At 42.5% G+C, this 136,749-nt stretch overlaps 4 protein-coding genes and 1 long non-coding RNA gene across 7 annotated transcripts; 2 read left to right on the top strand and 3 right to left on the bottom strand.

The window, feature by feature from the left end:
* Nucleotides 1-24,093: 24,093 nt before the first annotated feature.
* LOC106582075 (zinc finger protein 385D) lies at nucleotides 24,094-65,782 on the top strand. 3 transcript variants are annotated; one of them, XM_014164809.2, is made up of 8 exons: nucleotides 24,094-24,421; nucleotides 32,664-32,809; nucleotides 51,246-51,353; nucleotides 54,890-55,061; nucleotides 61,031-61,381; nucleotides 61,642-61,823; nucleotides 63,343-63,444; nucleotides 64,198-65,782. In XM_014164809.2, exons 1-8 carry the CDS (start codon nucleotides 24,400-24,402, stop codon nucleotides 64,441-64,443), a joined length of 1,329 nt encoding a protein of 442 aa, XP_014020284.1. In that variant the 5' UTR covers nucleotides 24,094-24,399; the 3' UTR covers nucleotides 64,444-65,782. The 3 variants fall into 3 exon arrangements, with proteins under 3 accessions (XP_014020284.1, XP_014020280.1, XP_045559263.1); XM_014164805.2 differs by having other exon boundaries at nucleotides 61,010-61,381; XM_045703307.1 differs by lacking the exon at nucleotides 24,094-24,421 and adding an exon at nucleotides 31,428-31,588 and having other exon boundaries at nucleotides 61,010-61,381.
* LOC106582086 (uncharacterized) lies at nucleotides 37,903-41,052 on the bottom strand. The gene is made up of 4 exons (XR_001323248.2): nucleotides 39,551-41,052; nucleotides 39,240-39,347; nucleotides 38,950-39,134; nucleotides 37,903-38,853 (listed from the first exon to the last, which is right to left on the bottom strand). It is a non-coding gene; the product is annotated as an uncharacterized lncRNA (long non-coding RNA).
* Nucleotides 65,783-81,451: 15,669 nt separating the features above from the next.
* Nucleotides 81,452-88,860, bottom strand: rab5ab (RAB5A, member RAS oncogene family, b). Its single transcript, XM_014164790.2, has 6 exons — nucleotides 88,686-88,860; nucleotides 87,537-87,764; nucleotides 87,161-87,312; nucleotides 82,977-83,099; nucleotides 82,746-82,839; nucleotides 81,452-82,635 (listed from the first exon to the last, which is right to left on the bottom strand). The coding sequence occupies exons 2-6, from the start codon at nucleotides 87,700-87,702 to the stop codon at nucleotides 82,520-82,522; spliced, it is 651 nt and encodes a 216-aa protein (XP_014020265.1). The 5' UTR covers nucleotides 87,703-87,764; nucleotides 88,686-88,860; the 3' UTR covers nucleotides 81,452-82,519.
* A 1,357-nt stretch (nucleotides 88,861-90,217) lies between these two features.
* efhb (EF-hand domain family, member B) lies at nucleotides 90,218-98,076 on the top strand. The gene is made up of 13 exons (XM_014164763.2): nucleotides 90,218-90,478; nucleotides 90,635-90,697; nucleotides 90,958-91,101; nucleotides 91,525-91,705; nucleotides 91,821-91,931; nucleotides 92,171-92,300; nucleotides 92,436-92,519; nucleotides 92,656-92,723; nucleotides 92,912-93,066; nucleotides 95,217-95,424; nucleotides 95,550-95,771; nucleotides 97,126-97,307; nucleotides 97,605-98,076. Exons 1-13 carry the CDS (start codon nucleotides 90,410-90,412, stop codon nucleotides 97,749-97,751), a joined length of 1,764 nt encoding a protein of 587 aa, XP_014020238.1. The 5' UTR covers nucleotides 90,218-90,409; the 3' UTR covers nucleotides 97,752-98,076.
* A 1,514-nt stretch (nucleotides 98,077-99,590) lies between these two features.
* On the bottom strand, nucleotides 99,591-102,727 carry si:dkey-82o10.4 (m-AAA protease-interacting protein 1, mitochondrial). The gene is made up of 5 exons (XM_014164777.2): nucleotides 102,160-102,727; nucleotides 101,899-101,970; nucleotides 101,599-101,725; nucleotides 101,232-101,376; nucleotides 99,591-100,087 (listed from the first exon to the last, which is right to left on the bottom strand). The coding sequence occupies exons 1-5, from the start codon at nucleotides 102,586-102,588 to the stop codon at nucleotides 100,003-100,005; spliced, it is 858 nt and encodes a 285-aa protein (XP_014020252.2). The 5' UTR covers nucleotides 102,589-102,727; the 3' UTR covers nucleotides 99,591-100,002.
* Between the last annotated feature and the right edge of the window lie 34,022 nt (nucleotides 102,728-136,749).

The raw sequence follows: 136,749 nt of genomic DNA, 5'->3' as shown, positions 1-136,749 counted from the left end.
TGCACAATCCCCCCGTCGATGGGGTGGTAGTTGAGTCGCCTTCTTTTTACAGAAGGCGAGAGCCAAATCGGCATATTCAGAGGGGATGTGCACGGTGGAGACCTGGTTTGGACTTTTCACCGTAGTTGCACCTATGGAAACACCTACACACCTCCCCGAGCACCTACGTGACCATCCCTTGAGAGCCCTCTGTTGCCACGAAATAGTGGGGTCATGAAAGGCCAACCAGGGTAGGCCTAGCACCCAGGGAAACACAGGAGAATCAATAAGGAAGAGTTTAATTCTCTCCTCATGACCCTCCTGCGTTATCATGCATAGGGGAGCGGTGGCCTCCCTAATCAGCCCTGACCCTAATGGTCAACTATCTAAGGCATGTACAGGGAAGGGCATATCAGCAGGAACAATAGGGATCCCTAAACTATGTGCAAATGAACGATTAATAAAGTTCCCAGCTGCACCTGAATCTACTAGCGCCTTATGCTGGGAATGCGGGGAAAACTCAGGAAATTCTATGAACACAAACATGTGAGCAACAGGGAGCTCTGGGTGAGTTGGGTGCCTACTCACCTGGGATGATCCATCAGTGCCCTGCCTGCTACCTCGACTCCCTGGGGAACCTCCCCAGCCATGAGCAGCAGTATGCCCTCTGCGGCCACAGGTGTTGCAGGGAATGCCCCCCCCCTCCGGTCCTCCTCATAGCAGCACCTCCTAGCTCCATAGGTGTCGGATCGGAGGTGCTGGGGGATGGAACTGATGGACCCCGATCCGGACGTCCGCGGGAGGCCAACAGGTTATCCAGCCGGATGGAAAGGTCCACCAGCTGGTCAAAGGTAAGGGTGGTGTCCCTGCAGGCTAGCTCCCGACCAACGTCCTCGCGTAGACTACACCTGTAGTGGTCGATCAGGGCCCGCTCATTCCATCCCGCGCCGGCGGCCAGAGTTCGAAAGTCCAGTACAAAGTCTTGTGCGCTCCTCATCCCCTGTCTGAGATGAAACAAGCATTCCCCCGCCGCTCTCCCTTCAGGTGGATGATCGAAAACCGCCCGGAAGCAGCGAGTGAAATCCTCATAGTTATCCAACGTCGCTCCTTCTCTTCCCCAGACAGCGTTGGCCCATTCGAGTGCTTTACCAGATAGACAGGAGATGAGGGCGTTCACACTCTCGCGTCCCGAAGGAGCCAGGTGAACGGTTGCCAGGTAGAGCTCCAGCTGGAGTAGCAACCCCTGGCACCCGGCAGCCGTTCCATCGTATTCCCTCGGGAGCGCAAGCCGAATCCCACTGGGTCCAGGTGAAGGAGGGGTGGACAGTGGTGTGGGTTGTTGTGGGAGCTGGGGTGATGATGATGGGGTTGCTGGAAAACCCCCTCTCTCCCATGGTTTGCAGCATGCGATCCATGGCTGTGCCGAGACTTTGCAACATAGTCGCGTGCTGCTGGATGCGCTCCTCCACAGGTAGAGGAGGGCTGTGTGCACCTGCTGACTCCATTGGTTTGGGTGCATGTTTCTGTCAGATGTCTAGGTGATGTGGGTAAGGCGGAGTCAGGCGCAGGACACAGAGATGAGTAATAATCGTAACTTTACTAAAAAAAACAATATTCCATGAAGGAGACAATAATCCGGATCACAAAACGAGACAACTTGACAATAACAAACATGCACAAAACCAAGGGGGAAACAATGAAGACAAAACAAATGGAAAATGAAACATGGATCGGTGGTGACTAGAAAGCCGGTGACGTCGACCGCCGAACGCCGCCCGAACAAGGAGAGGGACCAACTTCGGCGGAAGTCGTGACAATCGGTATTGGCTTTTTTTGGTCCTCCAATAATCGGTATTGGTATCGGCGTCGAAAAATCATAACCAGTCGACCTCTAAATAAAACCTAATAAAAACGTGTCAGCCTTGTCCAGGACTGGACTCTACACCTTCTGGTGCACCATAGCCAATCAGAGCTACAGTAGGCCTATATGCAAATAAGCCATGATGGGCCTGCCATCATTCACTTTGAACTGGACTGTGTATTTACAGGCAGTAGCAACAGCGGGACTTTAGATCATTAGAAAGCATTTACCAAAAGCCACAAAATAAACCTGAATGGATTTCTGCAAATATTTAAGTACCACAGGATTCCTCTTAAATTTGGGAACATTACAGTCCTATTAATCAAACATCCATGAAAAGGTAGGTTCTCTCTCCCTCAGTTGCTTATGCACATCAACAACAACAAGATCAACAACTAATGTTATCCAGAGCAAGATGAGTTAAAATCTAACAGGGAACAGTAGATAAACCGTCTCAAAATTGTTTAGCTTGTGTTGGCCGTCAAAATTGCACTGATAAACAATAAGGAATAGTAGCCTGCTCGCCCCTCTGCAGCTTTCCTGCCAATACATGCTTGTCCCAACCCATGTTTTGACAACTGAATGGAAAGTTGTCTACCTGCCCCCCCATTTGCTTGATGCCAAATGCATTTTATTGACAACTTTGAGATTTGCTAACTATGGATAACAGTTGTTCAAGTTCAGCATAGCTAACTAGCAGAGTGATTCACATTTCTTGCTATCTAACCAAATGACACTTGCCACCGGAAAACAAACGATATGGGGGAAAAAGAGTGCCACTCGTCCAATGACATGACATCCTCCCAGCAGCTAGCTAGTTAACGTTAGGCTCCATGTTTTTAGCATGCTAATAAATAGCTACATAAATACATAGCGTATTAGCCACGTTGTGACTGTCTTGTGGTCATTGCCCTTGCTAGCCTTAGTCATCCGTTTTTGTCCAAAACATTGAGTCATTGAAACTTAAACATTGCATCCCGAACGGCTGGATGTACCAGGCCAGCTGTGATTTACAACCTCTAATAGCAATATTTGTTGGACTACCAAGAAAGGTATTGTTGAATTAGCTATATTATTCATGCATTGAACTGCATCCATCTATTCTGCCAACAATGCCTTACATGCTGAACACACAGCCCACGTTGTATGCGCGAGCGTTGCAAAATAAATGTACACATACATGTTATTCAATCATTTCATCCAAACTGCTCGCGCGTGTCAACAAGCGTCTGTGTAGCCAGGTACTAAAATAGAACTAGGTTCTATTTTTTATGCTTCACAAGCTGCAAGTCCCGCTCTCTCCCATCTCCTCATTGGTTTTTAGGAGAGCATACCAATGTGGGTGATTGAAAGATGAACTGAGATCCACACTCCAGTCCAGTTGGTAGCGGTAATGCACCTTAAAGTTGGTTGCCAACCGCCATATTAAGTCCACAAAAGAAGACTGAAGGAGGAGAGATTACTAGAAACTAACTAGGTTTCTCCTTTTATCTGTGAATTCATTGTCGAAGTAGAGGACACAAGATTTTGTGTGACTCAAAATGAGTCAAAATTCTACAAAGATCCAGAAAAAAAGACCCAATGTTTATATCCCAGGACAAATTAGCTAGCAACATCAAGATAGCTACAGTTGAAGTCGGAAGTTTACATACACCTTAGCCAAATACATTTAAACTCAGTTTTTAACAATTCCTGACATTTAATCCTAGTAAAAATTCCCTGTCTTAGGTCAGTTAGGATCACCACTTTATTTTAAGAATGTGAAATGTCAGAATAATAGTAGAGAGAATGATTTATTTCAGCTTTAATTTCTTTCATCACATTCCCAGTGGGTCAGAAGTTTACATACACTCAATTAGTATTTGGTAGCATTGCTTTAAATTGTTTAACTTGGGTCAAACGTTTTGGGTAGCCTTCCACAAGCTTCCCACAGTAAGTTGGGTGAATTTTGGCACATTCCTCCTGACAGAGCTGAGTCAGGAGCTGAGTCAGGTTTGTAGGCCTCCTTGCTCGCACATGCTTTTTCAGTTCTGCCCACAAATTCTCTATAGGATTGAGGTCAGGGCTTTGTGATGGCCACTTCAATACCTTGACATTGTTGTCCTTAAGCCATTTTGCCACAGCTTTGGAAGTATGCTTGGGGTCGTTGTCCATTTGGAAGACCCATTTGCGACCAAGCTTTAACTTCCTGACTGATGTCTTGAGATGTTGCTTCAATATATCCACATATATCCATTTTCCTACCTCATGATGCCATCTATTTTGTGAAGTGTACCAGTCTCTCCTGCAGCAAAGCACCCGCACAACATGATGCCTTCACCCTCATTTCACGGTTGGAATGGTATTCTTTGGCTTGCAAGCCTCCCCCTTTTTCTCCAAACATAACGATGATCATTATGGCCAAACAGTTCTATTTTTGTTTCATCAGACCAGAGGACATTTATCCAAAAAGTACGATCTTTGTCCCCATGTGCAGTTGCAAACTGTAGTCTGGCTTTTTTTATGGTGGTTTTGGAGCAGTGGCCTCTTCCTTGCTGTGTGGCCTTTCAGGTTATGTCGATATAAGACTAATTTTACTGTGGATATAGATACTTTTGTACCTGTTTCCTCCAGCATCTTCACAAGGTTCTTTGCTGTTGTCCTGGGATTGATTTGCCCTTTTCACTCCAAAGTACGTTCATCTCTAGGAGACAAAACACGTCCCCTTCCTGAGCAGTATGACGGCTGCGTGGTCCCATGGTGTTTATACTTGCGTACTATTGTTTTTACAGATGAACATGGTACCTTCAGGCGTTTGGAAATTGCTCCCAAGGATGAACCAGACTTGTGGAGGTCTAGATTTTTTTTCTGAGGTCTTGGCTGATTTCTTTTGATTTTCCCATGATGTCAAGCAAAGTGGCACTGATTTTGAAGGTAGGCCTTGAAATACATCCACAGGTACACCTCCAATTGACTCAAATTATGTGAATTAGCCTATCAGAAGCTTCTAAAGCCATATCATCATTTTCTGGAATTTTCCAAGCTGTTTAAAGGCACAGTCAACTTATTGTATGTAAACTTCTGACCCACTGGAATTGTGATACAGTGAATTATAAGTGAAATAATCTGTCTGTAAACAATTGTTGGAAAAATGACTTGAGTCATTAACAAAGTAGATGTCCTAACCGACTTGCCAAAACTATAGTTTGTTAACAAGGAATTTGTGGAGTTTTAATGACTCCAACCTAAGTGTATGTAAACTTCCGACATCAACTGTACCTAAATGTCCATGAATGTTTCATGTGTTTCGACCTGTCCCCAAATGAATATAGTTGGTTCAGAGTTTGTTTCGATATTTCAACCTGCGTGTCCTGATCGCGTCTAGTGTGGATGGACAAAATCAATATACACACGATGGCACACGCACGTGCCCGGTCTAGTCAGCATTTACTATATGTCATAGAATTTTTTGTCAAATGGAACCTATTTTTAAAACCTTGTATGAAGTTGGTTTTGTAGCATTAACTGGGCATTTTGTATTTTTCACTGATATTATGGTTGTCTGTTTTGTTTCATATCTGCATAGTAATTAAAACGCTGTCAGTTCCACTTTAAGTTAAGTGTTACCCGGTATTTCATTAGAGCATCAGAGGCAGTATAATGCAGGAGGGATGGCACAAGCATGGCAGGTGAACCGCTGTGTATAATGACAATGACACTGAGATTGTATTACAAGTATCAGGAAATTGTAGTATTGCACTTGCTTTCCCAGAACTGAGTCAGGCCCTGAGAATGGCATGATACCAAAATACTTTGAAGCTAAAATAAATGAGCTGTTCCACTGATGACCTTTCAAAATTAGTTAAAATCTTAAAGTGGAACTGTAAGCGTTTGAACTACTTTGCAGATATGAAACAAACAGACAATGATAATATCAGTAAAACATATACAATTCCCAGTTTATGCTACAAAACCAACTTTATAAGAGGTTTTAAAAATAGGTTATATTTGACTCAACATTCCAATGACGTACACAAAGGCATTGTTGGCAGAATAGATGGATGCAGTTCAATGCATGATTAATATAATTCACAAATACATTTCTTGGTAGTCCAAAAAATATTGCTATCATCTTGTAAATCACAACTGGCCTGGTACATTGTTTGCTGCCTCGATTCGGGATGCACTGTTTCCGTTTCAATGACTCAATATTTTGGACAAAAACGGATGAATGTAACTAATGCCGGAAATGTCAATACAATCAAACTAGCAAAGGCAATGATCACAAGTCAGTCATAACGTGGCTAATATGCTAGCATATCTATTTATGTAGCGAGCTAAAAACACAGAGCCTAACGTTAGCTAGATATTTAGCTAGCTGCTAGGAGGATGTCATGTCATTGGAGGAGTGGGTGAGTGACTGACTTTTCCCCTCATATCGTTTTTCGGTGGCTACACAGGTAGAGATGCATGTGTCATTTGGCTAGGTAGCAAGAAATGTGAATCGCTTTTTCTAGCTAGCTATGCTGAACGACTGATACCCAGTTAGCATATCTCTTGCATTCGCAAATTCACTCTGGCTAGCTATCTACTTCGATTTCAGAGCACTCTTGTCTGAATGTGCTAGAGTGCAGAAGAACTGAGGAATTTACGAACGCGCAACACCTGCTGAATGTGACCGGTGTTAGTAAATATAGGCAACAAAAAAAAGAATAGTCACGAACGTTCTATGTAGTATTGATATTTTATTAGGATTCCCATTAGCTGTTGCGAAAGCCGCAGCTACTCTTCCTGGGGTCCAGACAGAACATGAAACATGACATAATACAGAAACATCAATAGACAAGAACAGCTCAAGGACAGAACTACATACATTTAAAAACGGCACACATAGCCTACATATCTATACATGCACAAAATATCTAGGTCAAATAGGGGAGATGCGTTGTGCCGTGAAGTGTTACTTTATCTGATTTTTTAAAACCAGATTTGCTGTTCATTTAAGCAATATGAAATGGAAGGGAGTTCTATGCAATAATAGCTCTATATAATACTGTACGCTTTCTTGAATTTGTTCTAGTTTCAGGACTATGAATAGACCCCTGGTGGCATGTCTGGTGGAGTAAAGTGTGTGTGTCAGAGCTGTGCGTAATTTGACTATGCAAACAATTAGGAATTTTCAACACATTCATGTTTCTTATAAAAAGAAGTGATGCAGTCAGTCTCTCCTCAACTCTTAGCCAAGATAGACTGGCATGCATAGTATTTATATTAGCCCTCTGATTACAATGAAGAGCAAGCGGTGCCTCTCTGTTCTGGGCCAGCTGCAGCTTAACTAGGTATTTATTAGCAGCACTTGACCACATGGCTGGACAATAATCAAGATAAGACAAAACTAGAGCCTGCAAGACTTGCATTGTGGATTTTGGTGTCAAAAAAGCGGAACATCTCTTTATTACATAGAGACCTCTTCCCATCTTTACAACCATTGAATCTATATGTTTTAACCATGACAGTTTACATTCTATGGTAACACCAAGTAATTTAGTCTCCTCAACTTGTTCAACAGCCACAACATTCATTTTCAGATTCAGCTGAAGTCTAAAGCTTAGGGAATGATTTGTACCAAATACAATGCTCTTAGTTTTAGAGATGTTCAGGACCAGTTTAGTACTGGCCACCTATTCCAAAACTGACCAACTCCTTGATAAGGGTTACAGTGACTTCATTAGCTATGGTTGCTGACACGTATATGGTTGAGTTATCAGCATACACAGCATATATAACATGTAAACAGTCTAACCAGCTCAGCTAGGGCGAGTAAAATGGTCAGTGAGGTGTTTTCTCATTTGTGTCTGGAAGTACCTAGCTAGCAAGCTAGCCAACTTTAGCCAGTTAGCTTGGGTGCTTGGTTGGGACAACGCATGCCTTGGCAGACAAGCTGCAGAAGGACAAACCGGCTATTCCCCATCGTTTATTAATGCAATTATGACTGCCAACTAGCTGAACATTTTTGAGAGGGTTTATCTAATGTTTTTTTTGTTAGATTTTAGCTCATCTTGTTCTGGCTAGCATTAGTTGATGATCTTGTTGATAGCCTACCCTTGTTTAATCAATAGGACTGTAAAGTTCCCAAATGTAAGAAGACTCCCGTGGTATTTAGCTACATATTTGCAGAAATCCATTCATGTGTATTTTGTGGCTATTGCAGAATGCGGTCCAATGATCTAAAGTCGTGCTGTTGCAACTGACTGTAAACACACAGTCCAGTTCAAAGTGAATGATAGCAGGCCCTTGTGGCAAATGGCTTGTTTGCATATAGGCCTACTGTACCTCTGATTGGCTATTGTGCACCGGTTTGCGTAGACTCCGGTCCTGGAGGAGACACATGTTTTATTCAATTTTATTTACTGCAGTGTCTATAATTGTCCAACTGCACAGCCGCTTTCCCACTCTATATTGCTATAGAATTTTCACAAATGCCTTGGTATACCTAAATTCCGAAACATTCTAAGAATGTATGAAAATGTGAAAATGACCATATCTAAGTGCTCGCTTGATTGGAGTCCATATGTTGTAAATTCAATTGATTGGACATGATTTGGAAAAGCACACACCTGTCTATATATGGTCCCACAGTTGACAGTGCATGTCAGAGCAAAAACCAAGCCATGAGGTCGAAGGAATTTTCCTAGAGCTCCGAGACAGGATTGTGATGAGGCACAGATCTGGTCGAAGGGTACCAAGAAATGTTTGCAGCTTTGAAGGTCCCCAAGAACACAGTGGCCTCCATCATTCTTAAATGGAAGAAGTTTGGAACTACCAAGACTCTTCCTAGAGCTGGCCACCCGGCCAAACTGAGCAATCGGGGGAGAAGGGCCTTGGTCAGGGAGGTGACCAAGAACCCAATGGTCACTCTGACAGAGTTTCAGAGTTCCTCTGTGGAGATGGGAGAACCTTCCAGAAGGACGGCCATCTCTGCAGCACTCCACCAATCAGTCCTTTATGGTAGAGTGGCCAGACGGAAGCCACTCCTCAGTAAAAGGCACATGACAGCCAGCTTGGAGTTTGCCAAAAGGCACCAGAAGGACTCTCAGAACATGAGAAACCAGATTCTCTGGTCCGATGAAACCAAGATTGAATTCTTTGGCCTGAATGCCAAGTGTCACGTCTGGAGGAAACCTGGCACCATCCCTATGGTGAAGCATAGTGGTGGCAGCATCATGCTGTGGGGATGTTTTTCAGCTGAAGGGACTGGGAGACTAGTCAGGATCGAGGGAAAAATGAACGGAGAAAAGTACATAGAGATCCTTGATGAAAACCTGCTCCAAAGCGCTCAGGACCTCAGACTGGGGCTCACCTTCCAACAGGACAATGACCCTAAGCACACAGCCAAGACAACGCAGGAGTAGGATTGGGACAAGTTTGAACCCGATAGAACATCTCTGGAGAGACCTGAAAATAGCTGTGCAGCGACGCTCCCCAACCAACTTGACAGAGCATAAGAGGATCTACAGAGAAGAATGGGAGAAACTCCCAAAATACCCAAGAAGACTCGTGGTTGTAATCGCTGCCAAATGTGCTTCAACAAAGTACTGAGTAAAGGGTCTGAATACTTATGTAAATGTTATATTTCAGTTTTTTATTTGTAATAGATTTGCTAAAAAAATCTAAACCTGTTTTTGCTTTGCCATTATGGGGTATTGTGTGTAGATTGATGAGGGGGAAAAAAACTATTTAATAAATTTTAGAATAAGGCTGTAACGTAACAAAATGTGAGAAAAGTCAAGGGGTCTGAATACTTTCCGAATACACTGTTGTCGTGTCTTTGGCTATGCCGGATTAAGTGATATGACATGCTAACTTATAAAATGATTTCTCTGTAATTAATATTACCTTATTAAGCTAATCATGTAAATGTAATTAACTAGAAAGTCGGGGCACCACGGAAGAACGTTTACAGAGCCGTTATCTTCCGAACAAACACTTAAAATACTTTGTAATATTTTACATCGATAGCAGTCAATATTAACCCTTATCTTATTTTCAGTCTCATAATGAAAGTTGTAAATTCTTGGCTATCTTCACGAACCCTGGCTAACAAGTTGAATCAGCAATACAAAATTGGGTTTAATTATTTATTTACTAAATACCTAACTAATCACACAGAATTACAAATACACAGAATACAATGATGTCATACAGAATTCACCCCTGGTGAACGGAACCTGTATGAAAGCTGGTTACACAAAGGAAAGGGGGTTGGGCTTGAATGAAAGAGTGGGAAGATTTAGGAACAGAGAAACAGCAGCTAGGCTATCGTAAATACATTATCTTATGCATTCTAAATTACCGCCCATTTGGAAAAGGAAAATGCAATAAATATTTACTCTGAGCTGCGCTTCGGTAGATTGGTCGTAGATGCTGGCCGGGTTGGCCAACAGATCTTCCTGTAAACTCTTAAGAATGTCTCTGGTGGTAAATTGGATACGTGGTGGTATCTTCGTCCCTCTGTTAGACTGGATCCGTCGTCCGTCCTTTCCTAGCCCACGTTACAGCAGCCGCTGCTAACTCAACGGCTAGGAAGTAGCACTTCTGTAGTGAATAAGCTCAAAGTTCATACCAGTTCATACCATAGCTCACGCCGAGGTTGGCTTAGTTCTGTACTTGACATGTGTGTCCTTCTAACGTAGAGGCTGCAGACCTCCCGTACTGGAACAACCTGGTTATCTTTTCGTCAAAGGCTTATATAGTGGAGAGGGGGGAAGGATGTGTTTCATCGTTTATAACCCCTCCTCTTCACAGGGGTGGGCCACTGATCAAGCAGGGCACTTTCCTTATGAAAACCCAAATCTCTCATTTGGAAGCTAAAATTACATTTAATCTCCTAACAAACAATTTCAATATCAAACATTTCAATTGCATAACAATTCCATGTGACTCTGATAACTAGAGGGCGTATACTTTCTCAGGTACAGTTTATGTCGTCCTGTCATCAATTATAATGTCCCAGATAACAACGAACTGACATCCATACTCATTACGTTATCAAGCATATTTCCAACTGGTTTTATTACCAAAATATGGTTCCTTTCCCCATTTGTTTGATGTTCCCAGACTCTCTATATTTAACAGGACAGCAGTCCTTCAGTAGGGTCAGTAAGAGAGGGGAAGGGAGAAAGGTATTTATGGGGGGGGTCATAAACCTTACCCACAGGCCAACGTCATGACACTGTATATGAACAGATTTCAATAAGATTTCATGTTGCTAAAATGCTGTCACTTCCACTTTTAAAGTGTTTTTTTTATTTCACTTAATATGGTTGTCAGTCTCTTTGGTCCAATAGAGAAATAACCACGTTTTAACTTTGATTCTCACAGCTGGTGTCAGTTCACATTTGTTAGGTGTGGTATGTGCACGGCAACCGATGCATATGTAAAAGTGGAATGCATTTTAAGTTCTCCATGATTCATATGCAAGCATTACTTAGGTGTATATCAGGTTTCTGTTTGCATATTCATTGGATGGATGTCACAGAGTCAACATTGAAGTAGTGATGGTGTTGTTATGCACTGCTTCCTCTAGTCAACTGGGAGACAGACATCATATTGAGTTCTGGATGCTGGTTGGATGTTTGAAGATACTGAAGTTGAGCAACACTGTTTAGTGTATGTCACTGTGTTAGATAAGGGCTCAATGAAATGCTGGGTTCATCACATTGAAGTGGAGGAAATGAGATGTCTCATTGGCCTGCTGGTCAGTGCAGATCTCATCAAAGCAAAAAGGTCTGTGTTCTGAGAGCTTTCAATATCTACAGCAAGACCCTCCCCCTCTCTCTCATCACTGTGTTAATCTCTCTCTCTCGCTCTCTCTCTCTCTCTCTCTCTCACTCCCTTTGCCTTCAACTCTTCCAATCCTCTCTCCTTCCATTTTCTTCGCATTCCTCCTTTAGCTTTCTCCTCCGTCTGCCTGTCTTCTTTTTCTCTCTCCTCTTTCTCTTTTCTTCTTCCTCCTGTTGTCTTCTGCTAGTGTGACAGTGATACTAGGAAGTAGCAACCGTCTATTGTTCACACAAGCGTTTCATACTATGACAGTCCTGGTGTCTCGTAGAATGGATCTCACTATAAATACAGTTAGTCCTAGTTGCTTTCCTTACTGTGCTAAGTCAAATGGTGCAGACATTTTAACATTAGTTTCCATTTTAGTTTTAGGATGAGAAAGGCCTGTATTTTGGCCTGTGTACTGTATGTACCCATTTACAGTCTTCATACAGGTGCACTGTAAACAAAAAAAAGAGAGAATGCCAAGAGTGTGAAAAGCTGTCATCAAGGCAAAGGTTGGCTACTTTGAAGAATCTCAAATATAAAATATATTTTGATTCGTTTAACACTTTTTTGGTTACTACATGATTCCATATGTGTCATTTCATAGTTGTGATGTCTTCCCTGTTATTCTACAATGTACAAAATAGTAAAAATAAAGAACTCTTGAATGAGTAGGTGTGTCCAAACTTTTGACTGGTACTGTATTATGTTAATTATTAGGTTTCATCAAAAGGGAAAAGTAAGTTGAGTGTTGAAGAAGTAGGTTGCAATTTGAAATATAGGTTTGTTATTAATCAAATATAACAGTTGGCATTGAATCATATTGGTTTCAACAAATGTATTTTTTTTTTCAATTGAGAAATCCTAACGTATTTGCTTGTACAGTTGACACATTTTTTTTTAGGTTGACCCAAAGAGTCATTTTTTTTCTAGTGTGGTTGGTGTACATGTCTTGGATATTGCAGTTACGTTTTTTTCTTCTTCTTCAGCGCTGTAGACTAATGTTTTCCTTCTCCGCTCTCCTTCTGATGTGGAATGTATTTGCTTGCCTGATGTCGGTATTACAGTCTTGGACACAGGCTCACCTCAAAGCCAAGGTGTCAGCACTGTTTCCAACCCTTTGCCATTACTCAACGACAGTTGAGTCAGTGTCGACTACAAGCTCTCCTCCATTCAGTTAGTTCCCTGACTGGTAATTACAGCATTGTGATCTGTGTGTCCGCCTAACAAACAGCCCACCGCTCATGATTGGCCAGCTCAAGGGCGACCGGGCAGCCCACCCTGTCCGCTGCCATTGCTCAACTGTCGGTCCCGGTTCACCGCCGTTCACGCACCCTCCCTGATTCCATGATTCTCCTGCCAGGTGCTATCCTCCGTCACCCTGCCAGGGAAGACACATCAGGATGTTTCCACAGGATGTTTCCACAGGATGTTTCCACATATATCTTGGTGATCGAGTTGGCAATGGAAAATAGGTTTGAATATCCAATAAAGTGCATCTTTCCTTGCTAATCTTGACAGGGACAGGGGGAGGATGGAGGATGCGTCCATTTATCTTGCAGTCCCTTGGCCGGCCGGCGCATTTATTAGGATTTACGTATCACTCCATGACAAGGTGCACATTCTTTCCGTTCATTATGGGTTGGATGATAGCAGTTCGAAAACAGTTAATAACCTCGAGGTTACGTATTTTATTGAGTTAAACATTGTCGAATTTACGATTGGGACGAGGCCCACAGAGAAAACGATACAACTACAATACCCAATGGAATGTATAAGGACGTGTAGAAAAATATCTGTTTTCCAGGAGGGGTTCTTGTTTGGCCTGTATCATGTATAATAATGTTATGAATAAATTCATGGCAATACCTGGACGTGTCAGAACAAATTCGTTCTGAGTTAAATTATGTGCACTCACACTGGATCGAAATAGCTAATGTATGTTCGCACTATCTATGAATAAGATATTAACGGTATAACACATTTAGGGATGAGCCGTGCAGCCATGGGATGTGACTATAGCGATAATGAGATATCTGCAGAACTCATCCTTTGTAAGGATATAAATGACCTCATGATTGAATGTTGCACTAGTATCACCAGGTTAGACAAATATGGTATAATATTGGGGTGTTGCATTACTTCTACATTGGAGAATTTCCTCTTGTAGCACTCAAATCCAGGAATGATTCAAATGGATTAAATAAGCACAACAACCATTGTCTCACATATTGTACAATAGCAACCTTTATGGACCAGCCTAGAAAGTTTGTATTGGGCTAAAAATATTGGGTGTCATCGATGACGTGCTTGACTGGAGAGGCTGAATCTCTTAGTTTTGTACTTCCCTCAGCCAAGCGGTGTTATGGAAAAATACTAACAGTGAGGGATTCAAGATGGAGATCGATTGTTCAAAGTCCTACTCACATCACAGTTTTTCATGAGTAAGCAAAACTGGAATCGACGATTTGATTCTTTGACATTTGGCTCTGGTTTCTGATGGGAGGAAAAGTTTAAAGAAGAGTTCCCTGCAGGAGAAGCTAGATAACTCAGGCTTGGTTAGGTTCTGCTGATCAAATCCACATTGTCTCTTTAATTACTTGCCTGCACACTCAGCAACCTCTTCAGAATACGTCTGCACATTTCAACTAAGATCCAACTCATTTCTGTGTGGCGCAAATCAAATCCATATTGACCCGGCATCCTGAAGGCTTGGTGAGCTGAGGAGGCTGCCAATCGATAACCCCCACAGCTCAGATCGGCTTTAGCACTGAGACGCCATCTGTCCGTCACCCCACTACCTCTGTGATTCATAGCAGCTAAAACTCCCCACTCATGTCAGCAGCAATTAAGCTCTGGCTGTGCCAACTGTAATAGAGAAAAATAGATGTTGAGATGAGATCCAATCAGTTAAGGAGGGAGCTTTTTCTTGTAAGACACTTTCCCTGAAATGTCTCCTTCATGAAGCGACTGTCAGTGTCATTTGGCACTGTCATGAGAATGACATAGCTTATGCTATGAGCAGCCATAAAACCGTAATCAGTGTGTGTGACAAATGACGTGGCACTGTTCTCCATTGCAGCAGTAAGCAACTGATAACCATGATCAGGTGATTGGCTACATCCCTAGCCAATCATAATTCATCATGGGCAAACACACACAGGACCCATCCAACCAATTTGTCCTATTTGCGGTACTTGTCCTGAGTAATATAATACGTGTGTGTGTGTTTTTTGTTTGCTTTCTGTTTCTACCCAACATTTCAAACGTTACTAACTTCCACCCAGTTTAGCCCAGTTTACTTGTTCTGGTCCTCCTAACATCGATGTTTAAATAGCAAAGCCATCTTCCACAGCATGTACTTTGTCTTTTAGGCCGTTCTCTCGGCCCTAGATTTGCGTGAGTTTCGAACAAGAGCTCACAACTGGTTGGAATCCGACGATGTCAAGTCCACATCAGTATCCAATTAGCAGCTGTTAAAGCTTGGAACCTCTCCCGTCGAGTTTGGCTCGGCTAAAAGTTCAGAACCGTTGCTTTTTCTCGTCCAATGTCAAGAGGAGAAGAACATTCCCCTGTTAGTTCAGCAGTAAAAGAGCTGGCAGACAAAGCTAAGACGAGTTTCAATTTGTTTGAAACGCCTGTTTTCAAAGATCACATCATACCCAATCCTCTGGATGTTTAATTCCCATGTTACAAGGGAACAACAATATGTAAGATGTATTGTTTTTCCATATTTCTCCTGACATGGAGTGACTTCATAACTCTGTATAATGTTGTACAGTGCTGTGAAAAAGTATTTGCCCCCTGTCTGATTTTCACATTTTTGCATATTTTTAATACTGAATGTTATCAGATCTTCTACCAAAACATAATATTAGATAAAGGGAACATGCATTTACAATAAAACATTTGTTTTACTTTTATTTATTTAATTAAGAAAGTTATGCAACACCCGATTGCCCTGGGTGAGAAAGTAATTGCCCCTCACACTCAATAACTGGTTGTGCCACCTTTAGCTGCAATGACTGCAACCAAATGCTTTCCATTCGCTATGGAGGAATTTTGGCCCACTCTTGCATGCAGAACTGTTGTAACTCAGTGACATTTGTGGGTTTTCAAACATGAACTGCTCATTTCATCAACATCTCAATTGGGATTTTGTCTGGAATTTAACTAGGCTTTTCCTCAACTTCAAATTTGTTCCCTTTTCGACATTTTCATGTAGACTTGATTGTGTGTTGTGGATCATTGTCTTGCTGCATGACCCAGTTGCGCTTCAGCTCACAGACGGATGGCCTGACATTCTCCTGTAGAAATCTCTGATACAGAGCAGAATTCATGGTTCCTTCAATCAAGGGAAGTCATCCAGGTCCTGAGGCAGCAAAGCATCCCCAAACCATCACACTACCACCACCATGCTTGACCGTTGGTATAAGGTTCTTACTGTGGAATGCAGTGTTTAGTTTTTGCCAGGCATAATGGGACCCGTGTCGTCCAAACGAGCAGTTCGTGCTTGAAATCCCACAAATGTCGCTGAGTTACAGCAGCTCTGTATGCAAGAGTGGGACACCATTCCTCCACAGCGACGTGAGAGACTGATCAACAATTACAGGAAGCGTTTGGTTGCAGTCCTTGCAGCTTAAGGTGGCACAACCAGCTATTGAGTGTAAGGGGCAATACTTTTTCACAGAGGGCATAACTTGGTTTATGAAATAAAGGAAATAAGTATGCCGTCGTGGTGTTATTTGTACTCTCAGGTTCTCTTTATCTAATACTAGGTTTTGGTAGAAGATCTGATAACATTCACTATCAAAAATATGCATTAAGTTGAGAAAATTAGAAAGGGGGCAAATTCTTTTTCATGACACTGTATGTACAGTATATGCGATCGCAGGTATTTGAATAGAGCAATACACAAAATGGTCCAAGGCTACATATGTATAATAGATTTAGCTATTGCCATTTGAACATACAGTGCATTCGGAAAGTATTCAGACCCCTTGACTTTTCACACATTTTGTTATGTTACAGCCTTTATTCTAAAATTGATTTAAAAATGTTTTTCCCTCATCAGTCTACACACAATACCCCATAATGGTAAAATAAATACAGGCTTTTAGACATTTTTGCAAATGTATATAAAAAAAAGTATACATTTTTATGTATATAAAAATGTATATAAAAAAAAAGTATTCAGACCCTTTACTCAGTACTTTGTTGAAGCACCTTTGGCAGTGATTACAACCTCGAGTCTTCTTGGGTATGACGCTACAAGCTTGGCACACCTGTATTCGGGGAGTTTCTCCCATTCTTCTCTGCAGATCCTCTCAAGCTCTGTCAGGTTGGATGGGGAGTATCGCTGCACAGCTATTTTCAGGTCTCTCCAGAAATGTTAGATCGGGTTCAAGTCCGGGCTCTGGTTGGGCCACTCAAGGACATTCAGAGACTTGTCCCGAAGCCACTTCTGCGTTGTCCTGGGTGTGTGCTTAGGGTCTTTGTCCTGTTGGAAGGTGAACCTTCACCCCAGTCTGAGGTCCTGAACGCTCTGGAGCAGATTTTCATCAAGGATCTCTCTGTACTTTGCTCTGTTCATCTTACCCTCAATCCTGACTAGTCTCCTAGTCCCTGCCGCTGAAAAACATTCCCACAAAATGATGCTGCCACCGGCATACTTCACCGTAGAGATGGTGCCAGGTTTCCTCCAGAAATGACGCTTGGCATTGAGGCTAAAGAGTTTAATGTTGGTTTCATCAGACCAGAGAATCTTGTTTCTTATGGTCTGAGAGTCCTTTAGGAGCCTTTTAGCAAACTCCAAGTCAATTGTCATGTGCTTTTTACTTAGGAGTGGCTTCCGTCTGGCCACTCCACCATAAAGGCCTGATAGGTGGAGTGCTGCAGAGATGGTTGTCCTTCTGGAAGGTTCTGCCATCTCCGCAGTGGAATTCTGTCAAAGTGACCATCAGGTTCTTGGTCACCTCCCTGACCAATGCCTTTCTCCCTCAATTGCTCGGTTTGACCGGGCGGCCAGCTTTAGGAATAGTCTTTGTGGTTCCAACCTTCTTCCATTTAAGAATGATGGAGGCCACTGCGTTTTTGGGGACCTTCAATGCTGCAGACAGTTTTTGGTACCTTTCCCCAGTTCTGAGCCTCGACACAATCCTGTCTCGGAGCTTTACAGACAATTTCATCGACCTCATGGCTTGGTTTTTGCTCTGGCATGCACTGTCAACTGTAGGACCTTATATAGACAGGTGTGTGTCTTTCCAAATCATGTCCAATCAATTGAATTTACCACAGGTGGACTCCAATCACCTCTAGGATGATCAATGGAAACAGGAAGCACCTGAGTTCAATTTCGAGGCTCATAGCAAAGGGTCTGAATACTTGAATTAATTTGCAAACATTTCTGAAAACCTGTTTTCGCTTTGTCGTTATGGGGTATTGTGTGTAGATTGTGAAAATGTTTTTATTAAATCAATTTTATAATAAAGCTGTAACGTAACAAAATCTGGAAAAAGGAAAGGGGTCTGAATACTTTCCGAATGCACTGCGTCTTATTCCATTCTGCACACATAATCATGCCTCTCCCCTTTGTGTATTCCCTTGACAACATCACCCCCACCATCTATTCATTTCCATTTCTCTCTCTATTTATCGAGTTTTCCTTGGATTCAAACCAGTCAGATCTATTTGTAGTGGGAAACATTTGTCTGAGGGGATGTTGTTTTCAGTGGCGCGATAAGCTCTTGACACCAATGTGTGTTAGACTGCAGTAATTCTCTGTCCTCTGGAGATCAATACTTCCCTCCTTTCCTTCCAACTGCTCCTCTTACAAGCTGTAAAAACAGATAAAGGAGAGAATAAAGGAAAAATAGAGAGAGAAAGAGGCAGACGGAGATAGGGAGAGAGAACAAGTACATTAAAGAATATGGAATTGGTTTGAATGCCGGTGCCTGTCTTGCCTGTGTTCTGTTGGCTCTGTGATGTTCAGTGATAAAGTGTGGAGTGGGTGGATGAGTTCCCCCAAACTCTATCTAACTATGTCCATCAGGGTACTTTATCCCAACAAAGTAATGTGCTTCAAATCACCCAACTGGGTACAGAGCTATAATGCACACACGTGGTGCAGATGATGGGACCGTGATGTCGTTGGCTGAGACTCAAATAGAAAATATGGAGCATATAGGGCCCAAACCATCTCTATCATGTAAAAGATGTTTCTGCATATTTGTAGGTGGTTAGAAATGCTACGTTGCAAGCGTTCTACCCTCTAGGTATATGAATGGTATCTCCCTGCTGTACACTATTGACCTGATGATGTAAAACACATGCTGAGGAAATGGTGGGAACCCAAGTTTTACTCCCAGAAGACACTGCAGGAGGGAAGCGGGCCAAATCGCCGTCCTCACACATGGAGGGATTACACACAATTGATGGTACTGTTTGCATGTAATGTTTCATTTCATAAACTATCTGTAACTGTCAACTATCATCAGCGTAATACGTAGTTTACCTACTGAGCGTGTGGTTAAGTTAACATGGCCAATGGTGTTAAGTTTCCAGTGCTGTGGTTATGATATTTTCTGTCTTTAAATGACTCATGTTCTTGAAAGAGTTTGACCTAGTACTGTTTCTACTTCTTCTACGGTTGTCATGACAGTTCGACTCTGTACCCACAACACAGTTCCAACAGTATATTACAAAATCTTGCATTGCACCAAGTTTGTCAGTATAGACAACATCTATGAATATTCACACTATGCCTTGCATACATTGTTTTCAGAGAATTCTGGGGTTTGACTAACGCTGAGACTAGGGCTTGAATACCAAACAGTATGGCCTAATAAAGGACAGAACCAGAATGACATGCCTGAAGGGCATTTCTCTCTGGTGGGTTTATTCACTTATTCAATGTGTTTATCAAAATGCCGTGGCGTAAAGTATCAAGGCACAAGGCGAGACCCACATGCAGACATAGGAGGCAGATGGTTGGAGTCTTACAATGTTTATTAATCCAAAGGGGTAGGCAAGAGAATGGTCGTGGACAGGCAAAAAGGTCAAAACCAGATCAGAGTCCAGGAGGTACAGAGTGGCAGACAGGCTCGTGGTCAAGGCAGGCAGAATGGTCAGGCAGGCGGGTACAAAGTCCAGAAACAGGCAAGGGTCAAAACCGGGAGGACTAGAAAAAGGACAATGCAAAAAGCAGGGGAAGTGGAAAAATGCTGGTTGACTTGGCAACATACAAGATGAACTGACACAGAAAGACAGGAAACACAGGGATAAATACACTGGGGGAAATAAGTGACACCTGGAGGGGGTGGAGACAATAACAGGAACAGGTGAAACAGATCAGGGTGTGACAGTAAAGTACTTAAGTAAAAAGACTTTACAGTACTATTTTAATATTTTTGGGGGTATCTGTACTTTACTATTTATATTTTTGATAACTTTTACTTCACTACATTCTTAAAGAAAATAATTTTCCCTGACACCCAAAAGTACTCATTACATTTTGAATGCTTAGCAGGACAGGAAAATGGTCTAAGTTATGCACTTATCAAGAGAACATCCCATCGCTTTCACAATTGCTCTCACTTTCTTTCTCCCCACATTAAAAAAATACAATAGTGTACTTAAGCAATAAGGCCCGAGGAGGTGTGGTATATTGGCCATATATCACAAACACCCAAGATACTTTATTGCTATTATAAATTGGTTACCAATGTAATTAGACCAGGAAAAAGTATGTTTTTTCCATACCCGTGGTATATGGTCTGATATACCATAGCTTTCAGCCAATCAACATTCAGAGTTCAACCCACCCAGTTTATAATATGGTATAAATACTATAGCATTCACTGTAGTGTTTTGCAGACTAGGTGAAAAATCTGTTGATGTGCCCTTGAGCAAGGCACGTATTCGCTCCTGTAAGTCGCTCTGGATAAGTGTCTTCTATATAACTTTTTTTTTTAAATGTACTGTAGTGTTTTTGCGGACTGTGCTTTACAGTAGTATTTACTGTAGTGTTTTTGCGAACATTACTGTAGTATTTACTATAGTGTTTCTGTTTTATTATCTTTGACATAGAAGTGGAGGCTTTCTCCTTCAGGAAACCAATGGAGAAATACTAAGAGAGCTAATTTTCTATAACCTGTAGGTAGGTAGGACTGGGGTCTGAACGGATAGTTCAGAGCTTCTGCTCTTTCTATAACTTGTAGGGAACACAATAATGTTGTATACTTGGCATGTAGGTTTCTCACTCATTGGTGGCACAAATTGCAAAATGAGGGAGAGGAATGGCAGGGTATATGCAAATTAAATACTTTAGTATTTACTATCGTTAAAGTGTAGTGTTTTTGTGGACTGTTGTGTTCTACGGTGTACTACAACATTCTATAGTAAGTACTACACAGGATCGATGGATACCACAGTGTGTAGTATAGTATTCTACAGTATACTTACTACAGTTTACTATAGAATTCTATAGTAAGTATTGTAGTATTCTATAGTAAACTGTAGTATTTGTTCATGTGCATCTCTCTCTCTCTCTCCTGGCTCTTTCCCAGATAGCAGTTTAAAGGCTTTGAAAAGCCGGGGAGTCTGCCTGTTGATCAGATAGCCATATAACTAATGGAAAGCGTCATGGAAGTGACAGCAAGATTAATGAAGTAGCCCAGGCTGCACTTGCATGTGGTGCAGCGGTGCTCCTCCGGGCTGAGTCGCTGCTTTAACCGCTATTCATGGTGACAAATAATGCACCATCCCGCCACTGACACCCGCGAGTCAAGGTTAAAAACACATTCGCCCAGGAGAGAGAGAGAGCCATTTCAGATATGGAATAAACGTATTTACTGGAAGTGGGCTCGGGGGTTGGGCGAGACAGAATGGGAATTCAGGATTAATTGAAAACATCTGTGCGGCGCGAGATGGCCGCCATAGCGGAGCCTGAGGGGATAGGAGGAGAGGAATCGCAACACTTGAGAACATTGATTTCTTTTTGGGTCTCGAGGAGACAGTTATGATGTCACTAATGGCTGGGCTCGCTATCTCGCGGTGTGTGTGTGGACAGACATCGCTCTGATCAGGACTGTCTCATTTGTAGTCGATAGCGGTGGCCAGGCTTTGGAGCGGTCAATGCTGCTGTCTGACCTTCAGAGGCATTACAGTGAACCAATCAAAGTGATTGTGTGAAAACAGAGCCAAGGGCGGTGGAGGTTAAGTGGGTGGATGCTGACACACACACACACACACACAAATATATATATATATATATATATATATATATATATATATATATATATATATATAACAGGCGAACCCTTGTTGTGCATCACAAAAGATAGTTGATATTTATGGGTAACAGCGACCAGCCGTCTGTGTGGCCGGTGGCTGTCCCGTGTGCATGGTGCTGTTCTGTGTTGTGTTGTGTTGTGCCTGAGGAGCCACCAGAAAGTGACGGAGAAGAGCAGTGGCGCTCACACCAACAGCACAGCACTGATATCATCCCAGCTCCAGGAGTCAGATTACAGACAGAGAGGGAGAGAGAGCTTGGAGAGAGAGATGGAGAGCGGTAGAGAGAACATGGAGGAAGAGAGCATGGATAAATCATGGAGAGAGCATGGAGAGAGAGGTAGAAAGATCATGGAGAGAGATGGAGAGAGCATGGAGAGAGAGGTAGAAATATCATGGAGAGAGATGGAGAGAGCATGGAGAGAGAGGTAGAGAGATCATGGAGAGAGATGGAGAGAGCATGGAGAGAGAGGTAGAGAGATCATGGAGAGAGTGGTAGAGAGAGAGCATGGAGAGGTAGAGAGAGCATGGAGAAAGAGAGGTAGAGAGAGCATGAGAGAGAGGTAGAGAGAGATGGAGAGGCAGAGAAAAAGCGAGTAACAGGAGAAGAATAAAGGGAGTAAGAAAACAGACAGAGAAAGAGAGAACAGAGGAAGATAGGTAGTTAAAGAAAGAAGTAAAGAATGAAAGATATTGAAAGGAGAGAAAAAGAGGGAAAGATATATAGAAAGTGTGAGGCGACAGGGAGAGTTTTACACATTTAACAAAGAAGAGACAGACAGAGAAGAAACCCCGAGAGAGAGAGAGCGAGAGAGAGAGAGGGGAGCAAAAGATCAGAAGAGAAGCTGTAGCTGGAAAATGTAGATTGACACCTTGGAGAGAAGAGAAGCACGCAGAGGGACCAGCACTCAAGTGAAGTAGAGAGGAGAGTGTACAGGAGGAGGGGAGGAGAGACAGGCAGAACCAGCAAGGAGGGAGGGAGAGAGAGAGAAGTGTGTGGAGAGAAAGAGAGAGAGAGAGGTGTGTAGAGAGAAAGAGAGAGAGAAAGAGAGACAGAGAAGTGTGTGGAGAGAGAGGAAGCGAGAGAGAGGGGTGGAGAGAGAGAGAGAGAGAGAGAGGTGTGTAGAGAGAGAGGTGTGTGGAGAGAAAGAGAGAGAGAGAGCAGTGTGTGGAGAGAAAGAGAGAGAGAGCAGTGTGTGGAGAGAAAGAGAGAGCGAGCAGTGTGTGGAGAGAAAGAGAGAGAGAGAGAGCAGTGTGTGGAGAGAAAGAGAGAGAGAGAGCAGTGTGTGGAGAGAAAGGGAGAGAGAGCAGTGTGTGGAGAGAAAGAGAGAGAGAGGTATGTGGAGAGAAAGAGAGAGAGAGAGCAGTGTGTGGAGAGAGAGAGAGAGAGAGCAGTGTGTGGAGAGAAAGAGAGAGAGAGGCAGTGTGTGGAGAGAGAGGAGAGAGCAGTGTGTGGAGAGAAAGAGAGAGAGAGCAGTGTGTGGAGAGAAAGAGAGAGAGAGAGCAGTGTGTGGAGAGAGAGAGAGAGAGAGCAGTGTGTGGAGAGAAAGAGAGAGAGAGCAGTGTGTGGAGAGAGAGAGAGGTGTGTGGAGAGAAAGAGAGAGAGAGCAGTGTGTGGAGAGAAAGAGAGAGAGAGAGCAGTGTGTGGAGAGAAAGAGAGAGAGCAGTGTGTGGAGAGAAAGAGAGAGAGAGCAGTGTGGAGAGAAAGAGAGAGAGAGAGCAGTGTGTGGAGAGAAAGAGAGAGAGCAGTGTGTGGAGAGAAAGAGAGAGAGAGCAGTGTGTGGAGAGAAAGAGAGAGAGAGCAGTGTGTGGAGAGAAAGAGAGAGAGAGCAGTGTGTGGAGAGAAAGAGAGAGAGAGCAGTGTGTGGAGAGAAAGAGAGAGAGAGGTATGTGGAGAGAAAGAGAGAGAGGCAGTGTGTGGAGAGAAAGAGAGAGAGCGCAGTGTGTGGAGAGAAAGAGAGAGAGAGCAGTGTGTGGAGAGAAAGAGAGAGAGAGCAGTGTGTGGAGAGAGAGAGAGGTGTGTGGAGAGAAAGAGAGAGAGAGCAGTGTGTGGAGAAAAAGAGAGAGAGAGCAGTGTGTGGAGAGAAAGAGAGAGAGAGCAGTGTGTGGAGAGAGAGAGAGAGGTGTGTGGAGAGAAAGAGAGAGAGAGCAGTGTGTGGAGAGAAAGAGAGAGAGAGCAGTGTGTGGAGAGAAAGAGAGAGAGAGCAGTGTGTGGAGAGAAAGAGAGAGAGAGACGAAGGAGGGGGACACAGACCACTGTTAGAGGAGGGTGCCGGCTGTGCACGGTAACGGCTGCAGACAAGACACGCAGATAGAGAGACGGACTCCAGCGCTGCACACACACTCACACAAACACGCATAAAGAGTGTGTGAGACATGCCCAGGCTGCTGCCCATGGACACACACACACACACAACCTGGCAGGGCATCCGAGAGGACATACAGACCCCTATGTCTAAGGAGTCATGGAGAGCAGCATGTTTTTCGGTGAGTTGATGTGTGTGCGTGTGTTTGTGTGGTATTAGCAGTACATACATCATCGTCAGAGATGGAGCGGATGGTTTGGTTAACGTAAAAGGAAGGAAAGTGTGAAGTTCCACATAAGCCCTAGGCACCGTGTCTATCCCCCTAGCCATTATCCATCCTGCCAGACTAGATCCATGTGTGGGGTTGAAAGTCCAAGGTTTGGATTTCATCTCACATGTTTTATAGAGTCTCTCCGATGTGTTTATAGCGAAGGAATTCCAAGAAGGACAAAGCTAGTTCACGGTCGGCTTTGAGAGCCACTTGATATGCTGTGTAGAATAGTTCGAGAAATGAAAGAATTTGACTTCTTCCATTAGATTCGTGTTTGATGAGAGGCTTAGACAGACTTAAAGCAGGAGTGCTTTCCTTTCAAGTGCTCTTCACATCGCTGGCTTACATTCTCACGTTAGAAGAATAATTACACTGATTCTTCCACAGCAAGGCTTCGTAAAAGGGCACTGTCTTTTTTGTGGGATTAAAATAATCTCAAATTATACTGCAGCCTTATAGAGTGAGATTCTGACATTATAAGGTGTTCATTATAGATCATGCTCATGACAAGACTTGTAATGCATTTTAACTGCATTATAATGTATTACACCTGCAGGCTTTTAGTAAAGTGTCACAGAGTTTTTGTTTTGGAGCCAGGTGACATTGCGAGCAGACTGTTAATGTGTCCTTTAGGAAAGAGGTTATGATGTAAGATGTGTGTCAGGTGTGATGTATTAGCTCTCAGAGACCTGTGACTGTTGGTTGCCTGGCAGGTGTTCATGTATTAGCTCTCAAAAGCCTGTGACTGTTGGTTGCCTGGCAGGTGTTCATGTATCAGCTCTCAGAGACCTGTGACTGTTGGGTCCCTGGCAGGTGTTCATGTATTAGCTCTCAAAAGCCTGTGACTGTTGGTTGCCTGGCAGGTGTTCATGTATTAGCTCTCAGAGACCTGTGACTGTTGGGTCCCTGGCAGGTGTTCATGTATTAGCTTTCAGATACCTGTGACTGTTGGTTGCCTGGCAGGTGTTCATGTATTAGCTCTCAGAGACCTGTGACTGTTGGGTCCCTGGCAGGTGTTCATGTATTAGCTTTCAGCGACCTGTGACTGTTGGTTGCCTGGCAGGTGTTCATGTATTAGCTTTCAGCGACCTGTGACTGTTGGTTGCCTGGCAGGTGTTCATGTATTAGCTTTCAGCGACCTGTGACTGTTGGTTGCCTGGCAGGTGTTCATGTATTAGCTTTCAGATACCTGTGACTGTTGGTTGTCTGGCAGGTGTTCATGTATTAGCTCTCAGAGACCTGTGACTGTTGGTTGTCTGGCAGGTGTTCATGTATCAGCTCTCAGAGACCTGTGACTGTTGGTTGCCTGGCAGGTGTTCATGTATTAGCTCTCAGAGACATGTGACTGTTGGTTGCCTGGCAGGTGTTCATGTATTAGCTCTCAGAGACATGTGACTGTGGGTTGCCTGGCAGGTGTTCATGTATTAGCTCTCAGAGACATGTGACTGTGGGTTGCCTGGCAGGTGTTCATGTATTAGCTCTCAGATACCTGTGACTGTTGGTTGCCTGGCAGGTGTTCATGTATCAGCTCTCAGATACCTGTGACTGTTGGTTGCCTGGCAGGTGTTCATGTATCAGCTCTCAGAGACCTGTGACTGTTGGTTGCCTGGCAGGTGTTCATGTATGAGCTCTCAGAGACCTGTGACTGTTGGTTGCCTGGCAGGTGTTCATGTATTAGCTCTCAAAAACATGTGACTGTTGGTCGCCTGGCAGGAGTTCATCCACAGGACTATTTTTGTTGTTGTATTTTATTCGGATTCCCATTAGCTGTTGCTGAAAGCAGAAGCTACTCTTGCTGGGGTCCACACAAAACATGGAACCTGACATAATACAGAATATCAATAGAAAAGAACAGCTCAAGGACTGAGTTACACACTTTGAAAATGAAAAGAATACAACCAAAGAAAGGTCCTACTGACAGTTACACACATTACTGACAGTTACACACATTACTGACAGTTACACACATTACTGACAGTTACACACACATCAGTACATATACATATGCCTAAAAGCCTAAGTGCTGTGCATGTTGTTTTATTTGTTTGCTTGAATATTTGATTGAAGGGAGTTCATGGCTCTATATAATACTGTGTGTTGCCTTGAATTCATTCTGGATTTGTGGACTGTGAAGAGATCCCTGGTGGCATGTCTGGTGTGGTAAGTATTTCTGTTAGAGCTGTATGTAAGTTGATTATACAGACCGTTTGGAATTTTCTACACAATAATATTTCTCACAAAAACAAGAATTGATGCAGTCAATCTCTCCTGTTCTGATATGCATACTGTTGAAATTAGCCCGCTGTGTACATTGAAGGGCAAGGAGTGTTGATGTAGTGGGGACGTGACTTGTCTGGTGTCCTTGGTCTGCGGAGTCACCTCCCTGGTTCTGGCTCAGCCTCATGACTCATCAGCTTTAGCCAACACACAGACCCACCTGGTGACGGGTAGCCCTAGTGATGATAAGGTGGTGAAACTCTATTTTGTCACTTTTGTCAAATGTACGAGAAGTGCATTGTGAATAAAATAATGGGATTGTGTTGTTTTTGTACCAATGTCTAATGCCGTCATTGCATAATGGAGGAACAGGGAGGAAGGAAGCTTGTTAGGTTTTGGTTGTGGAGAACGTGCGTTAAGCATTTGTGGATGAAGATATTAATTTAGTTTGCATAATATGTTAGACTATAAACAAGCTAAATTAGCTGTTGTGTTAGTGATATAATACTTTTAGAATACAAATCCAAGTTTGTGGTTTTCCTCAAAGATGTTTTTGATTTAAAACACATTTTGAATAATATAATATAATAATATAAATTCTCATGTCACATAATACTTCTACAAATTCCTATGAATTTGATCCCTTACAATTTCTGATGGGAAAAAAAAGAAACAAAAATCAAGGGGGAAAATACCCCTGTCCCCCCTATGCAAATAACCCTCTTCATGAACCAAATGGATGAAGAAGGCCAATGGAAGGACAGTAACTCAGCGGGAGTAATTTCTCCTAGTGTGAGCTGTAATCATACAAGGGATTAGTGTTGAATTGGACGTATCTGGTGTATCTGGCCTGGCTGTTGGAGTTTAAGAGCACGTAAACGTCTCTTTGGTTAACCTCAGATTACAGAGCACAGGGGATGTGATTGTTGGATCAAACTCTGAGACAGCTGTGTTTATTAGAGGTTACACCACGAAAGTCATGACAACAGAGCGGGTTACATTGGGAGGGTGGGGTTCTTGTGTTAGCCAGGCTATTCTAGTCTGAGCCCGGAGCTAAATGCTAACTGTTAGCAATGCAGCGGAGAGCATAGTGAAATGGATACAAACATGTAGCCTAGGGGTACTTTGGAATAAATCTGTTTTCTAACTGACTAATCTTCAAATGTTATTGATTAATAAGAGATTTTTATGTTTCTACATGCGTTGTTGTTTTTGTAAATGGGGTGAAAGCACTGTAACCCCTGCATCTTAATTACAGTGATTGATCCTGAGTGTAATTTTAGGGTCATGGAATACAGTCAGACAGCCCCTCAGAACACAATGCTGTGAAACACATCTGAATAGACATCATCAGGATATGAATGTTTTTGACACGCAGTTGAACTCATATTTCCCAATAATTGGATTTATATTTGCTCCATGAAATAGTAGACCGTTGCTTTGTAGATTCTATATTCCATGACAACGGTTTTCTGGCTGTGTGGAATCTCGGCCAATTGGACAGATCTTATTGGAGAGCAGTCGGGACCAGGACCAGGAGAGGCGGAGGTGGGAGAGAGCAGTGGAAGACGATTAATTATTCACGTTAGTCTGTGCCCTTCAGACATCTTAACTTTCACTAGACACACTGACGCAGGGTTTTAGTCCCAGATAAAGACATTCTTAAGAGGGCCGATATGCAAGGTGCTCACACGCACAGACATGCATGAAAAGACGCGTGACGCGCAAGACGTTGACAGATACACATTAAACAAACTTACGAGGACACACTTACATGCATTTACGAGCAGCACACATATCTATTTTACACGTGTTTCAAAACACACCACATGAAAACACCCTTGCACACTCCCCATAGGAGAACCCTTTGGTTCCAGGCAGAACCCATTTTAGGGTTCAATGTAGGACCCTTTTCAGAAAGGGTTCTACCTGCAACCAAAAATGGATCTCCAATGGGGACAGCTGTAGAACCCTTTTTTCTAAGAGTGTACTATCCACAGCTAGAGAGTCTCATACCTAGAGACAGGACTTACTCAAGTCTACAAGCTCCATTCTTAATACGCCATGAGCCATGAGCCAATATAATGTTCAGGTAAGGGAGTTGAAACACTAGCCTTACACGAGGCACTGTTAAAAGATGGAACGTCTCCTTGTGTGTTCGTGCATGTTGGGAGATCAGTGTTGCTTTGTTATCCTTCGGAATGAAGGAAAATGTGAAAATGAACGCATGAGGTTAAAGAGCCTTGTCTCAGTACGCCATCGTGAAATGGGGAAATTGGTTTTTGAGTTACTGTTTTTGAGTTACTGCGGAGACTAAAAGATGGGCTAAAATATTGACCTACAGTTGAAGTCGGAAGTTTACATACACCTTAGTCAAATACATTTTAACACCGTTTTTCACAATTCCTGACATTTAATCCTAGTAAAAAGTCCCTGTCTTAGGTCAGTTAGGATCACCACTTTATTTTAAGAATGTGAAATGTCAGAATAATAGTAGAGAGAATGATTTATTTCAGCTTTTATTTCTTTCATCACATTCCCAGTGGGTCAGAAGTTTACATACACTCAATTAGTATTTGGTAGCATTGCCTTTACATTGTTTAACTTGGGTCAAACGTTTCGGGTAGCCTTCCACAAGCTTCCCACAATAAGTTGGGTGAATTTTGGCCCATTCCTCCTGACAGAGCTGGTGTAACTGAGTCAGGTTTGTAGGCCTCCTTGCTCACACACACTTTTTCAGTTCTGCCCAGAAATGTTCTATAGGATTGAGGTCAGGACTTTGTGATGGCCACTCCAATACCTTGACATTGTTGTCCTTAAGCCATTTTGCCACAACTTTGGAAGTATGCTTGGGGTCATTGTCCATTTGGAAGACCCATTTGCGACCAAACTTTAGCTTCCTGACTGATGTCTTGAGATGTTGCTTCAATATATCCACAGAATTTTCCTCCCTCATGATGCCATCTATTTTGTGAAGTGCCCCAGTCCCTCCTGCAGCCAAGCACCCCTATGCTTCACGGTTGGGATGGTGTTCTTCGGCTTGCAAGCATCCCCCTTTTTCCTCCAAACATAACGATGGTCATTATGGCCAAACAGTTCTATTTTTGTTTCCCCCCCATGCTTCACGGTTGGGATGGTGTTCTTCGGCTTGCAAGCATCCCCCTTTTTCCTCCAAACATAACGATGGTCATTATGGCCAAACAGTTCTATTTTTGTTTACCCCCCATGCTTCACGGTTGGGATGGTGTTCTTCGGCTTGCAAGCCTCCTCCTTTTTCCTCCAAACATAACAATGGTCATTATGGCCAAACAGTTCTATTTTTGTTTCATCAGACCAGAGGACATTTCTCCAAAAAGTACGATCTTTGTCCCCATGTGCAGTTGCAAACCGTAGTCTGGCTGTTTTATGGCGGTTTTGGAGCAGTGGCTTCTTCCTTGTTGAGCGTCCTTTCAGGTTATGTCGATGTTCCCTGTAGCTCAGTTGGTAGAGCATGGTGTTTGCAACACCAGGGTTGTGGGTTCAACTCCCACGGGGGGCCAGCACAGAAAAATAATGTATGAAATGAAATGTATGCATTCACTACTGTAAGTCGCTCTGGATAAGGGTGTCTGCTAAATGACTAAAAATGTAAATATATGACTTGTTTTACTGTGGATATAGATACTTTTGTACCCGTTTCCTCCAGCATCTTCTGAAGGTCCTTTGCTGTTGTCCAGGGATTGAGTTGCACTTTTGGTGTTTATACTTGCGTACTATTGTTTGGACAGATGAACATGGTCCCTTCAGGCGTTTGGAAATTGCTCTGAGGTCTTGGCTGATTTCTTTTTATTTTACCATGATGTCAAGCGAAGAGGCACTGGGTTTGAAGGCAGGCCTTGAAATACATCCACAGGTACACCTCCAATTGACTCAAATTATGTCAATTAGCCTATCAGAAGCTTCTAAAGCCATGACATCATTTTCTGGAATTTTCCAAGCTGTTTAAAGACATATTGTGATGTATAAGTGAAATAATCTGTCTGTAAACAATTGTTGGAAAAATTACTTGATTCACGCACAAAGTAGATGTCCTGACTGACTTGCCAAAACTATAGTTTGTTAACAAGAAATTTGTGGAGTGGTTGAAAAACGAGCTTTAATGACTCCAACCTAAGTGTATGTAAACTTCCGACTTCAACTGTATGTATTTTGTTCGCTTTTTGTCATTCGGTAGAGCTGAGATGCTGGACTCCCATGTGCCTTCTTGTAAGTGCAAACATTTACTGTATAACAATTCAATCACAACCAGATACATTCCCTCCTTTTTTCTATGAACACGTTTATATTTGAAACACCACCCAATGGATACTGTAGCTCACTCCTCACTCCTCCACCAGAGTACAGTTCTGGTTGTTTGAATAGGCTGTTTTGACTGCACGTTACATTTCTGGTCGGCAATCTGGCTGGTCGGCAATCTGGCTTGTCAGCAGCGTGTTTCCAGGGTGACGTCAGGCAACATGTCAGTGGAGGATCCTGCAGGGATGATGGCTGCAGAAGGACATGCTTTGTTAGAGGAGAACTGGGACGTGTCTCCACATGAGCATCGGCATTTGCTGCTTTCCAACAGATGGCAGCGCTCCTCCGAGCGGAGGGAAAAAATACTTTTGGTTTCCCTCCCTCTCTCTCTCTCTTTCTTTTTTACAACTGCTTCTTTTTATTCACCCTTACCCTCGCCTCGGGACTTGATGTGGCAAACATAGTTTTTATTTGTCTCAAGCTGGTGTTTTGATATGGTATCTGCGCTTTTAGTCATGCTGGCTCCGAGTTCGTCATGTTGTTAAATGTGCTGTGGTAAAAGTCATCCCTGGTTCTAATTAATGGGTACGGAATGGCTTTCTTTAATTCCTAATGTTTTGGAAAGCTGCTTTCTAATCCCCCGGTGTTGAAGAAAGGCTCTACTGGTTGTTATTCATGGTTTATAAAGCCCGCTTTGGCTTGTCTTATGTAGATGACAATAAAAGTATTTACATTGGTTTTTCCAGGGAGTTTTGCACCCCTTGCTATTGAATCTTTTTAGTTATGGATCTGTCTGGCATGGTTTACTCATTTCACATTTGTAATTTAGAGGATGGTTTCAGCATTAGGACATTTCTGTCTTAAAGATGCACTATGCAGAAATCTCTCCGCCATTTCCTGGTTGCTAAAATTCAAAAAGTTTGCCTAATTTCAGTTTATCTGACAAAACAAGCAACTATAGTGTAGAGAATTACTGTACCATCTAAACCGCTGTGAAATATATTTTCAATAACCAAAAATATAGTATTTTCATCTGTTTGAAGCTGGTGTACGAAACCGAAAGTAGAAGACGCAAAAACAAATCTTTACAATGAGAAGCATAGAAATAGCACACAGAACATATCTGCCGCTTCTTAGACTTGGTTTCAATAAGAATGACAGATTTATAACTTACATTTCTATGTGAATTTGGTCGGGTCAACCAAAAAGTTACATATATTGATTGCAGCTTTAAACAGTGCTTATGAGATAGAAGCGAAGGATTCTTAAAGAGTCAAATACAACTGGATAACACTGACATGGCATTCCCATGATCCAATTAACAAGTGTTGTCCGGCCAAACCCGGATAACATTGGGCCAATTGTGCACCACCCTGTGGGACTCCCAATTACGTCCGGATGTGATACAGCCTGGATTTCAACCAGGGACTGTAGTAATGCCTCTTGCACTAAGATGCAGTGCCTTAGACCGCTGGACCACTCGGGAGCCCCCCAGATACAAGTGCTCTCATATTTCATCTCATTTGAATCTGAATTTTTTTGGTGGTTTGGTCTATGAGATGTTTTACAGTTTGCTCATAATATCATAATCCTTTTTAACCGAGAACCACCACAGCACAGACCATCTAACATGGCCCATTCTCTTTCTTCTCCTCTACAGGTAATGCATGTCAAAATGGCCTCCTGCCGACGCTGATACGTCCTGCTCTGCCCACCGTCCAGCAATCTCTGGGAATGAAGCAGTTCCAGCTCCCGTTTCCCCTGGATACGGCCTCAGCAGTCAGCCTTTTCCCCGGCTTCAGCACGGTAAGTCCCGGGTCATGTGATAAGGGTCAGCTCAGGGCATTATGATCCTGGTTAGGTCTGGCTAAGGTCATAAAGTATGGTATCTGATATCGTTGGTGTAATGGTTTAGATTTAGTATGATGACATTCATGTCAGAGGGCATGTGATTTGTCTTTTGAAGTGTGAGCCTCTTTCAAACATTTGACCATACATTTCCAATACTTTCAGCTGCTGATGTAAACAATGATTTAGGACAGTCGTAAATGTGTGCACTAAACCAGAGCAGGCAGTGTAATTTAAAAGAATATATTGGAATTGGGACTAGTTAAATACGTTGCATGTGAACAGACTTCACACATATCCAATGTGCACTTATTGTAGAAGTTGACTGTATTCTCTTGCACTGTTTTCTTTGTAAGCAGATATAAATTATAGGCAAATACTGTATGTGGCCTCATCAGGTTTGAATTGAGCAAAATCATCACAAAATGATGACTAGTGGAAAATATGTGACAGATAAAAGTCTACGGCTTGAGCTTTTTGCGTTTGAATTACAGGGGATAGCTCAATTTAAAGTCTTCTTGAATCAGAACCAGAAATATGGAGCACAGCTGCAGGAAAACACAGGAGACAAGCGGGGACATCATCACGGAACAAGGCTTGGATAGTCCAGTTGAAGACCAGATAGTATCAAGAATGGATTTCATAAGAAAGTCCAAGTCTTGCCTCCATTCCTCTTCTCACCTTCTAATCTGCATTTAACAGACCTTTCGGCAAATAATGAGTTCACTTTCCGTGATTTGGGAAGCCTCCAAATCACGGAAAGCTGATACTGGATTAACATGGGGTAATTACCTCTCCCATACGCTATTTTCTTTCTCTCTCCATCTCTCTCTCTCTCACTCTCTCTCACTCTCCTTTCTCTGTGCCCTTGACGTTTAATCACTGGCAGAATGAATAAGGTGATTGTTAAAGCTAGCGTTGGAACGATCAACAGCACTATAAAAGTGTTTATGCACAAGTTATTGTTCCATGTTTGGTTATGCTGCTTACACTTGCATATCTTTTGTATTGGTTTGGTTTCAGGGACATAACAAAGTGGTGACGTCTGTTTCTTGCATGTGGGATGGAACGCTTTTTTATGTGTGTCCATTTGAAATGATCCATGGTTAGTTTTGTGTGAAGAGGTTTCACAGCATTGTTGTGAGTGGGATCAATTCAATGTTTTGAATTCGAAAACTAAAACTCAATTGAAAACTCATTGCCTTATTGATCTAATTTGAGTTGAAATTGTGACGTTTCGACCGTAAATGCCCTTCATCAGAAAGAAGGGATCAGTTCAATTAAATGATTGATGAAGTGGGTCAATAACATGTGTGGTAATCCTGCATTATTTTCCAGTGTAGATAGAGAGGTATTAGGCATTATTAAATGTACTATACAAGGTTTAGCTAAAGCTACTTACCATCATCAGCTATTGGAAAGGTCGCTGTTCTATGAGATATGAGGTCAGTTTTGCTAATGCGCCTCTAAGGCACAATAAACATTTATGCACTCTGATTCGCAATATACAAAAGAATCATATAGACTACGATGATGACTACAGTTTTCCGTTAATCTACTCCGGTGTAATAAAGTGTCAGAGTTCTGGCGTGATATTCAGCAGACACGTTTTCCACCTTCTTTCCAGAGCCGGGAGTTACTTGCATGACCACACCTGCATCTGATGAGATAGATTCCAAGTCTCCTTGCAGCTCTCAGCCAATGATGTTTTGTAATACAGTATGTGACTGGATATGTTTCGCCTCAAAGGATAGCAGGAAACTTTCCTCAATGTTTTGGTTGCTATTCCTTCTTCCTGGGGTACGATACTTCTCATAAAATAGAAATGTGTCCTTATGTAATATGACAGTGTGTAGATATAATATATAACGTAATAAACTTTTTTTACTCATTTGCTCTATAAAAGCTGTGCAACCCCCTGCTCAATTCCTTGCATATTACGTTCTGGGCATTAAGTATTTTGTGTTAGAAAGAATTGGTTTGTAGAATCTCCTCTTCACCTTTTCTAGAAAACATTAGGTTTATTTGTCAGGATGAGAAAGTTTTTGTAGACAAAGGAACAACAGTGCAGGAAGGCCGTTCACGGCTAAGGTGAAACCAACCGTGAAATAGATGTAGAACTTTAGATTACAGCAACTCTGCAGTAGTGATATTGAGATGACCAGAGTGAAAGAACAGAAATAAACCAAATCAAAAAGAATGAGAGCTCAACACTCAGCACAGGCAGGTGTTGCTTTGGGGGTGTAATGAAAGGAGTGAATGGGAAAAGTAGTTTTCAGTTAAGGGGGCTTTCTTTCACCGCTGAAAATACCATTTATCTTTCTAGGGGCCTACATTTGTCTTGAAGAAACAATACCAACTCTATTTCCTCTGTAGAGTAATCAGGAATGTGAGTTATTGATTCCTTCTCACCGATCTGCACGCTGGAAAATTGCTTTGTAGTCCCGGACTGAGAATGACACATGGGCTTCAGCCAGGAGTCCCTCAAGCATCACAACCCATTTCAGTCCCCCCCCTCTAAAAGTCAGTTATTCTATCAATACCAGTAATGGAAATGTAGGTTTCAAATGCACTTGCATATAAGCATACAGCTTTATCTGTTTTTTCTGTGGATGATAAATGATAGCGGAGGAGTGCTACGTGATTTGAAAAAAGAACAAAGGGCCGGAGACTATTTGTAGATTTTTATTTGATTTACGCAAGTCTTGTAACAGCTAATGGATTCTATAAATTGTATTCCCAGAAGGATAGCAACTGAACCACCAAAGAGGAGAACGCTGTGGGGATAAGGACCACCCTTGTGGTGCGCCCTTGCAAATTACACCTGATGTAAACACGCAATACAGACTATATGGTTAATGCAATGGTTGCTATCAGTTAGCACTCTGTACTTTTTAACCTCTGCCCTTAACAGTAGCTTTACGTGGCCAGCACTCTCTTGATGGTTTCTCCCACGATAACATTTCACTCTCCTGGGCAGCGGCCAGCAGAGCTCTCTCAGTAGGAATGCAGAGATAAACTGTGGAGCTAAAGCCAATTCTTTATGGGTATGCTACGTGCCAGCAGCTTGCCTGGCAAAGTATTGTCAATACTTATACACTTATATTTTGTAGTGCTTTCTCTCGTCTCAAGATTTGCAGTAAGCCCTCTCCAAAGTAGAATATTTACAAAATTGATTTAGATGGGACAATTATGTATGTTGTGAAATGTGTGAAAAGTTGACAATAAATCATACTGTACTAGATGTGTTACAATGCATTCAAGAGTCTATGTAGCCCCAAAGTCTATGATACACAGATTGATTTATACTGGATCAACCAATGAACCCTTGAGTTAAAAATCTTTCATAAGGACACATGATTCTGTTGCATTATTAGTTGCTCTCAAAGTGGGCCAAGATTAATAAGAAAAAGTGACAATGTATCAACCATAAACTGTTAATCTGGCAATTTTAAGATGTTCACCTGTTTTCTGTGTATTACCCAACTGCTCTTTCTCACACCCCTGGTAGAGGCATCTGTCCATTGTGGGGATGTGTGCGTGAGTTTCAAGTCTGCGCGGTTCCATGTTTCACTGCTAAACCAGAAACAGCTGGGGAGTCACGCTAGTTGCACCTGCAGCACCGATTGTTCCCTAATGAAAAGCACACTTGCCATCTACGGTCCCCGGGGAAAGATTTAGTGGAGGAAAGATTTTCGCACCGAGACAAGGTTGACCCAGTGGATTTACGAGACTGACAAACTTTCAAGACTACATCATTGTTTAGATTGTTAGCCTAGAGCGGCTAGAGGGCTGAACGTGCCTATCGTAGAAGATCTTTTGTGGTGTTTTGCCACACCCTACTTCGAGCTGGGATTCTGTGAACATTTATACTTCCCTTCCGCTGTGCTTGTGTAAGGTTTATGATATGTATATAAGTCTTCCTCCACGCTTGTCCACCTGTGACTCCTGAAACATCCTCTGATTTGCATACAAACTACAATTTCTAGAGCTCAGTAGTATTACAAACTTCCAAAGATATAATTCCTTGCATTCACATAAAAAGTATCATATCACTTCGAGCCAGGGCAGGCCCTAACCTTTTGGGGGGCCATAGGCGAGAATTTGTTGGGTGGCCCCCCCACCTCGCGGGCAAAAGTAGTTTTAGACTTAGTTTTAATTTGAAAGTTGATTTCCTGCAATTCTACATATTTTGCTATGGAGCTGAGAGAAGATTTTGCAATTATAGCACATTTCATGCAAATCTACTCGTTTTGCCATCAGGTGGAGAGAAAAATGTGCCGTTTTACATATAATTTCCTGCAATTCTACATATTTTACCATGACTTATGCCATGTTAATATGATATCCGAGTGCGAGTGACTAACAAAATCAATTGGGGCCTGTCATGCTAAACAATGTCCCCCAGACAAAGTGTAGTCCCCCCCCTGCATCACAATGGTATTCGATAAACTATTAGCTTCCGTTGCTATATCAATGGTATGATGACCTAATGCGTCAAATTTTTTAGATCATTACAGCCTAAATGGCATTATTTTCGGCACGCTATGCAAATAAAGCCGATTTCCACAAGACTATCGCTGTTTAAACTTGTTTTGTTTAGCCAATAAGATGAAAACATTACTTCTAGCTACTTTTGGGTACTTTTAACATTTCAACATGAAATCCATGTCTTAAACATTGCCAAGTTTCTGAAATAGCAAAACAAATCTTGTAATCTGCTTGACACATTCAAGTTACTTACCTTACAGATACAAAGTCAGCTAATTTCCACTCCATTCATATGCAAATCAGTTTGATTCATACACTGGCTTGTCTGGCTGTCATGTTGATTTTAAGCAACCCGTCCCTTACCCACACTGAAATAATATTATTTCACTAGTCCTCTATTATGATTTTTTAAAAATCTCTCGCAGAGTTCACTAGTACACCCTTGTGGTTGAATATATATGTACCTATTGTAGGTCCCAGGATACAACAATGAAAAATGTTGAACAAACAAATACCATCAAGGGATACCTTACAATTTATAACAAACACCTTGTGAAACAGCTGTGAAAACCAACCTGGCAATTTTTTTTATTTAAATTTATAAACAGATTTGGGGTACAGTTGTCATTCGTTTATTTTCGCCACATTTTTTGGAACACTCACATGGCAATCATAGACTGAAATAGTGAATTCTGGTGTGTGGAATAGAGAGGAGGTGGGTGCTGTGTGGATGCTGTGTGTCACTTGTTCTCAACAGGCATCCAGTCTCAGAAGGGGGACTTGAAGAGGGAGACTACAAAGTCCAGGCACTGCTGCTCCCTTTATTCTGAGTGTTTGCAGTGCTAGTGTTTTGAGTTAATCTGTGTATCTCACATATTATGTGCCCAGTATGATGGAGCAAGAAAACTTTCTTAGCAGGTAATGACAACAGTAGCTGTAGATGTAATGAAAAGTTGGCGGCTGGTTGGTAATGAGGCATATCAGTTGGATTCATGTCTGGGTGTTAGACAGAACCCCTAGGTCCTGGACAGTAGGAGCCAGAGTAGGAGCCAGAGTAGGAGCCAGAGTAGGAGCCAGAGTAGGAGCCAGAGTAGGAGCCAGAGTAGGAGCCAGAGTAGGAGCCAGAGTAGGAGCCAGTAATAAACAAGCAAACACAGGTTACATTTAATGTGATGGATTAGTGCAGTGTTACAAATGGAAGATATGTAATTTTCAACCGTTTTTGAAGGTATATCCTACCTCAAGCTGGTCCCCCGCCAACTCAGCACAGAGAATCAGACTGATACGAACTAAATGGCTCTGTTGGTTGAGATACCTCCTGGGTATTGATAATCGATAGTCCTAAAGTCATTTGGAGAGGTAAATTAAGGAGGTACATTTTTATAAGCTTTCTCAAATGTCATCCAAAGCTTAACATATTTTGTCTCATGAGCTTCACCGAAGTTTAGGGCGTCGGGGCTTTCAGTGGTCGACCGTCCAACTGTAGAAGATTGTTGGCTTCCGAGTTAACCCTAGGAAGACAGAAAAATCAGTGTTCCGGAAACTACAACTTCAGGTTATTTTTTGTGCAAATGCAAATAGTTATTATCTGAGATGTTTATATTCACCTTAACAGATGGTGACCCCAGCTAGGAGCGAAAGAGCAGCGAGGTTTCCCAGGTCTCGCCTTCCTTTCGTCCTTCTACCAAACCAAGTCATTTGCCCAGATGTCGAAGCACTTGGCCCCCTTCTTGAATCTCCCCAAGTAGCTCTCCTTCTGTTTCTCCTGCGCTTTGTCGATGTTCAGTCCGACCTTCATTGATTATAGAAATGCAATTATATTTCATATTATTACAAATACATTTCTTACATATCTCTTGGAGGGCCCGAAAATTTATTAACAGCAGACAATTTTTACTTGGTCAAAAACCTTCACATCCTTCTCAGTCCGTGCCTGAAGGTGGTCCTCGAAAGCGTTCTGATCTGGTTCGACACCTTCCACAACATCAGGTGGAGTTTCAATTATCTGAAAGTACATTATACAAAAATATCAATAGACAAATACTAAGTCAATCACACATTTGAAAGACTACAGTGTATGCAATTATTGTATATACAGTACTATTGCATTGTTTACTTCAGTCTGCTGCCGCTCCCGTCCATACATCAGGCGATCGGCGAGTACTCTGTGGAGGCCTGGACGCTGCTGTTGTGTGCAAAGAGAATTACCTTCAGGTTGTCCTCCCACCATTCCTGGTACCCGTCAAGGGACTTGCCCATGGCAGTCTTGAGGGTCTGGTTGGCCCGTTCATCCAAAACCAGGAGGGGGTAGGAAAACGATATATGTTGACAATTTAAAATATTGAAATATGTCTTATGTACCATAAAATAACATTTTAAAAACAATATAACCAATAATATCCGTACCTTGTTTCACTCAAGATGGCCTCAGGAGAACTGTGGGTGTTGAAGATGTCCATCACCTTGGAGGTGGCAATCTATTTTCGGTTCCAAGCAACCTTTTTAATTAGGTTACAGAAGGAAATGTAGAGTTTAAAGCACATTCTCTTCCTTTACTGACCTTAATGGATATTGCTTCCACCCACTTGGTAAAGTGATTGGTCACCGTCAGACACCAGCGGTTGCCATTCCTGGATTTAGTGAAGCGTCTGATCAGGTCCACCACTAACATTGTAAAATGTTAGAGAGAAGATTACTTTCTTCTTACCCGTATCTGTGTCATGCAGTATGCAGATTTTCATATTTGTAAGGATACTAACACACACTATAATAAATAAAGCAACCATTACAAAACAACTTATCAGGGCAAAAATGTTATTGTTACACTTACCGATCATGGTGAAACAACTTTGATGGGCTTCAACTCTGGCGCAACAGTCTTCACCCTCTCAAACTTAACTTCTGGCAGGCTAGACAGGTACTGACTTTTTAAGCACAAAGTCACATTGAAACACCGTGTGCCCTCTGATATGACATTCATTGAAATCACAATCATTTCAGATATAATAGAATGTGATTGATAAAAGGTTATTTCACTTGCCAAGCTGTTCACATCCTTGACAAGCCCACGCCAGAAGAAGCGTAGGTTTATTTTGGCAATCATGCGCTTCATTCTGAAATGGCCAGATGCTTTCGGTCAGCACAGCCTCCTTAATAAAAAGCACCCTCCTGTGAGGCTGGCCATCCTTCCCTCGTAGGTACATGTGATTGCCTAACAAGTTGGAAGAGAAGAGTTGTTGAAATAGTGATGTCTAAGTCAATTTGGAGTGCTGTCTTCCTGTTTCTCTCTCCCCCTCTGTCTTCCACTCTTACCAATTTGCTTTCCCTCTCACTTTCATCCTTAAAATGTTCTCCCCCCTTGTAACAGCCCTCTGTGTGTCGGTGTAGCAAAGACCCCTAGTTAAATTCAGTTGGAATGATCATAATTGCTCACACCTATGCATTTTATTGATCAGGGTTAATTATAGCTAGATACCGCAATATGACAGACATAACTACATGTATTGCTAGCAACATGTACAGTAGATGACAAACTAGCTAGACAGAACATGGTTGTTGAAAAATGGTTATCTAACAGAAGTTAACTGCTTAACATTACCCTGAATTATGAATTTGTGGATTTCTCTGCCCCCTATGAAATTTGCTTCTCTTGTCGAGATCTGTGGTGCCTTCATAGTACTTTGCCTGGTTGGAAAGATAAATTGGTAATTCGGCCAGGATTACTACAAATTTAGTCTACCCAGCTAATTTACCAATCTAAAAAATATTAGCTGACATGGGCAAACAAAACGGTCACTGAGTTTATCAAGAAGTGGATAGATGTTGTACCCACTGTGACTATTCAAACCTACCCTAACCAGAAACTGTGGATAGATTGCAGCATTTACATAAAACCGAAAGCACGAAACACTGTATTTAACCATGGCAAGGTGACGGGGAATATCGCAGAATACAGAGTAGTCGCTCCCTCCGCAAGGCAATCAAACAGGCAAAATGTCAATATCGAGACAAAGTGGAGTCGCAATTCAACGGCTCAGACACAAGACGTAAGTGGCAGTGTTTACAGACAGTCACGGACTACAAAATGAAAACCAGCCACGTCGCGGACACCGACGTCTTGCTGCCAGACAAGCTAAACACGTTCTTTGCCCGCTTTGAGGATAACACAGTGCCACTGATGCGGCCAGCTACCAAGGAATGTGGGCTCTCCTTCTCTGTGGCTGACGTGAGTAAAACATTTAAACGTGTTAACCCTCGCAAGGCTGCCGACCCAGACGGCATCCCTAGTCACGTTCTCAGAGCATGCGCAGACCAGCTGGCTGGTGTGTTTACAGACATATTCAATCTCTCCCTATCCCAGTCTGCTGTCCCCACATGCTTCAAGATGGCCACCATTATTCCTGTACCCAAGAATGCAAAGGGGTAACTGAACTAAATGACTATCGCCCCGTAGCACTCACTTCTGTCAACATGAAATTCTTTGGGAGACTAGTCAAGGAACATAGTATCTCCACCTTACCTGTCACTCTAGAGCCACTTCAATTTGCATTCCGCCCCAATAGGCCCACAGACGATGTAATCGCCATCACACTGCACACTGCCCTATCCCATCTGGACAAGAGGAATGCCTATGTAAGAATGCTGTTCATTGACTATAGCTCAGCATCACCACTCCATTCTCATCATTAAGCTTGAGGCCCTGGGTCTCAAACCCGCCCTGTGCAATTGGGTCCTGGACTTCCAGACGGGCTGTCCCCCAGGTGGTGAAGGTAGGAAACAACATCTCCACTTCGCTGATCCTCAACACTGGGACCCCACAAAGGTGTGTGTTCATCCCCCTCCTGTACTCCCTGTTCACCCATGACTGCGTGGCCATGCACAACTCAATCATCAAGTTTGCAGACGACACAATAGTAGTTGGCTTGATTACCAACAACGATGAGACAGCCTACAGGGAGGAGATGAGGGCTCTCAGAGTGTTTTGTCAGGAAAATAACCTCTCACTCAACGTCACCAAAACAAAGGAGATGATTGTTGACTTCAGGAAACCTCAGAGGGAGCACCCCCCATCAACAGCAGTGGAGAAAGTGAAAAGTTTTAAGTTCCTCTGCATACATATCACTGACAAACTGAAATGGTCCACCCACACAGACAGTGTGGTGAAGAAGGCGCAACAACGCCTCTTCAACCTCAGGAGGCTGAAGAAATGTGGCTTTTACAGATGCAGAATTGAGACCGTCCTGTCTGGCTGTATCACCGCCTGGTATGGCAACTGTACCATCCACAACCGCAGGGCTCTCCAGAGGTCTGCACAACACATCACCGGGGCAAACTACCTGCCCTCCAGGCCCCTACATCACCCGATGTCACAGGAAGGCCAAAAAGATCATCAAGGACAACAACCACCCGAGCCACTGCCTGTTCACCCCGCTACCATCCAGAAGGCAAGGTCAGTACAGGTGCATCAAAGCTGGGACCGAGAGACTGAAAAACAGCTTCTGTCTCAAGGCCATCAGACTGTTAAACAGCCATCACTAGCACAGAGAGGTTGCTGCTTATATACAGACTTGAAATCATTGGCCACTTTAATAAATGGAACACTAGTTACTTTAATAATGCCACTTTAATAATGTTTACATATCTTGCATTACTCATCTCATATATATATATATATGTATATACTGTATTCTATACTATCTATTGCATCTTAGCCTATGTCACTCTGACATTGCTCATCCATATATTTATACATTCTTATTCCATTCCTTACTTAGATGTGTGTGTATTAGGTTTTTGTTGTGGAATTGGTAGATATTACTTGTTAGATATTGCTGCACTGTCGGAACTAGAAGCACAAGCATTTCGCAACATTCACAACAACATCTGCTAACCATGTGTATGTAACCAATACATTTGATTTGATTTGACTGTCAGTAAGAAAAGGAAAACTGCTGATGCACCACCAAATTTAGAAATTGTGTATTCTACTATTCTCAACAGTAAGTTCCCCCAAAATATTTTTTTAAATGTTGGTCGGGGGCCTAGGCAAGAGTTTTCCAAACTCGGTCCTGGGGCCCCCTCTGGGTGCACGTTTTGGTTTTTGTCCAAGCTCTATACAGCTGATTAAAATAACCAACTCATCATCAAGCTTAGATTATTTGAATTAGATGTATAGTACTAATCAAATCAAACTTTATTTGTCACATGCGCCGAATACAACAAGTGTAGACTTTACTGTGAAATGCTTACTTACAAGCCCTTAACCAACAGTGCAGTTCAAGAAGAAGAAAATATTTACCAAGTAGGCTAAAATAAAAAGTAATAATAAAAAGTAACACAATAAGAATAACAATAACGAGGCTTTATACAGGGGGCACCGGTACCGAGTCAGTGTGCAGGGGGTACAGGCTAGTTGAGGTAACCTGTACATGTAGGTGGGGGCGAAGTGACTATGCATAGGTAACAACAGTGAGTAGCAGCAATGTACAAAGGTGGGGGGGTCAATGTAAATTGTCCAGTGGCGATTTTATGAATTGTTCAGCAGTCTTATGGCTTGGGGGTAGAAGCTGTTGAGGAGCCTTTTGGTCCTAGACTTAGCGCTCCGCTACCGCTTGCCGTGCGGTAGCAGAGAAAACAGTCTAGAACTTGGGTGACTGGAGTCTCTGACAATATGGGCTTTCCTCTGACACTGCCTATTATATAGGTCCTGGATGGCAGGAAACTTGGCCCCAGTGATGTACTGGGCCATTTGCACTACCCTCTGTAGCGCCTTATGGTCAGATGCCGAGCAGTTGCCATACCAGATGGTGATGCAACCGGTCAGGATGCTCTCGATGGTGCAGCTGTAGAACTTTTTGAGGATCTGGGGACCCATGCCAAATCTTTTCAGTCTCCTGAGGGTTTGGTCGTGCCCTCTTCATGACTGTCTTGGTATGTTTGGACCATGATAGTTCGTTGGTGATGTGGACACCAAGGAACTTGAAACTCTCGACACGCTCCACTACAGCCCCGTCAATGTAATCCATGATCAGCTCCTTAGTCTTTCTCACATTGAGGGAGAGGTTGTTGTCCTGGCACCACACTGACAGTTCTCTGACCTCCTCCCTATAGGCCGTTTCATTGTTGTCGGTGATCAGGCCTACCACTGTTGTGTCGTCAGCAAACTTACTAGGGCAAAAACCAAAGTGTGCACCCAGGGGGGGCCCTAGGACCAAGTTTGGTAAACCCTTGCTTAGGTGACCACCTACGTAGCTTACAGTAAACCAAGGGCCAGCCCTGCTTCAAGCAGTGTAGGCATGTGTGTAAAACCCTTGAATTCATTGATATTAAAGTGTTCACAATTATTATATTCTGTGTTTGCAGGTAAGCCAAGCATTTCTCTATTTCAGGGCATTGATTTGGAAAAGAGGAATTCAATAGCAATGTAGGTTTTTCTTTCATTATCATGAATATTGGCCTTGTTTGATATTCATGGAGAATATTATGAGAAGATAAATTGTTTCATCTTAGATTTCATTGAACCATGTCATGAGAGAATAACTCCCCTTGATCCACTGGGGTGTTGCCAGAGAGGATTGATAGATTAGAAATTGGGTTATGAAGGAATTTAGCAAAACACTACCGAACCACATCAACTTGATCTATGGTACACCAATGAATTGTGATGTATATGCGAAATATTGTATTGCTGTTGTAGATGGACTCATTCAATTAAGTTGATTTGTGGGGGGGTGCAGTTAAATGTCCTTTGTAAGCGTTGTTTCATAATGTTCAAGGCTACTTTTTTTAGGTGTTAGTTAGGGGTTTTATATCATGTCACACATGACAGTTCTATGGATAAAGACAATTTGATGGAGCTGAGGCAAGGGATGGGGCAGGGGTTAAGGGGTTAAGGTGTTACATTTTCATCTGAGCAGGTCGGGGACAGTGTGAGGCAGCCAGGTGGCTCTGGGGAGCAGAGGAGACACCCCTAGTTCAATATTTCATCCTGACGGATCTTGATGGTGTGAGAAGGGTCAGCGGTGAAGACCGATGGGAAAATGCTAAAGTACCACTCATACTGGAGAAAATACAATCTGAGACAAGAAGCAGAAAGCCGAGGTATAGATAAGTGGAACGAGAGGCGCAATGGAGAAAAAGAGCAGAGAGAGAGGGCGGGAGAAAGAATGGGTTATAAGGAGAGATTGGAGAAATAGAGAGGGGGAGAGAGAGAATTATCCTCATGCTTGCTCTGTATTCATCAAAAGTAGTCCATTCAGGCTCTCTCTCTCTCGCTCTCTCTCGCTCTCTCTCGCTCTCTCTCGCTCTCTACATACATTTGAATCATTTAACACTCTTATTTAGCGTTACTGACAGTAAGTGCCTGTATCAAGGGGAACAACAGCATAAAACGTACATTCTTTTATAGAATCCAAAACCTCTTAAAACCCCTTAAAAAGCAGTAATATCCACAGGAGCAATATGCATAATGAACCCCCACTCCAGCCTTCTGTGCGGCATATTGAATAAGAAGCCCAATTGAAGAGCTCAACAGTGCCACTGCCCCTTTGCATAGTAATGATAGACACACACAAGTACAGTACACACACAAATTCCACTGAGATCCACTAGACCTATTTTCCTCTACACATGATGAAGAAACACACTCGAATCATTTTCAATTTGAGATGCTTCAACCCTAAGGAGGAGAGATAAACAAGCGCAACAATAGAAAGAAAACAGACTGTTCCCTGGGGCTTTTTGAGCCAAGTTAACACTTTTGAAGAAGATGAAATTGATCTGCACTAACGGAATAATATTCCTATTAGAATATTAAATTGAATCAAGATTCTATGAGTTTCATTCTACTCACGGTCACTGTGAATGTTCCTGTCCAGTGACCCACTCAAGTACACTATGGGGAAATTCCTTCTCGTCTCTCTCTCTCTCTCTCTCTCTCTCTCTCTCTCTCTCTCTCTCATTCTCATTCTCATTCTCCCTATCTCTCCTCCTGTTGCAAACAAATCCATATTACACCAAACATATTCACTTCACACGGTATATGATTACAAAAAAGTACTCAAAGTTTAACAGTTGTACTTAGACAGTGAGGGAAAATTGATTGATCTTTCTCTACCTCTGTCTTTCAGCATCTTCAGGGGATAAATCCACTAGTCTGTGCGCTCAGTTTACAGCAGACTCTCTTCTCTTCACCCCTCAGACCTCATTGCTTCCTCTCTTCCCTTCTCAACTTCCTCTCATGTGATAAGGGTCTGCGTTTTTATTAACACCTGGGAAGCTTGTTGTTTCTCATAAGTTATGAGCGTCCCCCGCATTTGACTTGCAAATGTTTTGGTGTGGCAACAATCTATAGCGGCGTGTCTGTTGATAACTAACTGACTGGCCCAGGCAGCGAGGTAATTGGGAAACGCATAGGACGGAGGATTACTTTTGACAGGTCATTCATCCCACTTTAGTTAATGGTAAGCGTGCCTGGCGGCCGTGAATGGAACATTCAGACCTCACGGTAGGGGCTGGCTCAGTGTATTGACCAGTCATTCCCTCTCTCGCTCTCGTTCTCATTCCCTCTCTCTCTCTGATGCCGTCACATTACTGCAGTGGTGGAATCCTAACCAGTAGACTACAAGGACACATAAAGCATAAGTATGATATTGGGCAGCATTTGAGCTGCTGGCCACAGTCTTTTACTAAATGTATAAGCACACAAAATACTATTATTTTGAATATAATTATGACAATATGCAAAAAGGCTGATCTATGGATTCATTTGACCTAATGTTTTATACAGTGATATATGAGCCTTGTATGGGCATATAGAAAATATAATGTTGATAAATTAACAAAAATAGTGCTCAGTGTTTTGTTTGTCCAGTTTATCACAGTTAGGAAGGGAAAGTCACCTACACATACACTGCCACTGCGTCTCATCACTGTCTCGTCTTGTTGCATTATCACCTGCTCTGAGTGAACCGGTCCCACAGCCGATGCGCTGAACTGTCCAACAGACAGGCTGCTGTCGGCTGTCGGATAGTATCCATTAAACGGCCTGGTTATTCCTCTGTCGTCAGGGGCGATGGTCCCCCGACATCTCCCCAACACATCAGCATGAATCACAGAGGACACATGAATGAAAGGAGACACTCGCTCGGACGGAGAGAATAAAATAGGGAAAACTACATGTCCGTGGGCTTTGATAATAGGCGTGTGACTTAGCATAAAGATGTGTGTGTGGATGGGGAGATATCTCAGTTGAAGCCGGCTCCCAGCAGGAGGTTCTCTGTGCAGTATGTGGCGCAGTGGGTGGCTGATGGGAGAGTCTGATGGAGGAATAATGTGTCGCAAGGAATGCAGCTGTGCTGGTTAAGGCCCTGTTCACACTCAAGTGTGAACTGATTTACAACCACTAGCGGTTCTGGGGCGGGGGGGGGGGCAGTGCCCCTGTGACAACAATTTTGGATCCCCTTGTGGCCCCCCTAAATGTGGAGTATAAAATAATTTTTACATAACTAATTTTTGCTATCGTTCTTTTTTTACATCCGTTATTAGACAGTGGCAACGCGGAACACTAATGATTATGAACATGGTATTTTGCCTGCTAATGCCTGCAATGCGGTGAAGAAAACGATATGACAACAATAACGTCTAATGTAACTGGCCCCTCTAACAGTACAACTGGCCCCAGCTTGGCCCCCCTAGTTGAAATGGTCTAGAACCGCCACTGTTTACAACGCATTTGTTTAAACGGTTGTGATAAAACAGAGTTTTTCTGCACCAAAATAATTACACAAGTGCTGTGGAGACACCGTAAAAAATGTTTTGCAGACAAGCTCTATCAGGTTGTATCACCATTGTGTGAAATACGTTGTACATCAGTTGTACAACCGGAGTGTGTACGGGGCCTCAGCTGAGTGGTGGAGGACTGTGTAATGGACACATTTTATACAGTAGATCTAGAAGAGAGTTCTGTGAATGTTATGTGATGAGGCTATGTGAACACACAGTGAATGTACACCGAAACACACCAAGGTTACCTGTGTGAAGTACTTCCCTAGTAACTTTGGTGTATTGTGTGTTTATTATTCTAAGTCTACATAGCCCTGTCCCAATATTCATTTGACACTGATTGTGATGGTATTTCTACATTTCTGACACTCAAGCCCAGTGCGTGTTTTAAGTAGAAGGTCATCCTTTTTTTCGTGGCACAGATGTTTCTCACACTCGATACGTTTCCAGTCCTCCATATTAGCCTATTTCCCAGCAGGCTGTAGCTAATGTATCGGTACTGAAGCTTTCCCTGCCAGGGACCTGTGCCAGATTCATGTCATCTTCTCTCCAAAACTTGGGTGAGATTTACAATGGAAGAATGTTGCGTAAGACACGTTTCTTCAATTCACCCACAGTATAGCACTACTCGCGAACTTGTGTCGACATTTTATGATTGCGTTAATCCAATTATGTTCTTGTAGAATGTTCCCTTTTTAACAGTATAGTTATAGCCCTATAGATCTAGATCTATAGACAGGTGGGTTATTTAGCAATAAACCGACGCGTGTGTAACTGTGGAGCACAACAGGGGGGGTTGGCTTAAAATCAAAGGATTGTTGACATGTAAACTATATTTCCTCTCCAAATCTTTATTGAAAACATAAATACATTTGCACAATGAGCACTTATTGTCTCTCAAATACAGCGTTACTGTAGTTGGTTAGCTAGCTAGCAAATGTTTGTCACATTAGCATAGACGTGACAAGAGTCAAAAACACCTCAAAACAATGTTATCAATAACAAGATGCAACAAGCTGAAGCGATCCACCTACGATTCCCCACATGGCAGCTTCTTGTCATTGTTGCTAGCGATTTGACGGTCCAGAATCAAAACAACACACAGACTTCTGCTGTGGACGCTCGTGCATCGTTTTTGTGACATTGTCAGCTAACCCGTCTATATACACTACTGTTCAAAAGATTGAGGTCACTTAGAAATGTCCTTGTTTTTGAAAGAAAAACAATGTTTTTGTCCATTTAAAATAACATCAAATTGATCAGAAATACAGTGTAGACATTGTTAATGTTGTAAATGACTATTGTAGCTGGAAACGGCAGATTTTTTATGGAATATCAACATAGGCGCACAAAGGCCCATTATCAGCAATCATCACTCCTGTGTTCCAATGGCACATTCTGTTAGCTAATCCAAGTTTAGTTCCTCTGCCCAGTGTCTGTGTTCTTTTGCCCATTTAATCTTTACTTTTTATTGGCCAGTCTGAGATATGGCTTTTTCTTTGCAACTCTGACTAGAAGGGCAGCATCCCGGAGTTGCCTCTTCACTGTTGACGTTGAGACTGGTGTTTTGCGGGTACTATTTAATGAAGCTGCCAGTTGAGGATTTGTGAGGCGTCTGTTTCTCAAACTAGACACTCTAATGTACTTGTCCTCTTGCTCAGTTGTGCACCGGGGCCTCCCACTCCGCTTTCTAATCTGGTTAGAGACAGTTTGCACTGTCCTGTGAAGGGAGTAGTACACAGCGTCGTACGAGATCTTCAGTTTCTTGGCAATTTCTCGCATAGCCTTCATTTCTCAGAGCAAGAATAGAGCGACGAGTTTCAGATGTAAGTTCTTTGTTTCTGGCCATTTTGAGCCTGTAATTGAACCCACAAATGCTGATGCTCCAGATACTCAACTAGTCTAAAGAAGGCCAGTTTTATTGCTTCTTTAATCAGGACAACAATTTTCAGCTGTGCTAACATAATTGCAAAAGGGTTTTCTAATGATCAATTAGCCAACATTAACAATGTCTGCACTGTATTTTTGATCAATTTGATGTTATTTTAATGGATAAAAAATGTGCTTTTCTTTCAAAAACAACGACATTTCTACGTGACCCCAAACTTTTGAACGGTAGTGTATATCTGACCTCTTACCCCGCCTGATTACTGTCATTTTAATTCAACATTTGAGGTTTCATCCCAATTTTAACCCAATTCATTTTTGTTTACTAATCTAATGCATATAAAAAAAAATGTTTGAAGTGTTGTATGTATTTGGTATAGAAAGCCAACAACAGATAGCTCCCCTAATCCAGCTCTAACAATGGAACTTTTCTCTGTGTTAGATGGCGGTTCACTCCTTTAAGCTCGGTCATTAGACAGATTGAGGTGCAAACAATATCAAACAGAGAGAAAGAGAGTGATAAAGGAAGCAAATGCTTCAACAGAAGTATCTTTTACACCTTCTTCCTGCCCTAAACTTAAAGGATTTGATCTATACACTTTTGTTTTGGGGTACAGCAAGACGTTGTTTGAATTGATCATGCGCTGTTGGCTGATGATTATTGAACAATGAAAGACCAACGAGAGAGTGAACAATTACATGTTGTGTCTACTGACTAAGATTAATGTGCAATATGTCTGTGTCTGAGTTGGAAGACAGCTGCTGTAGCTAATATTAAACGTCTAACCCACGAAGAAGCTTTAAAGCAGGGCTCATCAACTATATTCAGCCGCGGGCCAATCTTTTCTTGAGCGGATGGTCAGGGGGCTGGAACATAATTACAAATCATTTGCATACTGCAAATTGGCCGCAAGAAGCCCAAACATATATAGTATTTGACTAAAACATAATAATTTCAAACCTTGCTTTGTATACGAACACATATCTCTCTACTATGGAACAGATTTCCAAAATTAAAATCCCTTGTAGTTGATTTGCTGGTGTTTTTACAGTCTTTTGTGTCCAGCAATAAAAAATAATAAAAATAAATCACCTGCCACAAGTTAGGGAACCCTGCTCTAAAGCAAATCATTTTCCCTTTCCACAACACCAAGGGATGTAAGGTGGTTGATTTAGAGGTCTGCTCTAACACTGTATCTCACTTAGATTCTATACTCTCCTCTCTCCCCCCCAGATGGACCCCGTTCAGAAAGCTGTTATGCATCACACGTTTGGAGTTCCTCCCTTGGCGAAGAGAAGACACGTCTCGTGCAGCGTGTGCCAACTGAGATTCAACTCACAGGTGAGTGAGCTTCTGGAGATCATACGGGGAACCAAATGCCCTCGATGAATCCTGTGTTGTGTTGTGTTGTACTGACCTGAATAACAAAGCACAGCGGTCCACTCCTACATGTTCAACCCATATTTACAGGATCACAGAAGATGTTGACGAGGTCATACTTCAAGCAAAGTAAGACATAATGGGCTCATGAATCTTGAAAAGTATATGTAATTTGTTATAAAAGAGGACACATTGCATCCTTAAGTCAGTTGTGAAATAGCACGATGTCACTCGTCTCACATGACGATGTGTCCTGAATAATATATCCAGCACAACATGCCATCTTTATAATCTAGGGCAACTTTCTTGTAAAGGCTTTAAAGTTGGAGTAAGCAACTGTTATCTTGCAATACATTACAGCAGTTGTTTAATAATAAACAAAGTAGTTCTGATATAACCCTCATTACTAAAATGCATGGAAGCTGAATGTACAATTTCCTTATTCTTACCATCAATACGCATTTTCCTACAATTTAAAACACATTTTTGAGCCAGGGGTAGTTAATTCAGTAGCATTCCAAAATGGCATTGTCATACTTCCTCCTCTAAGGAAGCTATCTATCTATTCAGGGCCCCAATGTGCTAGTGATTACTCAATGCGGCAGTTATTATTTCTTCAGCATTGAGGTCTAGCTCAGGATAATCATCATCCATCCCAGCCATCAATCACAACTCCTGAGCAAACAGATAAAGATGGTGTTTACCTATCAAATCTCCGTGGTACCGAGATAGGGAGAAGAAATTTCAGTTTGATGTCACTTGGGCATCAAAAATACTTTAGCATCTTTGCAGATTGACTATATAGGAGTTTAAATTGGATGGAGAAACCTGGTGGACTTGGGAGGTTGTTTGGATTGTGCGTGTAGCTTAACTTACTTTGGTGAAGAATGGAATACCTGAACTTTTGTGTGGTGAAAAAAGCTAAAATACATACAATATGATTTAATTAAAGCGGTCTTTCCATTGTACCATATAATTGGGATATTCCCACCCAGTTTTCCTCTGCGCTAAGTCAAAAATGCCTCAATAAGCTGACACAGCTCTCAAATATCTTGCTGAAACAGTAAAACTATTTTTACCTTGAGTCATTCTTTAGAGGAGGATGTCTCCTCACATTTCAACCTGAGGAGATAACTATTTATGTTCTGATTGGTGACCAGTAAAACACAAGCCACAAACACACCCACTACCACCAAACCAGTCTCACACTGTGGAGAACTTCACACTCACTCTCTCCACCTCTTGCTTGGCTGTTGACAGAAAATGGCAGTCTATAAAAAGGGTCTGAAGTATCTGCTTTTCTTCTTCAACTTGCTGCCTTGGATCGATGGATGCATCCTTATGGGTGTCTCCATCTACCAAAGTAAATATGGATAGAAGCAGTATTGCAGATGAAGCAGTCCCAGCTCTAAACCTGCTCTTAGTCATTGGAGTCATCATCATGGTATTTGGCTTCCTGGGTTGTGTTGGAGCTATTGTTACAAGGTAGGGTATACAGAAGATAGCCCTATTTGGTAAAAGATCAAGTCCATATTATGGCAAGAACAGCTCAAATAAGCAAAGAGAAACCACAGTCCATCATTACTTTAAGACATGAAGGTTAGTCAGTCCTAAAGTTAAAGTTTGAAGTTTCTTCAAGTGCAGTCGCAAAAACCATCAAGCGCTATGATGAAACTGGCTCTCATGAGGACCGCCACAGGAAAGGAAGACCCAGAGTTACCTCTGCTGCAGAGGAGAAGTTCAATAGAGTTACCAGCCTCAGAAATTGCAGCCCAAATAAATGCTTCACAGAGTTCAAGTAACATACACGTGGTTTTATTGATCTAATTACACGGCCAGCAAGATATTTCCATATAGCCACCCATATACTGTAACATAGTGACTATAACCCAACCAAAAAATGTCACCGGTTTGGCTGATCTATATGTTTAGAGTATATTTTAAGAATGATTTAAAGAATGCACAGAACATGAAATATCACACGTGGGAATGCACTTTAATTTTTCTGTGCGATGATTGACTGACTAAATGGCTAATTGACAGTCTTATTTGGTAAGATGTCTTTCTCACTTATAGACCATCCAAAAACGAATTGCCTCCTTCCCCACCTTAATCTGGTCTGTGTCAAATCTCAAGTATCATTAAGGCAATTCTTCCACATCATTGCTCTAATGAAAGATTAATTGTGGTCTTGATTACACTAAACACTCATCCATATCACTTGTCTTCTGGCAAAAATCTACTGATGGCTTGTATAACTGGAGCATGACATAAGGAAGCAATATATTGGAGGAAAGATAACATAGACATGAAGCAGGTTTCCATCCAACCTTTTTATGCATGTAAAGAACATGTCAGATCAAAAATGTCGTAACAGGCCTGATGGAAACAGCAAATTTGTCAGAAGACTTTCCAAATGTCAACCAAACAAAATACGCTGGACAAGGTGGGATCTTTTTGGGTCTGTAAAATGAATGATGCAAGAAATGACGGTGGAAATGCCTTTATGCGCAAATATTGATAGAATGACCATCATATCGAAGTAAATTTGAAGTCACGCGATGATATTGTGTGGTCCTTCCACTACGACTCGTTTAGCAGGCTGTATATTAATAAGCTACAGATGAAATAAGTTATGATGAACTTCACAGGGTGGTGAAAGTGCAAGTTGATGAGCTTGAGGATCCTTTCCAATAAATATCTAGGGTCTTATTCTGATGACATGATAATCGATGCTTGGCTGCCATTCGGAAAAATACAAATAATCTTGCTCTTATCATGTAGGTAGCCTACCCGCACTGTATCTGCAAGATGTTGGTTAGAGCGCACGTGCCAAGACCAGAAATTCGCTATATAACACATCATTTCTTCTGACTTCAGAATATTTGCATAAAAATCTGTTGCCAATTGGATGGAAACCTAGCTAGTGCCATGCTTGGCTTTTTTTTGGTTCCTTGCATTAGAGGATTTAGTATTTTATGCATTTTCCAATGCCAGTAATTGTCTATGTCCTCCACAGACTAAATCAATTTAGGTTGAGTGTAGAGAAAAGGTTTTTATTCTGGAAATTTCCATTTTGTTGATTTGCTCTAATGGCATGGAGAAATGTTCTCCTAAAAATTGCAAACAGCAAGTAAGAATTCTTGTCACGGGCAAAGTCAGCCAGAAAGTATGTGGAGGTAAACAAGGACGACTGAAAGTTTTTGCATGTGGCCCAGTCCATGCGTCTGGGTAAATCCGTTGTGAAGGTGAATCTTGGAAGAATCGTGTCTGGACTCTAAACTCAAACAGCTACATTAATGAAACATCAGACTATCACAGATTCACCGTCACATGGCCCCTGATACTATACTGACATGCGAGACAAAGACAAACATTGGATAACATTGTAAATTAAACTGGGACAAACTCTGCAGCGCACTGTGTTTTGTATATTTTAGTTTTTGGTTATAGTTTGGCCAGGTTTAAATCGAGCCTGCTATTTGTTCTTCTCGCAGAGCCAAGCCTTAGCCCACTACAAAGGAACAAAACACGCCAAGAAGCTGAAATCTCTGGACGCTACCAAATGTAAGCTCAAAGGTTCAGTGGTCACCAAGGAAACCACCAACCACGAAACCCCTACTAAGAGCATCAACCCTCCAGCAATGTGCTACGGCACTGGCAGGAAAGGTTGGTAATTTTCCTTTACTTTCCTTCCGTATCCGCTGTTTTTTCCAATCCCCATCCACTCGCTCTGTCTGTCACTCTTTTCTTTGTCACATCCATCCAACAAATTTCAAAAGGTGCCGAGTCTGCCGAAATACCTGACCAGGTCCCTTTGGTGTAAAGGTTGCAAAAGAAAACAGTACAGAAACAGTGTGCTGATAGTTCTCTTTCTTCACATCCATTTGTTTTCACCTGGATAACATTACTGTAAATGTTGTATATCTGATCATGGTGTCACAATAGAGGAAGTTGGGAGCAGGAGGAAGTAGATGCAGGAGACGTCTTGATGATGTATATTTAGTACAGGAGACAGGCACCAGGACCAGATAAGCTTGACTGTCTTTTATCTTTCTAAAATGTAGTCAGTGGAGGGTGACCTTCTGTCAATTCCATTAATCTTACAGCTAAATCCATTGGACCTGGAGAACCAGAGTGCTATCTGGGTAACCTCTGTCCACTTGTAAAGTATTCCTGTATCCATCTTTAATTGCCTAATAAAACGGCACCAATGAAACCTTGGACCATGGCTCTCCAGGATTAGGTCTGAGTGCCTCAGTATAGGACCTACAATCCAATGTTCCATGAGTAAGCGATTTTAAACCAGGAGCACATTTCTGGAGCACATACAAGCATCCATATTTTTATTTTTATTTTACCTTTATTTAACTAGGCAAGTCAGTTAAGAACAAATTCTTATTTTCAATGACGGCCTAGGAACAGTGGTCATGGTGTCACATGGTGTCATGTGTCACCATGACACCAAGTGCCTTGTTCAGGGGCAGAACGACAGATTTGTACCTTGTCAGCTCAGGGATTCGATCTTTCGGTTACTAGTCCAATGCTCTAACCACTAGGCTACCTGCCGCCCTATAATTGAGCTCAGGTTCTGCGATTCCTCTTCACACTCTGTAAGGCGCTGCATTGTGAACACTCTGGTCCCACATGTTCACACCTGCAGAATAGGATAGTTCACAATCTACGGAGAGGGTATCAACATATTTCAAAAGACATAAGATATTTATTCCAATGGGACAATGTTTTGTCCCCACATTCTAGTTTCTTTACCCCTACCTACATGTACGAATTACCTCGACTAACCTGTACCCCCGCACATTGACTCGGTACCGGTACACCCTGTATATAGCCTCGTTATTTTATTGTGTTATTGTGTTATTTATTGTGTTATTTTATTGTTTTTATAATTTTTTACTTTAGCTTATTTGGTAAATATTTTCTTAACTCTTTCTTGAACTGCATTGTTGGTTAAGGGCTTGTAAGTAACATTTCACGGTAAGGTTTGCACCTGTTGTATTCGGCGCATGTGACAAATAAAGTTTGATTGGAGTTGTGAAGGTAGAGTATACCAGGTAACTTTTTAATATAACGTTTGCTCCACAATGGGGGATTTCGTCAATGTATGTGTTGGTCCTCCTCATGTTTTCTTAATTGAAACCCCCTTTAGCGAGAGCTGATATCACTCTTCAGTCTGGTACGCACCTAATGAATTCCAAAACAAGCTTTAGTTTATTCAGACAGTATATATTTTAATATTTATGTATTTGTTAGAGAAATGCAGTCCAGAGCTCACTCATAGGTGTGTTTCAAGAGCAAGCCCACGTCTCACTATGTGGAAAATATTGTTCACAAAATAATGTTTAAAAATAAGACCCTGAAAGGCCTCAAAGACAGACCATTAAACACTGTATCGGGAAAGGAACAAATAGCCATAAATCTTTTTCATCACTGACCTCCCAAAACAAAACAAGCAGGTTTCTCCTCCACCTCACTATCGTGTCTACAAAGCGTGGGAGCATCCGTTTGTCAAAAGTGGCGTTGGGTAATGAATATTAATGTGCTCAGATGTCAGGGAAATTAATTGGCGAGGCGGGTAAACGCCACATTATCTTTAAGGCTGAAGTATTTAGAGGTATATCAGTGCCCGTGAGCTCCTCTAATGAAAAGCAGAGGTCAGGGAAGAGAAATGGCTACGGAGAGCAGATATGAGGAATGGGGAGAGGAACTGCAGTTTCTCTTGATAGTGGGCTCTCAGTGTTGATGCATAACTTCTGCCAAAGAGCCATTATAACACACATTTTGTGTTCATGTATTTTCTGTATGCATTTTGAGGATGTGTGTGTGTTTTAGACTTGTGAACTTGTGTGTGGCTTCGAATGGACAGCTGGCCACAGTGAGATTGTATAAATTAGCCAATGACTTAGCCACTGCTTGTCAAGCTGTGTGTGTGGGTGTCTGTCTGTGTATGTGTGCGTGTGCGTGTGTGCGCATGCACGTGGCTAAGAAAGAGAAGAGCTGCCCATAACGCAGTCGCCATCTCTCAGTTCCAGTCCAGTGCCTGAGGAAATGTACCCTGATATTAGCTATTAAAGAGCAGATTGTCAGGGGAGCCATGCCTGCACTGACAGCAGCTGCACAATAGAACAGGCATGGGGCATGGGGGCTAGCTTAGGCTTGTTCAGCCATCAGTTAACCACTAAAGCTCCCCATGCACGTCTCCTAACTAACAAGGAATTCAAAGATCCAAATCTGTATGCACTGGGTTGGAAAAAGCCCTTACACACAGACATGCATCACAAAGTGGCAAAGCTGATGACTCTGTGCATGAAACCTGCTTTTCACTTGCCTGGAACTAGGATTTACTGTAAATACCCTCATTTGTGAGAAGTTCTGAGGAGGTTTAGGGCTGTAGAAGCCCTTGGTTCTCTATGGTGTTGTAGGTCAGGGCGTGACTAGGGGGTGTTCTAGTTTTTTCATTTTTATGTTGGTGCTCTTGGTATGGTTCCCAATTAGAGGCAGCTGATGTTCGTTGTCTCTAATTTGGGATCATACTTAAGTTCTCCATTGTTCCTACCTGGGTTGTGGGATATTGTTTTGTTGAGTGCTGATGTGCGCTCTGTTACTTCACGTCCGTTGTTTGTTTATTGTTTTGTTTAAGTTTCACTAATAAAAGATGTGGAACTCGAATCACGCTGCACCTTGGTCCGTCTATCCCAACAACCGTGACACTGGAGAATGAATTCCAATGAGGAAGGAGGGGTTGAATGAGTCAACGTAAGATCTATGACCCTTGCTGTGAAATATCTCAAAGATAATTTTGCTCTGTTATCCAAATGATAATCACTACCATTATAAATACACTTCTGTATCAAAGCTACTTTATCAAGATCCTAATCACAGTAGATTCAAAACTGCCTCTAGTTGGCCTGAAAATCAAAATGAAGAAAGGAAAGAATGCCTCACAACTGCAGGGCCTTGAGGGGTTTCTGTCCTTTAAGTCATGGTGGCATATAATGGGGCTCAATCATTTTAATTATCATTGAGAAAGGTAATCAGATATCATGGGGCGCTCTGTGATTGCCTTGAAGCATAACAAGAGTAAGGATTTGAGAAGAGCATTTCTGCTCTATCGCCAAAGGAAATCTCCTGGGCAAACTGAGCTGTAGAGGTATAGAAACAGGTGCCGTGGGCCTCCCGAGTGGCGCATTGGTCTAAGGCACTGCATCGCAGTGATAGAGGCGTTACTACAGACCCTGGTTCATTCCAGGGCTGTTCCACAACCGGCCGTGGCCGGGAGTCACATAGGACGGTGCACAGTGTCATCCAGGTTAGGGGAGGGTTTGGCCAAGGGGGCTTACTTGGCTCATCGTGCCCTAGTGATTCCTTGTGGTGGGCCAAGTGCCTGCAGGCTGACCCCGGTCGCCAGTTAAACGGTGTTTCCTCTGACACATTGGTGCGGCTGGCTTCCGGGTTAAGCTGGCGGATGTTAAGGAGCGTGGTTAGGCGGGTCATGTTTGGAGGACGCATGACTCCACCTTCGCCTCTCCCAAACCTGTTGGGGAGTTGCAGCGATGAGACAAGATCAAAATTGGGGAGTAAAAGAAAAACTGAAACAGATGATGAAAAAGATGGGGAGCTCTCCAAGAGGGTCATGATAGCTGTCTCTTTTCCCCAATCGAATTCCCTCTTTCTTTGTGGCATCCACTCTCTTTCCCGCTCTCTCTCTCTTTAATTGTGTCCCTCTTGATTTGATCTCTTCTCTTCCCCCTTTCCTTCTGGGGCCCTTGTACTCCCTCCTCTTTCTTTCTTTCACATACTGTATTTTTCATTCCCTCCTTCTCTCTCACTGTTGCTTCCTCTCCAATCTCTCTTTCCCTCTCCACGCTCTCTTTCCCTCTTCACGCTCTCGTTCCGTCTCCTTATTCCTTTCCTTATTTACTCTATTACTCCTTATCTTCCATTTTCTCTCTCTCTCTCTCCCTCACTAGCCCCCCCCCCCTTAGCCCATAGCTGTCAGTCCCCACCCGCTGCCTCTCTAGATTGATCACAGTCATTACCTTCATTAATGAGAGGTGATTGAGTTCTTAACAGAGCCAGTTAGGTCACAGCGAGTGGGGATATGGATTACTGGAGCCTTCCCAGAGTAGAGGGCGTTTTAGGCCAGCCAAGTACACTATAATCGCCTGCTCGCGAAAGGCAAATGGCTCTTTTAAGGGCGTTATGGAAGATGTGTGCACTGCAATGCAATGCAAGAACAGACACATGCATGTGCCTACATTGCCTTTTGAACAGGCCGCCCTTGATTTAAATGGAGGTGTGTCACTGAAATGGGATTTCCTGTTTAAAAGATGAAGCAACGAAGAGTCACATCCGTGCTTGTGTGTGAACAGTACACAACCACACACATACTGTAAATATAACATACTGTATATACTCACCACAAAAACACATTGTACATAGAGTACATACTCAAAAGCACATGTATAGAGACACGCATGTGCGCATGCAAGCAAAATACATGTATGTTGACAGACAAACTACAAAAACGCATATAACCCTGCTTTTCATGGAAAAATCGAATCATTATCTTGTGCTGAAAACCTGCCCACAGAAGGAGGTAGGTTGACAGCTCTCGGTCTCTAGTGAGTTGGCTTTGATTGAGTGATTGGCTTAGTGTGACTGCGGGGTGTTTTGATACCTGGCACTCAAGAGAAGGCTGGGAGTAGCTGGATGATAATTGCAGGGGGGTGAGAGGGCACTGTTATTGTTTTCCTCTTAGCAGAAACGGTATTCATCAGTGACAAGGTGCGGCCCACCATCAATTACCATCCAATTAAAGATTCACTCAAATGCTAATTATGGTGGCGTCATGTGATATAACAGATATCCAGCGTCAAAAATGTAAACTGGAGTGAATGGTGTATATTGTAATGTGGATATTGTAGAATATTATGAATGAAATGGTTTGGGGTCATGTGGAACTTCATGTAAAGTTTTCAAATCATTTAATTGAGATCTCATGGAATAAGCGATTACAATTCTTGCACTGGAAGATTGATCAATGACATTAAAATTGTCACAAATAACATTCATTCTTTTACGCTCATCAACACTAATAAATGAACGCATTTTTGTGTTTGTAATTACATACCAAACCTAACGGCTGCTCTCAAAATCACCTTAATAGCAGAAAGTGAATGAATAGCTTGTTCTTGGGACTGTGATAAATGTGTGTCTAGTGATGTTGTAACTCCCATCAGTATTGTGCTTCTCTGACATGTCTACTGGGATAAATAAGGGCTATACATAGTGGTTTGCTAAAATAGCACGACATAATTCACTATTGATTCGCTCCCTTGCCTGGCGATCTTCACTCTGTGTCATTGCAGTAGAGAGAACTGAGAGGAATTGACATCGATCAGGGGATGCTGCCGAGACTAAAATGTCATTTTGGTAAATGAGGAGCCAGTTCACTGTATTTTTTATAACAACTTGTGTTGTTTCTCTCATCAGATCTTATTGATCCATAGATGACTTTGATCTCTCTACATGAGACAATTATTTTTGGTGCAGTAGTCGTCTTGTAACGTGTTAATTTACCTTCCCTGCTGAAATAGCACATCTATCACCCTCTGCAGATGGCTTTCCAGGTGCATCGCCACTACCACTATCTCCTGTGCTCACACTGGCTCCAACCCTGGGAACCCTGGCATCAACCCTGGCACCCATGACATCGATGTTACCACCCCTGGCACCTACGCTGGCATCGAGTCCCAACTCATCCACAGGGACAGAGACTACCTCAGCTACAGGATGGGACGACCGGGCCTCGCCCAAACCCAGCTCACCTTTAGAACCAGACATGGAGGTGGAGCAAGAGGCTGAGACAGACCCGGAGACAGAGGAAGAGAAAGCCAGGCGTCTGCTCTACTGCTCGCTCTGCAAGATGGCCGTCAACTCGGCATCCCAACTGGAGGCTCATAACAGTGGTGAGAGGTCTGCCCTCCTCTCAGGTTCTCCTGTCCCTGAGGGGCTCGATCGCTAACCCTGTGTAGCAGCTCTTAAATAGAGTTCACTCTTTGGTCAATGTTAAGAACACAGCCAATCATCAATTGATTGTTAGGGTCTATTCATTGGCAGTTAATGTCAGTGTCTCTCAATGCTGTTTACATAATAGTGGCAAAGGACTGTGGATGCAAATGCTTGAAAGACCTTATTGTAACTCACTTTTTCCTATTTTATCATCCAGGTACGAAGCACAAGACCATGCTAGAGGCCAGGAGTGGTGTGGGCTCCATCAAGTCCTTCCCCCGGCCAGGGGTCAAGAGTAACCTAGCTCCGCCCACCAAGGCAGCCACGGGCCTGCAGAACAAAACCTTTCACTGTGAGATCTGCGATGTACACGTCAACTCTGAGACACAGCTAAAACAGGTGAGCTACACCAGGGTGTTACATGAACATTAGCCATTGTATATTATCACAGTTCCATGAGTGAACATTGTGAATTTGGTTAATGGGAATTGTTTGAATTCACTATATTTAAATGTCATGTTCTTATCAGTGGTATAACTGTATCTGTCTCTCTTGGGTTTGTTGAAGTAGTGTCTATTTGGAAATGATTACTAAGCCTACGTAATATAACCTTGACATGACAGAAAACCGTTTTCAAGCATTGATTACACTAAATGAATAGAAACAAATTAGTAGGTAGGCTTTCAAAACTGGATGAATGGAACATGTCTTAAAATTTAATTGGCAAGTTTTTTTTATATATATATTTGGACTTTTAGAGTGCCGCATTGATCATGCAATTTTGACATATTGCATTTACTGGCAATTTTCTTGTACCTCTACGGCTGACAACCCTTCCAAATCAATTAGTGGTGTTCTGTCCTCCTTGGTCGTTTAGAGCCCCCTTAACTCTTAAGGATCCTGTCACGCCCTGACCTTAGAGACGTTTATTTTCCTCTAGTTTGGTTAGGTCAGGGTGTGATGTGGGGTGGGAAATCTAGCTTTTCTATTTCTTTGTTTTGGCTGAGTGTGGTTTCCAATCAGAGGCAGCTGTCCATCGTTATCTCTGATTGGGAACCATACTTAGGCAGCCCTTTTTCCCTCCTTGAGTTGTGGGATCTTGTTTTTGTGTAGCTGCCTTTGAGCAGCCCCAGAGCGTCATGTTTCTTTCTGTTTTACCTGTTTATTGTTTTGTTTGGTTTTCTTCAATAAAGTGTGTGGAATTACCGGCACGCTGCGCCTTGGCTGATCTATGACAGGGAGTTTGAGGACAGTGAACGTGACAGATCCGGCCATTTTGTTTCAATTTTCACCTAAAATTACATACCCAAATCTATCTGCCTGTAGCTCAAGACCTGAAGCAAGGATATGCATATTCTTGCTACCATTTGAAAATAAACACTTTGAAGTTTGTGGAAATGTTAAATTAATGTAGGAGAATATAACACATTAGATCTGGTAAAAAATAATTAAAAGAAAAAAAACATAGTATTTAAAAACATTTTTACCATCATCTTTGAAATGCAAGAGAAAGGCCATAATGTATTATTTCAGCCCAGGCGTAATGTATATTTTGGCCACTAGGTGGCAGCAGTGCATGTGTAAAGTATTAGACTGATCCAATGAACCCTAATTGGTTTATTAATACATTTTCAAGTTCATAACAGTGCACTCTCCTCAAACAACAGCATGGTATTCTTTCACTGTAATAGCTACTGTAAATTGGACAGTGCAGTTAGATTAACAAGAATTTAAGCTTTCTGCCCATATCAGTTATGTCTATGTCCTGGGAAATGTTCTTGTTACTTACAACCTCATGCTAATAACATTAGCCTACGTTAGCTCAACCGTCCCGCGGGGGATGAATCTAGGACCAATCACTTGTAGTCACTCTCTTTCTTACTATATAACCTTACTGTCCTCTCCGTCTCTCCTCCAGCACATCAGCAGCAGACGTCACAAAGACCGAGCGGCAGGAAAACCGGCCAAACCCAAATACAGTCCCTACAGTAAACCCCCGAAAGGCCAGGCCACACAACCAGTAAGTCCCTCCTTGTCTCAATACTGACAAAATACAGAATCATAGGAATCACCTAAACAATCAGAAAGTCTCTACTCCACAAATCTATATCACCAAGATGTGAGAGACACGATTGAGGGTATCTCTTTCTCTTGTTTTGTCATCTAAAACAGTGTTCTTCATTATTTGTTTATTCAATAACCCCTGGATATGAGTTAATACGGTTTGTGACTTTACAGGCGTAGTAAAAATGAAGGTCTGAGACCAGCATGCTAAAGGTGGAATGTATTGGGGATTCATCTGGGGCCAAATGGCAGAAAAAAATGAGGGAAAAGTCAAGTTTCCATCATGGGTCTCATAAAGTGGCAGACAGAGATAACTTGCGACCAGGCCCAGGGGTTGACAATCTGTGGTAAATGACTCCTCTAAATCCCATCATCAACTGTATTAACCCAGAGGAGACACTTTTATATGGAAAGAGCAAAGATTCCTCCCAGTAGGTTAGAATACATGAGTCAGTTGATTGACAGCACATAACAATTTCCATCTTGGTGTTCAGAGGAAGCTCTATTTCCCTATCACTAATACAGAAGGCGATTTCAAAGGGCTCCATTGACCTTCAAACCCATACTCTCAGACACTGATTTAGTTTTTGTTCTCTGTCTCTCCCGCTCGCTCTCCCGCTCGCTCTCCCTCTCTGTCTCCCTCTCTGTCTCCTCTCTCTCTCTCTCTCTCTCTCTCTCTCTCTCTCTCTCTCTCTCTCTCTCTCACCAGGTGAAGCTGACAGTGGGGAAGGAGTTGTGCCAACCTCAGATAACCCAGATAATGCCCGCTCACCTGGCAGCATTGGCATCAGCAGCAGCAGCCATGGGCTCGGCCTTCCCTGGCCTCCGCTCCACCCACACTCCATCCCATGGCCCCACCCTTTTTCAGACACATACCCTCCCTGCTGCCCTGCTCCGCCCCGCCCCCGGGCCTGTCAGGACCTCCCATACACAGTTACTGTTTGCCCCCTACTGACTCACAACCCCACCCTATAGACTCTATGGACTTCCCATGACGGACGTGCCACGGAAGTTGTTATGAACCAGAGTCCCCTTCCCTCTGCTTATCCCTCTATACATTTGGACCACAGGCCACCTTCACCAGAATATGGGGATAATAGGCACAGAGGAATTGTTTAACCCATACTGACATGTAAACCCTACTGGGCTGGCCAGACCTCCCGTTATGGATTTCCCAAGGAACCCATCAATGACCCAGAATGGATCAGCGTCCCCCTTCCCTCTGCTGTTCCCCCTACATTCAGAGAAGAACCACACCGGAACGAATAACGGCTAAAATAAACAGATGGCTGCGGTGTGTTAGCGATCACCTGCTGGGTGTGAACGATCCAAATGATCCAAATGTAGAATCATGGGGAAATAATAGCCGATATTCTGGTCAGAGGCGATAGGACGGCCCCCCACGGCTTTTAACCGTTCGTCGTCCTGGTGTGTATCCTCTGAAGACCCACCATCTTCAACAAAACATGTGGACTACAGACAACCTGAAGCATTACATCTGGACTACTGCCCACTCTATTCCATTTGGATTACTACTGCTTTACAGTATTAACACTGCATCTCCTGTTCCACTGGACTACAGGCCAGTCTCATCATTACTGTAGGACCACCCTGTCGAATCTACTCGCCCATCTCCACTGAGTCATTGACTCATCACAATTCCCTCCTTATAGTAGCTAGTACTTAGTAGTACCCACACAGCCACCCACGTTCCTGTGCCATTCTCATACCCATGAATCATACCCAAGAACAGAACTTGGAGTTATATTGTACTGCAATAATGTATAAGACAAACCAGTGAACTATGCAGTGTCATTTCTGTCTAATGCAAGGCACAGTTTGAGCTATAAATGTGCTATAGGGATATCATGTTTGTAAAGACAGTGTCGTACTAAGATCATTGCTTCAGTGGAGGTAGCTATTACTCATGTTTGTAAAAAAAGACTGGGAAGGATCTCCTCTTTTGCTGTTTGCACTTTAAGTCCCCCCTCTGTTGACGTCTACAGTGCATTAGATGGCTAGAGTATGTGTTGAAGTTTCTCTTGCATTACGTGTCTGTGTCTGTTAGTGTGTAAGTGTTTTGTTTCTTTGTGTGTGTGTGTGCGTATGTGTGTGGGTGTATATGGGCGTTTGTGTGTGACCTTGCCCTCCACCTTAAAACCATCCCAGCTGACACCCAATAACCATTCTGAATGACCACGTCATGGGCTCAAGGGACCACTAAGGCTTGTGTATAATATCTGTTCATGTGTAAAAGATGAACAATTTCAAATAAAAGACTCTTACTTTGTTAACTTTGTTGATGCTACAATTCACCAATGGGACTGTACAGTGGCAACATGCATGTAGAAAAATGTATGCACTACTGTAAGTCATTCTGGATAAGAGCGTCTGACTCAAACGTAAAATGCACACACTCCTACATGTCATTGTGTCAAATAGACATACTCCACAATTGAAAGCTCTCAGCTTGCTTGCTGAGTTTTTTTGTCATGAATCTTGTTCTGGAGGCAGCTCTGCGGAGTGATCGCTAGCTGGCACAGCCACAAAGTAATACAATCTGATTTTTTACCTAATCCTAACTTTAAATTAAGACCTAAAAGCAACAACCAAAAAATAAAAATAATTAAAAAACATGCTTTTTTTTGTTGTTTTTTTTTTACAAAATTTGTACATTGCAGCTGGACTATCTAAGGGGAAATCATCCAGTTCTGCCTCCAGGACAAGACTCATGACAATAAACGTCAACCTGCAGCTTGCTTCCCCTTAAGAAGTAAAATCATTGACAAACAGGTTTCGGCGCTAGCAATTTGAGCTCACCAAAACACTATAAGTCATCAGGTACATATTGTAGCCAGTTGTTCAGTCTGTCTGTGGTCCTTTCCATGAACCCATAAGGTTGTGCGTCAATCCCCAGTCTGTAGTATATCTGCCCAAAAGACTCCTGACAACATTCCTGACACACACAACTCCCCTCTCCAGCCAGAGAGAGCTTACTTCCAACCCTAATCCAACTCCAAAAACAATACAGCAGGCAGCCTGATGACCAGAGAGCAAGTCATTTTTAAAAATGTATTTAAATAGGCAAGTCAGTTAAGAACAAATTCTTATTTACACTGACGGCCTACCCCGGCCAAACTCGGGCGATGCTGGGTCAATTGTGCCCCACCCTATGGGACTCCCAATCCCGGCCGGATGTGACTCAGCCTGGATTCGAACCAGGGACTGTAGTGTCGCCTCTTGCACTGAGATGCAGTGCCTTAGACCGCTGCGCCACTCAAATCAAATCAAACTTTATTTGTCACATGCTCCGAATACAACAAGTGTAGACTTTACCGTGAAATGCTTACTTACAAGCCCTTAACCAACAGTGCAGTTCAAGAAGAGTTAAGAAAATATTTACCAAGTAGACTAAAATAAAAAGTAACACAATAAGAATAACAATAAGGAGGCTATATACAGGGGGTACCGATACCGAGTCAGTGTGCAGGGGTACAGGTTAGTTGATGTGCCTGAGCCCATTGAGTGTGTGACAAATGAGTATTGAGGTTCCTTGGTACCACACAGTACCATACAGAGGGACTTATTTCCAAAATATTATCACCTTACATTTATCACCTGTTTACTAGAACTCCTGAGAAAAGCACAGATTGGATTGATGAATTGCTTCATACTTGATGCCAACCAAGCTTTAGATATCTTTTGCCTTTCATTTAGAGGGTGTTAACCTGTCTTTTTCTCTGACGACAGAAAACATTAATTTTATGATTGAAAGAGGGGATTATGAAGAATTGATCTGGTGGGCTGTGGATGGGTAACAGCAGGCGTGTTTATATGCACTAGCACACACTGCTGAACTAATAGCTGGTAGTTTTCTGTCATCTTAAAAAAGACAGAAGTTCATTGCGCTATCGCTTCTATTGAGTTGATTTCCCTTTCTATCTTGTAGGCTGTAGAAAACGGTGGCGTGCTGGAGGGCTAATGTACAGGCAGGGAGATGTGTAGTAACAGAGCAGGAACAGGATCTAAAGTCGGATACCCTTGGGACACAAGGGCAGATTCAGACAGCGTGTCTGTCCGTGTTCACCTCGGATTCCACATTATGATAAATGCCTCAATTAACATTCCATGTCCATGAGAACTTTGATATATTTCTTCCATCAGGTTTTATACAGTTTTGAAACCTGGTGCTGTTATCTTAGACTGAACACCTGCATCACATGCCAGTTGGTTTTTACAGTCTCTTCATGTTTCAGCAGACTGCTTTCGTGCCTTTCATGGTTTAAGTTAGGATAGGGATTTGATTAGAAGTCCCAGTCAAGTACTTTTGGGAGAAGGTAGAAATATTGGAGTGCTCAAAACAACAATTGCAATCCATTAAAATGCATACCTGCCGACCCTAATGTCAAACATAGGTCAGAACACTGATAGAGGTTTTGAGGTTTGGTTTCGAAATGCCACAGAGTAATGTGTCTAAAATGTACAGTTTACCTTTTGTTTTCCTCAGTCTTAAAGAGCTATACAGTACCTTTGACCTTGACAATAATGTTAGCCTTAAAAATGAGAACAAAGCCAACAAGCTTCGGCTTGTTTAGGAGTCTATGGTTACCATGCCGTTCAGATCGACCAAGACACAACAACATTACAAACATGTTTCCCCAAATGTGTTGGAATTTGTTTGTTTGAATGGAACTGAGATCCAAACATAACTTAAGGAAAGCGTTTACAAGCAACACCGAGGCAAACGAATAGTCCACCTAAGTTCTCTGCTCTCCACATTGTACAGTATGGCTATTGTTGACATCTCCCATTGGCGCCAAATCCACCTTCATTACGAGGCTTTGTCGTGTCCAATATCAATATGAGGAATCACTGAGTCAGAGGGAGAAGAAATTGTATACAAATAAATAAATAATTCTAGTCTACATGATTACTAATGTTGTCATGGATTCATTGCATGCTTACAGAAACCCTTACTCTGTTAGCTCAGATTACTACTGGCTGACCCCTCATACTAAATTAGTATTTTCGGTTATACGACCCGCCCTTTGCCTTGCTCTCCTTGGCCACATCAATTATTGAGCCATTCATTATTGGCTCAAACAGATGTCACTCAAGTGAGACGGAGACTGTGACCTTAATGAATAACCTGCTGCCATAAACACACAGAGGTTGGACCGGACTGAACGGATCTGAGAGGTGCTATAAATTACAAGGACAGAGAACTAGTAAAAGGGTTCCATGTCAGTGACTGGACAATATATCAGCCAGTATGATGTTATAAATGCTTATACTGCTCCATGTCTCTTCTAGGAACCAAATAAGCGTTCCAATAGAAGATATTAATACAGCTGAGGCAATATGGGAGGAGTAGCCTACCTATAAAAGGGCACTGGGTGTGCAGTAACTACCCAGCTAGCGCACAACGTTCTGAGAACCATATGTTTCTTTGAGCTTGGTGAGAGAGTGGTTGTCTTATGATTATTTTGCATACAACATTCTAGGAAAGGTGCAGGATACCCAGCTAGAGCGAAACATTCTGAGAACCATATGCTTCTTAGGAGGGAATTTCAGTACTTCAGCATAACATTTATTAAAGGTTTCCTCATGGTTCTATTTAAAATAATGTTCTCAAATTGTTCCAAGAACGTTAAGAAACAACGTTCTTCTGTGGGAATTTCAGTACTTCAGCATAACATTTTCTGCAGGTTTCCTCGTGGTTCTATTTGAAGTCATGTTCTCAGAACATTAACAAAACTTTCCATAAAAAACACAAGTAACGATCAAAGAATATATTAAGAATATACATTCCGTTCTCCGGGTCAACAAAACTCTCTCTACCCTCTGTCTTGTTAAGTGTGTTCAGATGTGCCCACTAATTGGCCACACCTGATCTTAATGAGTGCGTGTTTCCTTTGAAATGGGGTCTTTTTGAATAGACAAAAATGTAAAACTTGTTATGAGTAAACAGGAACATTTTTATTTGAACCAGTATGTTGACAGAGAACACATTCTCATGTAGAGCAACGGCCTGGGGAATAGTTACAGCGGAGAGGATGAATGAGCCAATTGGAAGCTGGGGATAATTACATGTCTATGATTTGGAATTTAGCCACGACACTGGGATTAACACCCCTACTCTTATGATAAGTGCAATGGGAGCTTTAGTGACCACAACGTCCCATCCGAAAGACAGCACCCTATACAGGGCAATCCTCAATCACTGCCCTGGGATATTTGCTTTTTTTCAGACCAGAGGAAAGAGTGCCTCCTACTGGCCCTCCAACACCACTTCCAGCAGCGTCTGGTCTCCAGTCTAGGGACCGACCATGATCAACCCTGCTTAGTTTCAGAGGTAAGCCAGCAGTGGGATGCAGGGTGGTATGCTGCCCACTTCTGTTCTCAGAATGTTTAAAAAACGTTTTGTTTTACCGGCTAGGTAACTTATGCCTTAATTCCCAGAACCAAACCAAAAATGTACGTTCCCACAACTTCCAAAGAACCAAATGTCGAAAGAAGCAAGCTGAGTATGATCTAGAAGGCAAGGTTATGCACTTTATAGAGTGCTTAAGAAAATTCACGTGCCCCTGGGCTGAGTGTAAGGTTGTGTAAGGTCTGCGGAAAGCTTCTATAAGAGTGTGTGTGTGTGTGTGTGTGTGTGTGTGTGTGTGTGTGTGTGTGTGTGTGTGTGTGTGTGTGTGTGTGTGTGTGTGTGTGTGTGTGTGTGTGTGTGTGTGTGTTCAGTGTCCTCTATCAATGTCAACTGCCTATCAAGATGTAGTGGACAGGAAATATTCAAGCTATTATTAAAAGGGGAGATGGAGATAATGTTAACTGTTTTACCAATGACACATTTTTCTTAGTCATTTTTTTTTAAACAATTTACTATAGATGACATATCTCTGCAGGCAACTGCCTGATTCTGATCGTTGGGAATTTGTGTTCGTTTCAGTGTTGCTGCCTCCTTCGCATCACCTGAACGCTGATCTAGAAATGTAGCAGTAATGTATGCAGGGCCAGGAGAGTTATCATGGTAATAGAACTGTCAGGGAGGTGACATCTCAGGGTTACGGTGATGACATCTAGGACAGGTGATGCACACCACCAGCTAAGGAGATCACGCCAGGTAGCAGCTGTGACTTTCAGGAAGTGTCGCCTTGTGTTTCATGTCAACTGCAGTCAGTTAAGAACAAATTGTTATTTACAATGATGGACTACCCCGGCCAATTGTGCGCTGCCCTATGGGACTCCCAATCACAGCCGGTTGTGATACAGCCTGGAATCAAACCAGGGTCTGTAGTGACACCTTTAGCACTGAGATGCAGTACGTTAGACCGCTGCGCCACTCGGGAGCCTCTAAAGTTAAGAAGGAAGTGAACACATTCTTGCATCCCACTGGTTCTCTAATGATCTATCGACTGTGTGTCATGCAGTAATGTCTGTACATTGCAGCAGTGTGTTATAGCAACATTTTCACAAATGTTCTGTAAGGTACACTATAAATACAAAAGTATGTGGACACCACTTCAAATTAGTGGATTCGGCTATTTCAGCCACACTCGTTGCTGACAGGTGTTTAAAATTAAGCACACAGCCATGCAATCTGCATAGACAAACATTGTTAGTAGAATGGCCTTCCTGAAGTGACTTTCAATATGGCACCGTCATAGGATGCCACCTTTCCAACAAGTCAGTTTGTAAAATGTCTGCCCTGCTAGAGCTGCCCCGGTCAATTGTAAGTGCTGTTATTGTGAAGTGGAAACGTCTAGGAGCAACAACGGCTCAGCCGTCGAAGTGGTTGGCCACACAAGCTCACAGAACGGGATCGCCAAGTGCTGAAGCGTGTAGCGTGTAAAAATCGTCCATCCTCGGAGGGACTACCGAGTTCCAAACTGCCTCTGGAAGCAACGTCAGCACAAGAACTGCTCGTCGGGAGCTTCATGAAATGGCTTTCTATGGCCGAGCAGCCACACACAAGCCTAAGATCCCCATGCGCAATGCCAAGTGTTGGCTGGAGTGGTGTAACGCTCACCGCCATTGGACTCTGGAGCAGTGGAAACGCATTCTCGTGATGAATCACGCTTCTCAATCTGGCAGTCCGACAGACGAATCTGGGTTTGGCGGATCCCAGGCTACCTGCCCCAATGCATAGTGTCAACTGTCAAGTTTGGTGGAGGAGGAATAATGGTCTAGGGCTGTTTTTCATGGTTCGGGCTAGGGCTCTTAGTTCCAGTGAAGGAAAATCTTAACATTACAGCATACAATGACATTCTGGATGATTCTGTGCTTCCAACTTTGTGGCAACAGTTTGGGGAAGGCCCTTTCATGTTTCAGCATGACATTGCCCCCGTGCACAAGGCGAAGCCCGAACAGAAATGGTTTGTCGAGATCAGTGTGGAAGAACTTGACTGGCCTGCACAGAGTCCTGACCTCAACCCCATCTAACACCTTTGGGATGAATTGGAACGCCGAATGTGAAACCAGACCTAATCGCCCAACATCAGTGCCCAACCTCACTAATGCTCTTGTGGCTGAATGGAAGCTAGTCCCCACCGCAATGTTCCACAATCTAGTGGAAATCCTTCCCAGAAGAGTGGAAGATAGCAGCAAAGGGGGGACCAAATCTATATTAATGCCCATGATTTTGTAATGAGATGTTCGACGAGCAGGCGTCCACATACTTTTGGTCATGTAGTGTGTTTGAGGTGTCTTTAGCGATGGTATGGATGTGAAATTCTCATTCTAATTGTTTAAGGATTATTTCATTAAACTCCAAATTATAGATTTGGTCAACATTTCAAGAGTAGCTTATAAGGTAGGCTGGCTCACACTGACTCTTATTCTTTCATGGTCCCCTTTGAGATAGTGTACTACTGCTGCCATCTGTTGGATAAAACAGGGGCATACAGGTGCATAAAGCCAGCTCTTTAAGTAAATTGACAAGCTTAAACTATTTTTGTTGTTTTGTTGTTGTCCCCTTCCCCTCAACACTATTAATCAGACTACTACTTTAGTCTTAATGTCCATAATGACCAAAAGCCTACCAAACATCTTTCTTCATTTTATTCCCCGGAAAGAAACACACTTATTTGGAAGGCTCTTGCACAAGCGGCACAATTTTGTCATAGTGCCTTTAGTTGCCAAGGAAACTGTTTCCGTGGAAAGGCCAGTAAACAGCTGAACCCAATCTAAAGTACTGCCATTACTTGAGGCGAGCATAAATGGACTCATGGTACACCTCTTCACATTACATCTGGAAATATTCACTAGGCTAGTTTGATAAATAAGTCATTCTTTGTTACTAATACAATGGAACTTGTGAAATGGAAAATGAAAGGGCGACACGTTTCAGTCCTGATTTGTTTGTATTCCCATTCTTTGAATAATTCTCACTCCAGTATTCCCATAGAGGTGCTCCCTGGGGAATCCTTTGACTCCAGTCCTGACACAGGAAGCCCTTACCCTTCCCAACACCATGCCCTCCACCACAGTGGGAGCAATATCCATGGCATCCCATCTTCCAATCTGTAGAAAGGTAAGAGGCGCTTCAGCGTCAGGGTCCAGTATGTGGACTTTGTCCAACTTCAGCGCATGGCAGAATACAGCGTCACCAAGCACAAAGGGAGCAACCCGTTCATCTGTGCTGTGGCAGTGTGTGAGGAGAAAAACTCCACATGGAAAAAGAACATGGAGGATGTGACCGTTTTTCATGAGGGGTATGGATGCAAAGAGGGGACCAGCTTTTTCGGGGTCTTTGACGGGTTCCATGGACACATTTCTGCAGTTACGGCAGCCAAGGAGATGCCTGTTTTAGTGCTGGAGCAACTCTCCAAACAGGACCCCTTGCTCTCCTTGGAGAAGGACCAGGTGAAGCTACTGTCACGCTTTGAGGCCCTGTTCCAGGAAGACTACAACAGACCTTACCCAGGCCAAGCCCAGAACATTGCACTAGGCCTAGGCCCTAAGCAGCTGGAGAATCTGACCAAAGTGGAACAGGTGAACCTAGCCTTCACCACAGCCTTCTGGAAGATGGACCGGGTCCTGGGGCTTGGCAAGGACGAGACCTCCAAGGTCCGCTGGAGTGGCAGCACAGCGCTACTCACCTTATCGACAGTGGGCTGCCCTCCTCAGATAGGAAGGAGCAGGGAACAGGATCGGAGAGTAATATACCAACCCCCTCACAGGAGTTACAGGGTGGAAGAATTCTCATTGCTGACTGTGGTCAGTATTTTACTAGCATACTGATAATACACTGCAAATATGATACAGAACAGGTCTTATCCATTGAATACTATACATTTCCAATTAACGTCTCTTGTTGATTCCCATTTCACAGGTAACGTCCATGCGGTGCTGAACAAACAAGGCAGCGGCTTCCGTTTGACCAAAGCACGTCCAACCCAGTGATAAATTCATGAACTTCTTTGAGGAAAAGATCATGATCATTAGAAAGCAAATTACGGACTCCTCTTTAAATCTGCGTATTCCTCCAAAGCTCAGTTGTCCTGAGTCTGCACAACTCTGCCAGGACCTAGGATCAAGGGAGACACTCAAGTGTTTTAGTACTATATCTCTTGACACAATGATGAAAATAATCATGGCCTCTAAACCTTCAAGCTGCATACTGGACCCTATTCCAACTAAACTACTGAAAGAGCTGCTTCCTGTGCTTGGCCCTCCTATGTTGAACATAATAAACAGCTCTCTATCCACCGGATGTGTACCAAACTCAATAAAAGTGGCAGTAATAAAGCCTTTCTTGAAAAAGCCAAACCTTGACCGAGAAAATATAAAAAACTATCAGCCTATATCGAATCTCCCATTCCTCTCAAAGAACTTTGAAAAAGCTGTTGCGCAGCAACTCACTGCCTTCCTGAAGACAAACAATGTATACAAAATGCTTCAGTCTGGTTTTAGACCCCATCATAGCACTGAGACTGCACTTGTGAAGGTGGTAAATTACCTTTAAATGGCATCAGACCGAGGCTCTGCATCTGTCCTTGTGCTCCTAGACCTTAGTGCTGCTTTGATAGCATCGATCACCACATTCTTTTGGAGAGATTAGAAACCCAAATTGGTCTTCACGGACATGTTCTGGCCTGGTTTAGATCTTATCTGTCGAAAAGATTTCAGTTTGTCTCTGTGGATGGTTTGTCCTCTGACAAATCAACTGTACATTTCGGTGTTCCTCAAGCTTCCGTTTTAGGACCACTATTGTTTTCACTATATATTTTACCTCTTGGTGATGTCATTCGGAAACATAATGTTAACTTTCACTGCTATGCGGGTGACACACAGCTGTACATTTCAATGAAACATGGTGAAGCCCCAAAATTGCCCTCGCTAGAAGCCTGTGTTTCAGACATAAGGAAGTGGATGGCTGCAAATGTTCTACTTTTAACTCGGACAAAACAGAGGTGCTTGTTCTAGGTCCCAAGAAACAAAGAGATCTTCTGTTGAATCTGACAATTAATCTTGATGGTTGTACAGTCGTCTCAAATAAAACTGTGAAGGACCTCGGCGTTACTCTGGACCCTGATCTCGCTTTTGACGAACATATCAGGATTGTTTCAAGGACAGCTTTTTCCATCTACGTAACATTGCAAAAATCAGAAACTTTCTGTCCAAAAATGATCCAGAAAAATGTATCCATGCTTTTGTCACTTCTAGGTTAGACTACTGCAATGCACTAAATAAACTTCAGTTAGTGCTAAACACGGCTGCTAGAATATTGACCAGAACCCAAAAATTTGATCATATTACTCCAGTGCTAGCCTCTCTACACTGGCTTCCTGTTAAGGCAAGGGCTGATTTCAAGGTTTTACTGCTAACCTACAAAGAATTACATGGGCTTGCTCCTACCTATCGTTCTGATTTGGTCCTGCCGTACATACCTACACCTACGCTACTGTAACGCGTGCCGTGTGAGGAGGACCAAGACGCAACAGGGAAGTGTATACTCATCTTCTCTTTTTTAATATATAAGAAGGAGAAACAAAATAAACACGTATACAATGAACAGAAACGACACTAACAGTTCTGTCAGGTGACAAGCACAAAACAGAATACAACTACCCACAATCCAAACACACCCCTAATTATAGGACCTTCAATCAGAGGCAACGATAGACAGCTGCCTCCAACTGAAGGCCCCAACACCAATTAACTAAACATAGAAATACAAATGACTAGACAGAACATAGAAATAAACTAACATAGAACAATAACCAAAACCCTGGACTAATAAATCAAATACCCCTCTCTACATGGATACATACACACAACCACCCTGAACCACATAAAACAAATACCCCCTGCCACGTCCTGACCAAACTAAACACTAACAAATAACACCTTTACAGGTCAGAACATGACAGCTACTGTCACAAGACGCAGGCCTCCTTACTGTCCCTAGAATTTCTAAGCAAACAGCTGGAGGCAGGGCTTTCTCCTATAAAGCAAAATTTTTATGGAATGGTCTGCCTACCCATGTGAGAGACGCAGACACGGTCTCATTTACATTTACGTCATTTAGCAGACTCTCTTATCCAGAGCGACTTACAAATTGGTGCATTCACCTTATGATATCCAGTGGAACAACCACTTTACAATAGTACATCTATATCTTTTTTTTGGGGGGGGGGTTTAGAAGGATTACTTTATCCTATCCCAGGTATTCCTTAAAGAGGTGGGGTTTCAGGTGTCTCCGGAAGGTGGTGATTGACTCCGCTGTCCTGGCGTTGTGAGGGAGCTTGTTCCACCATTGGGGTGCCAGAGCAGCAAACAGTTTTGACTGGGCTGAGCGGGAACTGTGCTTCCACAGAGATAGGGAGGCGAGCAGGCCAGAGGTGGATGAACGCAGTGCCCTTCCTTGGGTGTAGGGACTGATCAGAGCCTGAAGGTACGGAGGTGCCGTTCCCCTCACAGCTCCGTAGGCAAGCACCATGGTCTTGTAGCAGATGCGAGCTTCAACTGGAAGCCAGTGGAGTGTGCGGAGGAGCGGGGTGACGTGAGAGAACTTGCGAAGGTTGAACACCAGACAGGCTGCGGCGTTCTGGATGAGTTGTAGGGGTTTAATGGCACAGGCAGGGAGCCCCGCCAGCAGCGAGTTGCAATAATCCAGACGGGAGATGACAAGTGCCTGGATTAGGACCTGTGCCGCTTCCTGTGCAAGGCAGGGTCGTACTCTGCAAATGTTGTAGAGCATGAACCTACAGGATCGGGTCACCGCCTTGATGTTAGCGGAGAACGACAGGGTGTTGTCCAGGGTCACGCCAAGGCTCTTAGCACTCTGGGAGGAGGACACAATGGAGTTGTCAACCGTGATGGCGAGATCATGGAACGGGCAGTCCTTCCCCGGGAGGAAGAGCAGCTCCATCTTGCCGAGGTTCAGCTTGAGGTGGTGATCCGTCATCCACACTGATATGTCTGCCAGACATGCAGAGATGCGATTCGCCACCTGGTTATCAGAAGGGGGAAAGGAGAAGATTAATTGTGTGTCGTCTGAGTAGCAATGATAGGAGAGACCATGTGAGGATATGACAGAGCCAAGTGACTTGGTGTATAGCGAGAATAGGAGAGGGCCTGGAACTGAGCCCTGGGGGACACCAGTGGTGAGAGCAAGTGATGCGGAGACGGATTCTTGCCACACCACCTGGTAGGAGCGACCTGTCAGGTAGGACGCAATCCAAGAGTGAGCCGCGCCAGAGATGCCCAACTCGGAGAGGGTGGAGAGGAGGATCTGATGGTTCACAGTATCAAAGGCAGCAGATAGGTCTAGGATGAGAGCAGAGGAGAGAGAGTTAGATTTAGCAGTGCGGAGAGCCTCCGTGACACAGAGAAGAGCAGTCTCAGTTGAATGACCAGTCTTGAAACCTGACTGATTTGGATCAAGGTCATTCTGAGAGAGATAGCAAGAGAGCTGGCCAAGGACGGTACGCTCAAGAGTTTTGGAGAGAAAAGAAAGAAGGGATACTGGTCTGTAGTTGTTGACATCAGAGGGATCGAGTGTAGGTTTTTTGAGAAGGGGTGCAACTCTCGCTCTCTTGAAGACGGAAGGGACGTAGCCACCGGTCAAGGATGAGTTGATGAGCAAGGTGAGAAGGTCTCCGGAAATGGTCTGGAGAAGAGAGGAGGGGATAGGGTCAAGCGGGCAGGTTGTTGGGTGGCCGGCCGTCACAAGTCGCAAGATTTCATCTGGAGAGAGAGGGGAGAAAGAGGTCAAAGCATAGGGTAGGGCAACGTGAGCAGGACCAGCGGTGTCGTTTGACTTAACAAACGAGGATTGAATGTCGTCAACCTTCTTTTCAAAATGGTTGACAAAGTCATCCGCAGAGAGGGAGGAGGGGGGAGGGGGAGGAGGATTCAGGAGGGAGGAGAAGGTGGCAAAGAGCTTCCTAGGGTTAGAGGCAGATGCTTGGAATTTAGAGTGGTAGAAAGTGGCTTTAGCAGCAGAAACAGAGGAAGAAAATGAAGAGAGGAGGGAGTGAAAAGATGCCAGATCCGCAGGGAGGCTAGTTTTCCTCCATTTCCGTGAGCTCGCAATGAGTCGTCAAGCCATGGAGCAGGAGGGGAGGACCGAGCCGGCCGGGAGGATAGGGGACATAGAGAGTCAAAGGATGCAGAAAGGGAGGAGAGGAGGGTTGAGGAAGCAGAATCAGGAGATTGGTTGGAGAAGGGTGAGCAGAGGGAAGAGATGATAGGATGGAAGAGGAGAGAGTAGCAGGAGAGAGAGAGAGCGAAGGTTGCGACGGCGCAATACCATCTGAGCAGGGGCAGAGTGAGTAGTGTTGGAGGAGAGCGAGAGGGGAAAGGATACAAGGTAGTGGTTGGAGACTTGGAGGGGAGTTGCAGTGAGATTAGTAGAAGAACAGCATCTAGTAAAGATGAGGTCAAGCGTATTGCCTGCCTTGTGAGTAGGGGGGGACGGTGAGAGGGTGAGGTCAAAAGAGGAGAGGAGTGGAAAGAAGGAGGCAGAGAGAAATGAGTCAAAGGTAGACGTAGGGAGGGTAAAGTCACCCAGAACTGTGAGGGGTGAGCCATCCTCAGGAAAGGAACTTATCAAGGCGTCAAGCTCATTGATGAACTCTCCAAGGGAACCTGGAGGGCGATAAATGATAAGGATGTTAAGCTTGAATGGGCTAGTGACTGTGACAGCATGGAATTCAAATGAGGAGATAGACAGATGGGTCAGGGGAGAAAGAGAGGATGTCCACTTGGGAGAGATGAGGATTCCAGTGCCACCACCCCGCTGACCAGATGCTCTCGGGGTATGCGAGAACACGTGGTCAGACGAGGAGAGAGCAGTAGGAGTAGCAGTGTTTTCTGTGGTAATCCATGTTTCCGTCAGCGCCAAGAAGTCGAGGGACTGGAGGGTAGCATAGGCTGAGATGAACTCTGCCCTGTTGGCCGCAGACCGGCAGTTCCAGAGGCTGCCGGAGACCTGGAACTCCACGTTGGTCGTGCGCGCTGGGACCACCACGTTAGAGTGGCAGCGGCCACGCGGTGTGAGGCGTTTGTGTGGCCTGTGCAGAGAGGAGAGAACAGGGATAGACAGACACATAGTTGACAGGCTACAGGAGAGGCTACGCTAATGCAAAGGAGATTGGAATGAAAATGAACTAAACAACTGGGGAAGCGAGAGCGCAGGGCCTCCCTCACTAACCATTCACAACCATTCCATCCACAACCATTTACAAGTCTCAACCTTTAAGTCTTTATTGAAGACTCATCTCTTCAGTAGTTCCTATGATTGAGTGTAGTCTGGCCCAGGAGTGTGAAGGTGAACGGAAAGGCACTGGAGCAACAAACCGCTCTTGCTGTCTCTGCCTGGCCGGTTCCCCTCTCTCCACTGGGATTCTCTGCCTCTAACCCTATTACAGAGGCTGAGTCACTGGCTTACTGGTGCTCTTCCATGCCGTCCCTAGGAGGGGTGCGTCACTTGAGTGGGTTGAATCACTGACGTGATCTTCCTGTCTGGGTTGGCGCCGCCCCCCCCCTTGGGTTGTGCAGTGGCGGAGATCTTTGTGGGCAAAACTCAGTATTGTCTCAGGATGGTAAGTTGGTGGTTGAAGATATCCCTCTAGTGGTGTGGTGGCTGTGCTTTGGCAAAGTGGGTGGGGTTATATCCTGCCTGTTTGGCCCTGTCCGGGGCTATCGTCGGATGAGGCCACCGTGTTTCTCAACTCCTCCTGTCTCAGCCTCCAGTATTTATGCTGCAGTAGTTTATGTGTCGGGGGGCTAGGGTCAGTCTGTTATATCTGGAGTATTTCTCCTGTCTTATCCGGTGTCCTGTGTGAATTTAAGTATGCTCTCTCAAATTCTCTCTTTCTCTCTTTCTTTTTTATTTTTCTCTCTCGGAGGACCTGAGCCCTAAGACCATGCCTCAGGACTACCTGGCCTGATGACTCCTTGCTGTCCCCAGTCCACCTGGCCATGCTGCTGCTCCAGTTTCAACTGTTCTGCCTGCAGCTATGGAACCCTGACCTGTTCACCGGACGTGCTACCTGTCCCAGACCTGCTGTTTTCAACTCTCTAGAGACAGGAGAGGTAGAGATACTCTGAATGATCGGCTATGAAAAGCCAATTGACATTTACTCCTGAGGTGCTGACCTGTTGCACCCTCGACAACCACTGTGATTATTATTATTTGACCCTGCTGGTCATCTATGAACATTTGAACATCTTGGCCATGTTCTGTTATAATCTCCACCCGGCACAGCCAGAAGAGGACTGGCCACCCTTCATAGCCTGGTTCCTCTCTAGGTTTCTTCCTAGGTTCTGGCCTTTCTTGGGAATTTTTCCTAGCCACTGTGCTTCTACACCTGCATTGCTTGCCGTTTGGGGTTTTAGGCTGGGTTTCTGTACAGCACTTTGAGATATCAGCTGATGTAAGGGCTTTATAAATAGATTTGATTTGAACCCTAAGGAACACAAACACATCCTCCGGTCCGGAGGGGCAATCAGCATCAACAAACAGCACGGTCTGGTGGAGGAGCTGACCAATCCCACCCGAGTGCTTGGTCATTATGGCGATCGCAAGCTGAAGAAGTCAGTCATCCCTGTGCCTTACTCTGTGTCGCTGCCCACGGACCCATCCTACCAGCTGCTGGTCCTAGCGTCCAGTGGCCTCTGGGAAGTTTTGGATGAGCATGCCGTGGCTGAGAGTTGACTCTACAGAAATAAATATTGAAGACCCTGTGCCTCATGCAAAGTGTTGAGGATTCGTCCGTTTCAGATTCAATCAAGACCAGGATCATCTACTTTTGATACTGAAGAACCTTCCAGTGTCAAGAATGAGGACAACCCACCAGAGTTGGACATGCCAGAGACTCTGGGGGTAGCTAGAGATATGCAAATGCAGAGGCAACAGAGAGACATCAATCCTCAGTCCTGCAGCAGAAGTGAGGTCAATGTGAAGGAAACTATGGCTGACAGTCTGAAGAATCTCACCTTGGACTACGAGTGCCTTGCAGCTGACATTTGTAGAGAGCTAGTGGACACAGCGTTGGTCTCAGGTTCAAAGGAAAACATTTCAGTCATGGTCATACTTCTTCAGGGGTTGGATGTGCTCAGAGAAAACACTCTCAAAGAAGAGTTGACAAACCAAACAAATACCACATAATTATAACTTCAGGCCAATTTTGCAGAGAATTGCTCTTGCATTTCTTGTGATATCAAAAACAAAGGCATACAATATACCTAATTTATTGACTTACCCTGACACTCAAACTGATCAGTCCTTCACTAGTCATGTTTGGCATCGTTAAATCCACCTGGCTTCAGAAAGACTACCAGTCAGTTAGTGCCACTACCGGTTGTTTGAGGCAATAGGTTAGCACAGTGCATCAGTTTTATAAATTGTAATGGCCAGTCATCAATTAAAATATAACCAACAACTGTGCAATGCAATAGTCCTCTCAAATATGAACAGACCATTGAGAAAAGTAACAAGACACAGGAGATACAATTGAATTGTTAATAACACATGTTTAAAAAGACCACCATTGATTAGCACAAACAGTTTGTTTGTGACAAGGTAACAAACCCATAGCAGACCTAGACCTACATCGGTGTACTGTACAATTGTTCGGAATCTCTAGATACTTTCCTGACAAGCTTATGCCCTCCAAGCTGTATTGGTAGAAGACAACATTGCAACACCCTATATAACAGAGTAATATTCCACAGACTGATGATAGGTAATAGTCAAGACTTACATTGATAAATGAACAATAACAGTTTGGGGAAACAAAGGACTTGTCATATGTTAGGTCTTAAGATATTTTACAAAACTTGTCTGAGCATGTCCAACTGTCTCAATGTATCAACCAGAGAATATTGTGGTTTGAAGAGGGACTTCCCATGATGCACAAGGCAGTCATCATAGATGTGACAAACTTGCAGAGTCACCAGCCATCCAATCACAAAACCCACCCTTAAATCCTGTTCAACCGGTTGCAGTGGGCCAGTGGTGTAATGGCGTTGGATGTTCCTGCCAAACTTCTCTGCAGACGGAGATGTCGTCGTCTCGGCAGCAGGTGCAAGGAGGAGGAATGCTTGGTTTGATAGTCCTTACCTGACACTGCTTCAATAATGTTATTATACTCAGTACAAACAGTCATAATCTCCAGGCATTTCACAATGGGGGAATTGTTTGTTTTGGTTGGAAGGACACTCAACTCACTTTTACCTCCAGTCCAATAACCCTATGACCTAGGTTACACTTTCTCTTCAGGGAATCAGTCACACACACACACACCTCTCTCGCAGGGGTTAGTCTTCCAACTGAAGTTAAAAAAATGTTTTAGGCCTTGTAGTGATACATGCATACATTATACTGATATACACTTTAAAATGAAAGTAAAACCAAACAAAGTATTAGAAATGCAGCTATACAGAGTCTTCAGCTATTCCAAGGAGAAAGGACAAGAGGTGGAAGGTCCGATGTCAGGAAGGGGAACACCATGTCCAGATGTTATTCAGAGTTAGGAGGAGAGGGGGAAGGTGCATGTGGGAAGAGTGGGCCAGGTTTAGGTACTGCAGCAGGAGCGGCTGGCGGGCTGAGCCGTCTCCGTAAGATCCACTCCCCGGTTCCGCCCACTGTTCGCTCCGGCAGCTTGAGGCTCGTTCTTGGGTAATTTCTTTGCTGTGAAGCAATAGGGAGAATGTTTATGACCTGTGTTTCTATTATCAGATAGTTTGAAAATGTCAAAGATTCTATCAAAGTGTAATGAACATGGAACATAAAGCACTTACCAATAGCCATGAATATCTCATTAACGTTCATAGAGGTCTTTGCTGATGTTTCCATGAACAGTAAACTGTTATCATCTGCGTATGACTGGGCATCCTGGAAGAAAACCACCAAAATCAGTCAATATAGATGTATCATGTCACAAAGGTTGTGTTTAACTGCCTTATAGGTAAAATTATATGATGACTCCATTGAGAATAAAACTGTTCAATAGCAAATTCACTGGCACAAACCTGAAAATCCAATGCTCGTTTGTTTGCAAGGTCAGCTTTGTTCCCAGCCAACGCTATTACAATATTTGGACTGGCTTGTCTCTGAAGCTCCTGAACCCAGTTCTTTGCTCGTGCAAATGACTCCTGGCAAACAGCAGAGGATGAGAGATTAAGTCAGACAATAACAATGTCCGTGCGAAAGAATGACAACAACCACTCCCTTCATTCCCTGGTTATGCGATTGACTTTGCAGGATATCGAAGACATGGTCTCGTTAAAGGAGAAGTTCTATAAAATATGACAATTAGATATAATGTTCCCCAGCTTACATGTATGGGGAGTTCGTCAACGAGATGTATCATATTGCTGAGTTGAAGTCATGCTCTGCTCCAAACATTGGCTTAAGATGTGTGTGCAAAACTTGTAGTTACAAAACCAAGCTCTTTTAACAGCTTATTTCCATGAAATGCAATGTTTTAACAACTTCCCAGCAAATGTCTCAGCAAATAGAGCAAAAGCAGACATGGGGATCAAAATAGAATTTCTCGTTGGGATTGCTCTTTTTTTTTAAACCAGGTTTGTTAATCTCTTGGCCAAAATAGCAGCACAAAGTATCAGAACCATTTACAACATAAAATATCAATTTACACATTGAACAGAAAGATGGTTTGGGAAAGTGTGGTGCAACTAGGGGTCAAAACATTTACAGCCCCTCAATTCGTTTGTTAAAACAAAATTACCCTAGATGTGACAGGTTTGTTAGGACCAAATTAAATGAATAGGGATATTTTAGACTTGTCAAATATAACTACTACAGAAAAGTGCTTGAAAACATGTCAGCAAAACGAGGCTAGCCTTTTTCTTCAATCTTTTCTTCAGATTCTCAACTAGGCCTATTAAATAGGGCATAATCTTCAAACTCCTGCTTAATTTGAATAAAATGTCTTCAGCTGTACCTAATGCTATACAGTTCATTCGGAAAGTATTCAGACCTTGACTTTTTCCACATATTGTTACGTTACAGCCTTATACTAAAATGGATTCAATTGTTTGTTCCCCCTCATACAATCTACACACAATACCCCATAATGACAAAGCAAAAACAGGCATAGAGATTTTTGCAAATCTATTAAAGAACAAAAAATATCGCATTTACATAAGTATTCAGATCCTTTACTTAGTACTTTGTTGAAGCACCATTGGCAAAGATTATAGCCTCGAGTCTTCTTGGGTATGACGCTGTAAGCTTGGCACACTTGACTTGAATCCTGTCAAGCTCTGTCAGGTTCGATGGGGAGCTATTTTCAGGTCTCTCCAGAGAAGTTCAATCGAGTTCAAGTCCGGGCTCTGAATGGGCCACTCAAGGACATCCAGAGACTTGTCCCAAAGCCACTCCTGTGCCATCTTGGATGTGTGCTTAGGGTCACTGTCTTGTTGGAAGGTGAACCTTCACCCCAGTCTGAGGTCCTGAGCCCCCTGGAGCAGGTTTTCATCAATGAACTCACTGTACTTTTCTCTGTTCATATTTCCCTCGATCCTGACTAGTCTCACAGTCTCTGCCGCTGAATAACATCCCCACAGCATGATGCTGCCACAACCATAGGGATAGTGCCAGGTTTCCTCCAGACGTGACACTTGGCATTCAGGCCAAAGAGTTTAATCTTGGTTTCATCAGACCAGAGAATCTTGTTTGTCATGGTCTGAGAGTCGTTTAGCAGGCTGTCATGTGCCTTTTACTGAAGAGTGGCTTCCATCTGGCCACTCCACCATCAAGGCCTAATCGGTGGTGTGCTGCAGAGATAGTTGTCCTTCTGGAAGGTTCTCCCATCACCACAGAGGTACTCAGGCTCTGTCAGAGTGACAATCAGGTTCTTGGTCACCTTCCTTGCTTAGGCCTTTCTCCCCCGATTGCTCAGTTTGGCCGGGCAGGCAGCTCTAGGAAGAGTCTTGGTGGTTCCAAACTTCTTCCATTTAAGAATGATGGAGGCCACTATGTTCTTGGGGACCTTCAATGCTGCTGAAATGTTTTGGTACCCTTCGACCAGATCTGTGCCTCGACACAATCCGATCTCGGGTATCTACAGACAATTCCTTCGACCTCATGGCTTGGTTTTCGCTCTGACATGCACTGTCAACTGTGGGACCTTATATAGACAGGTGTGCGCCTTTCCAAATCATGTTCAATCAATTGAATTTACCACAGGTGGACTCCAATCAAGTTGTAGAAACATCTCAACGATGATCAATGGAAACAGGATGCATCGGAGCTCAATTTGGAGTCTCATAGCAAAGGGTCTGAATACTTACAGTTGAAGTTGGAAGTTTACCTACATTTAGGTTGGAGTCATTAAAACTCATTTTTCAACCACTCCACAAATTTCTTGTTAACAAACTATAGTTTTGGCAAGTCGGTTAGAACATCTACTTTGTGCATGACAAGTAATTTTTCCAACAATTGTTTACCGAGACTATTTCACTATCACAATTCCAGTGGGTCAGAAGTTTACATACACTAAGTTGACTGTGCCTTTAAACAGCATTGAAAATTCCAGAAAATGTCATGGATTTAGAAGCTTCTGATAGGCTAATTGACATCATTTGAGTCAATTGGAGGTGTACCTGTGGATGTATTTCAAGGCCTAAATTCAAACTCAGTGGCTCTTTGCTTGACATCATGGGAAAATTAAAAGAAATCAGCCAAGACCTCAGGAAAAAATGGTAGGCCTCCACAAGTCTGGTTCATCCTTGGGAGTAATTTCCAAACGCCTGAAGGTACCACGTTCATCTGCACAAACAATCGTACACAAGTATAAACAACATGAGACCACGCAGCCGTCATACAGCACAGGAAGGAGACGTGTTCTGTCTCCTAAAGATGAACGTACTTTGGTGCGAAAAGTGCAAATCAATTCCAGAACAGCAAAGGACTTTGAAGATGCTGGAGGAAACCGGTACAAAAGTATCTATATCCACAGTAAAACGAGTCCTACATCGACATAACCTGAAAGACCGCTCAGCAAGGAAGAAGCCACTGCTCCAAAACCGTCATAAAAAAGCCAGACTACGGTTTGCAAGTATGCATGGGGACAAAGATTGTACTTTTGAGAAATTTCCTCTCGTCTGATAAAACAAAAATAGAACTGTTTGGCCATAATGACCATTGTTATGTCTGGAGGAAAAAGGGGGAGGCTAGCAAGCCGAAGAACACCATCCCAACCGTGAAGCACGAGGGTGGCAGCATCATGTTGTGGAGGTGTTTTGCTGCAGGAGGGACTGGTGCACTTCACAAAAATAGATGGCTCCATGAGGAGGAAAATGATGTGGATATATTGAAGCAGCATCTCAAGACATCAATCAGGAAGTTAAAGCTTGGTCGCAAATGGGTCTTCCAAATGGACAATGACCCCAAGCATACTTCCAAAGTTGTGGCAAAATGGCTTAAGGACAACAAAGGCAAGGTATTGGAGTGGCCATCACAAAGCCCTGACCTCAATCCTATAGAAAATGTGTGGGCAGAACTGAAAAAGCGTGTACGAGCAAGGAGGCCTACAAACCTGACTCAGTTACACCAGCTCTGTCAGGAGGAATGGGCCAAAATTCACCCAACTTATTGTGGGAAGCTTGTGGAAGGCTACCGAAACGTTTTACCCAAGTTAAACAATTTAAAGGCAATGCTACCAAATACTAATTGAGTGTATGTAAACTTCTGACCCACTGGGAATGTGATGAAAGAAATAAAAGTTGAAATAAATAATTCTCTCTACTATTATTCTGACATTTCACATTCTTAAAATAAAGTTGTGATCCTAACTGACCTAAAACAGGGAATTTTTACTAGGATTAAATGTCAGGAATTGTGAAAAACTGAGTTTAAATGTATTTGGCTAAGGTGTTTGTAAACTTCCGACTTCAAATGTATGTAAATAAGGTATTTCTGTTTTTAATCACTTTGTCATTATGGTATCTGGTTTTTATTTTTAATACATGTTAATGCCTAAAACCCTGTTTTCGCTTTGTCATTATGGGACATTGTGTGTAGATTGAGGATTATTTTATTTAAAAAAAAATCCATTTTAGAATAAGGCTGTAACGTAACAAACTGTGGAAAAAGGGAAAGGGTCTGAATACTTTCCAAATGCACTGTACCTAATTTAAGAATCTCTTATAATGTGTGACAGAGTACATAAACCCGGCTGCTGACTCACTTTGTTAGTTATGTCGTAGACCACGATGGCGGCCTGGGCACCTCTGTAGTACATGGGTGCTAGGCTGTGGTAGCGCTCCTGACCAGCTGTGTCCCAGATCTCAAACTTGACTGTCGTGTCATCCAAACATACTGTCTGAGTCAGGAAGGCAGCTGAGAGGGGACAAACAGTCATTGCAGCATTTAGAATTTTGTTTGCAGTAGGCTATAAGAAAAACAGCTGGCTGTCCAGTTTCCAACAATGGACTAATATATATATCATGGGAGATTGCATAACCTACAGAAGGTAGTCAGAATCACTACAGGACAAAAATATAGTGGTTTTGGGTTATGTCCATTCCACTAACACATGAATAGAAGACGTCAGATCAGCCTACCTCCAATTGTGCTCTCTTGGAATTCATGAAACTGGCCCTTGACAAAGCGAAGTACGAGACTGGACTTTCCCACAGCGGACTCCCCTAAGAGTACTAATTTGAACTGGGAGATCTTGTTGCCTGTGTTCGGCCCATTGGGTCGTGTTGCACCACCCCTACTTGCCATGTCCTACACCCCAGTCTCTTGCTCTGGATGCAGAAGTACCACTTGAATGGTCACTCCTAGAACTGCCAAAAATGAGATGTCAGATTGTCAACAGATCACAGTGAATAAAGTAGTGTGGGGAAAACAAATACAACTACAAAATAATACATAATTATCAACTTTGACGTTTAATTGGTTAGAAATTGTTCAATTAGATTTGTCTCTGATCATCAATCTAATATCATTGAATCACAGGATGTAGCTACTTAAAACTAGACAATCTATGGAAATGTGACGACTTTCACTTGGCTATTAGCTAGTAACGTTAGACTTGTTTACAAAGATAATATTACACTTATTTCTTAACTGACCCAACAAGTAAACACAACAAGCCCATGTCTAGCCAAAAATAATTGCAGTGAAGACATGTGGGTCGAACTCGTGTTACGTCAGTCTTGCCCACTAATAACCACTGTGTTGACTAGCTAGCTAGTCAATTAGGATGGCGGCTCAAACTTGCTATCATCAAGCACTGTGTCCGTCAAAAAATAATGATTAGCTTTCTCAGTCCCACCCATTGGTCCAATCTTGTTTTAGACAAATTGGTTAGCTAGTTAGTTCACGCTAGCTAGCCAGCCAGTTACAGCTGGCTAACTAGCTTGAATTATTTAGATTAGGTGGCTACTGTTAGCTGCTAGCTAACTACACACAGTATATTGAATAATTAGCTAGTTCGCTAAGCTAGCTCGTACACGAAAGCTATCGGTCTTACTGTTAGTAAGCTACATAAGGTTGAACCACACCACACCCTGCTTCACACACGCAAATACTTAGTAACTAGGAAGCTAGCTACACACACTTCAATGATCAACTCACAGCGGTATATTAAGAACGGGTCAACTGCTGGTTTATTATTTGATGTGAGCTAGCTAACAAAACATAGCTTTCGGCCTAGCAAGCTAGTTCTGCCGGTAAGCCAGCTAGCTAGAATGATATCTACTTACCCTATCTGAGATAACTAGGTAGCTGAATGGATTTCCCAAAAATATATTGTCGGCACTCAAATATATTCACAGGGCGAGAAATTTCATAAAGCTTGTCACTTTCCCACTTCTTCCAACTTCCCGTTTGTTTTGCATGGCACAGATAGACCGAATGCCTACGTAGCACTGAGAATAAACCAATCACACACTCGTGTTCCAATTTGTGAACGTGTTAAAGGGTCAATCTGCACTTGAAACAACAACGCGTTTACCCCGCCACCGTTTCGGTAAAAAGCTGAGGGATGGGACTGGAGAAATGTAACCGCTCTCAAATGAATAGACAGAGCTATGGATACAAGGACTGGCCATCCATGGTATCAACGTTATAGTTTGAACTATGTTTTGAGGTTATACAACGTTTGTTTACATTTACTTTGTTGGAGTAAAACAAACGTATATTTAGGGTTCTGATGGGGTCCGACAGTTGAACTAAGTTCAATAGGCATTTATAAGTTATATTCTTAAAGAAGTAATTGATACATGTAATTAATTTACAAGTCCAAAAATCGATGTAGCAACTGCAGATTGGCTCTTTAATGAAAGGATCAGGGAAACGAATCGTTTTATAAGGCAAAGAGGAAATGTTACACAAGTGTGCCTTCTAATTCACAAAAAAACCTTTGTAACATATGTCATAACATGCCATACTGCCAAAGTGTAGGCTAAAGGCAAACATGGGCATGCATTTGCAATGTTCAGAATCATACAGGTTCTTAATTGGGGTTGGTTGGGATTTAACCATTGTTTATTTAACATTTCTGAGTTTGGGTCTGAAACAATTGTTTCCATTTATCAGTTTCAAATACAAGTCATTACATTATATATATATATAGTTTTTACAAAATCTTTAATTATTCAATACATTCTAAATCACCATAACATAAATCAGCATAGATGAGGTAAATGGGACGCAGACAGTTTCCATTGCATCCAATAATTCCGTCATGATGTATGTATTGTAGAAGGCCCACAATGTGGTTACTTACGTCCTATTTGTATATATTTAGCTGTTTTTGCTTTAGAAGTTGTCCCTTTTCAGGTGTAGAAAAAGTGACTGCTAAATGCTAATTCCCTTTCAGATAAACTGGTTAGCATAGCTAGCATGCAGAAATCAGTAGTGGTAGTCAGTAGTTTTTAACTGTAATGCAGTTGATTGGTGACAATGACATGAACATGTGTTGAGGTTGACATCTATACAAGCATTATAGTCCAATTTTTTACCTCAACATAGTGTGAAAAACACAAACGGTAGCCTAAATGTAGGCAACATTTGCTGGGGGGGCATTGAGAAGATTCGGGATCTTTCCCTCACGGCCCTTTCCCCCAGGCGTTTCCATGTCAATTCCATTATTTTTGATCGAGTTCGATTGACCTCTTTGCGCTGGAGTCCTTTTTTCCCGTCATAGTAATTATAACAAGGTAGAATTGAAGGTGTCTTTATTCTAGAACACTTGCACAGTCAGCCTATAATTATAGCGCCAATCAGACCAAGCCTCGGTTTCCTAGTGGCGGTTGCCATGTGACTCGAGGTAAACATTCTAGCAGAATATCCTGGAATTTGATACAAAGTAGCCATCTTAAGCTTCTCTCTTCAAAATGAAACATTGTAACTAGCAACTAGACATATAAAACCCGTGTTGAGTAGGCTACATATTTGTATAGCGACTTGTTGATACGCTAACGATATGAATTTGATAGAAAGGAATGCAACCAACACCTGGAAATACACCGAAAGTTTCCCGAATATTCGAAGGGTAACAAGCAAATAGGCTTGGTAGCCTAGTTATTTCTTTGCGTTTGACTGATTCAGCTGGTAACTATTTTATCTTGCAAGAGATGCGTATATGATGTGGTCTACTGTAAATGCATGTTACCATACTGTATGTCTATGATATCCCCATGTCACCTAGGCTGGGAAACTTATTCCTGTTGGTGACAGAGCTAAGACTTGCTTACAAGAAATATCACCCAAGGTAAGTTGAGATCGTGCTGCCAAATAATAAACATCAATATGATATAGCTAGATCAACACACTGACTGAATTAACGTCACTACCAAACTGTCCTGAATGGCAATATACAATAGGATCTGATGTGCCTGGGATATACAGTGCAGTCCTTTGTCATTCTCCTTTTTGCCTCAGGAGCAGCATGTGTGGGGGGGATTGTGCACAAGTGCATGTGTCTGTTTGTGTGGGTGTATAATCACTGTCTCACACACCTCCCTTTTAAAGCCCCAAACCCCACCAGTCGTGAGGAAGTTTCTCAACACAACACGCCCAGGTGCAGGGACTATCCGAGTGTTCCATGGGAAAGCCAACGACCCTGATATTGCCAGTACTCTAGTTCATGGAGTGAGCAGCCAAGCTTCTATTTCTGTGAGTAGAGGCCTAAATAAACAGACATGTACAGTGAGTGAGTTTTAAGCTAACTAGACTCAGGTTTTCATGTTACAGATGTAGGATCTTAATTTGATCACTATTTTGTTGCTGAGAATTTTTACTGCATAAAAGGAAATGCAAACTTGTAGTGTTTCTAAAGTTTTAAAGGCTTCTAAAGTTTCTAATTTCCAGACTTGATTTGCCCTAACAAAAAATGTATCAAATGCTACAGAAAATGTCCATTAATTATATTCCACATAATAATTCAAATTTCCTGTTGCTGCAGGATTGTTTTCCTGCTGTAGCAAACTGGATAAAATTAAGATCCTGCATTTGTAGATGCATTTAACATGGTAGAGATCATCCACACATTAATTAATGGAATTGGTATGGTCGCATTTGTTTCTGTATTTCCTACAGGGTGGATTAGTGATCAACCCACCACCTAAGACCATCTATCAACAGAGGTTACATCAGCTCCGTGAAGCTGGGTATTCCACCAATCAAAAAGCCCCCCTGGGCAGGTCACATGATCAGAGCCCTGGGCTTCCAAATTGTCTCGACACTGGCAAAGCCACATTTGGTGTGAAATCCCCCAAAAGTGAGTCAGACAATAAAGACCCTAGAAGCTACAATGTGTCACCATGAACATTCATATTATGACAGAAAGACATATCCACAAGCCTTCATGTACAAGTGTGTTCCTTCTGATCCAGGTGCAGCTGCAGGTGCGATTATCAACCCACCTAAAAGTGCAGAGCAGGTGGAGACAGAGGCTCAGGAGGGACACCAGTCTTATATCCGCTCCCACAATGCCTACTTTGTCGGTGAGTATTGTGGACATTTGTGTCTCTTTGGTTCTGACAGTGTTGAAATGGGGACTTCATTTCAGCTTGAAAGTCATTTATATGCTATTCAATATGTTGTTTTACACATTGATTTAACACCCATAATTTTCAGACACATTTCTGAAGAAACACCATAGCCAGTGGTTAATCACACAAGTCGATATTTCTCTGTTTGATTTTAGCCAGGGTAAATCCATCATAACTGTGTTGTGTCCCAGGTGAACAGGTTGATAGGAAATACAAGTGGAGCCATTATGGAAAGGACGGCAGGTTCGGAGTGCCTACTCCCCACCACAACGATGGACGCAGTGTCTCCAAATCTCTCCACTGGTTGTGTGATACTCAGAAGTAAGCACTTATCCTACCTTATGTTTATTCAAAACACTTGACTTCTTATCGCTCATCACCATTCAGTGTCACACAATGCATTGCCAATAGTCATGACGTCAAATGTTGATTTGTGTACTGCTATTTTTCCAATAGGCATAACAGTGCAAAGTTTGTTTCTCAGAGATGTGATGACTTCAGGGAAAGGACACAGCCACAGATTGGCAAAGTGCATGACCCGTAAGTCTACCACATTAACTCTTTAATGCAGATCTAGTTAAATGCCTGTTATGTATACGTTCGTGACCTGTGTATTGCACAACTCATGCCCAGCTACTGCAGTAGCTTTAATTCCTCTGTTTCCGGCCTTTTACAGCATAGCAGACACATTGAAAGTGCCAGCAGGTCATACATTTGGAATCTTGATGCGGCCAGATGACTTTGGTGAGTAAAATTCGAATGAATAAAAAGACACATATTCATAAAAGGACACATATTGAGTTTTCTATTACAATGCCAGTATGAAATTGGTAAAAATGGGTCAAGCTATAATGTAGTCTGGAGGGGTGACCAAAATGTAAGCCTTTTGTTATTGTTTGAAGATGAAGAATTTGGTTTAACTTTCTCCACAGGTGCAGGTGACCTTCTCCACTCTACCCCTCCAGCAGAGTACCAGAAAGGCACAGACAGACAGCGCGCCCTGGTCAGTGCTGTACGCCAGCACCTCAAGAAGGTCAACTTCCACCACTTTAACTCCCTGCTGCAGGCCTTCAGGCACTACGACAAGGTAACATACAGTGCATTCGGAAGGTATTAAGACTCCTTGACTTTTTCCACACTTTGTTACGTTACAGCGTTATTCTAAAATGGATTAAATAAATGTAAAAATCCTCATCAATCTACACACAATTCCCCATAATGACAAAGCAAAAACATGTTTTTAGAAATCTTTGCAAATTTATTACAATAAAAAACAGAAATACCTTACATAAGTATCCAGACCCTTTGCTATGAGACTCGAAATTGAGCTCAGGTGCGTCCTGTTTCCATTGATCATCCTTGAGATGTGTCTACAACTTGACTCGAGTCCACCTGTGGTAAATTCAATTGATTGGACATGATTTAGAAAGGCACACACCTATCTATATAAGGTCCCACAGTTGACAGTGCATGTCAGAGCAAGAACCAAGCCATGAGGTCGAAGGAATTGTCCATAGAGATCCAAGACAGGATTGTGTCTGGGCACAGATCTGGGGAAGGGTACCAAAAAATGTCTCCAGCATTGGAGATCCCCATGAACACAGTGGCCTCTATCATTCTTAAATGGAAGAAGTTTGGAACCACCAAGACTCTTCCTAGAGCTGGCCGCCCGGCCAAACTGAGGAATCGGGGGAGAAGCGTCTAGGCCAGGGAGGTGACCAAGAACCTGATTGTCACTCTGACAGAGTTCCTCTGTGGAGATGGGAGAACCTTCCAGAAGGACAACGATCTCTGCAGCACTCCACCAATCAAGCCTTTATGATAGTAACCAGACAGAAGCCACTTCTCAGTAAAAGGCACATGACAGCCCGCTTGGAGTTTGCCAAAAGGCACCTAAAGGACTCTCAGACCATGAAAACAAGATTCTTTGGTCTGATGAAACCAAGATTGAACTCTTTGACCTGAATGCCAAGCATCACGTTTGGAGGAAACCTGGCATCATCCCTACGGTGAAGCATGGTGGTGGCAGCATCATGCTGTGGGGATGTTTTTCAGCGGCAGGGACTGGGGGACTATTCAGGATAGAGGGTAAGATGACCGGAGCAAAGTACAGAGCCATCCTTGATGAAAACCTGCTCCAGAGTGCTGAGGACCTCAGACTGGGGCGAAGGTTCGCCTTTCAACAGGACAATGACCCTAAACACACAGCCAAGACAACACAGGAGTGGCTTTGGGACAAGTCTCTGAATTTCCTTGAGTGGACCAGCCAGAGCCCGGACTTGAACCCGATCTAACATCTCTGGAAAGACCTGGAAATAGCTGTGCTGCGACGCTCCACATCCAACCTGACAGAGCTTGAGAGGATCTGCAGAGAGACGAATGGCAGAAACTTCCCAAATACAGGTGTGCCAAGCTTGTAGCGTCATACCCAAGAAGACTAGAGGTGCTTCAACAAAGGACTGAGTTAAGGGTCTGTATACTTATGTAAATGTAGATTTAAAAATAAATGTGTAATACATTTGCAAAAATGTCTAAAAACCTGTTTTTGCTTTGTCATTATGGGGTATTGTGTGTAGATTGATGAAGGGGAAAAAGCATTTGAATACATTTTAGAATAAGGCTGTAACGTAACAATCTGAGAAAAGTAAAGGTGTCTGAATGCACTGTATATACTGTATTAACTTGATAATATCACAGAATTTCTAAACCACAGGAACAACATCGCAATACTTCCGGGAAAGCTTTGCGAAGCAGACTCGACCGACCAGACATGGGTTTGGGGTCTGCAAGTCAATGGGAGAAGTGAAAAATTCTTCCTTAGCTGCAAATTTTCCTGGAATCTAAAGGAACAACCTAGATTCAAGCCAATGTCGAAAGTAGCTCACCATGCTATTACTCCAACCTTGTGAAAGTGGGTGACACATTTTCATAAAAAACGACTTAATATCGAAGGAGTGCCTTTGATTTGATTGCCTGCACATGCGCAGTTCGGCGTGAGACTACCATTAGACCTGATGAGATGTTTCTGAGCATGAGCTTAGCTAACCAACGTCGCAATGACATCGCCTACAAGCATGATCTGGGATGTCTATTGGAGAAGCAGTTTCTAGATATCTTCATACTGTACTGTCTTTGATAATATTATGTTAGTTTCAGATAGACACAACCTCTGTTCAGTCTGTCTGTGTGTGTGCTACGTGCGTACGTTTGTGTGTGTGTGTGTGTGCGACTCCACAGAAGGGTCAGGGTGTGATCGACAAGGAGGACCTGCACGACGTGTGTCGTCAGTTTAACCTGGACCTGAGTGGGCCGATGCTGGATGACTTGATGGAGTACTGTGACGTGGACAAAGACGGACTCATCAACTTTCTGGAGTTCGCCAACTTCCTCAACTGGAAGGACAAAATGCCCATCAGTAAAGTGGAGCAGCGCATTCTGACCAGTGGTTAGTTACAGTGTCTAAACAAAGAAATATAATTACTAGAAGGCTCATTCCCATTCAAGTCAACGTTCTGTGATTGGTGGACTGGCGGTAATTCTATTCCCTTTTGATTGACAACTCTACCTCAGAGTGTAAGACCAGCACAGCCCCAGATAACATGCAGAGAGAGGCTCTCCCTGTGAGGCCTGCAGCCTCAGAGGCTTTGGTCAGACCGGAGGACCTGGAGCCTGCAGAGGTGGGCAGCATGCTGAAGACCCCTAAGACTCTCAACAGACCCAGGACCATCCAGGACCGCTTCATCACCTCCTCTTCTCTCATCCGGGCTGTCGTGGGTGGTCTCCCTACAACTGGTCAGTTGTGATTGTGTTGTCTTGTAACACTTCACTGTCCAGGTTTACCTCAGACTACAGTAAATAGATATTTAGCTGAAAGATGCATGAAGAATTTGATATACACTACCGTTCAAAAGTTTGGGGTCATTAAGATATTTCCTTGTTTTTGAAAGAAAAGCAAAAAATTGTCCATTGAAAATAACATCAGATTGATCAGAAATACAGTGTAGCCATTGTTAATGTTGTAAATGACTTGTGTAGCTGGAAACAGCTGATTTTTAATTAAATATCTACATAGGCGTACAGAGGCCTATTATCAGCAACCATCACTCCTGTGTTCCAATGGCACGTTGTGTTAGCTAATCCAAGTTTATCATTTTAAAAGGCTAATTGATCATTAGAAAACCCTTTTGCAATTGTTAGCACAGATGAAAACTGTTTTCTGATTTTTAAAGAAGCAATAAAACTGGCCTTCTTTAGACTAGTTGACTATCTGGAGCATCAGCATTTGTGGGTTCAATTACAGGCTCAAAATGGCCAGAAACAAAGACTTCTCTTCTGAAACTCGTCAGTCTATTCTTGTTCTGAGAAATGAAGGCTATTCCATGCGAGAAATTGCCAAGAAACTGAAGATCTGGTACAACGCTGTGTACTACTCCCTTCACAGAACATTGCAAACTGGTTCTAACCAGATTAGAAAGAGGAGTGGGAGGCCCCGGTGCACAACTGAGCAAGAGGGCAAGTACATTAGAGTGTTTAGTTTGAGAAACAGACGCCTCACAAGTCCTCAACTGGCAGCTTATAGTACCCGCAAAACACCAGTCTCAACGTCAACAGTGAAGAGGCGACTCCGGGATGCTGGCCTTCTAGGCAATCTTTTCTTTTTATTGGCCAGTCTGAGATATGGCTTTTTCTTTGCAACTCTGCCTAGAAGGCCAGCATCCCGGAGTCGCCTCTTCACTGTTGACGTTGAGGCTGGTGTTTTGAGGGTTGGTTGCTGATAATGGGCCTCTGTGCGCCTATGTAGATATTCCATAAAAATCAGCCGTTTCCAACTACAATAGTCATTTACAACATTAACAATGTCTACACTGTATTTCTGATCAATTTGATGTTATTTTAATGTACAAAAAATCTGCTTTTCTTTCAAAAACAAGGACATTTCTAAGTGACTCCAAACTTTTGAACAGTAGTGTAATTCCCATACTTCTCAACAAAAAAAATCAGGGAGGGACATTTGTCCGTGATTCAGCACACGATTTCTGACATTTGTATCTTTGCATTACAATGGACTGGTAGTCCTTTCTCCCCTGCTTCTCTACATTGTGTGAATCACATTCTCACTGTATAATTATGAAATCTTTCCACGTAGACTATCGTATGTACGGGACTCCCACAGTGCGCACCGACCTGGCGGCCCCGCGGATCAAGCGCGTCAGCGACAGCACTAACTACGGTGACCAGACCACGGCCTTTGACCTCCTGTATCCTACGCTGCACTCCCTAAGGGGAGTCCACAAGGAGCACTTCTTCTGCCCCCGCACCAAAGAGGAGGTACAGAATACCAATGAACCCACTGAAGAATCAAGGGAGAGAATGAAAGATATGGTCTAGTAGATTTTATAGAATAGCACTGGGACATGCAGTACCATGTGGAGGTTTTGTGGGATTTTGTTACAGCATTCAAAATGTAGGAAAAAAACATTGTTTCAAAAAATTATAATGGTGTGAACAATTCTGCCATTGGAGAAGTGATTGACACAAAATGTTATTGAAATAGGACGGAGCATAAGCAAATCATTTGTCAAAGACATCTTCTGATTCTTATTTCCGCCTCCATTTCCTTTTCAGATTGCTGAAATATTCCGAAATGTGGGCGCGAGTATTTCCGCGGAGACATTTGAGGAGGCGTGGAAGCTGGCATCCATGAGACACCCCACTGGGGACGTGTGTGTGGAGATTTTCCGGGACGTTCTAAAGGAAATTCAAGCTAATTAAATCTGAATAGTATCTTTTACCACCTCAGTATCTATTCCGTCAAAGAATGTACTTCAAGTATTACATATACTACATAAGTGTTATACTTCTTTTTTTTTCTGTGAGACTAACTGTTAATTGTCATAGTAACTGTCATTCAAATTATTTTTGATTGTGGACTGTAATGTATTTTCTTATGTTGAGAGCAATAAGCTGTTGCTAGAATAAGTAATACCTTTTTTCTGCTTCTAACTGCTGCTAACTGAATGCTTACCCTTCCTGCATGTGATAATTAATATACAGTATCTGCTCCTGAAACCAAAGTAAATATTGAGAATTATAAGTACCATCATACCATCGGAGTCTTATCATTTGAAGTCCTATTTATTCTGTCACACTCTTTGATTAGATTTACAGACATATTTACTCTATGGTTTTATTAGTCAGCGTTATAATGTCAATCTGTCAATCCTAATTAAATATGTGGCCACAGCCTTAGACACGCAAACACACAGACGTGTGAAAACACCACCTACTGTACTGACGGCATATTGAAGTAATTGTTTGGATAACAATATCAACTTGAATAACCAGATGAATAAAAGGTACAGTGTGCATACACTAATCCATGTCAAAACCCAACAACACAGAAATATAACGTGTTAATAAACACATTAGCTTTTGTCAGTGTTTTATCACTTGAATTATTCCACTACTGTAAATTACCATTTAACAATCTGACACCCTGGCGTGGTGAATTGGCTAATATGCTATACACATATTCACTAGCATTTTAACATAAGTAAAGCTATCCACACTCATAATCACATTAGGAATAACCAGGAAGCGTCTCTACCCAGAACCCCCTACGCACCTGCCCATATTACCACGCCTGGAAATTATAATAATCCACACCCATATTTCATTATGCATGAATTAATGCTTACTAATGAAGGAATTGTCTCTATTTGATGCATCATTAATAGTGTGATTTAAGAGTTGACAGAATTGGAAGACACAGCGTTCAAAAGCCTGTCAGTGTCATTTTTTTAGATTGTATTTTATTTCACATTTGTTTAACTAGGCAAGTCAGTTAAGGACAAATTCTTATTTACAATGACGGTCTAATAGAGGATGTTTGATTTTGGCATAATACATTACAGTACACCAACATCTGTGATTCCTTTGAGATATTTAATCATAATGTAAGATATTTGGGTCCCACTTGAAACAAAGTACAACTTAAAAAGGCTTTAAATAGCATACATAAAGGCTTCATAAGCACCACATAAACGCTTCACAAATCATCTAAGCATCTGTCATACTCTATAACTGATGCATAAAGGGTGACATAACCATTATCACTGTAGGGTGAATTGCCAAATGTGACATTACACACTTTGTATGTTTTTACATTTATAGAATATGACATATGCTTATAGATTATTTGTGAAGCCTTTATGTAGTGCTTATGTATGCTATATAAAGCCTTTACAAGTTGTACTTCCTTTAAAGTGGGACCGGTATGTGTATACTATCCTACCCTTGTTTTTGCCCAAACTAAACCGAGGTCACTCATGTAAAATGTGTATCATATAAACACCTATACGAGGATAAAGAGACTTGCCAGTTATTATCCAACAGCTTTCAATAAACACTCATTCATATTGTGATTTGTGTAACACTATCGCCTCCTTCTGCTGAGGATTGTTGTGTTTATTAATAGTGTCCTACCTTTATAGATGCTATGCCGCATCAATTGTACTTCTGAAAAATCAGACAACTAAGTTGTTTCTGAACAATACAGAACCATAGTTTAACCTGTGATACTGTTTCAAAGAGATAAAAGCTCATACCGTATCACCATGAAGCAGTTTATTTTGTTCTGGGACAAACTGTAACAGCAGGGATATAGTAGGCACGAATTGTTCATGCTGAGATTCAGATAAAGTCTATTGTTCCCAAGAAATCTGAGATTGGATAACTTACAGAGAAATAATAAGTCTGTATTTCAGTGTGTAGGGCTCTGGTTCCATCCAGTCCACCCTACAAAGCAGCTAGGACTCAAGGTGACTCTTCTGTTGACTTGTAATGGTTCAGTTGAGTTTGGGCGCGCTTGGCTGAGTACAATGGTCCTGCTGATTCAAGTCCTGTTGGTTAATAACGTTTTGTTGAGTTGAACGTTGTCAGAACTGAATTAGGTAAACTGTGCTGTGTATGCTTGGTCTGACGCTGTATCCTGGTGACAGAGGTGTTCATGGGTCTTGTCCAATCACCCAATCTGTTTCCAGTGCCAGTGCCAGATGTTAGTGACTGTCCAATCAGGTTCAGCTCCCCTGGTCAGCTCCCGGTGGAATCTGAGAGGAGAGATGGAGGAAGGGAGAGAGAGAGAATGGGGGGAAAGGGAGAGAAACACATTAAAACGAGATCTAATAGGAATTGCTTTAGATTTGTCTATGGTGTTTTATCACCTCTGCAAAGCGACAAGAGAAGTAGAGTGAACGAGACGGAGAGAGAGAAAGAGAGTGTGACGACAAATATTTGTTATGGAGTATACTTTTGAAGATGAGAAAAGTTGTTTCCAAACAGCTGAGGGAAGACCATTTAAACCAATGCTGACAAACAACCAAACTAATCTTCCCACCATCACCTTGAAAATAAGGTGAAGCATCTTAACAGAGCTCTCTTATCCTGCCAAACTGGATCTCAGCAATGAAAGGGAAAACATATGATGTATGACAGGCTTTTAGAAAAGAGTTTAAGACCTGAAACAATGAGAGTGAGATTCGGGCCAACTAGATAGGTGGGTATTAGGTATGACAACCAAACCGTGTGGTCCAATTCCTAACGGGATTTCTGATCAGGAATGGGAGAAGAAGCTTGATCCTGCTCCGTGGATCGGAAATGGATTTAATTCCTGTCATTGTGCTTGGAGCAAATCGCGTAAGTGATTCAGACCAAATCAGAAGTTACAGCACTGAAGCTTTCTCTTCAATTGGTTTTCCATAGGTGTACTTTTACAGCACTTAGGAAGTGTTATAACACATTAATTACACTGTCAACATGGCTGTCACAACACACTACAATACTATGAGACGTAATACAAAACATAAAAGAATCAAGAGCAACTACAATGTGCTTTCTTTATACACAATGTAGCTAACCACCTCACGTAGAGGTTTGTATGCATCCATACTTCCCCCAACCTTTCTCTATGAGATGCAGAAAATGAAGTCTCTGGTTAAATGTTTCCATTACTTATTGTGGGTTCACATACATGGAGAAAGTAAAGTAAAGATTGACAAACTCTCGCATATCAAATCTCTTGGTTTATCCATCAAGATCCAGTAAGAGATGAAGAATTGGTAGAGACACAGCACTAAAAAGTTTTTATTTCATATTTCAACATATTTAAGTCAAATTTAGGGAGACATAATAATTATAATCCAAACATTTGGATGCGTGAAATTAATATTGATTAGTCTTGGATGCCATGCTTACTCATAGACAGCTGTCACTATCTTCTTCTGTGGGCTGTCTTCTTCAGTGACGGCCATTTTGAAGATCTTGGTACTCTCTGGGTCCTCAGGAACATCAGCAGTGGACATATGCCAAAACCTCATCACAATGAAGCAAAACTTCCTACCTGAGAATAACAGAGGAAGCAGGAAAACAGAGAGTTAACAAAAGAAACAGTGAAGTAGGACAAAGTTATGCATCCCACTAACTCACGCACGTACGCACGCACGCACGCACGCACGCACGCACGCACGCACGCACACACACACACACACACACACACACACACACACACACACACACACACACACACACACACACACACACACACACACACACACAGCAATACCATTTGAATCAAAAACTATGGAAACTTCCTCTGGCAGAATAAATATAATATCGTCCAATGAGATAGCTAGATGTCTTCTTTGGGTTTCTGAGAGAGCCCTACACCTCTGTTGCGCATAGACCACCATCTGAAATGGAACCAGATAAGACACAGCTTATGGGACATGGCTATAACAGGGGCCATTGATTCGTCAGAAAACTGATCAAGGAATCTAAAACAGGACACAACACTTTGTCTTTACAATAGACTATAATTTAAATGAATATAAATAGGACTTTGGAGATGGTAAGAGTAGGCTACCTCAGTTGATACCAACCCTCTCAGCTCCTCAAAGTTGCCATTGGACATCATGGTGGAGACATGAACCAGTGCCTATTGCAAAGACCAGGTCAGTCAAGTGTCTAGTTCACATTTGCCATTGTGTAGTTTCTAATATCCCAAACATATATGATGAATACAGTGAGTTATGACCCTATCATAAAGCTGACATAACCCTTATCAAATAAGGGATATAATGATATACCAAAGAGCAGCCTATATATAACACCTGAGAAACCATACCTGCTTGACTCCATTGTCAAATTCCACACTGTTAATGCCCAATTGAAAATAGAGTTCTATCAGGTAGATGTGGACTTTATTCCAAATCCACGTGAGTGGATCAGGGATGCCGACAACTGTGATGCCATGATGATCATGGCCGCCAGTGCGCTTCCGTTCATTCTCGCTCTCTGTGCAGTAGTGTCTGTATTTCTGATGGGAGAAAACCTCACTTTGTCGCCGCAAGTTATGCAAGCTACATCGTGCGGTCGGTTCTCCAAGCGGACCCGCGGTGCACGTATAGATAGACGTCAATGAACGGCATAGGGGCTGTTGTGGCATTGTGGAATAGGTCCTATTCAAGGAGGAGGCCAGCGATGACAAGTATGAGCGCTTTACCAACCCGCGGAGCTCACGGCACGTGGCGATACATGTAAACCGCTGCATCATGCCAACGCACTTGCGAAAGCAAAACGATATAGTATAATTTTCATTCTGGATTTTGATAGAAAGCAAGATGCATTCTCCTGTGTGGTTCTTCCGGCAACCTTATGTAACTGTCCGATGCTGTACCCACAATCCTTATGGAAAATACACAACATTTACTGTACCTACAATATCCAGTAGAGGGAACTAAATGTCTACAATTCAGTCTTGTACATGGATAGTTTGACACCAAAAATTGTCGGCGGGAAATATGCACGTTTCTGAGCGTAAAATAAGATTCCCAATGGAACCTTGAATTGCAGAAGTTCTGTAAGGTCTTATTCCTAAAACGTTGCATTCCAGAACCATGCCTTTAAAGCTGCGATATGTAACTTTTGGGGTGATGACCAAATGCACATAGAAATGTGTGTTATAGATCTGTCATCCTCATTGAAAGCATGTCTAAGAAGCTGTAAATCTGTTCTATGTGCTATTTCTATTATTGCCATGGTTAAGTTTCGTTTTTGCATCTTTTACTTTCAGTTTTGTAAACCAGCTTCAAACAGCTTAAAATACAGTATTTTTGGTTATGGAAAATACATTTCATAGTGGTTTAGATAGTACAATGATTCTCTACACTATACTTGCTTGTTTTGTTACATAAACTGAAATTAGGTGAACTATTAGATATCGAGCATTCAGGAAATGTGGATAGAATCGTGTATATACAGCAATAGTTGAATAGGTTGGACTTGACTAGAATACAGTATGAATATATGAAATGGGTAAAACAGTATGTAAACATTATTAGTGACCAGTGTTTCATGTCTATGTACATAGGGCAGCAGTCTCTAAGGTTCAGGGATGAGTAACCGGGTGGTAGCCGGCTAGTGACAGTGACTAAGTTCAGGACAGGGTACTGGGTGGAGGCCGGCTAGTGATGGCTATTTAACAGTCTGCTGGCCATGAGATAGAAGCTGTTTTTCAGTGTCTCGGTCCCAGCTTTGATGCACCTGTACTGACCTCGCCTTCTGGATGGTAGCAGGGTGAACAAGCCGTGGCTCAGGTGGCTGAGGTCCTTGTTGAGCTTCTTGACCTTCCTTTGACACCTGGTGCACCAGATGTCCTGAAGGGCAGGCAGTGCGCTCCCGGTGATGCGTTGGGCTGACCGGTGCGGTTGCCATGCCAGGCTGTGACATAGCCTAACAGGATGCTCTCAATGGTGCATCTGTAAAAGTTTGTGAGGGTCTTAGGGGCCAAGCCAAATTTCTTCAGCCTCCTGAGGTTGAAAAGGTGCTGTTGCGTCTTCTTCACCACACTGTCTGTGTGGGTGGACCATTTTAAACTTGAAGCTTTTCACCTTCTCCACTGTGGCCCCATCGATGTGGATGGGGGCGTGTTCCCTCTGCTGTCTCCTGAAGTCCACAATCAGCTCCTTCGTTTTGTTGACGTTGAGGGAGAGGTTATTTTCCTGGCACCACTCCGCCGGGCCCTCACCTCCTCCCTGTAGGCTGTCTCGTCTTTGTTGGTAATCAGGCCTACCATTGTTGTGTCGTCTGCAAACTTGATGATTGAGTTGGAGGCGTGCGTGGCCACGCAGTCATGGGTAACAGGGAGTACAGGAGGGGGCTGAGCACTCACAATTGTGGGGCCCACAAATGCTTAGGCCTACATTGTGTGTGAGAGAGAGAGCGAGAGAAAGAGAGAAAAAAACACTGCAATGGTTGAGTAAACATACAACTGTGTTCAAATAGCTTTGTTTTCAGTCGGATGTTTGTGCACAGGTGCACAAAATCATTGTCTCAAAAGCTGAAATTTGATCAGTAGACCAAAACATAATTAAATTCCCGCTGTTCTTGGTGATTACAGGTCACGAACATTTGTGTTTGCTTGATATTTCAATTTCCTTTTAGTATTCAGGCGAATTAATCGGATAATATATTCTAGTTTGAGATAATATTCCCACGCATGAAAACAAGCGGAGTGACGCCTGCGTGTGTCCACACCCCTTTAAGTTCTGCAAGTCATTTTATTGATAAATAATTGCTAACGCAGCACTTGATTATTGAAATTGCGTTCAGATATGGAAACCTTTCTGAGAGTATTATAGTAATTATCCATGTCAGTTTAAAATGCTTTTACATCTGTGGGTTGAATGGAGCAAAATAATAAAATCTATTGCTGCTCTGATTCCACACAATTGCCAAACTATTTCTATATGAGAATCATGCCTCCTTCATGTGCAGGCAACCGTTTGCAATTTAATTGTAGTTAGTAAAGCTATAATCTCTTTTGCCACTTTTGTCCACAACTTTGTCAATAAAACATCCCCATTAACAGGCCAGCAAATAAAATACATTTAAAACATTTAAAAGACAAGGTAGGAACTATAGTTTTGGTCAGTGTTTCCCCTGGGACTATAATGAGTGGTGAACATGTAAACTGGTATAAAAACCCTCCTTGTATACCTGTCCCCCCACTCCTCCCCATTAATCTAATATTATTGACTTTAATATAATTTATTATCTAATTTCTTAGTTATCTATTTTATCTTTTAACCTAATAAAGTTTGTTTTAAATAAAATCATGTTGGGAAATAACATTTGTTGAATGCATAGAGGGAAACTACCTGACCCAAGAGCACCTTTAGAATCACAATTAAAATCTACTTTGAAGCAAAGAAAAGCCTTGATCTAACCACGCCCTCCCTCCTTGATCCTTGCCTGCCTCGCGTCTTCCTCCCATCCAAGAGAACTATATGGACAGAAAAGAGCAGAAACTCTGAGCTGTCCCATCAGGCCCAGTTAGTCTTAATCTCTCTTAGTCTCTTAGTGTACAGATGAGAGCTTTTGTGCCGAAGGTACTGTGTGGAGTCATTAGGCTACTGCGTCGTTGCTGTAGGCACTACTAGTCTACAGTGTATTTGTGTGAGAGCAACCATTTTCTGACCATGCTTTTCTAAAGAAGTATTTGGGTTTTGGTCAAGAGTTTTCTGAGAAGTTATGCTTGTTTTTTTATATAAAAATGTATATATATATATATATATATATACAGTACCATTCAAAAGTTTGAACACACCTACTGTAGAATAATATTGAAGACATCAAAACTATGAAATAACACATATGGAATCATGTAGTAAGAAAAAAGTGTTAAACAAATCAAAATATATTTAATATTTAAGATTCTTCAAAGTAGAGACCCTTTGCCTTGATGACAGCATTGCACACTCTTGACATTCTTTCAACAAGCTTAATGAGGAATGCTTTTCCAACAGTCTGAAAGAGTTCCCACGTATGCTGAGCACTTGTTGGCTGCTTTTCATTCACTCTGCAGTCCAACTCATCCTTAACCATCTCAATTGGGTTGAGGTCGGGTGATTGTGGAAGCAGGGGTAGCCTAGTCGTTAGAGCGTTGGACTAGTAACCGAAAGGTTGCAAGTTTGAATCCCCGAGCTGAACAAGGCAGTTAACCCAATGTTCCTAGGCCGTAATTGAAAATAAGAATTTGTTCTTAACTGACTTTCCTAGTTAAATAAAGGTAATTTGTTTTTATACATTCCTCCAACTCCCTGTAGGGCTAGATGGGTAGTTTGAATAAACCCTTACAGAAAAACCACATGATTTCACATGTGGAAAATCACATTATTTCACATGAAATTTCACATGTGAAATCATGTGAAAAAGTGTTTTTTGAACACTTCTCATGTGCACTCTTAGAAAAAAGGGTTCCAAAAGGGTTCTTCAACTGTCCCCATAGGAGAACCATTTTTGGTTCCAGGTAAAACCCTTTTTGGTTCCAGGTACTTTTTGGTCTACAAGGAACCCAACACGTTTCTACTTGGAACCAAAAGGGTTCTACAAAGGATTCTCCGATGGGGACAGCGGAAGAACCCTTTTAGGTTCTAGATAGCACCTTTTTTTAGTAAGTGTGCAGTTTCATGTTATCACATGTTGCTTTACATGTTGTCACGTGTTATCATTAACTTCACAAAATCACATGTGATTGCATGAAAACATGTTTTTGAAACACTTCATATGTTTATGTAAAATGCATGTGTTTTTTCCGCATGGGGATTAAATAAAGAAAGAGATAAAGAAAGAAAGATCAATGCAATATCCACATTTTAGATGCAAATCCATGGAACAAATTTAAAGGGCAATTCCACCACTTTTCAACCTCATATTCATTATCTCGAGCACCATACCAGTCTACATATGTGAAAAGAGCATGTTTCTATGATCTGTAATTAAAAAGATAAGAAGAAAGATCCCACCCCCCCAAACAATCTGTGACATCACAGGGTAGGATTCAAAGTCAGAAAAACTGTGATTTTCAAAACCTGCAACGAGGTTTTGTAATTTCTTGCTCCCCACATCACTGTGAATCTCATAGTGTTTGAAAATCACTGTTTTTAAAATGTTTTCACTTTTGATGATGTCATCGGGTAGAACTTTTTAACTTAATATTTTTTCTCCTGAAACAATGAAATGCGCTATTTTCATAGACACTAATATTGTGCTGGAGATAATGAAAACAGGTTGACAAGTGGCAGAGCTGCTCTTTAAGACAGTCATTATCATCCAATTGTGGTTATAAGAAGCTGAGGCCTTATCTGCTTCATCAGCACTCTGTTAGTTAGTCAAGTCTTTCCCATGTCATGCCACTGAAAGGCACTGTTGTCCACAAATGAACCCATGAATGCCATAGGTTGATAGTGAATTACAAATCACTGTTGTTGAAATGCATAACTGCTGTCTGTCTTTATTAAAGATTTGGATAAACAATCGAAAAACTTGCTTCTTCTACTAATTGTCCTAGCATACTTGGACCCGCAGACGTTTCACATTTTTGTTGTGGCCCTGAACTAGCTCATTGAATTCACCTATTCAAGGGCTTAATGATTAGTTGACGAGTGGAATCAGGTGTGCTACTGTAGCTGTGGAATAGTTCAAATATATTGAATGGCTGGGGTCCCCGAGGAGAGGTTTGAAAACCTGGCCTAGGCTTAACTGTAATGATTGAACAAAGCATGAGGGCTTCTGGGTGCGTGTTCAATGTGCGTCCTCTCCCCTTAAATGTGCGTCCTCTCCTCAAGACCTGTGGCCTTTGTTAGTACGTTGTCAAGGAGGGTGTTCATGTGTTTTTGTGAGCAGAGGATCACTAGTTTGAGCCTGGTATGGGACAGGGACAGGGACAGGGACAGGGACAGGGACAGGAAGCTATACTGTTAGCAGCACACTGACGTCGGTTTCGCTTATACAACCGAACAGCTAGCTTTTGCTATCTAACACAACTTTCTTGCAATAACTTTTATGCCACGTACACTACAGGTTTGGCATGTATTATCTGTCTATTGGCAAGTGGCCACTTGCACAATCCTCGGCCAAGGTGTGTTGATCAAGGAGAAAAGAAAAATCCACATTTAAAAATTGAAATTGGAGTGACAGTCATCACAGGAACAAGCTCAAAGTGAAAGCACAACATCAATTCAGGAAAATAAATAATATATTTATTTGATTTTTCCTTCCCAAACTATATCTTAAAATAATATAGAGCTTGTTGATCAAGATTCTGAGCAAAGATGTCTCCTTAACTTTGGTGCAGGGTAATGAGAGAAATGAGTGCAAATGCTCTAAGTAATAGTTCCTGATTTTTTTCCATCACAAATTATTTTTTCAACTCGTTTTTGTATCTATGCATAAATTAAAAAATCCGCTGAAATTTATTATTCATCTGAGATGTGATTAATATGCAAAATTATGCAAATTAAGATGCAATTAGGCTCCAATTCTCTAGTGGAATTTTCCATTATAATTTAATACAAAGTAACAGAGTAATTGGTGTCACGTGTAATTACGGTTACTCAAGTATACTTTCAGGCATGCAAATGATTTGCTATATGTTGGTTATCCTATGCAAATGTACCATGTGGTGCTTTAACAAGTTAGGAAATATGAAGGGAAACCAAGAGGGATTAACAAAAAAGGTAACTCCACCAATATGCATTTCTTTATTATGAATGGACATTCTAGGTGCTGTAAGTTTTAGGATGAATTTACCAAAGATACTTGTCAAGAAAGCAGTCAACTGAATGTTGAGGAGATAGATCGGGCCTCTTATATTGAAGCTTCTAAAACATCTCCTGTGCACATCACTATCATATTTTATCTGATCAATGAGAAAAGTAACATCACTTTCAGAGATGGACGAACTAGCATAACAGTTGGATATAAACAGTTTTCTGTTTTCGAGGGCTAAGGTGGGCATTGAGTAACATTAAACTGTTGATTGCCAATCAGGGGAGATCATGCTAGAGAAAATAAAGGGGCCATGAATATTATACTATATTTGATCAATGTGAAAGAAAATGTCACAACCAATAGTAGGGCTGCAACATAATGTATGAGCTCAATTACTCTGCACAGGGTGACTAACTTCCCCGTGGCAGTCTGCACTGAGGGGAGAAAAAAGCGATTATGTAATTGATATCTATTTAGATAGAATAAAAGTCCTTTACTGCTTCTTGGGAAATTCCTTTGCGGAGAGCAACTCCCTCTCAGGAGCCAAATTGATTTAAAATTGTTACATGGCTGGTTACATGTCCTGACATCTTGCTTTGCTCTCTCTCTCTCTCTCTCTCTCTCTCTCTCTCTCTCTCTCTCTCTCTCTCTCTCTCTCTCTCTCTCTATCACACTCTCTCTCTATATCACACACACACACACACACACACACACACACACACACACACACACACACACACACACACACACACACACACACACACACACACACACTCTGCTATCTGTCTTGTTCATGATCATTGCACTGAACAAAGACGTCCCCCCCCTCTCCCAGCTCTCTCTCCGCCTCCACGCTGTGTGCCTGCCTGCTTGCACAACTCTCTCAAAGAACATAATCCCTCAACAAAATGCCAACACAAAAGAAACTTGAGCTCAATCCTATAACACACGGACACAGCAGACAATGCCCCCTCCCACCAGTCCCCCCCTCCACCCCGGCTTCTCTCCCAGCAATAAATGCCCCGTGGCACAGATCAGGCATTATCAGCCCCCCCTCACCCTATTTCCCCTCCTCCTCCATCTCCATCCTTCTCTCCCTCCCTCTTTTCCCCAACCAGGATGATAAGAACCCCCACTCCCCCAGACACACACACTACAATCTCCCCTTCCCTTCCCTCCCCAGTCTCTCCCATACCTCCACATACACGACCCATCCCCATCATTGGAGCTGAAGAATGGAGGCTGCAGCTCCATAAACAAGGGTCTCTGTGACCTAAAGACAGACTGATGTGTCATGAAGATAATGGATCACTTACTGTAGGTTGCCAGGGTGATACTGATGATGGACAGCCAGATTAGAGAAATGTAATGCCGAATGAATCTGCATGTGTTCATAATGTGTGCCGCCTTGCACAAACCCTCATTTTCTTTTCTCCGTGAGGGTTATTTAACTACAGCACAGCTGTCATGTGTATCGGAGGTAACACCTCGTGACCTTACCTGAGGTTGACTCTCCACGTGAATGTCTAGGCTTTAGCACGGCGGGCTACGTCAGCCTTGTGTCATGCAGGTGACCCGGGTTCAAGTCAGTCACACTGTGTGATAGTGAGATTTGTGGCCTTTTTTTAAAAAGCACTTATTTGACTGTCAGAACGTCAATATTTGTTATAAATGCACAAGGCTTCATAGGGACATATAAAGATCCGAAGATTGACGTCTGTGGCTTTTGTGCATGTAATGTAGGATAGTGGTGGTTTGCTTCTGCCTAGTTTTTACTTCCATTTGATATTACCACCCATGCTTCTCCAATGCACTGATACCTGCCTATTTTCTCTCTGTTTAGTGTGTGTTGTCAGCTCTGAGCTCTGGCTGCATAGCTACACGGTAGCGGTTGGGCGAGTGAGTGGGTGAGGTGGGTGAGAGAGTGGCGGAGGTCTGATGTAATCTCATGTCGGAGGCGTTGGCACGAGCAGGGCTCTCATTCATTGTGTGGTGTGGTCTTCTGAGAGCGTCTACACCCCCCCAGTTTCGGGACAAGACAAGCGCTCTGCCCCCCATCTGCTGATTACATCAACAGTGCACTGGCAGACGTGACACAGAGAGAAAGTAGGCCAACTTAGCACCTCGTTGTCACAGGAAGTGGAAGTGTACCGGTGCACCTTCTTCACCTGTCTCTGTCTCTGAGCTCAGTGATGTAGGCTACAGTACTAGTCAGGCACACATCACTGTGATGATCTTGTGCAGGATGTACTAGCTTCCAAAAAAGGGTCCTAGCATGTTTGCCTTTTGAACGGTCATGTAAGGCCTCAACATCTAACGGAAAATACATATAGTTGTGTATAGATGATTTTCCACTTAACATCTAATCACTTTTCTTATATATAAGTAAAGTATTGGGCACATGTCTATTCCAAAAGTAACATATTGTATAATGCAAGAATAGTATATATATATTAATTACAATAAATATATTTCATAAATTAATATAACACTTTAAAGTGCAAATATGTTTATTACATTATAATAACTGCACAAAATTAGAAATATATATATATTTTTTCATCATTGCATTTTTATCCAAAAAGCAGCGCAATGAACCCGAAATTAATGTGACGTTTAAAAATCATAGTAAGGCATTTTAATGATTTTTTTGAGGATGTACAAGGCTATTGAACCTCTTACCAAAAATAAAACCAAAAGACATCAGAGATGGGGAATGGAGAGTTCAAAATACATTCTATAAATGTGTGCTCTTTTTCATGGATTACTGTCATTTGACATCCTCCATTGTGAGAGCCTGCCAGCCCTGCTTGCCATTTCTGGGCCTGTGTTTGGAACCTTGATATATTTGCCAAATGAATATTTGAAGCTTTAATTAAATGCATTCCACCTCTACACCTTCTGTAAGACGGCCAAGGCCACCTTGCACATTTCGCATTTTTCATATTGGGTCTATAATGTACCTGCTGGTTTGGGTGAAAATGTATAGCATGTTGCCATTTCAGAGAATATTTCAGCTAGGTTAAATTGACTGATTTGTGAACATGTATAAAGCTGTAAATATAGGCTTTACTGTAACAGGATCATTAAAAGATGGTTTTAGTCCTAAAACACATAAAACAAAGAAGTCAGTCATTATGACCAGAAAGTAGATCACAAAGAACAAATGAGAAATATAATTGAAGCATACATATGAATACAAACAGTAAGGACGCAGTAGAACTGTGCTGTGATGTTTATCTGGTGCTAATCTCCACTCTCCTGACAGACGAGTGACTATTTCCAGCCAGCCAGTGGAGGACGAGCTAGCATACTTTTAACCAGGACAGAGTAATACATCTTACTCTGAATACTTACTCAACAACCTAGAGCATTTCCCTTTCATATACCCACAGAGATGGTAACTTCCATTATATTGAAATTGTTCAGGGTGAGGGGTTATATTCCAACTGTCATCGTGTTTGCCAAATGAAAAATCTAATAAACCATGCTTACAGTAGATGTGTAATTGACTGTGTACGTGTACGTTATAGATGGGAGGAGGGATATGAATAGGAAGTGTTCTGTGAATACTATTCATGCCTACCTACCATAACAGTAGTATATACAGAAGAGTTACACTCTGACAAACAAACACTTCTTTATGGAGAAAGAGGGCATTGAGGTAATGGTAGGACCCTGAAAACATCAAATATATATTTGATTTCAGAACACAACATTTGTCTGACTGTTTGAATTACCTCATAAAATTATAGCTCCTCGCCCTTCAACAAACATAGTATTCAATAAGTACACCTTACACACCATAATCTTCCCAAGGAATCTTGTTAGGTACAGTTGAAGTCGGAAGTATACATACACCTTAGCCAAATACAGTTAAACTCAGTTTTTTACAATTCCGGACATTTAATCCTAGTAAAAATTCCCTGTCTTTGGTCAGTTAGGATCACCACTTTATTTTAAGAATGTGAAATGTCATAATAGTAGAGAGGATGATTTATTTCAGCTTTAACTTCTTTCATCTCATTCCCAGTGGGTCAGAAGTTATATGCACTGAATTAGTACTTTGTAGCATTGCCTTTACATTGTTTAACTTGGGTCATACTTTTCGGGTAGCCTTCCACAAGCTTCCCACAATAGGTTGGGTGAATTTTGGCCCATTCCTCCTGATAGAGCTGGTGTAACTGAGGCAGGTTTGTAGGCCTCCTTGCTTGCACATGCTTTTTCAGTTCTGCCCACAAATGTTCTATAGGATTGAGATCAGGGCTTTGTGATGGCCACTCCAATACCTTGACTTTGTTGTCCTTAAGCCAATTTGCCACAACTTTGGAAGTATGCTTGCGGTCATTGTCCATTTGGAAGACCCATTTGCGACTGAGCTTTAACTTCCTGACTGATGTCTTGAGATGTTGCTTCAATATAACCCCATAATTTCCCTCCCTCATGATGCCATCTATTTTGTGAAGTGCACCAGTCCCTCCTGCAGCAAAGCACCCCCACAACATGATGCTGCCACCCCCATGTTTCATGGTTGGGATGGTATTCTTCGCCTTGCAAGCATCCCCCTTTTTCCTCCAAACATAATGATGGTCATTATGGCCAAACAGTTCTATTTTTGTTTCATCAGACGAGAGGACATTTCTCCAAAAAGTACGATCTTTGTCCCCATGTGCAATTGCAAACCATAGTCAGGCTTTTTTTATGCCAGTTTTGGAGCAGAGGCTTCTTCCTTACTGAGCGGCCGTTCAGGTTATGTCGATATAGGACTTGTTTTACTGTGGATATAGATATGGTACCTGTTTCCTCCAGCATCTTCACAAGGTCCTTTGCTGTTGTTCTGGGATTGATTTGCACTTTTCGCACCAAAGTACGTTAATCTCTAGGAGACAGAACGCGTTTCCTTCCTGAGCGGTATGACGGCTGCGTGGTCCCATGGTGTTTATACTTGCGTACTATTGTTTGTACAGATGAACGTGGTACCTCCAGGCGTTTGGAAATTGCTGCCAAGGATGACCCAGACTTGTGGAGGTCTACAATTTTATTCTGAGGTCTTGGCTGATTTCTTTTGATTTTCCCATGATGTCAAGCAAAGAGGCACTGAGTTTGAAGGTAGGTCATCCACAGGTACACCTCCAATTGACTCAAATGATGTCAATTAGCCTATCAGAAGCTTCTAAATCCATGACATAATTTTCTGGAATTTTCCAAGCTGTTTAAAGACACAGTCAACTTAATGTATGTAAACTTCTCTGACCAACTGAAATTGTGATACAGTGAATTATTTTTACGCTCGTCGTTTGAATGAGGAGACCAAGGTGCAGCGTGGTAAGCGTACATCTTACTTTATTAAATGAACACCAACAAAACAACAAAATACAAAACCAAACGTATTGTTCTGCAGGGCTAGACAGCACAATGCAAAAACAAGATCCCTGTCACGTCCTGACCAGTAAAAGGGGTTATTTGTCATTGTAGTTTGGTCAGGGCGTGGCAGGGGATGTTTGTTTTGTGTGTTTCGGTGTTTTTGGTTTATGTTCTACATTTTCTATTTCTATGTGTATATCTAGTTTTCTATTTCTATGTTGGTTTTTGGCAATGACCTCCAATTAGAGGCAGCTGGTTGTCGTTGTCTCTAATTGGAGGCCATATTTAGTTGGGTTTGTTTCACTTGTGTTTTGTGGGTGGTTATTTTCTGTATAGCCTGGGAGCCTTATGGAACTGTTATCGTCGTTTGTTTATTTTGTTTTGAGTGTTCTTTAATAAATTAAGAAGATGAGCACTATGACAATCCCACAATCTCAGGTGTGAAAAAGGGCTGCCTAAGTATGATCCCCAATCAGAGACAACAATAAACAGCTGCCTCTGACTGGGAACCATACTAGGCCAACAAAGAAATATAAACATAGATTTGCCCACCCAAGTCACACCCTGACCTAACCAAAGGAGAATAAAACAGACTCTCTAAGGTCAGGGCGTGACAATTATAAGTGAAATAATCTGTCTGTAAACAATTGTTGGAAAAATGACTTGTGTCATGCACAAAGCAGATGTCCTAACCAACTTGCCAAAACGATAGTTTCTTAACAAGAATTTTTTGGAGTGGTTGAAAAACTAGTTTTAATGACTCCAAGCTAAGTGTATGTAAACTCCCGACTTCAACTGTACACCTCAAAGGCGTCCTCACTCCTCTCCCTAGCCCCCCAAATGCCTCCTTTCCTGTCTTTAGATAATTACCCCACTGGTTCCCAGGCACTTTTAGATTGCGGTTATGGTGACATAATTCATTAGTGTTGGCCCAAAGAAATGATTTAAACTCTTTAAAGTGCTCCTCCAAGCAGAATAGATATTACTGGAGCCATATGCACCAGCTTAAGTATTAAACGGTTTGTTGAAGTCAACTACGGTACAAGAGATGATAAACATAAATTATGGCTAATATACTGCACCAGTGGTTTTTAGAAAAAATGAAATGTTACTGACACAGGGAAAACACTTTGGAGTCACCGTCGCAGCAAAACTGCCCTTCTAATCCGTGACTGGTGAAGCGAGTGCCTAGAAAACACAACACAACATGGCACCGCGTCACCTTGAACGTTCAGACGGGTTACTGCATCGTTTATGCCTGGGTACACCAGTGTGATTAGCGACTCCTGGTTTGGCGTAACTTTGATTTGTTGAGATATCTAGGAAAACATAATTAAATAGAATGTATGAATTCTATGTTTTGGGTTGCTCCTAGTAAATCATATTTTACCCTCAATCACGTTGTGATGAAAGTAAAGAACGCTAACTATCACCGTCTTGTACGTGTGGTTAAGATTGATCTAATTATTATCCTTCTATATAAAAAAAATCCCCTAAGTAAGTATGTGTTTTAAATGTCAGAGAAGAAAGGTATTTTTATCATTTAATAGCAGTTAAATCAAGTTTCAACGAGTCTAACGCCACGTACTTGCAATCATCACTATTGTATGATTAAATGACACTAATGTTCTACATTTGTTGCTCTACTCAGGGAGATGAACAGTATTCTTCTAATGTTAGCTGACGTGTATAACTTTGTATCCCACACTCGAACTGTTTGTTCTTCTATTCATCATGATGATCATGATAGTGAACTATGATAGCGTCAGAAGGGTCTAGTGACTCTTATCTCATCACCTTGTAGCTTGTACCTTATCACTACAGCCAATCAGTTGTGACATTTAGTTCCAATAATTACCAGGGATTCTGAGGGAAAAACTAGAGGGTACTTAGTGCAGGTTCGCTATTATGAGGGACCTGATGTGACCTAGCATCCACTCCCAGTAGCTGAGGGGTCTTTGTGAAGGCCTGGGGTTCATTGTCAGCATGGCCTTACTATTACCATATACAAGCATTCATGACTTTGTCTCGCCTTTGTGTGTATCTCTTTTTTAAGTGAACTGCAGGAATTATTAGAGGCTTAGCATTGACAGGGCCTCTGAGTAGCTTGAGGGGTGTAAACCTCTTCCCCAAGTCAAGGCCAACATGCACACTGTGATCCCCAGTCCTATTCAGTGATAATGTACATGTCAGTGGGGACATGCAATGATCCAACACTTCTCCATGCTAAATGATCACTCTCTTTCTTCCCCTCTTTCTTTCATTTAACTAAATCCATTCCCCTAAAACTCACAGCAAATATTAACATGTTCCCAAACAATAGTCCACAGAAAGCATGAATCAGCAGACAATTTCCAATTCCAGGCACACAACAGGGGACTGTGTAGGGGAGGGGGGAGCTCTGTCGAAGCTTCCATCTTAAAAAATGCCAAACCCCGGAATAGGGGGGCTTTTGATCCTGGGAAAGCCAAAGCGAGTTGCGAGCAGTGCCGCACAACTCCGTGTCTCCAGACGGCCTGATTTGGGAACGCCGTGAAATCCGTGGCACCTCTCCTGCTTCTCCGGCTGAATCGGTGCCATATCTGTGATGGACTGAGGCAGGAGAAGGAGGCAGCCAGGGATGAATACGGCTTAATCTTTACCCAGGCCACATGTGTGTGTATGATAACATGGATGCTTTCTTCCTGTGCAGGGCAATACTCAGCCAGCTGCCAGGTTGCTGCTTCGCTGCGATATTTGCTCACACTAAAAAGAACTATTGCACCTAAGGAGGGGGTTAATGCATGTTTTTGGAATAGGAGGCTCAAATGGTGGTAATTCCTGACACATTTCGAGAGACAGATAGGGTTGTCTTATGGCTACTGACAATATGTAAAAGCAACTACACATGGCACTTTCTCCCTTCTGAGTCCTTATATCTGATTTGTGCAGATCACCTCACGTGGGGTTATTTTTGTACACAGGTGACGGTGTTGCCATAGATGCTCTTGTCAATTATAATGAATACGACGTGTTAGTCTCCATGCACGAGGAGAAATGGTACCTGCAGCGTAACACCCCACCAGGATTCTATGGAGGATGAATGTAGGCCGTGTTCTGTTTACCTTTAATCCTCTGATTTAACTGAATATAAACAAATGTGTGCTCCTAAGCATGTATGGTGCATTAACAAAATACCTTTGTTTGTGTGTGTGTGTGTGTGTGTGTGTGTGTGTGTGTGTGTGTGTGTGTGTGTGTGTGTGTGTGTGTGTGTGTGTGTGTGTGTGTGTGTGTGTGTCTGTGTGTCTGTGTGTGTGTGTGTTTGTAACATCTTTCACCGCATACTGTCGCCTATATGCAGTAGTCACTTGGACAGCTTTGTTTAAACATTTTTAACTGCTTCCCCATTCCCCACCCTTTCCCACATCAAGTCCCCCCCCCCTCCCCCCACCCAGCAACAAAAGCCATTTATTATGATTGCATTACCATAACTGACTTTATAACATCTGCTTGTCAATAATTATAGTACAAATTCCCCTACCCTCTGACCCCTGGTTTGGATGAACCCCAGGTGTATGCCACAGTCAGGCTAATGAGTAGTGCAGCGCTAGCACATTGTCCCCACGTCACTGCACACAGCCACATAGCTACTTCAATTAAAACACAGTGTGGGCCTTAATATTAAGAGGAAATGAGGAATCATGAGCTAATTGAAAACATCACATTCAAGAGATACTGTAGCGTCGAAACAAAAGACTAGGATATTTCATCTTACATTGCTCAAATAGCTCATCAGTAACACATGGAAGGATGGTTGTATGTGATAGTTACAACAAGGGGATGTATGAGTATTATTTATTTTATTTATTTATTTGATTGAACCTTTATTTAACTAGGCAAGTCAGTTAAGAACAGATTCTTATTTTACAATGACGGCCTACCAAAACGCAAAAGGCCACCTGCGGGGACGGGAGCTGTGATGAAAATAAATATATATATATATACACTACCGTTCAAAAGTTTGGGGTCATTAAGATATTTTCTTGTTTTTGAAAGAAAAGCAGATTTTTGTCCATTAAAATAACATCAAACTGATCAGAAATACAGTGTAGACATTGTTAATGTTGTAAATGACTGTTGTAGCTGGAAACGGCTGATTTTTTATGGAATATCTACATAGGCGTACAGAGGCCCATTATCAGCAACCATCACTCCTGCGTTCCAATGGCACGTTGTGTTAGCTAGTCCAAGTTTATAATTTTAAAAGGCTAATTGATCATTAGAAAACCCTTTTGCAATTATGTTAGCACAGCTGAAAACTGTTGTCCTGATTAAAGAAGCAATAAAACTGTCCTTCTTTAGACTAGTTGAGTATCTGGAGCATCAGCATTTGTGGGTTCAATTACAGGCTCAAAATGGCTAGAAACAAAGAACTTTCTTCTGAAACTTGTCAGTCTATTCTTGTTCAGAGAAATGAAGGCTATTCCATGTGGTACCTGCAAATAGTACCCGCAAAGCACAAGTCTCAACGTCAACAGTGAAGAAGTGACTCTAGGATGCTGGCCTTCTAGGCAGAGTTGCAAAGAAAAAGCTATATCTCAGACTGGCCAATAAAAATAAAAGATTAAGATGGGCAAAAGAACACAGACACTGGACAGAGGATCTCTGCCTATAAGGCCATCATCCCGGAGTCGCCTTCTCACTGTTGACGTTGAGACTGGTGTTGTGTGTTTTGTCCTATATTATATAAATATAAGACAAAACACACATCACGACAAGAGAGACAACACACCACTACATAAAGAGAGACCTAAGACAACAACATAGCAAGGCAGCAACACATGACAACACAGCATGGTAGCAACACAACATGACAACAACATGGTAGCAACACAACATGGTAGCAGCACAAAACATGGTACAAACATTATTGGGCACAGACAACAGCACAAAGGGCAAGAAGGTAGAGACAACAATACATCACGCAAAGCAGCCACAACTGTCAGTAAGAGTGTCCATGATTTAGTCTTTGATTGAAGAGATTGAGATAAAACTGTCCATTTTGAGTGTTTGTTGCTGCTCGTTCCAGTCGCTAGCTGCAACGAACTGAAAAGACGAGCGACCCAGGGATGTGTGTGCTTTGGGGACCTTTAACAGAATGTGACCGGCAGAACGGGTGTTATATGTGGAGGATGAGGGCTGCAGTAGATCTCTCAGATGGGGGGAGTGAGACCTAAGAGGGTTTAATAAATAAGCATCAACCAGTGAGTCTTGCGACGGGTATACAGAGATGACCAGTTTACAGAGGAGTAGAGAGTGCAGTGATGTGTCATATAAGGAGCATTGGTGGCAAATCTGATAGCCGAATGGTAAAGAACAACTTTCCGCACGAGAGCACCCTTACCTGTCAATCTATAAATGTCTCCATAATCTAGCATGGGTAGGATGGTCATGAATCAGGGTTAGTTTGGCAGCTGGGGTGAAAGAGGAGGGATTACGATAGATGAAGCCAAGTCTAGATTTAACTTTAGCCTGCAGCTTTGATATATGCTGAGAGAAGGACAGTGTACCGTCTAGCCATACTACCAAGTACTTGTATGAGGTGACCACCTCAAGCTCTAAACCCTCAGAGGTAGTAATCACACCTGTGGGGAGAGGGGCATTCTTCCTACCAAACCACATGACCTTTGTTTTGGAGGTGTTCAGAACAAGGTTAAGGGTAGAGAAAGCTTGTTGGACATTAATAAAGCTTTGTTGTAGAGCATTTAACACAAAATCCAGCGAGGGGCCAGCTGAGTATAAAACTGTATCATCTGCATATAAATGGATGAGAGAGCTTCCTAATGCCTGAGCTATGTTGTTGATGTAAATTGAGAAGAGTGTGGGGTTTAGGATTGAGCTATGGGGTTCTCCCTTGGTGACAGGCAGTGGCTGAGACAGCAGATTTTCTGACTTTATACACTGCACTCTTTGAGAGAGGTAGTTATCAAAGCAGGCCAAAGACCCCTCAGAGACACCAATACTCTTTAGCCAGCCCATGAGAATGGAATGGTCTTCCGTATCAAAAGCTTTGGCCAAGCCAACAAAAATAGCAGTACAACATTGCTTAGAATCAAGGACAATGATGACATCATTGAGGAGGTTGCAGTGACACATCCATAACCTGAGCGGAAACCAGATTCCATACCAGAGAGAATACTATAGACATCAAGAAATCCAGTCAGTTGATTATTGACAAGTTTTTCCAACACTTGATGAACAGGGTAAAAGTAGTATTTTAAATAAAAAACAGTGCTTGGATTTAGGATTTTATTAGTGTTCACTGGATTTATAACTATCATTTTCCAGACTCTATGTTGTTATGAGAGCTAATAGCAAACATATTTTGGAAAATTACAATATCTGACAAAGTTTCAAAGCACAACAATGCTCACAATACAAAAACAACATCTTTCAAATGCCTAAATAGTGCAAAGTGTGTCAATCTATTACCCAAGTCTCCCTAAACAGCAGTCTAGTTGCTTGACTAGACACCACGGCAATGTCAGATGCAGCACTAATTGAAAAGTTAATTATCTTTTTTAAGCCATCAGCTGTCATTTCGGCAGATCAGATTCTAGCACAGCCTCCTGGGACCAACTTTATTTTCTTCTTAATGGCTCGGGGCCTTCCATTTAGCTGTGTGGGAACATTTGGTCATTGAAAGTACCATTTATACAGCATTGTTTAATTAAAGTAAAATTAAGAGAACTGTATGCATTATTACATTTCTTGTATAAATGATTGTCTAAAAAACTGGGATAAAAAACTTAGATAATCAAACTTTTCATTATCCTTGCCATCTCTCGAGGTGCATCTGTTGTTTCGCTGACGCCTCTCTGCATCTTGTTGATGGCTGCCGAAACATAAATGAGAGGAAATCACCCAAAATGCACTGCATATCTCTTCAATTAATTAGTTTTTTTGCAATACCTTTTCCAAAACATGGAGTGAAATGGGTTGTGAGAACTTGTTTATCTAATTCCCTTGTCAAAAATGTAGGCCTGCATTGTATCACTACAAAGGAGGTTTAATTCTAGAGAAGATAACTGTCACTAAAGTGTTTAAATCAGTGGCTATTTGAAATTCCAGAGGATTTAGGTTTACAATCCATTTAAGTAAGTAAGGATTAAGCCATCATGATTACAAGGGTACAACAAAATGCATTCTGCCAAAGTTTGAGAGTGGTTTAGACCCAAAACTGCATTATTGAAATCTCATTACAGTGCATTGTGCATTGTGTACAATATAAACTCACGGACTATTTCCTGTTCTTATGGTTCACATCATGACTTTAGAAAGGCCTTGCATTGAAAAGATGCATATTCCATCCCAAATGTTGTCTTGAGTCAAATGTTTTTGTGTACCACCTTGCTTTCCGTAGTCACATTCCTTCTGAGGGTCAGCATCAGTGTAATTTATTCTGCTTCTTCTTATTCCATTTGTTATTATGCCACATCGCTCTCCATGGGAACGCCTAATTGGTCTTCCCAGGTGGCCACTTGGAGAAACAGACAGAGGCAGTCTAGCAGTCACTCTCTGTGTCCAGTGGGACAGCAGCTGATAAAAAATGTACTTCATCTTGCAACTATAGGATTCTGCCAGTGTTGCACTCATACTAAGGTATCTCGCTCAAATGAGTTGTGTTTTTTGTTTGTTTTGAGATCTGCATTCGTGTCGACCAATGTTCCCTCAAATTCTTTCGGCACTGAGTAAATTTCCTCTGTGCAACTTCCAGCGCGCGAGGCTGTACCCGCTTTAAATTACAGTTTCAACAGTGACCAAGTAGGCTACTGTGGCTATTATTATTATTATCCCACATATAGATCATTTATAGTCAGCAAATGATCTATATGTGGGATAATAACTTACTAACTAGCAAAGGATATGAACAAAATAATATAGGCCTACTGCAGCTCTGATTGGTTATTCCCGGGCTGAGTCGGGCTGAGTTGTGCAATAGAATCCTACTCCAATGTGCCTACAACAATATTACATAGTTTTGCATTTGGAGTCTTACATAGTTAATTTTGTTTCGGTAAGTTGCATTTAAAGTGGATAATATTGTGTTGATTCGATCACAATTGCCACAGTAAAGGGAAACATTAATAGTGTTAACTAACAGGGAAAACTCTAGAAAGTTGAGTGAAGTTCAATCTCGTGCTTCTCTCAGTAGGCTTGTATTTCTTCTGCTTTCTTCTACAAGGCAGTCCCAGTTTAGAGGGAACATTGGTGTCAACCATGTTCAATGTCTTCGTAAGGGGATCTTTTTTTGTCGAATAACTTAGTTTGTATGTACACACTACACCAGTGTGCAATTTGAGCAGATTGATGCTTGCGATCATGCCGTACTTTATAAGGTAGATGGGTTATGAGGATCTGTGTACATTTATCATTTGCTATGTGTAGGCCTATAGAACGCAGGGACATTTTCAGAAGGTCAGAGAGAGCAGCTTGCAAAATGTTTTCTAATATAACAGCCATTAAACTCTGTAACTGTTTTAAAATCTCCATTGGCCTCATGGTGAAATCCCTGACTGTCACGTCCTGGCCAGTATAAGGGTTAATTGTTATTGTAGTTTGGTCAGGACGTGGCAGAGGGTATTTGTTTTATGTGGTTCGGGGTGGTGTTTTGGTCAAAGGGCGTTTGATTTAGTATTTCCGGGTTTTTGGTTTATGATCTATGTTTATGTAATTCTATGTTTAGTCTAGGTAGTCTGTTTCTATGTAGAGTTAATTGGGGTGGACTTCCAATTGAAGGCAGCTGTGTGGTGTTGCCTTTGATTGGAAGTCCTATATTAGTTGGGTGTGTTTGTCTGTGTGTTTGTGGGTGATTGTTTCTTGTTTTGCTGAGTGTGCCTTTCAAGACTGTTTCGTTGTTCGTAAGTTCGTTTCGTTTTGTTGTTTTTGGTGTTCACTTAGTTTGTAAATAAATACACAAGATGAGCATCAACATTCCTGCTGCGTTTTGGTCCTCCTTAACCGACGACGACCGTGACAGAATCTCCCACCAACTAAGGACCAAGCAGCAGAGGAAAAGGGATTTCGAGTTGGACTGGCGGGAGAGATGGACCTGGGAGGAAGTTCTGGATGGGGCTGGACCTTGGCACCAGGCTGGGGAGTACCGTCGCCCACGGGAGGAAATTGAGGCAGCCAAGGCAGAGAGGCGGAGGTACGAGGTCTTGGACGCGCTGAGGGAGAAGCACGAGAGGCACCCCCAATAATGTTTTTGGGGGGGGCACACGGGTAGTTTGGCTAGGCCTAGGAAGAGCCAGAAGCCAGCTACCCGTGGTTATATGGAGGAGCGTATGAGGTGGAGAGCGCCATGTTTCGCTGAGGAGCGCACTATCTCACCCATACGCACGCACAGTCCGGTGCGCGTTATTCCAGCCCCTCGCAGGTGCCGTGCTAGAGCGGGCATCCAGCCTGGTAGGAGGATGCCTGCGCAGCGCATCTGGTCGCCGGTACGCATCCGAGGACCAGGCTACCCAACTCCCGCTCTACGCACGGCTACCATCAGGCCCCTGCACAGCCCAGTCCGCCCTGTACAAGCACCCCGCTCATACAGGGCTACTAGTTCCATCCAGCCAGGACGGGTTGTGCAGGAGGTAAGATCAAGACCGCCTGTGCGCCTCCATAGCCCTGGGTTTCCAGCTCCTGTCTCTCGTGCGGACCCGGAAGTGCGTCAGCCCAGTCCGACTCGTCCTGTTCCCGCTCCCCGCACTAGCCTGGAGGTGCGTGTTCCCAGTCTGGTACGTCCAGTACCAGCACCACGCACCAGGCTTCAAGTGCATCATCTCAGTCCGACGTCGCCAGAGCTGCCCGTCAGTCAAGAGTCGCCAGAACTGCCCGTCAGTCAAGAGTCGCCAGAACTGCCCGTCAGTCAAGAGTCGCCAGAACTGCCCGTCAGTCAAGAGCCGCCAGAACTGCCCGTCAGTCAAGAGTCGACAGAACTGCCCGTCAGTCAAGAGTCGCCAGAACTGCCCGTCAGTGAAGAGTCGCCAGAGCCACCCACTAGTCAGGAGCTGCCAGAGTGGCCAGACTGCCCGGAGATGCCAGAGTGGCCAGACTGCCCGGAGATGCCAGAGTGGCCAGACTGCCCGGCGATGCCAGAGTGGCCAGACTGCCCGGCGATGCCAGAGTGGCCAGACTGCCCGGCGATGCCAGAGTGGCCAGACTGCCCGGCGATGCCAGACTGCCCAGCGATGCCAGACTGCCCGGCGATGCCAGACTGGCCAGACTGTCTTCCGGGTCTGCCAGAGTGGCCAGACTGTCTTCCGGGTCTGCCAGAGTGGCCCGACTGTCTTCCGGGTCTGCCAGAGTGGCCCGACTGTCTTCTGGGTCTGCCAGAGTGGCCCGACTGTCCTCCGTCCCAGCCCGAGTGGCCCGTCTACCCGGAGCTACCGGGGTGGGTCGTCTGCTCGGAACTGCCAGAACCAGAGCCACCTTCAGATATAGGTGGGTTGGGGAGGGGGGGGTGTAGCACAGTGCCGTCATTGACGGCAGCCACCCTCCCTTCCCTCCCTTTAGTTTAGGGGGATTTTTTGTTGTTGTTGGGGTTTTTGTTATTTTTGAGGTGCTTCCGGGGTTAGCACCTTTAGGGGGGGGGTACTGTCACGTCCTGGCCAGTATAAGGGTTAATTGTTATTGTAGTTTGGTCAGGACGTGGCAGAGGGTATTTGTTTTATGTGGTTCGGGGTGGTGTTTTGGTCAAAGGGCGTTTGATTTAGTATTTCCGGGTTTTTGGTTTATGATCTATGTTTATGTAATTCTATGTTTAGTCTAGGTAGTCTGTTTCTATGTAGAGTTAATTGGGGTGGACTTCCAATTGAAGGCAGCTGTGTGGTGTTGCCTTTGATTGGAAGTCCTATATTAGTTGGGTGTGTTTGTCTGTGTGTTTGTGGGAGATTGTTTCTTGTTTTGCTGAGTGTACCTTTCAAGACTGTTTCGTTGTTCGTAAGTTCGTTTCGTTTTGTTGTTTTTGGTGTTCACTTAGTTTGTAAATAAATACACAAGATGAGCATCAACATTCCTGCTGCGTTTTGGTCCTCCTTAACCGACGACGACCGTGACACTGACGGATTTCCTTCCTCTCCGGCAATTGAGTTAGGAAGGACACCTGTTACTTTGTAGTGACTGGGTGTATTGATACACCATCCAAAGTGTAGTTAATAACTTCACGATGCTCAAAGGGATATTCAGATATTTTACCAATTAAGTACTCTTCTTTGCGGGGCATTGAAAAACCTCCCTGGTCTTCACTACTCAACTGAGGAACCTTACAGATAATTGTATGTATGGGTATAAAATAATGTTAACCACTATCATTGAACACGGAATGAGTCCATGCAACTTACTTTGGGATTTGTTAAGCACTTATTTTCTCCTGAACTTATTTAGGCTTGCCAAAACAAAGGGTTTGAATTCTTATTGACTCAAGACATTTCATCTTTACATTTTTTATTCATTCTAAACATTTCTACAAACAAAATTCCTCTTTGACATTATGGCGTATTGTGTGTAGATCAGTGACAAAAAATCTCAATTTAATCTGTTTGAAATTCAGGCTGTAACACAACAAAATGTGGAAAAAGTAAAGGGGTGTGGATACTTTCTGAACACACTGTTGGCTCGTATTACTTAGCCAATTAGAAGGATGAAGTAAGAAGTTAGCGCTAAATGGGGCCTTCCTCAGCTGGAGCAAAAAATAGGATACTAAGTTCTCATAATGACTTTGCTTTACAGAGAGTAGGCTACTGAGATAGACAGTGATGTGGCGCTCAGTGGTGAGGCTGAGGCAGGCTGCAATCACTGAGGTATAATAAGAACTGGAGACTGCATCCAAGATGTCCAATTGTTGTTTTCAAGGTAATCTACTCACGTTCTCATACGCCGATTCATGGACCATGTATATCTGGGTTGACCAACATCACATGAGCCCTAGCATCACATCATCTAAAAACCTGGCAGACATTGGATGAATATAAAATGTGAAGATCTTCGACTGTGAGTTATGAAGAACAAAAATAGGCCTCAGTGACTATTATTTGAATAATTCAATGGATGTTTTGTGCACGGAGGTGAAGACTAAAGTGTCTTATTAGTAATTTTCTAATCTAACTTCTCTATGTGTCCGTCTATGGAAGTTGTCTTTCTGGGCCGGGTGTCAGTTAAACTGCAGTACTGAAGCAAAACTATAGGAGCAATCGAAATCGTGCTTCTAGACCGGAAACCCTGGCTCCTTGGCTGCAATGCATGCAGGAGGAAGCAGAGGAGACAGAGAGAGAAGAAGCAAGCAGAGATAGAGATTAGTACAGTGGTTCCCAAACGTGGGGTTGGGGCCCCATGTGGGGCCCCTAAGAAAATCTGTTCAAACAAGTCAGGAACAAAAAATGAAGAAGATATGTTTCAATATGCTATCTTCCCCGTAGGCCTACTTTGAAATGCAATCAAACAATACAGTTGGAAAAAATGTCATACGTTTTCATTTAAATTGGTGGTTGTTCGTCTTATCTCGATCGCCAACAGGAGTTTATAGTTAACCAATTACCCACTTTTTTTTACCACTACATCACTGATATTAATACAGAATCATAAGTAATATTCTAATAAATGAATGTGATAATGCGATCATCTGTGTGCTCCGTAGATGTCTGTTTGTGCGGAGTTTGATTAGAACCCCCGCTCCCCCTTTTCCAGACCTGACTAAAACTCAATCCCTGGTTACGGTCTCATTTGCCACAATTACATGCCACTTCCCTCAAATTCAATGTTGCCCAGGTAGCTACTGTTTGTCTGTCTGTCTGGTGCGTCGTGGAACATTGTTCTCTGAGCTCTTTATCTGCTTCCTGTCACAATTGCCATAAAAATGTCCTCGGTAGCAAACTTACAATTTAAACTTACACAATCACTCCACAAATATATCATTACCTCTGCAAACAAAGCAGATGCTTGGTATCCATTAGACCTATCAGTCATGATCAAGCTACATAACTGGGTTAGGCTCTGTTCATATAATCTCACAGTTTATTGATTTTAACCTTTATTTAACTAGGCAAGTCAGTTAATAACAAATTCTTATTTACAATGACGGCCTAGGAACAGTGGGTTAACTGCCTTGTTCAGGGGCAGAATGACAGATTTTTACCTTGTCAGCTCAGGGATTCGATCTAGCAGCATTTTGGTTACCTGTCCAACGCTTTAACCACTAGGCTACCTGCCACCCCATTGGTATGACACATTTTACAGTAAATAGATTAATACTAATACTATCCAAATGTCAAAATGAACTCTGAAAATGACACCCAACCACTTACAGTACCTATGGTATGACTCAACATATGAATTGAACAAATACTTTCAACTTTCCCATGCTTTGTTGTGGCAGTAATTATTTTCAGAACGCCCTCAATTTACCTGAAGTACTTCAACACAATTTTTCCAGTACTTTGCTAGACCACAAAGAATTCAAGGTACAAAGACAAGTGAACTGAGAGAAACAGAGCCCAAAACGTTTCTGTTTATTCCTCACATGCCATTCTGTGTAAGATAGCATGGGTTTATTCCATGAAATCACATCAAACAACATACAATGAGAAGAGATAGTGAGATTTGTACTTTAGGAAATTGTTTTAGCAATTTTTTTTTTTTACATGAGATAGAGGTCTCAACAGTAACATGGGCTTGTGAAAGATTTTCAGTACTATCTTTCTTCCCGACAATAAATATTGATTTGAAAATGAATGTACACGATAGGAGGATACAAGAAGAGCACATTTTATTAAAATGTATCAGAGTTTAAAATTACAATATCTAAATACAGAAATCACTGTGGGTCTCCATTGCCCAGCTTTAGCATCTCAGGGTTAAATAGTATTATCTTTTGTGATTAAGGAGTGTGTAAAGGATACCTGATCTACCACTGAGACAGCCATGGGTGTCAATAGGGCTAATTAGCTCATTACACTGCTATTTAACTGTGCCATAATCATTCCATGTCATCACTTAAGCCTTGGTAGAGCATTGGGGCTCTGAGGGCTGAATACCCTGCAACCTCTGAAATGATCTGAAATATGGAATACTTAAGTTTGAGTGGCTGATTAACAAGTTTGTTTGAATAGCTTTTATGGACTTATGTTTTTCCTTTCAGTGTCCCTTCCAGCAACATACCCTCACAAAGAAAATCACCCCAAAAAAGTTATATGCGATGCTCATGGCTTTCTCTGTGAGTCTGTGGATTTTAAGAGCCACTTCTGTACTCAGAATTCTCCTCTCTATGGACTGATAGCACACGTTTGGGCAAACCAGTCACAGAAACATTGGACAGAAAAGTTTCAATGCAGTCACATTGATGTATTTATCAAACCTTTTACACCCCTCTCTTTTTGTCAACCTGCCACTTGCATAATTCCATTGATTTAATTCAACATGTTATCTTCTCATATCCCACATATTCCATGGTACAGTCATGCCTTCACTGACAGTCTCTAGTTGAGAAGAAGGGGGATGACTTCAGGGCCTGAGTGCTGGCATGGCGTTGACCATGCCTCTGCTCTCTGTGAAAGGAATGTGTTTGGTGTGGCATCAGCTCACTGCTGGCATCTAGGAGATGGGCTGCCAGTCCCCCATCAAATGCCACCGTCACACACACACACACACACACACACACACACACACACACACACACACACACACACACACACACACACACACACACACACACACACACACACACACACACAGAAACTTCGACCGTCACACTCGGCTCTCACCCCGTGCAGGGTAGTGATAGGCAGAGGAGGACGACCGAGGCTCCTTATCGATGCCAATCCAGATGAACCTAAAGACACGCTCCGCAATATCCCAGACTCACTCGCACTGTATTTGGCCACCATTAGCCGTCTTTTAGCTTCAGCAGTCCTAAGGCTAGGGGGGCCCCACTGCCAAGGTGCTCTCGTGATTTGCTGCTTCTCCCTGGGCTACGGGGCCTGTGGGCTTACTGGCCCATGGAGACTTAAGCCCCGGCCTCCCTGGGGGCTCTCGGCCAGCTGAAGCGCTTGGCATGGGCTGAACCACCCCACGGATCCTTCCCAGAGCAGTGGATGACTATAACACTATCCTTTCACCGAGGGCCATGTCAGTCACGTGTCATTTGAAAGGATGATGGGAATGTGTGGAGCTGGCCTGCTGGAAAGAGGGAGTTCACCTGCCTTCACATCACATCCCTCTCTCATAGGGTTCCAGTCAATGATGGCTTAAAATGGACCTAAACTTAACTCTATAATAATTGCCATTTTGGTCTAAATGCACTCACTGAATCAAAGGTTGTTATCAGCATTGTGTTTTCTTCATTGTCTGTCTATTCCAGTAGCAACGGCTTTCTCCTTTGTGAGACTTAATATTCTCATAGATAATTACTTGGAGACATATATCATTTCATAAGAACTGTCACAAGTAACAAAATAATTCAACCGAGACTGAACCACTTCAACACAAATATATCCAAGGAGTTAAAAACACATTGAGGGATTACCGTAATTTTTTATTTAGACATGTTGTTTTTTTAATTCTCTCCGACTGCTTTGCATTGATGGTTTTGATTAATATCTCTAGGAAGTGTTTGTGAGTAAGACGTATACCGCGATTCATCTGCAAAATAATCCAATCATTACCAGCTAATGACAGGGGGGTGAAAAATGACGCGTCTACCCCGGTAGTCCCCAGCATGCGCGATGGCCCAATAGACATGGTGGATGTGGGCCCCACCTGTCACAGCATTACAGTAATTGCATTGTGGGTCCTCTCGCTCTCTCCTCTTGTCACTGTCTCCCTCCATCCTCTGCAGTTCAGCTGCACAGACAATACTGGTCTTAATGAAGCCGTCTGACGAGGTGGCAATTACAGACTTCTGTCGCCGTCACCGGGGGCAACCAGGAGCGGGGGAGGGGCGTGCTGATGCCCCGAGGCCCTCCACACCCCCTGTTTGGGTTTAATAGGAGGGAGGAGGGAGGCTAAGCTGCTGTCAGAAGCAACTTGGAGCATAGAAGGATGAAGGGTTACTGTATGGGTAAACTAGAACAAAATAGTGTTAATGTGGAGATGGTGGGACTGAAGGACTCAGCAGGGCCCAGTGCAATGATGTAGCAATACGATCAGCTTGATACTCCTGTGTAAAACCTTCATCTTTGCATGTTGACTTAACGCGTATGTGATATACAGTGCTTTCAAAAAGTTTTCATACCCCTTGACTTATTGCACATTTTGTTGTGGTACAGACTCAATTTAAAATGGATTAAATTGTTTGTTTTTTCTCTCACCCATCTACACACAATACCCCACAATGACAAAGTGAAAACATGTTTTTAAAACTTTTTGTGAATGTATTGAAGATGAAATATAGAAATATTTTCTTGACACACTACTGTTCAAAAGTTTGGGGTCACTTAGAAATGTCCTTGTTTTTGAAAGAAAACCACATTTTTTATCCATTAAAATAACATCAAATTGATCAGAAATACAGTGTAGACATTGTTAATGTTGTAAATTACTATTGTAGCTGGAAACGGCAGATTTTTTATGGAATATCTACATAGGCGTACAGAGGCCCATTATCAGCAACCATCACTTCTGTGTTCCAATGGCACATTGTGTTAGCTAATCCAAATTTATAATTTTAAAAGGCTAATTGATCATTAGAAAACCCTTTTGCAATTATGTTAGCACAGCTGAAAACTGTTGTCCTGATTAAAGAAGCAACAAAACTGTCCTTCTTTAGACTACTTGAGTATCTGGAGCATCAGCATTTGTGGGTTCGATTACAGGCTCAAAATGTCCAGAAACAAAGACCTTTCTTCTGAAACAGTGGATGATTTTGCCTGTGCTTAGCTCCATTCCATTTATTTTTTATCCTGAAAAACTCCACAGTCCTTAATGATTACAAGCATATCCATAACATGATGCAGCCATCACTATGCTTGGGAATATGTAGAGTGGTATTCAGTAATGTGTTGTATTGGATTTGCCCCAAACACTTTGTGTTCTGGACATAAAGTAATACTGCTTTGCCACATTTTTTGCAGTAATACTTTAGTACCTTGTTGCAAACAGGATGCATGTTTTGGAATATTTGTATTCTGTACAGGCTACCTTCTTTTCGCTCTGTCAATTATGTTAGTATTGTGGAGTAACTACAATATTGTTGATCCATCCTCAGTTTTCTCTTATCACAGCCATTCAACTCTGTAACTGTTTTAAAATCACCATTGGCCTCATGGTGAAATCCCTAAGCGGTTTCCTTCCTCTCCGGCAACTGAGTTAGGAAGGATGCCTGTATCTTTGTAGTGACTGGGTGTATTGATAGACCAACCAAAGTGTAATTAATAACTTCACCATGCTCAAAGGGATAGTCAATGTCTGCCTTTTGTATTTTTTTAAGTAGTCATTCAAAAAATTATGTTAAACATTATTATTGCATACAAAGTGAGTCCATGCAACTTATTATGTGGCTTATAAAGCAATGTTTTACTCCTGAACTTATTTAGGCTTGCCATAACAAAGGGGTTGAATAATTATTGACTCTAGACATTTCAGCTTTTATTGTGTGTAGGCCAATGACCCAAAAATCCAAAATTGAATACATTTTAAATTCAGGCTGTAACACAACAAAATGAGGGAAAAAGTCAAGGGGTGTAAATACTTTCTGAAGGCACTGTAAATACTATGTTATGGATCATTTAATACTACTTTGGTATTTCATGTTTCATGTTCTGTATGATTCTAGAGTACAACAGTCTGGCAGAACGTATAATAAGGCAAAGTATGGAAGCGAAGAAATGACCTGCCACATAGTATTTATATCGCACAAGCCTTACGTCAACATGCAGCGACATTTAAAGGTTTTACACAGGAGTTTTACACTGCTGATAGTTGCATCATTGCAGTGGGCAAAGTATGGAAGCAAAGATAAAGCAAAGAAAGTATGGATGCAAAGAAATCAATTAAAATCAGTGATCTCTCCTTATTTGTCAACAAGTGTATGTCTACTCTCTAAAAAGTTGTTAAATTGTTTAACACGGATACCTTTTTTTCTCTCAATTATTTATCTTCTAGGACAAATGTTAATTGAATCAGGCCTTAAATGCTAGGCTGAAGTGTTTTGATGACTTTAATGAAGCTGACACTTGCGACACGCTCACTCACTCACCCCCCAACCCCCCCATCACACCATCCCACCCCTGATTGGCTTCAGGTGTGCCCTGACGCTTACAGACGTTGCCATGGTTACATCATGCATTCCACTCCTATATAATTTTGTGGAATAACTTGACGTGGCTCCTCAACATAACAAAATAGTGTAAATATATCTCTCAGTACGTTCCACTCTCCTCGCATCTCTACCCACACAGACTTCTTACTACTCTCTCTCAAACAGTTTGAGCGATGTGATGTCTACACTCCATGTCATCTGGAGTGTAGGCTACATTATATTTAGTCATATGTGAATTCCATTAATTGACGCTCTTACTGTCTCACATTTTGACAAAATAAAAACAATGACATGTATGAAAGTAACTCTTGGTAATTGCATGAGTAAACTATTGGAAGACATATTGGCGACCTCATTACTTTGAATAGTGAGTCACCCAATAACATACGAGGGCATATTACTTCATGCCCTGGCAGAAGTCAGGGTCCTCATTTTGGTCTGAGATAGGATAGGAAGACTAATGTTCAGAAAAAATCCAATGCCCTGGTTATCTTGAGTTTAGCTGGCCCTTTAGTAATGAGTTCATTGTTAAACGACTTCAACAACCATATCCTGAGATGCAGGAGCAGAGAAAGTTCAAATTGTAACTCAATGTGCTCCTCTGTTACTTTTTGGAACTCTGTTAATTTGCAGAGATACTTCTGGCATCGTCAATACACTATATGCTACTGTACCGCTAATGCACTGTACTGTACTGCTACTGTACTGCTACTACTACTGTACTGTAAATCTTTATTTTTTACAGTAAGTAACACAGTCCAGTATGTGTTGGTAATTGGGAGTCAGTTGAATTGAGTGATGACTCATTTCCCCTCAATAGCTATAAAGGCAAGAGAAATTAGGTCACATGGTCAAGCAAAACTCCTGGCCCTACACTCAATGACTCACTCACATTCAATGACTCACTCACACACTCAATGACTCACTCACACTCAATGACTCACTCGCACTCTCAATGTCTCACTCACATTCAATGACTCACTCACATTCAATGACTCACTCACACACTCAATGACCCACTCACACTCAATGACTCACTCACACTCAATGACTCACTCCCATTCTCAATGACTCACTCGCATTCTCAATGACTCACTCACACTCTCAATGACACACTCACACTCTCAATTACTTACTAACACTCAATGACTCACTCACACTCTCAATGACTCACTCTCACTCAATGACTCACTCATACCCAATGAATCACTCACTCACTCAATGATTCACTCACACTCTCAATGACTTACTAACACTCTCAATGACTCACTCACACTCAATGACTCACTCACACTCTCAATTATTTACTAACAGTCAATGACTCACTCACACTCCCAATGACTCACTCACACTCAATGACTCACCCACACACTCAATGACTCACTCACACACTCAATGGCTCACTCACACACTCAATGACTCACTTACACTCTCAAAAACTCACGCACACTCTCAATTACTCACTCACACTCAATGAGTCACTCACACACTCAATGACTCACTCACATTCAATGACTCACTCACACACTCAAGGACTTACTCACACTCTCAATGACTTACTAACACTCATTGACTCACTCCCACTCTCAATGACTCACTCCCACTCTCAATGACTCACTCACACTCAATGACTCACTTCCACTCAGTGAGTCACTCACACACTCAATGACTCACTCACACTCTCAATGACTTACTAACACTCAATGACTCACTCACACCCTCAATGACTCACTCACACCCTCAATGACTCACTCACACTCTCAATAACTCACTCACACAATATTACTCACTCACACTCAATGACTCACACACTCTGAATGACTCACTCACACTCTCTATGGCTCACTCACACTCAATGACTCACTTCCACTCAATGACTCACTCACACACTCAATGACTCACTCACACCCTCAATGACTCACTTACACGCTCAATAACTCACTCACACAATATTACTCAGCCACACATTCAGTGACTCACTCACACACACAATGACTCACTCACGCTCAATGGCTCACACACCACCAAATGACTCACTCACACTATCAATGACTCACTCACACTCTCAATGACTCACTCACACTCTCAATGACTCACTCACACTCTCAATGGCTCACTCACACTCAATGACTCACTCACACTCAATGACTCACTCACACACTCAATGACTCACTCACACTCTCAATGACTTACTAACACTCAATGACTCACTCACACCCTCAATGACTCACTCACACTCTCAATAACTCACTCACACAATATTACTCACTCACACTCAGTGACTCACTCACACACTCAATGACTCACTCACACTCAATGACTCACACACTCTGAATGACTCAGTCACACTCTCAATGGCTCACTCACACTCAATGACTCACTTCCACTCAATGACTCACTCACACACTCAATGACTCACTCATCACACTCTCAATGACTTACTAACACTCAATGACTCACTCACACCCTCAATGACTCACTCACACTCTCAATAACTCACTCACACAATATTACTCACTCACACTCAATGACTCACACACTCTGAATGACTCACTCACACTCTCAATGGCTCACTCACACTCAATTACTCACTTCCACTCAATGACTCACTCACAAACTCAATGACTCACTCACACCCTCAATGACTCACTTACACGCTCAATAACTCACTCACACAATATTACTCAGCCACACATTCAGTGACTCACTCACACACACAATGACTCACTCACGCTCAATGGCTCACACACCACCAAATGACTCACTCACACTATCAATGACTCACTCACACTCTCAATGACTCACTCACACTCTCAATGACTCACTCACACTCTCAATGGCTCACTCACACTCAATGACTCACTCACACTCAATGACTCACACACTCTCAATGACTCAGTCACACTCTCAATGGCTCACTCACACTCAATGACTCACTTCCACTCAATGACTCACTCACACACTCAATGACTCACTCATCACACTCTCAATGACTTACTAACACTCAATGACTCACTCACACCCTCAATGACTCACTCACACTCTCAATAACTCACTCACACAATATTACTCACTCACACTCAATGACTCACACACTCTGAATGACTCACTCACACTCTCAATGGCTCACTCACACTCAATTACTCACTTCCACTCAATGACTCACTCACAAACTCAATGACTCACTCACACCCTCAATGACTCACTTACACGCTCAATAACTCACTCACACAATATTACTCAGCCACACATTCAGTGACTCACTCACACACACAATGACTCACTCACGCTCAATGGCTCACACACCACCAAATGACTCACTCACACTATCAATGACTCACTCACACTCTCAATGACTCACTCACACTCTCAATGACTCACTCACACTCTCAATGACTCACTCACACTCTCAATGGCTCACTCACACTCAATGACTCACTCACACTCAATGACTCACACACTCTCAATGACTCACTCACACTCTCAATGGCTCACTCACACTCAATGACTCACTTCCACTCAATGACTCACTCACACACTCAATGACTCACTCACACTCTCAATGACTTACTAACACTCAATGACTCACTCACACCCTCAATGACTCACTCACACTCTCAATAACTCACTCACACAATATTACTCACTCACACTCAGTGACTCACTCACACACTCAATGACTCACTCACATTCAATGACTCACACACTCTGAATGACTCAGTCACACTCTCAATGGCTCACTCACACTCAATGACTCACTTCCACTCAATGACTCACTCACACACTCAATGACTCACTCACACCCTCAATGACTCACTCACACTCTCAATAACTCACTCACACAATATTACTCACTCACACACTCAGTGAATCACTCACACACTCAATTACTCACTCACATGCAATGACTCACACACTCTGAATGACTCACTCACACTCTCAATGGCTCACTCACACTCAATGACTCACTTCCACTCAATGACTCACTCACACACTCAATGACTCACTCACACTCTCAATGGCTCACTCACACTCAATGACTCACTCACACTCAATGACTCACACACTCTCAGTGACTCACTCACACTCTCAATGACTCACTCACACTCAATGACTCACTTCCACTCAATGACTCACTCACACACTCAATGACTCACTCACACTCTCAATGACTTACTAACACTCAATGACTCACTCACACCCTCAATGACTCACTCACACTCTCAATAACTCACTCACACAATATTACTCACTCACACTCAGTGACTCACTCACACACTCAATGACTCACTCACACTCAATGACTCACACACTCTGCATGACTCACTCACACTCTCAATGGCTCACTCACACTCAATGACTCACTTCCACTCAATGACTCACTCACACACTCAATGACTCACTCACACTCTCAATGACTTACTAACACTCAATGACTCACTCACACCCTCAATGACTCACTCACACTCTCAATAACTCACTCACACAATATTACTCACTCACACTCAATGACTC

This window comes from Salmo salar, chromosome ssa02 (genome assembly GCF_905237065.1).
Source record: "Salmo salar chromosome ssa02, Ssal_v3.1, whole genome shotgun sequence".
NCBI lineage: Eukaryota > Metazoa > Chordata > Actinopteri > Salmoniformes > Salmonidae > Salmo > Salmo salar.
Note: the sequence above shows the minus strand (reverse complement) of the source record. Positions and strands in the feature narration are given on the sequence as shown.

Coding starts and splice junctions, on each gene's coding strand:
- efhb (XM_014164763.2), top strand. CDS start 90,410: ATGAATTTGATAGAAAGGAATGCAACCAACACCTGGAAATACACCGAA. Junction 95,425..95,549: donor GCAGCGCATTCTGACCAGTG/GTTAGTTACAGT, acceptor ACTCTACCTCAG/AGTGTAAGACCAGCACAGCC. Junction 97,308..97,604: donor GCCCCCGCACCAAAGAGGAG/GTACAGAATACC, acceptor TTTCCTTTTCAG/ATTGCTGAAATATTCCGAAA.
- si:dkey-82o10.4 (XM_014164777.2), bottom strand. CDS start 102,588: ATGATGCAGCGGTTTACATGTATCGCCACGTGCCGTGAGCTCCGCGGG. Junction 101,377..101,598: donor CATAGTTTTTGATTCAAATG/GTATTGCTGTGT, acceptor TGTTATTCTCAG/GTAGGAAGTTTTGCTTCATT. Junction 100,088..101,231: donor ATAGTGACAGCTGTCTATGA/GTAAGCATGGCA, acceptor CTCTCCTCTCAG/ATTCCACCGGGAGCTGACCA.
- rab5ab (XM_014164790.2), bottom strand. CDS start 87,702: ATGGCAAGTAGGGGTGGTGCAACACGACCCAATGGGCCGAACACAGGC. Junction 83,100..87,160: donor TCTACGACATAACTAACAAA/GTGAGTCAGCAG, acceptor GCTGTTTGCCAG/GAGTCATTTGCACGAGCAAA. Junction 82,636..82,745: donor TGAGATATTCATGGCTATTG/GTAAGTGCTTTA, acceptor ATTGCTTCACAG/CAAAGAAATTACCCAAGAAC.
- LOC106582075 (XM_014164805.2), top strand. CDS start 24,400: ATGGAGAGCAGCATGTTTTTCG. Junction 51,354..54,889: donor AACTGAGATTCAACTCACAG/GTGAGTGAGCTT, acceptor TTCTTCTCGCAG/AGCCAAGCCTTAGCCCACTA. Junction 61,824..63,342: donor CTGAGACACAGCTAAAACAG/GTGAGCTACACC, acceptor TCTCTCCTCCAG/CACATCAGCAGCAGACGTCA.